Source organism: Trachurus trachurus (assembly GCF_905171665.1).
Source record: "Trachurus trachurus genome assembly, chromosome: 4".
Taxonomy (NCBI): domain Eukaryota; kingdom Metazoa; phylum Chordata; class Actinopteri; order Carangiformes; family Carangidae; genus Trachurus; species Trachurus trachurus.
Genome location: NC_139898.1, coordinates 24,389,285 through 24,509,236, shown reverse-complemented (window position 1 = coordinate 24,509,236; position 119,952 = coordinate 24,389,285). Strand labels below are relative to the sequence as shown.

Here is a 119,952-nt window from a genome sequence, read left to right as displayed (position 1 = left end):
GACACTGGAATTGATGACTGCCATACATGTAGGCTTAGAGAAGCTGATTTATTAAGAACATTTTGGAGTGGTTTCTTTTTTCCAGAGCTGTATGTATAAACTATATAATAAATTAAAAAAACTGATTATGAATCTCTACTTAAAACACATTTCTTGCGTTTAACATTTTCTGATTTGACCTGAGTTCAGGGCTCCATACTGCTCCTAAATGGGGGGATTTTGCCCGTAAAATTTGAGACGGTGCAAGTACATTTTTCATCTACTTGCACATGTGCAATCAGTATTTGCCTTTCTTTTTTTCTTTTATGTAACACCGGTGAAAAATGAAAGCGAGACTCAAAGAATCTGATATCTGTCATTACAGGTGGCAGATCAATGTGTGTGAGTGATGATCATGAATATTTGCTTTGCAAGTTGATTCAGGGTGTGTGCCTAAATTTTCTGCTTGCGCTCCTAAAATCTTAAATTAGGGGCCACTGTGCTCCTAAAAAATGTTAATCTGGAGCCCTGGAGTTGTTTCCCACCGTCAAATACCTGTTTCTTTCTATATAGCCCTGCCAGATGTATTGTCATTTTAATGTTTAATGTTATCCCCTGTGATATTCTTTTCTCTTTTTTAACTGTTATCCTCATTTTCTAGCTCGTTTGATAAGATAAGTGCTCTATAAATAAAGTTTATTATTATTATAAAAAGTATAACTACATTTTCAACCACCAAACGCTTTCAATGATATACACTGAAGTGGATATTCAGCTCATTTAATTATAGGATGTTTAAGACTGTATTTAAACAATGGCTTGGCACTAATATGAATGTTATTGCAGGTTTTGTTTGCTGTAAGCCTTCATTCTACTGTTATCATAACACATCCTGTCCCAAACAGCTCTCAATTGAAGTGATGGATTTCACAGACCACTTTTTCTGCATAAATAAGAAGTCACTGTTCTGTATTTAACAAATAAAGTTGGTTTCTTTCAGAATCTGTGTTTTAGTATGAAATTCCCCCTATGTCTGTTGATATTCTCCTGCATTAGCTGGAATAGGGGAAGAAGGAGGAAATATGAAACAAAAGAAGGAAATGGGATAAATAAGGCAAACAGGATGTACAGTTATATGGGGGAAAAAATTAAGGCAGTTCAGGAATGAAGTGGATCAAACTTGAGCTGAAGTATAATACAGTTCTTGACGAGATGTACATACAGAGTAATGAATAACCAACTCTGCTTTGCAGTGTGACGTCAGAGAGCAGGTCAGCTTTAACAGTGGCGCACTGTGTCAGTGGGATTCAGCTGCGAAGCTCAAGGACATCTCAGCAAAGTGGATGTTTGCTGTGTGAAATCAAAGTCCACATGTTTCTGGGTCTAACTAACCAGGGTCCAGCATTGTTTCTGTGCAGTCTACTCCTCATTCATGTGTGCATCGATTTCTCCGTCTTCATTTGCTGTATTCTCTCCTTTTAATCCACCAGTCTTTCAATTCACACCATCAGTGTGTGCCCCAATTACTGGTTGTCATTTGTCATATTCTCAATGTGTGAGTCATGACAGCATGCTGGGACAAGCAGCACCACTGCATAAGTCGTTTGATGTCCATTAAGAGGGAACATCCGGGCTAAGACCTCTACACAGACAGCATCATAGAGGAGGAGTAGGAACCCATTCACCTGCCCGGCTAAAGAGAGCTTAGTAGCCTACTACCTTAGTACGTCAGTAATTAGATTAGAGGATAAGAATCGCTGCAATACCAATGTGTCATGTGCCTTTCTATCTGCATGGTGGCTGTGTGTGTGTAGTAGTAGTAGTATTTGTCTGCATGTGCTGCCCTTGTACAATGTATTTCACTGATAGCTGCACAAGAGCATTTAGTCACAGCCTTAAAAAGCACGCTGACCATTGTGTGGAAAACCACAGTGATAACAACCAAAGCCAGGGGTCCAGTCAACACAGATTAGGTTTATCAACACAAAGTAATCTCTTCATAACAGTTCCTGTGCTGGCATTAGTACCACAACACAACTGTGCCTCCATCCATGTGCGGGTGACATTCCTGACAAGGTGAAAGAAGTTGCTGCTGGCTCGTGGTCAAGGAAATGGGTGGCTGGTTGCCATGGATGGACACCTGCATTATATTTCACCTCTGTTTTTTTCTTTCTTTCTTTTTTTTTTTGTAGCTGTGCCGATATGTGTGCCAGGACTGTAGAGGAAGCACCTCCATATACACAGCACAGGAAAATAAAGGTCGCTTAGCCATGGATGTTTTTAACCAAACATTTCTAGGTAGATGCAGTGTAGCTAGTATACGTCATCACTGATGAATCTGTTCAACACCATGTGATTGCCGAACACATGCTTGTGTAAAAACCTGGAGGAGGTATGATACTAATAGGTTGAATTCATGTATTTCAGAGTGCAAACCATGAGTCAGCAGCACCATATCTGTTATCTCAAGGATTCTTACTGCTCATTGTAAGTTTTGTGTTTGGGTTGTCTGACCTCAGCGCTCTGCTGCTGACTGCCTGCAGAGGTGAATGAAAATTCCCTGGCAAGAAGTCGGTCCATCTCTGCAGCTCAGTGTCTGCAGCCACAGACATGGTGATTACAGCTGATGGACGGTGGCCAGTCAACCCAGCCTAACTTATCAGTTTCTCAACGAGGTGTTTTTTAGGAACTGGAGCGGGACCAAAAAAGTGGAAAACAAAGCTGAAGAAACATGAAAAATGAAAAACTGCTGACCTAGTCGGAATTTTTTTTTTTTTACTTGATTCAACCGGATAGAGGGTGGACAGATTATCCCTATGATGTATAGTACTTTTATATGAGATATGAATGAAAATGTCTTGTCATGAAAATGTGGACATGTGGTACATCAAAACAAAACCTCAAAACAAAAGGGGGCCGAGCCTTTCGTTCGGTGGCCCCCAGACTCTGGAACGCTCTTCCCCCACACTTAAGAGCCTCTGCGTCGATTGAAGCCTTCAAGGCGCAGTTAAAAACGTACCTGTTTCGACAGGCTTTTGAACTGCATGGCACTTAATTACTGTTGTTGCTTTATTCTTTGCTGCTCTTCATCTATGTATATACTGCATTGTCTTATTATGTTTCATGAAGGACTCTGCTGCTCTTGTTGTGTTGTTTTATTATGTTTTGTGAAGCACTTTGTGACTTTGTGCTGCGAAAAGTGCTATATAAATAAAGAATTATTATTATTATTATTATTATTATTATTACATAGTTTTTAACAACACCACAACTACAAAAATGAATAAATAAGACAACAGGACAAAACTTATAACTTGAAATGCAGCGGCCAAATCAGGAACCTGTTATTGTATCCATAGTGGTATACTATACATATATCATATAAACACTGAACTAGAAAAGCTCAGCTTCCCAAAATCTGGTGTGAGGGTAATTTTGACGTAATTTTGAAAGTTATGTTTGAAATGCTTGAAAAACATAGATGACAGCATCATTTTTACTGCAATTAAACGGGCCTCTTAATATTATGACAAAAAACCATAAGGCATTTGTAAAAATCCTGTCTTGAGAAAATTGAAATTACCATCTGTCCTGAAGGGGATAGATAGATAGATTTGATGCTTCAGTGAGCAAAAGCAAATGAATAAAAACAGAAGCATGCCTGACATCACTGCATGAATACATTTGGATCTTCTGCAACAGTCACATCACGTCTTATGATGGCATTTCATGAATCAGCATAGCTACATCATGTCACACCCTTGACAGTAAAATTGAAAAAAAAAGATATTACACAGTGTGTCGGGTGAACAATATCTTGGCTGATGCATTTTTATCTCTTACGTGTTTTTTATTAAATAGCCCATTGAATCAATGACAAAAGAGAAAAAGAACTGTGTGAGAGTGTTGCCTTCAACTAATGCCAACACAAAGGAGGCAGCTCTCATTTTGCTGAGTCATGTTGTAGACTCTGGCGCCCCCTTCATTCCTTTATTCTACAGAGATTTGTTCAGCGAAGCTGCATAAATGTGTTCTGACAAGGACACTATGAATATTTTAGGTATCTGGGCCCGGCAGTAACACGTGGCTGGACCGCTGTGTCGCTGGAGCTGGAGACAAGCAGGAGGTTTAAAGTCCTAATGTCAAACTATTAGAGTGGCACAGCAGTGTTTAAAGGAAAATAGTCCATGTGTTAATTTAATTTAAATTGAAATATTTTAATACGAGTGAGGGCTTCAGCAGCTATTTACAGATTTTATGTTGTTATCATAAATGTGACACCGTAAAGTTTGTCTATTTTTAGTCTGATCTCATGGTGGAAAGGATTTCAATAGTGACGTCATTCCTCCCTGTCCCTCACTCTGGGGCACTGGAAAAAGAGTAGGCTATAGTAGTGCCACGTGAGTGTGTAGTTACATAGTCCTCTGATAAGGTTCTGATAACTCATGTCAACCTGGTCATGACAGGCCGGCGACTGATGAAACAGAGGCAGTGGGTTTAGGATGAGAGGACAAGCCTCTTTAGTTTTAGTGACATCCAGGCTGTGGCCTACTTTCTGCTGTGTGGGGCCTGAGACATGGCACTACTTATGAGTCAGAGAGGCACTAAACAGAAAATGTTGATTATTTCCCGAGAATCCAGACTGCAATGTTTTATCAACACAGATATGATCTCTCCTCCTGTTTCACATGGTTACACTTAAAGGGGACTGGCACACAATGTAGAAATGAGATGGCTGATTTCTGTGCCTCACGACAGCTCGTTCTGTATTATTGAACATGCAGTACTCTTCTTTACAAGTTGAAGAAATCTGCGACCTTGTCACTTGTTCAAATGATCCACAGACCAATAACTGAAATACAGTTTTTTCTTCCCTGCAGCCAAATGAGGAATGCCACATCAATCTGCCACATTGTCCAAACACAGTTAAGTGAACAGCTCCCTCACAGTCATTACTTCAAAAATGTGCATGCGTACGTGTGACAAACCATGACTTTGACTTGAGGAATGCTTTAATCCCAACCAATCAACTGTGCTTAAATTAATAACTCCATTTTGGCACATTCAGCTAAAATTAAAGTAACACAATGGCATTCATACACTGATTTCATTTTAGCTGCAGTCATAGTGTCTGCTGCTTTTTCAAATATACATGAAGCTAAATGTGCAGGTTAACATAAACATGCTACATGCCATAATCTACAACCTCGTGAAACAGCTGCTGTATAAACAGGTAACAACGTGAGCAATCAAATACAGGTGGATGATAAGTTAAAGCCAACACCCTCTAGTGTAACTGATAATTGTGAATATGCAGACCCACAAAGACTCAAGTGTAGCCTGGTTGTTCCCACAGAACTGTGCCAGGATCTCCTCTGGTTTCCACCGGAGGAAGAGTCACAAGAGAGTCACAAGAGTCCGGCTCTGTGTCCCATGTTTGTATACAAAACCTTTCTCACACTTCAGTGTGGTACGAGGGACTCTCCATTTTCAAGCCCTCCACACTCCTGTTCTCTGTCCTGCACTAGGAAGTGGGTCAGTTGAGACACACAGAAACAAGAGCACAGCACACACACGCACGTACACACACACACGCACATGCACTAGTGCAATTTTGCCAAAATGTGACTTGATTAGTTGCTTGCAGAGCTGCTATCTTGTTGCATTGATCTCCCTGGAGGCCATGCCGACTCCCAGGTAATATACACTAGGTGCTCTGATTAACTTAGAAACAACAACAGAAACAGTCTGTGTGTTTTCATTAAAACCCTCCATCGCCCTCATAACCCTGTTGTTTTTCTCTCCAGTAAGCCAGAACCCACCTGTGTCACTCAGCTCCAGTTTCTAGGGATCGTAACATGAACGTGTTTTCACTGCTGTCCATACATCTGGGTTTTCAAGATGTCAGAATCCAAAGTCTCAAAATTGCACATCATTTGTGCTTTTAGAGCTTAGACATTCACATGTAACTGTGGTATGCATGAACTGAGTTCAGAGGTCAGGCTCCTTGAACCCCGCCATCATGTTTTGCCCTCTGAACTCTGTATTCAAACAGTGATGTAACACTGCAAGTCTTTCCACATCTTGAGTTACCTTCACAAACAGGATGAATGATCTTAAAGCCAATAGGTTAAACACGAACAAGCCATAGGAATAAAGGCTTTTTAACATTTTTTAAATCACTTTTAACTCATATAATTTTCCCATCCAAAGAGCACCAACAATTTCCCAGAAGTCCCAGAAGCGCTCCTTCACAGACATTTTGAATAGTTCGCTCAGTGTTGAACAAATGCATTTAACTTCAGTAAATCTCAGAAATTAAGACCATTGCAATGGAAAATATGATTAAAGGGATAGTTCACCCAAAATTCAAATTTCACTCATTATCTACTCACCCTCATGTCGACTAAGGGCTGGGAGAATTTTCAGAGTCCTCCGTGCCATCTCTGAGTTACAGGGGGGTCCGCGCAGCAGTATTTGTCCATATAATGGTTGTGAATGGTGCTCACTTTTCTTCGTCCAAAAAGACACACCAAAAAACATCCAAATACCTCCATACTGCTCGTCTGTAATGTCCCTCTTGTATTGAAGCCCCGACATGAGAAATTGTTCCGAAAAAATTAAATAAGTCTATATTTTAAGCTTGTTTGTAGCGGAAGCTCCCAGTGTCTCAGTTCACTGCTCTGCCTGTGCACTGACCGGCGGAACAATTTCTCATGTCGCATGTTCACAACCATTATATAGACAAATACTGTTGCGCGGATCCCCCTGTAACTCAGAGAAGGCACAGAGGACTCTGAAAATTCTCCCAGCCCTTAGTCGACATGAGGGTGAGTAGATAATGAGTGAAATTTGAATTTTGGGTGAACTATCCCTTTAAGACACGACTGTACAAAAGAGGATAAACAGAACAAATGGTTTGTTTGTGAAATTTTATCAATTAACAAACCAACAAGCTTTTATCATCTTAATTTTTGTTTCTGAAATTAAGACCATTCCATGACCATGTAATGAACTCAAAACTTAAGGGTGTGACAGGAAATGTGACAAGTATGTGAACAAAAGCAGAAAAGTCACTTTAAGGTCACCTGTTTTACTCATCCCATGAGGGTCAGAGTTCATTTTTGAAATGTCACAGAAGCAATCAACAAACCAAAAAGCCTTCATTCTTGGCATCTCAGAAAAAATGCACAATGCATTTACGTAAAAGCTTGAGAGTGGCCAGTCCGGAAACAGGACAAATACGTGAGCAAATTACTAATAAAAGTCGCTTCTTAAAAGTCATCATAATCTTCATCTCACCTGTTTTTCTCATCCCAGTATGGTGCAGGTTTGTTCTGGAAATGTCAAAGAGTCAGTCAACAACCTTTCAGCATCTGAGGCCGCTATTTAAAAGCAACATAAATCAATATGTGGGTCAATTCAAGAATATCATATCAACAGAAAAAAGAATAGAAAACAGCCTGCTGCTCTGTAGGGTGTGTGCGTGTGCATGTGTGTGTGATTGGATGTGAGGCACGACACTGATTAGTACGACACATGATCACTCACACTGTTCATGCTGATGGCCTCGCATGGCTCCAGTCTAAAAACATGCAAATCTGTAGACTAGCATGTGACAGTGTGTTTGGTCTCAGATAATTCCTATCACTGGCGGCTCCAATCTGTTCCTTTCTGCTTCTCTCTTTCTCATCTCCTCTCTCTCTCTCTCTCTCTCTTTCTGTTTCAGCCTGTGATTCTTCTCCTTTCTGTTCTAGTGAATAAGGTTTGTGCCAGAAGTGTTAAATGCTCATTTCATCTGAGACACATGAATGAATGGCATTGGTCATCCTTTTTTTTTATCCATCTCTCACCAGTATTTTAATCTGATCCGAGCCGTCTCTCTCACTGAGCTCTATTCCTCGCGAGTGTTAACACAGGATTATCTCAGCTGAACTCATAATATCTCAGACACATTACACAGAGCCAGAAGCAAGCATAACTGAATTTCACAAGAAGTAACAAAATAAATAAATGAATTAAAGAAAAAAGAGATATGCATTAGTATCAAAGAAGCCTCGGGTCAATACTGAAGAAGCACATACAAAATATCACCCAAAAGATGATGTTTACAACAAGAAACTGAACTGTGCTTACTATGAGTTATTCATGATAAAATCCACATCACAGGATGGCAACTCTCTGTATTCCCACACGCGCTGCAGAGTCCTCTGGGTGTTATGTTTACTCCAGGACAGGCACTGAGGAGTGAAGAGAGGGCATAAAAAAAAGAAACTAAAGAGACAAACATGCTTGCTCCTCTCTTCTTAAAATGGAAACTACAACTCTAATCCAACCTGAAGCCTCTCATCATCTCTTGATCTTTTGACTCTTGACTCACTTAACCCATTTGTTCACTGTGATATTAGCTTGCTGTGTCACTTTAGTAAAGATAATCCCATTTCTTCTTGTGCTCTTTAATCCTCACTGCAGCTACAAAATCTTCTGTAGTTACTTTTTTTTTTTTTTTTTTTTTAACAACTCTGATGTTTCACTGTGATTATGTTGATTAAAGTTCATGCACCAGCCGGCCAGCTCCCTTTGTTGTTTGACTGCTCTGTGCCTTTCTTAACGAGTCTTTAATATCTCTCAGCGTTCCCCCATGGTGACGGTAGGGTGCTGAGAAAAGCTGCCAGCACTACCTAATTAGTTGTGTACCAGTGGCCAGCTCATCACACTGTACTTTCCATAATGAGCTAGTTAGCAGCATATCCCCTTTGAGGAATAGCACAATGATACACATTAGTATTGTGTGCACTGCTGGCGATGATGATGGCTAGAAAGTTGGATTTGAGGCCGTGCTGAATGAACAGCTTTATCAACACTAATCATCACATTTTAGCATCGTTGGCTCTCTGTGTATCATCAGCACTGTATGAGCTTTTTTATCAGTCTTTATTGAAATGTATTTACCTGCTAAAGATAGTATAAGTACAGCCTTGGCAATAAAACACAGGTGTGTCTACAATGATGATTTGAATAACTACGACAGAGTAAACAGGCAGTAGCAAAAATCTGGATCGCCTCCATGCACGCAGTTAATCATTATTCTTTTTTTTTATTTATTTATTTTTTATTGTGAAGTTGGACAGTACAGTGGACAAAAACAAAATGTGACACAGATAACAAGAACAAATTGTGAAACAGACAACAATATTTGTGTTATTATGTGTGTGTAAGTGTGAGTGTGTGTGTGTGTGTGTGTGTGTGAGTGCGTGTGTGTGCGCACATGTGATATCTATGCAGGTTGATAACAGTAATGATAATAGGCTAATAATAGTAATACTTCAATTAGGTAAAAGAAAAAAAAAAAGATAAATAGTTAATAATAGACATGGGGGGGGGGGGGCAAAAAAAAACAAAAAAAGGAGAAAAGAAAAGAAGAGGAACGTAACAATAGTAATATTAATATCAACAACAATGCTATACTAATGATAATGATGAAGAATAATGACGATCGTTAGTTAATCATTATTCTGTTCACACTCAGTAATTGTTCAAAGGGGATCCACTGTTAAAGTGAGCAGTGTCCCCAGAGTGCCGACAACTGGGGCACAGAGCTGCTGATGTTGCAAAAGGAGCCCCCTCCCCCCTCCCCCCCTCCCCCACTGTGTCTCTGACCTGCTGAGGGGGTTATCACAGAAACAAGTGGACATAAAATGTGACCTAGATAACATCATCGGTAAAACTCCAACAGGTTGAGACATACAAGCACATGGTGCGTTCACACAAACATAATCACACACATTTGCACATACACACACACACACACAGTGGCGACTGGCTATCAGTGACATTTCTTTTAAACGGTTTAACTTTTAACCAGCGTGCTTCCACTTTGACCTCAGTCGCTTTTATCCAGTTAAGTTATATCTGGAGTTACACGGGGACGTCCACCAGCAGTGTCACAGTAGCTGCATGTGGTTCATTATTGATCCCAGAAAGGCAATAGATAGATTGACTTCAATGCACATACATGCATTTGCAAAGAATTACACCGATAAAAGTTCATTTTTAAGTGCTCTTGTATATGAGATTCCTCTGCTGTCTGCATCCATGATCTCAGAAATAATTAAAGGAATCATAATGAACTGAAGCATTATAGATTTTGTGTCTGTTAACAGAGTGAATGATTTGTCACACAGTTCAAATCAAGATAAATGGTTAAAGCCTCAGAACTGAGAGGCAGAATAAGTAGGTCTGCATAATTGCATTAATGTCTTTTCTGGGGCATTTGACCTGGTTTCTACATCCGCTTGTCTCTTTAAGGTGAACTCTGATATGAAAAGGTGCAGGTTGAATTCTGTTTTGTAATGTGGGGCATAGTTCTTATAGCCTACAGTACGTATTGAACTCACTTTGTATTCAAGTATTTCGAACTGAATGCATGAAAAGTTTCACCTTTCCAGTACAAGCTGCCTCTCAGGAGTTTGATGAACTTTTGCAGTAAGTTTCTAATGTACTTCTCTCTTCCTCTCTCTCCACTTCAGGGTCTGTGCTTATGAAAGCAAATTCTGCAGGCAGATGATGCTGAGTTATAGACCAAATGAGCAGTGTTGTTCAAGAGGAGGCCATGACATTTACAGTACAAGCCCCACAGAGCGTGAATTAGTTGTGAAAACAGATTGGAGTACTATTGCATGTTGATGGATATGTGGCTGTCTGGCTATGTCTTTCACTTTGGTATGCATGACAACAAAGCGCACTCAGAGGTCTTTGCAGCTGTATACTGCAACAACTTGCATAGGTACTTCCTGTTTATATCCACAAGCTCACACAAATAGAAACAATTGGCCACACACACACACACACACACACACACACACACACACACACACACACACACACACACACACACACACACACACACACACACACACACACACACACACACACACACACACAGCACATACAGTGTGTTTGCATACAGTTGAAAAATTGTCAATCATCCTCTGTGCTGATGTGTTATTCAAGCAGCTTCTGTTTTTATCATTAGTGTCTGCGATGTGCTTTGTTATGGCACCAACAGGAAATGTCAGCTGGCATATTCCACTGTGGCAGACCATAATATTTACTTTACAAATTGAATCATAACAAATCCGTGGCTGACTCACTCTATCAGGCATGAAAATGCAGAAACAAACAGAGCACAACTAAAGACATAACACTGCATTTAAGAATGGCAATGTGAACAGTAGGGGTTGCATGACTTTAGATTTTTAAAAGTCGACTCTAATGTTATGAAAGTCGAGTCGACGTCGACTAGTCGCTGATGATGTCATTCATATTTTTCCCATCATAAATTACAGGAGGAGGGAAATGCTTTGCAACAATCTGTAGATTATTCACTGACAGACGCTCATGCACAGAAATGAGTCCACAGAACAGCAGCTTTAGCCTATAAACAACAAGCTGTAAATCAGTTTGTTTTTCTGTAACATGCACTCATACAAGTGCAAAAGATAATACTGTAGCTCCTGTCCGTTAAACAATTAGGGAGGAAAACGACACACAGGCCTCGTCACCGTCACAGTCCTGCTCACTCACAGTTTCACTCACATTTTTTTTCTGGTTGGTTGTTGCTGTTGTTGGTTGTCGTTGTGCGCGACGTAAAGCTGTTGATATGAGCGGAGTTTTTTTTTTTTTTTTTAATTGCCGACAGCCCGACACACTGGCCGCGGCAGCGCAGCGCCTCACAAGCGCTTGGCGTCTCACAGGCAGCAGCTTCTCCTGCTCTCTCCGCTCCGGTCAAACATCGACCTGTCTGTAGGCTACAGGTCTGTCTATAGCGCTGTATGTATGGATGTGTGTCTTGTGTGCAGACGCAACTGACAAATATCTAGGCGGACAAGCAAACTTAATCATCATTTATTTTATTTTGAAAATTGACCGGATTCTCTCGCCTTTTCTGTGCCCGACTTCCTGTCTGGTACGCGCTCGTTCTATCCAGCTTGACGGCGCTCGTATTTTTTTCATTCAGCGCACTCAGCTGTTGTTTCAAGCCGCTACTCTTGTAGCCTACTGTTACATAATCAGCGACTAGTCGACGTCAAGCTGAAAACGTCATTGTGGAGCAGTAAAGTCGACTAGTCGATTAGTCGACTAGTCTGTGCAACCCCTAGTGAACAGTGCATCATAAAATGCATGATAACCTTATTAAGTTACATATTTTACATTATGTTTTCATTTTGTCTCTCTTGATTCCTCTCTCCTTCCCAACAAATCAAACTATATATGTCATATATCTTATCTGTTTAATGTATGTCATCTCGTCACGTTATCTTATGTTATGTCCTATTTTGTTATGTCTTGACATGTTATCGCGTTCTTTGTCTTTATCTTGCTTCAGTGTTTACACAAGAGCTGCAACTTCAATGATTTTATTGCTCTGAAGAAGTGTTGGTCTGTCGTCATTGATGAATATTCAAGTTTCCTTCAACATTACAACCAAAGATATACAAATGTTAGAGCATGTGTTTTTTGATTATATGCTTGCGATTATTAAAAAAAAAAAAAAAGTAACAGGTAGTGAGTAATAACTTTAGAGCTGAAAAGAGCAAAGGAGAAGATTGTTGTAAGAGGGACAACAGATGAGACGGTGAGCTGGCAACGTGAGGTGACTCCTAAAATGCTCCGGTAGATGCTTTAATAATGCAGCTGCTTCAGATGGAGTGGTTTCTTTTTAAATATAGTCTTAGTCATATTATGGCTCAATTCCATGAACATCCTGTATTTTCTTCAATGTCACATTCCAGTAGCAAAGAGCAGTGTTGATATTTTGACCATGACTCTGTGTTTTGGCCCAGAAAGAGTTGCTCTCTTTTTGTAGCATCCTCTCTTTGGCCTTCCTCGAGGTCTCATCCTGTTAAACAGATTGATTGGTGAGATCACTGGGGTAGAGAGATTGATGGAGGACATACTGACAGTAATGTACATGTCAGATGAGTAAGTTTACTTAAATTGCCCCTGAGTGACAGATTAATGATAATGATTATGTAAAAAAAACAGTATCGTAGAAGTGATGGATAGTGATGAGACATACACAAAATGTACACATGCGTGATGGATCGATGTTCTGTCTTTACTTTCCAGAGCTTCTTCCTCACGTGGCCTGGAGCACACATACAACATGTGCACTCACTCAGCCAGGTCAGAAATAATAAATCCTGGCCTTCATTGATGACCAAGGTCACAGCAGCTATAGAGCCCATATACTTGCACAGCCTCTCGACCTTGAAGGGAAAGCAGCGCTGTGTGAAGTGTTATTGTTGCAGTGCAGTCTGTCTGTCTGTGTTGTCAAATGCTTTGCTTTAGAGACAACAAAACAACAAATGTCATGTTGCTTCACCAGGAACTGAAGCATCTGTCACACTGACCTGCATACACAGACGTTTAGTTTATGCAGGAAAAAAAAGTACACACACACACACACATACACACTTGCAGAGAGCAGCAGCGGCACCCACTCTGATCTCTGTTTAGGAAAAACCTGCACTGACCTTGTCGATACTCCTCCTGCCATATATAAATCTGCTCGCGAGCCAACATCCCTGCATGTGTTACCATGGTGAGGTATATTAGTAACCTGAAACCTGTACACGTGAGTTTCTGTGGTCGCACTGAGGCAGACACCATTGGAATATCAATTTGTCTTTCAAACATAGGATGATGTTGGAAAAGAAGACACATTGTCTATTTCTGCACCATGATGACGAGTGTTGTGTTTTGTGTTTAGAGTAAGCACGTGTTTTTGAATGGAGTGGTGTCGACCCAGAGCCTGATTGAAAGAGCCTGTTTCTAAACAACATGCGAAATGAGGCATGAAAACTGGATTCGACCAAAGACATCAAACTTATTTTGATTAAAAAAAACGATGACTCATCCCTGTAAATGTGATTCTCATCTCTCATGCGCCGTTTTTCAAGGTTTTTTACAAGGGTCATTGTAAGAAAGATGTTACAAATTCAAATTCACACTGGGTCTATTGTGTTCAAGGATGTCAGTGTGCCAATGTGGCGATGTTCAAAACACCAGGACCATGAAAAATAAAACGACTTCAGCTTTCAGTAACTTAATTACCGATTCTGTGCTTTTTACTGTGACATATCAATTTGTATTTCCTGAGAAAGGCCTGTATAAATATTTTTGTATCCTATGTTGTCATGGCTGCATCATGTTAATATTAAACCGTTTAGGTTCAAAGGCTTTTCTTAAAAGCCCAATACTAGTTTTCTATTAACTGTAAGAATTTTTCTTACACAGTTGACAAAACAGACCAGAGCAACAATCATTAATCTGCACCAGAGTTAATGGTTTTCTCAAGGAAAACCACGAGGAGGTGAGCTAATTTAAGAACATAAATGAAATACCATAAAACACAGTGTCTTTGACATTTTATTTTTGGCCACGCCTACATTGTGTTAAAATCGAACAAAGCTTAGATAAAAAGTTTTACACTAGCAGCAGAGGCTAATATGCTAAGCTACCTATCACCATGTTAAATTGATGATTTGGGGGAAAAACTTAGGCCTACTTGACATTTGACGCACAGTAGTGTGCACCTGCAATTAGGCAGATCTTTATGTCTTCATAAAATTCAAATTGAGTTAAACAAAATTCATTCTTTTTACAGATTTATTGGGAAAGTCGCCGTAGAGACCAAAACCCCATTTTGTACCAGGCTATAATTTTTTCTGCTGTAAATTTGAACGTTTTACTGTAACATGGGAGTCAATGGGGCTGACCCTGAAGCAACTTCAAAGGCTGAACACATGAAGCCGACACGGAAGTAGCTAACAGAAACTGCACTTCTTCAACTGGCCGCTTGAGGCTGGCTCACGTGTCCGTTTGGTTGGCTTTAAACTACTTTCCAATATGGCGAATGCGGTTTGATGGGTTTTACGCGCGCGCAATCTGGCGCATGAGTCTGGCGATATGCGGTGTATCGTTGTCCAGCTACTATTCTGATATAAACCTACACAGACGACGGGTTTGGAAACTAAACTTACATCAAGTGTCAAGTCAATTAAGCGTCTGACGTCATGTAAGTTCGAGACATAATGTTGTCACATAAATATCGCAGCTATGTTCACAAATATCTCAGTAAGCGTCAAACACAGAGAGGGAGCTTCTCTATTTGCTGACCTGCAAAATAAATAAATAAATAACTGTAGCCACAGATATTAAATGCATGAGCCAGAGGCCTTGTGGCTTGTGGCTTTGGTCACCAGCTCTGCTTATCTGTCTGTCATTAGCATTTTCATCATTTGCTAACCAGCTAATTGTTTTTCCAGACTGTTTTCTCTTCCCTTTACGTTATATAGGCTATGTAGCTATAGATCTAGTCTCATCTGACTGACATGACCAGAATAAAAATAATGTATTTTTTTTTCTCTCAAATCATGCAAGAAGCTGTGTGACTCATAATATCTCGTTACTTTCTCTAAGTGGTTTTCATTTGTTTACATTGAACTTTACAGGCCTCCTCTTCCACCAGTGGAGTTTATCCTTCAAGCTTCATCACTGAACACCAGAAGAACACATTATGAGGTATTGTGCATCAGTGACTTTTTTTATGTTCATCACTACATTTTTAGTCTTACATAGGTTAGTGTTTTTGTTTGATTTCCATAAAAATCCTCACAATATTACTGAGGCAACACTACAAAATGTCAGATGTGTCAAATTACTGCAAACTAGTGACACTGATGTAGGAAAACACACTTCCTGACCTTGCTCAACACAAACAAGTCAAAATTAAACTAATTTTAGTGAAAGATTTCATCACTTAATGTCATTAAAAATACTAAAATTACCTAAACACAATCAGGCTTGTAGATGTTTCATGCTGGAGCGTGTTCATTATGTTTCTCTTAAGCTGTAAAACATCAGTTATTTTCAAACATGCAGACTTGGCGTTTTCTATCCATGGTGTTGTGCGATAAAGATCCATGTGTCAGCTTCCTCAAGGCCATGGGAAGTGAGACTTTCTGACGAAACTAGTTCTTTCTGACCGCTGGTTCCTTGTGTGGGGGAGCTGAGTGAATAGCTGCATAGTGTTCATGAGTAATGTAATGTCCCTCAGCACAAACACACAAGTACAGAGAAATACTAGTGAAAGACGTTACTGTTAGAAACGCTTTGGCACAAGGTCACACTGATGTTTTGAGAAACAAGTTGAATGGGAAGATGCAAAGTCTTCTTTCCCATAATAATCTAGTGTATATCAACTTCTTGTTTTGTATCTTGTGTGTGGATTGATGGGTGCTGCTTGGAGGCAGGTGTGTGGGTTTATGTAGAAAAAAGAAGAAGAGGGAAAGACAAAGTGACTGTCAACCAGACTGACAAAGACACACACACTGTATTGCATAATACACTTATTTGTTGCCCATGTCCACCCACCTTCCTCCTCCCTTTTCTCTGAGCTATTACTTAATCTTTAATTGCTCCTCACTCATCATCCTGCTCTGATTTGATTATTTATAGCACACTTTTTCACTTCTGTCATTTTATAGACTGTTCCTCTGTCCCTTCTCTTCTAAAGAAACCCCCCAATTACTCACTCACTCTGCTAAGCTTATAGAAAAAAGAGGAAAGAAAGGAAGAAAGAAGACTCGGAGTAAGGAGAGAGTGCAAAGGAAGGAGGGGTGTAGTAAAGTAAGAAAAAGATCAGACAGTTCATAGTTCTCTTGCGTGCTGCAGACGTATCGACAGATAGACATTAGTCAGTCGATTGGTTCATTAGCAGACTAGTGGAGAGGGGAAGCTGTAATTACCCAGATAGGACGAGTCACATGACTGACCCAAATTCCCCCCACAGAGCCGTAAATGTCACAGTAGTTTGTAACACAGTCCGTGGTGTGGTAGTGCGGTCTACCAGCAGCTTTGCTAATACTCTGTATCAACTCCTGCTGGGGGATTAAACGCTGTGGATTTATGTGTGATTTCTTGGACACATCCACTGTCCTACAAAAATCCAGCGGTTTGCTGAGCATCCTCACTCTGCTGAGCTGTGTTTCCTCTGCAAACCACTGTTGTGTCACTCACCTGTTGATTTTGTGAAACCATATATATCCAGTTTAACCTATTGATTAATATAAACTACGGTAGTTAATCTTATGCAATACACTTTATATTATTTAAAAAATTAGAGGATGGAAATAACCGCAAAGGTGGTTTTGATCTGATACCAAGTAATACAAGGGCCAGATTTCCAAATATAAACACTAGTACTTACTTCCTGTTATTAAATGCATATTGTTGTAGGGAGAATGACAATGAACCATTATTTATCATCAATAAGCCACTATACTATTTTACTTCCCTACTTCTTTCCTTGTGTTGCAGACAGTACAAGGCAGTTTGAAATGGTAAATAACAAATCTTTATTGTGTGAGTTATCTGAGCTATAAGGAGGTGATTGCTACATACATGCGCAAATAAAAGCAGCAGCAGCAGAGAGGCAGTGAGTTTGTGTGTTCGCGGCCACCCAGGCAGGGTCAGCTGCAGTGAACTGGGTCAGACAGGTGCATTTTCAGGTGTTAATGAGCCTTGAGAAGTTACTGCAGGTCGGTCACAAGTCTTGTCCTATCCACAGTCTGCTCTATACGCGCTCGTCTTTACTCTGTGTATTTCCCACAGTGTCACTCTCCAACACGCCCATCCCTTCCACATGTGCACCTACACGTATGCACACCGTTCTCACAGAGTCGGTGTAAAATGAACCTTGAACAGATGCTTAAATATGTGACCGGTAACAAAGTAAAGAGAGGAACAGTACAAAGTTGCAAGAAGCAATGAAAGCAGATAGTGAGGCAGCAGATATTTTATACATTTTATCTATGCACTGCCTGTTCCTCTATGCGTTTTATTGTTATATAATGTTTGTGTTGATTGAATTATGGTTTTATTTGTATACTGTGAAGCACTCTGTGTACTCGTACTACGATGGGTGCTATATAAATAAAGATTTACTTACTTACTTACTTACAGATCTGAATCTGACAGAGGGAGAGAGGCTTCTTCTTTCCTCGTCTGTCTTTAGTGAGCAATGACTGTAGACTGTATCTTTAAATTTTCAGAGGTCTAATGTTTTATGTGCTCGTGTTAAGTCTGCTTTGTTTAGTGCTTTAAGGGTTACACACAGTAGAAGCCATGTACTTTCCCATTTTGACTGAATGAAACTCTCACTTGTTGTTCTCTTTCCTCAGTGTATATATGTCGGGTGTTATCTCCTATCATCCTTCACTCACTAATTTTACATTGATTATAAACCCCAGAAGAAAATAGGCAAGAAACAAGGAAATCTTTTCATCAGTGTTTATGTGTGACTGATTGCCGGCGGAGAGAGGGAGAGAGATGAGACATTGCGAGAACAGAGGAAGGAAGTTGTTTGTGAACACAAATGTTGGTATTTGTGTGGTTATTATGGTCTGTACAGTACAGTGTGTATTTATGAAGGGGAGAGACTATTAGAGAGAGAGAGAGAGCTAAAAAAGAAAGAATGGATAGGAATTACAAAGGGCATGTTGGTGTGCGTGTGCACAACCACCGAGCCTCATTGGCCAGATAAGTTATGTTCACTACAAAAGAGGGACTTTAGTGAGATGAGAGGCAGTAAGTCCAGGGATTAGGTCTGTTGGGCAACAGAGCACCAGGCCCCGGGGCCGGCTTTCTGCTTGGCTTACTAGACGGACGGAGCACATGTGTCATGTGGATCTTGTTTGGGAGACACAGGGGCTGGTGTTTGTGTGCTGCACTGCTGCCTCTCCAGTAAATTTTCCACTTTACTGGTGCAACACAGGCAAAAAAAAAACAGAGAGAGAGAAACTTCTTCATTTGGCTTGTAAACGTGACATCTGCAGAGCGATTGTCTCACCAAATGATGGTCTCGAACAAATGCAAAGCTGCTTACGTACGCGCAGGAGCACGCTCCGCTTTTCTAGCACGTTCTCGTCCTCTTCCCATGCAGAGTTTTTCACAACAATCAAGAGCGAGAGAGACAGAGAGAGAGACAGAGAGAGAGGGCAGGGGCCTGATAGAAGAAGTGCAGGCAGGAGAAAATTGCCGGGGCCTGTCAGTCTGGTTCCTTCCTGGCATTACATAAGCTCTCTTCCTCCTTGTGTACATCTCTAGTTCACAGTGACACAACACTGAATTCATGACACAGACTTGACTTCTAACACAGCATCTTCATGAAAGCTGGGTTTGTACAGCTTTGTTTAGTGCGAGTTCTTTTCATGGCTTTTATTTTGCAACCTCTACATCATGTCATTTTGAGACAAGGCTGCAAAGTCGGATTTTCTACTTTTTTTTAGAACTTCCTGGTGTTTATAGTTGAAACATGAAGTGCCTGTAGCTGGCTGATGTTAGATCTCTGCTCTGTTGCCCTTCCTAGGCTGAAAAAAAATAATGAAATCCTCGGGGAAGGTGAATTGCCCCACTGATCTTTTAGTAAGAGGACGCTCCTTTCCTCTCATTTCTGTGTCTCTATTTTTTGCCACAGGCTGTTTGTCATATGCCTTCCATTTACCTGCTCAAATCTGTGACGCAACACATGATTTGTCAGTCACCGTAGCAATACGCGCCAGCTGTCTGTGTGAAAACTTGCACAGCAGGATTTTCAACATGTTTCATTTTCTCAATGATGCAACGCAGTCGTTGTATATAGAAAACATAAAGAAAAAGGGAAGTCGGGCTGCTGTTGTGACCGTATACTATGTGTTTCTTTACCTTTCCCAAGTCTCCCCACTGACTGTATTGCCTGAAAATAACTGGTAGAGGAGAAAGTTAGTCTTTTCCAGTTTTGGGAAAGTTGGGGCGAGATCCATTGTGCAATGGAAAAGGAAGTTATGCAACTTAATGTCAAGTCCGCTGGATTATTTGAGGTTTTTTTGGTAACTTTATGGAGAAACTGCCTCAGCTGTGTATGCTCCTGCCAAGTAACCAAACCTTTGCCAGAATCTAAAACAACTAAACGGGTTGCCAGAACCAGTCCTGTGACATTTAAGCTTTTTGTATAAAAGGTAAAACGGCACCTGTGCTAACAGCACTCAAAAAAGTTTGACCATTGTCTACTTAAAAAAATTAAGGCAACAAAGTGACAATTAATATAATTGAATAGAATTTAATTACTTCAACTTTGATTAAAAACTATTGATTTAATTAAGTAAATTTAAACAAAACTATTGAATAAATATTTACTAGGTATCTGAAGAAAATTAAGTTAGATTTACCAAATATCTGTGATAAAGTGATTTAGATTTACAAATTAATTAGGTGGAATTGATTTAGATTTACTAAATATGTGGATGATAATGCTTTATATTCACTAATTTTATGTGTGAAATTGAGGCTATCTTTCTAAATATTTGGTTAAGAATGATTTGGATTAAATAAATGAAATAAGTTGTATCAACTTATAATTGGTACCACATGACTTAAAATCTATTTAATGTTATTAATTGTCACTTTGTTGCCATAATTTATTTATGTTAAATCTACTCAATACCATGTCTTCTTGTTGCAAGAATTTACTGAAAGTCAGTTAACAAATTACCATGTAGGAAAACAGCAGGTAAACATTTATTTATGCAGCTTTGTTTACATACACATTTTAACATTTTTCAAAAAGATTTCTTTTTGGTAAAATGCAAAAATACAAAGACATAGAGAGGAAGGCAGTATAGAAAAACAGACATAATGTAGGCTATACAATAAGGATATGTATGCTGACAATCTGTTTATTATGTATTTTGATCAAAGCTAATTCTCAAGTGGTCTCATGTTCACAAGGAAAGATCAGAGAGATCTATAAATGTAAATATAAAGTGCAGAATGACCTTTGACCTCTGCCCATAACTTGTTGCTGTTGCATGCACAGAAGGACTTTTGGGTGTGATTCACGGTAAGTTTTTTTAAACTGCAAAAGCCTTTAAAATGTTTGCTGAAATTATAAAAAAGGCAAATATGTTTTTTAACAATTAAAAGAAATCAAAACATCCCTGTGCTGACTGGCTCAAGTCTGGGATAAAGGTCAGGTACTTTTGCTTGGTTCTTCATTAACTAAAGTGGCACCCAAATCATTATGTCCAAACCAAATTCCTCCATTAAAACATGCAACATCCCATGCAACACAGCAGCAAGTTATGCCAATATTGAGTCCTTAAAATTATAACCCTCCCCTCAAATGACTATGACAAACTAGAACTACAGCACTGAAACTCAGGCAAAGCATTGAAGTAAACCATTTGACAGTGACTTAACAATTACATACAGACCATCCGCAATCTTTGAAACATCAACAACTACATCAGATAAAACAGACGTATATGTATATTTCCAAATTTTCTGGAGCTATGAGGCCTGCAAGCAGAGTGATAAAATATTTCTGGAGAACAACAACCACTTGTGTGTCTGCCTATGTGAAAGTGGACTGTGTTTCTGAAAGGCTTCAGAAGTGTACCTGAGCTCCTTGGGATAGGCAAGATTCACTATGCGTCAAGCCAATGAGCATGGCACAAGCCTTTGGAAAGTTACCCAGAGCTGTCAGGACCTTTGTTCCGATGTCCTCAGGTCTTCTGACAGATTAGTTTGGATGCTGTTGATTTTCATCGCTTGCCACACTGTCTTCATCCTACGTATAATAACAAGAACATTTTGTATTTTAGACTGTACAGCAGAGAGACAGAGACAGACTTCTTTACATATTAAAATGTATTTTCAACTTACATCATACTCTTTAAGGAGCTGAATCCCCAGGGTACAACATCGGACAATAACAATGTCTCTGGTTATGTTGATGGTAGGAGCCTGAAATAACATACACATGTCTGAAATTAAAAAGTTATGCATACAGTCACAGGCTAACATGTCCTCCTGTAGATTTAATATAAATATAAATTAAAAAAACATATGGTCAAAGTTACAATACCTTCAGTAGGATAGTCTGCCACCTCAGTCCCATGGTCCCGCCCTTTGAATGGTGGAGGTTCAGAAGAGAGTATTCATCCAGCTTGGACATGTGATTCTGTGAAACTCATCCTGAATATGAACGACAAATGATGTAGCCTGTAAACCATATTTGATCTTGAAAATACCCAAAAACATGATATATGAGATGACGATAACTTATTTTATATCAAATAGTTGACAAATCACAATTGCAATACATAGCCTACAGTGGTCTTGAATTGCTGATTATGCGTGCATCTAAGAAATGCATAGCTTTAAGTCATTTGGATAAATTGATATTTTAAGCCCAAACTCAGAGGGGGTGATAAATGAAAATAAACTAAACGAGTAATAAAAGTTTAGACTTACTTTTCTATGTACAGTAAGGTCCATAATTATTTGGATGGCAATCATAACATATGTTTTCTGTTCCTCAGGCCCTGGAGGGGGATAAAAAAACAATGCTGCAGTGTTTACATGTGTCGCAGCTACCGATACCCCCCACCCCAGTACAGTACAGTACAACCGTTAGCGTCTTTAGAGGGTAAAAGCGGGGAAGGGGTGAAGCTCCGATTTTGAATCGCGATATTAAACTTAATACAATGCTGTTAAACTTGTTAGATAACTTGCGGTAATGCAAAACAGTGTTCAACTGCTGGAGCAACGTAGTAATAAAGTGTCTTTATTGAAGCTTCTTACCTTGAGCAGATGACAGACAAGACGGTGTTGGCTGTGGCAGACATGTTGGTGTGGTGCCTCAGGCGGAAGTGTAGCTACGGCGATTAACACCAAAGAGTTCCCATTGAGTAGAATTTATTAATTTTTCGACTTTGTTGACTTTACTGATAAAATATAATTAAATCTTACTCAGTGATTTTGAGCTGATATTATTCAAACAAAAATGAGTAAAATGCAATTGATAAATAGTTCATATTTGATTAAATCAACATAATAATATACCAAACTGCACAAAGTCATTTTTTTCATGTATAGGTTACTAGTTTTTATTTTGTAAATATTAATTTAGCCCAGTCACACTTTTTAGAGTGAGATAGAGGAGGGATTGATTTCTGTTTTCAGGAACAATTGGTAGGCCTGTGCCTCGGTGGCTGCGTTTGAACAGTGCCAGTGTCAGTGTATAAATATACTGTTATACAAACACTCCAAGTCTACTCTTGTGATATGATCTTAGCAAATTCCTGTTTAAAACGTTTTATTATGGAAGTAAAATGTCAAAACCAAAACCTGATGGTGTTCTCTTATTGGCTACGATGCTAACAATTAAACTGATTGCTCTTTCTTTTTATTGCCAAAAGGTCAGGAATGTTTATTTGTGGTATTAACTGTAACCGCACCAGCGTCTACTGGACACAAACAGTGTTCACCTCTGTTTGCTCACATCTGATAGTGAATCTCTTGACTTTAGCAGAACTGAATCTGCCGTACATCCTGCTGCAGGGTGTGTGTGTGTCTGTCTAAGTATCTATTTTTGACAGTAGATAAACTTCTCACATACGCTCAGATTACATCTATTGCTCCACCGTATTTCCAAAGAATGCGGATTCACATTATTTCTTAATAATTTCTTAGATCTGTAGGGTGCTTTCAGATGAATCGTTCACATTGATAATCTGCCAGACATGGTGCAAAAAGTAATGACGAACGAGTGTGTAAGAGTGCATTGACAATCCCTTTTATTGTTTTGTTTTGTTTTGTTTTTCCTGTCTGAGCTTGTCAGGAACATGCTGTACCTCGGACTCCTGTTATTTCAGCTTGGGAAAAAAAAGTGATTTATTTATGTTGTGGAACATGTTGTGTAATCATTGCCTGCATGTTAGATTTGCTACGGTGCATTTCAAGGAGCTTCAGCCTCCCTATTTGTTTGCCATGCAAAATTGTCATCAGCTGACACCCACTTCCTACATCATCCCCGTGTGTCTTGGGCAGTGAGGTTTGGGTTCTTATTTGAATGTTTCCATCAGACTTTCCACACATCCTCCAGTAAAGACTTGGTGATAGCTTTGGCGAAAAAAGCTGGATTTCTACTGATGCCAATGTTGTGTATTTTATTGGAGACTATGACAATTATTTTTATGTCCTCTCTTAACCTCTCTATGTCTGTAAGTTTCAAAAACACATCCTATTATCATGCCAGTCAGGATCTTTTCCATTTTCAAGGCCTTGCAGCAGCAGCAGCAGCAGCAGCAGCAGTGGTGTGAGATACAGTAGCAGTGGTGAACTAGCGCCCCCTATTGCTGAAGTATGTTAACTGTTCCTAGTTTACAAAGATGTTGAGCAGGCAATCAAATAGAGTGTGCAGAGCAGTGGTAGCAATGAGTAAACATCCTGCATTCATACCGTCTCACTCTCTACTATAAGTAAAAATGCAAAAGCTTTACCTTAAATATTTAAAGAAGCAAAAGTAAAATGACTCATTATGCAGTAAAATGTCTCCAGTGACAGATGTATTTTTTTTTAGATGTGACATCAGATTGTTATTAATATTAATAAACTGATGCATCAACAGAAATGAACTCAGTTATCTGAAATGTGTCGGGAAGCAGCTTAAATCTTAAAGGAGCATTATCGCAAATACAGCAGTAATAGCATAAAATAAGCTGAAATATGCAAAAGATGGGTCGGGGGGAGCCATAACTAAATTTACAAAAAAAATCGCCAACAGTGTAGTGTCCGTGGGGCAAATGCAGAATTTGTCTAAACGAGGCTGCTCTCTCTCTCTGACAGCTGCCCACTTGTTTATATCTGATAAGCTCCGCCTGGCTCCATCTAGTGGCCGAATTAAGAATTTGGATTTGCGATAATGCTCCTTTAACTATTTTATAGATTGCGTGTATTACTGTATGTATGTTTAAGCGGTTTTGTTTCAAAGTAACCATCGAGTTCAGCAGTCACATAAATGTGGTGGAGTAAAAAGTGCTGCACTTCTCTCTGAAAGCCAAAGTAGAAAGTAAAAAAAAAAAAAAAAAAAAATGAAACACTGAAGATGAAAAAACTGGAAAACTGTGCTAATGTCCTAATACTTGAGTACTTGCTTTACACATTAATCAGGTTCCTGAGGCCTGAGAGGGTTGGGGTTAAACTTTTGAAAACAGTTTTAACTTTGTTGTATATGCAACTTAAATCCCCTGATTAATTGCTCTTTACTTCCATAATTCACTTTATGTTTTTTTTTTTTTTTTTTTTTTTTAAACCCTTTGTTGACATTTTGCTGTCATTGTTGTTGGTGCTTTTTATGAACTATGAAGACTTTTTAAATGAAGGTGTAGATATCTGCTCCTAAACCTCATTAGTGGTCTGCAGACTATTATGTACCCACAATGCACCAGCACCACAGAGCGACACGGGAAGTCCTCGGCAGCCAGCAATGGGCTCTTTGCACAGCTCCACTACTTCCTGAACTTAATGCTGCTCCTTTGTTTCCTGTCTTACATTATTGGACAACCTGATTAATCCAGGTGTGTCTGACCATTGTGACTACTCAGGCACACCTGGATTAATCAGCTTGTCCAATAATGTAAGACAGGAAACAAAGGAGCAGCATTAAGTTCAGGAAGTAGTGGAGCTGTGCAAAGAGCCCATTAGCTCCCTGTGGGTGTCAAACACTCATAAGCAACAGACATAACCTCCATAATGTATTCATTGATTTACCAATATGACATAAGACATGGATACGTCAGTACAATATTGAACTTCATATCCTCACGTTTTCCTACATGTTTTATTTATCTCATATACACTGTTGCCCATAAAGTTGGAATAATTTAGTTTGCAGACACATTCTTCTTTTTATTCCTATTTACACACATCAGTTATCACCTTTAACCAGGTGCAATGATTACACACTGATTGCCAGTTACCCAGGTGAAACCAATCCATGCTTGTGGACAGTAACTATGCCATGATGCATTGATCGGTGTCAGGGGTGGTCATACTCAACGTTAGTGACTGAATGACGTTTGAAAGAGTAATATTGGACATTCTTATGCATGAAATCCCCCGCAAATATGTCAAACTGACCAAAATTGAAAAACTGAAACAAAGGCCTAAATCCTATTGTTCAATACCCCCAATTTTGTTAAATCCTGAATGCAGTGTTTGCAGAGGTTAATTAATTTTCACAGTGGTGTGTTTGGAAGAGATTGGTCAATAAAGTTTTGAGAATATATACATTTTATCTATCAAGAATAAATAACATTGTCACAATCATTTCATGAGAAGAGGTTAAAAAAAAAAAAAAAAAAAAAGAATCCCACTTTATGGGAAACGGTGTATATTATATTACAAAAATATGTTTTTTTTTCTTACATTTATTGTACATATTTAGCTTCTTTTTTTCTCTTTATCTACTTATCATTCGCTGGTCTCTACTGAGGGAGCAACTGTAACTGGAGACCAATAAGCTTTTTTTTTTGGGGGGGGGGGGGGGGGGGTGAAGCGTGAGATCAGACTGCAACCGCTGGGTGGCGCTGCAGAACACAAAACCACTGGAGAGCTGCTTCTTCTGGATGATCCTCATCCTCTTGTACCAGGACTCAACTCTCTGAGACCATTTAAACCCTCATCAGTGTCTGAGCAATTACAGTTCACTATGGTGCATCATTAAATGACCTTGTGATAATGAACATGTGATGGGATGAGATCCCTCATCGCTGCGTTCATACCTGTGGGAGATGCAACAGGTGCGTAACTCAATCACTAATGACTGTAGATAATCTGATCATGGGAAACAGAAGAGCTGCAGATGTTTTTATTTCTTGTAATAACGCCTTTGTTGTGTAACGTGACTGAAGTAAATTTACGCACAGTCGCTCCAAGTGACCCAAAGCATCTCATCCAATCAGAGCCCTGCTATTCTGCATGGGGGTATTTTGCGCCTCGGAGACTTTGTGGCCAGCTGAGAGGTGGTCTTTGTATGACAGAGCTGAGCCTGAGCGAGCTCCGACTCCTGACTCTGCAGATCCAGCACACAGCACAGCAGGCTCTGCTGCAGCGACAGACAGGCACCTCAGAGGCTTCAGCTCGCACTGAGGTGAGAGGCTGCGACTTCTGTGCAACGCAAACTATACCGAAGACACCAAACAGAGGCACACGAAAAGTGCACTAAAAAAAAAAAAAAAAAAGCAACAAAGGATTTCTTTATTGCACTTCTCTGGCTTGGCTTTGCGCCCTTTGTTAAAAGTTTTTCAGTCCATTTTCAAGAGCCTGATGTCTCTGCCGTTAGCTGGAGATTCACCTTGAGGATCCGAGAAGAAAACACCACAGACACAAACTGCGTCTGAGAGGAGTCTTGGGTCTGAAATGGGCTCCAGACTGGTGTGGCTGTCCCTTGCGCTGTCAGTGGCGTTGTCCGCCGGCCAGGACGCAGGGACCGCGGCCACGAAGGAGGACATCCCGGAGGGCGCATCAACCCTGGCGTTCGTCTTTGATGTGACCGGCTCCATGTACGACGACCTGGTCCAGGTCATCGAGGGAGCGTCCAAGATTTTGGAGACATCCCTGAGCAGACCGCAGAGACCCCTGTATAACTTTGCCCTGGTTCCCTTCCATGACCCAGGTAACAAACGCACAGCACACGGTGCCACACGGCGAGTGAAAGTCTCAGTCTGTGCTGGTCACTCTCTTATTGACTTTTCTCTCCTATACGCTCATTTGCTGTGACAATGCGTGCACGTGTTTTTGTGATTATTTGGGGGTTTGCACGTTGCAGTGGAAAAACAAAAGCACACAGAAAAGTGAGAAATGTGATAGTTTGCTCACAATCCGCCCTTTGAGTGCCTAATGTCCCTCACACCTCCAGAGGAGGAACTCGGGGGGATTTCGTCTCAGCGCACAGATGTTCAGCCTGGCGGTCACTATCATTAGCATTCCGCCAGGGTTAGTGTGTGTGGCTTTAGGTTTGCAATGCAGCTTGATGATTATCATCACCCCTGTGCTCTCTCATTCTGGACAACTAATGTCTAGGCAATATACTGTATCATTGGGCTGTGTATAGCTAAAAGTAACCTGGGAGACCGTCTTATAAAAGTAGACCAATCCTCAATAATCATTAATGAAACAAATAATTCACATTATGTAGAAACTGAGTCTTCGTGGGCAGCACTCCAGTAGTCTGTCACAGCTATTCCATTACATTAAATGTTGAATAAGTTATCAGTATTTCTATTTACCATGAGAACCAAAGCTTTACAGAAGTTGACATTTGAATGGCCAGATGTTGTTTAGGGATTTTTTTTTCTTGTTGTTTCTGTAATTACTATTTTCTGAGAGGGAGGGAGTAGAGGTCACTCACCTGCTTACAAAAACACCATCAAAGGCTGCTGTCATGCCATGATGTGGTGGGGAGGTGAGGGGTGAGTTTGTGTACTGATCTGGAGGTGAGAAGTAGAAGGTGCCCACCTGCAAAAATGCTCATTCAACAGCGAGAGCAAGAGGACATGCTGCTGCTGTGTGCTGAGAGAGGGTGTGTGTGTGTGCGCAGCAAAGTGCTCTCCAGAAACACTTCTGTAGATCTTATAAATGTCAACAGAGACAGGTAGTGACAGAAATTAGACACGACCGAGGGAAAAATCTTTTTTTATGATACCACTTATCCCAATCATTTCTGGCCAAAGACTCACAGTTTTATAGGATTTGTGTAATGTCCTGCCAAAATACACTTTTAGAACATTTTACATGGACTGATCCTCTGCATTGCTTCAAGATATGTATGTTTGAAATCTACTCGGCTAAACTCTGCAACCGTAGACACGAACTGATCCAAGAGATCTGAAAAAAGGAGAAAGAGATGAATAAGCAGAGGTGATCTGAGTGGCGAAGAGACAGATTCCTATTCCAGATGTTTGTTCTCCGTTGCTAAAATTTCAGCGCGTTACAAATTCTTATGAGGCACCACTCCTCAATCATCAATTCAATCCAGCATCTCTCTGCCTAGAATAATAATTATGTTAGGAAGAAAGAAAGAAATATTCTCAGTATACACAAATGTAACAAATGATGAATTCATTATTGTGGGGCCTCGGGAGGGAAAGTAAATCTCAGATCATTAGCAGATGATAAAAGAGCTGTGATGCATTGTGCATTGGACGAAGTGATACTGTAGTGGTGAAAGAATACTGTGATTATAACTTGTATTTAACTCCAGAGCTCGGAGTATAACTATCTGATTCCTCCCGTTCCTGTAAACTGAAACTGAAACAGAACCCCAGTGTTGACTTCCCCTTTTTTTTTTTTTTTTTTAACAAACTGCCTGTCTGTCTTCGTGTTTGTCCCCCTGACCGCCAAGTGACGTTCATTTGCTTCTTAAAAAGTTAACGAGGATGTCAGAATGTGTTCTCCGAGCGCCTCGGGGGGATAGAGGAATGATTAGCACAGCACACTTTGCAGACAGGGGGTAGCTGAACATTTCCCCAAATGTTGTTCTGCCCCCTGTCGCTCCCTCTCTCGCTTTTTGTCCCTCTCCAACAACATCCCAAACTCCTTGGAGAGAATCAGTTTTGTTATCATAAGGACTTTAATTTAGGCTTTGTTTCATTCTGACACACAGATCCATTTTTTTTTCTCCCCCCCCCCACTTTCCATCCGACCCAGTACGATAACGCAGTCCCTGTTTGATTTGGCTCCTTTTGAATCAGAGGCCCCGGAGCTTCCCCCCTTATTTACACTGCAATCTGACACAGTAAACACTAGAGTGTGTGTTTGTGTATCTGCGTTTCTGCCGGCCTGTGTTGTGCACATGCCTGTCTGTGTGTGTTGTGTGTGTGTGTGAAGCGAGAGTGTCAGGAGGATGCCTGGATATTGGGGTCAGGCTTGTGTGGGAAGATCAGTCAGGAAGCCCCCCCCCCCACCTTTCCTCCATCCTGCAGGGAGAGAAAGAAAGAAAGAAAGCAAGAGGATACTTCACAAGTCATTTTACTGAGGCACAGGGGTTGTGTACTTAGCACTACGGTCTGAGAACACACCAATGAAACCGCGGAAGGCTTGAATTTCAGCTACCCCGTTGTGTTATCGTTTTATACCCCAGTGACTTTTGAAAATGGCTTTCGCTTCATGAGAGAAATGGCTCCGTGACAGGCAGCGTCCTGGACTGTTTGAGGAACAGCTGTGAACATGAACATCTCCTCCGCTGCAGCGACAGACCAGACGGTGATGAGTAATCTGTCATTAAGGAATCTGCAGTCTTTTTAGGCCGAGGAGGAGCTAGCTGAAGGTGTACTGCAAAACAGGCTCGCTCGGTCTTATATGGAACATTTATTTGAGAGTTTATAGCCAAATAAACTTTATTTCACAACACTGCTGCCATTCCCAAGCCAGGAAATGTGGACTTTTATCCCAGGCCTAATGTCTGAACGTTCAGCTTTCCAATTAACCATGAATGTAGAAGCTCCGCAAAATGCGAACCAAATGCTTTCAGGAGTTGAAGAACTGACATTGAGTTGAATAAGATGCGAGTGCATGCGTGTGAAAATGTGTTTCCACTGTCTGCTTGGCTTCTGCCTTTTCCTTCTTTAAGGCTCTGTCTGCTGACGTCCTTACACACACATGCTCATCCTTGTAAATACTACCTTGCTGTGAGAGGGCGTGTTTGTGTGTGTCTTGTATGTGCTTGTGTGAGTGTTTAATTGGCTGAGGTTGAGATGGGTCAGAGCCCAGTGCTGTGGGTCAGCGGGGGACCTCAAACAACTCGCCGTTCAGTACAGTCAGAGGGCATTGGGGTATAGTGACACTTTTATGTTGTGTTAGCTGTGCGCTTAGTGCGATGCCTTGAAATGGAGCAGTGACTATGAAGTTCACCCTCTGACTCACTGCTTTAATTTGAGAGTGTTTGCATCCACATTAAATATAATCTGTCAAATTTTTCTTTTTAGATGCACCTTGTAATTTTAAGTGACAGAACAAAGGAGACGTGAACATAAACTCAAATAATGTAAACATATATAATCCCCCATATTCAACATAGATTATGTACAGGTTGAATTATGTGCTGTAACATAATTGGGTTATAGCACATAAGGGTAGCATTGGATCATTAGGACTGAGGTCGGGTTACAGACTTGAGAAAACTTTCCCCTCCTTGGTTTTCTTATCTTTATGGAACGATGGAAGATGCGAACTGAATATAATGATATTTGCCTTATTGACTGCCATCGGCCATCGGAAAATACTGATGTGGCTGATGTTTATCTGCTATGTGGCATATCGTGGTGATGACTCGGAGGAGAAGCCTTTTTTTTTCTTATTTGAGGGGACGTGACTCTGCCGAGACGCCAGAGGGCTCGTGCATGTTCAATTTGTTAAAGTTAAGTGAGTGAAAATGTTTGGGTTTTTTTGTGAGTAATGAAGATTTCTTTGTTTCCTTTACACAAAATAGGAATAGACAACAGAGAAAAACAAACAACAAAACACTGGTACCAGCATCGACCAGGCCAAATTGTTATTTTAAACATCTGTATCAGTATTAGCCCAGACTTTTGCAACTGGTACATCCCTAATTTAAACCTGGTCTTCGTTTCCGTAGAGGTGCCTTGGTGAAGGCTGCAACATCTTTTGGTTTGAGTCTGGGTTTCTTTTCCCTTCTCTCTCAAACCTCACTCTCTGTTATCATTTTTTCTCTGCTGTCAAAACCTCTATTTGAAGCATAAAATACCCACAGTACTGATCTACTGAGTCAGAGTGTTGACAACATCCTCCTAACACCTTCTTCTGTATAAAAAAAAAAAGGCACAAGCCGACCTGAGACAGGCTTGTTGAGTAACATCAGCTTGTTCCTTTCAAGAACAGTTCAAGTTTAAGATCTGGACGTTTCAAAATTCACTCCAGTTTCTGACATCTTGGCGTTCTCCTTCTGATTTATTGGTGTCTAGTGGCCTTTTTCCTGACAGTCCTCTTTAGTTAGGAGATGGACTGAGTCCCAGGGTGTGGAGGGTTTGGCGAGATAGCTTCTATCTCTCCAGCGTGATCAAAGACGCTCATCCCACTTTGTTGGTGTTCAGTGTCCTTTTCCTACCATCCCATTTCCCCCTTTGTTTCTGTCTATCTAGAGCAGCAGTTATGTTGTCTGAATTGCCCCGCCCATGTGAGATTACAAGGAGCCTGCGTTTAGCTGGACAGAGTCAATAATGATGCTATTAGGCAGGAATGCCAAAGGAGAGAGGTGGAGGTTGTGGAGAATTAGAGGAAGGGAGCAGAGTGTGGCCGGCTGCATTGTTTGTCTGCGTGTTTCATGTCCTAATAGACCTGCCCTGGAATATTAAAATGGCCTTTAATTTTTAGGGCTGTGCACGCACCTTCTGAACTGCCCCCAGGTGCTCTTAGCACACAGTGCATGTAGCTTTGTGTAATCCGCACTCAGGGGTCGTCCACCTTTCATCTTGCACATCGACATCTTTACAGATTCCAAGGCTAATTATGGATAAAGGATGTTGTTACTGTTTTAAGAAAAGCCACAGGTAGTTAGTTGACCCTCCGCTGCACCGGCTGACATGGATCCATTTGGGAATGAATGAACCATTCAAGAGGCATCAAAGGTTTCTGCTCCTCCTTCCTCTCGGACCATGTTAGGTCCTTTTTTTTCTTCCTAACTCTAAGCTTTGGATTTGTTTTCCAACCTCTGGTGAATTCCGAGCCTTCTCCCGAGGTCCCGAGGGTTCACGTACCCCGGTTGTGACCTTCGGGGCTCTTTGACATGGCTGTCTGGGCTCTCGTTGATACCCTCTCGACCTTTCAGTGGCTGGTGTTTTGTTTGTGTAGCGGCGCGTTGTCCCATCTGAGGATGGAGAAGATCTGAACACGGAACAGAAGTGAAAGATAAGACAAGAAGTCACACTGGGGGCATAAAAGATAAACAAACAAAAGAAATGTAAGATGCAGTTTTTCAGCCGTAAACGTCTGAAGACAGAGGAAGATGATTCATGTTGACATGTTTATTTATCACAGAGGAATCTGACTGCTGTCAATCGGTGTATTTTCTCAGCTTGCATCATGTGTCAAAAATGAATTGTTGCTGCACGCCTGAGATGTGTTTTTCCTGTCCAGGGGCAGACATGTTTACCTGACCTATCCCTAACTCTTACCATGTGTCCACACAGCATAAGCAGCAGCCAGTCACTCCAAGTCCATTTACTTCGGAGAGCTGAGCACCCGAGGCGAGTCAGGTGATTTTGATAACAGCTGCCACTGGCCGCTTTTCTTTTTTTTTTTTTGTTGTTGGTGGGGAGCAGCTCAGCTCTTGAAATGCTGTTCGTGCAGTTTGCTGTGTCCAATTCTGTGTTGTGACTACAGAACCAACACATTCAGAAATAAAATATAAAATTATGAATAACACATTGACCCATTTTTTTTTATGCCTCTCTACAACAAAGGTTTTGGCTCTAAACCGCTCTCTCAAACTCATTGCCCTAGAATCCAAGTGGATGGTTTCCAGCTGCTCACTGCCAGCTATACCAGCTGCAGACATGCCTACACTATGTTGTATGTCAGTATTTGCCAGTCAGCATTTTTTTTTTTTTTTTTAGCTTTATTACTCATAATAATAAGCAGCAACCTCAGCTCTTTTACTGTTGCCCCTTCAACAAGGGCTTTCCTCAAACTAGTGTTTTTATAGTCAATTTGGACTCTACAGATTGATGTCTAGACAGTGTTATTAAGGAAACATTTTTCTGAAGGGATTTTTTTTACACAGATTCATTCAGTCATTGTTTTACATCATACTTTTGGTGTCTGGAGGACTCATTATGAGCGAATTAGATTTATGTCTATAGATGCGGTGCCAAAGTTGAACATTCCCATGGTTTTGGTATGGCATGACCTCATGTTGGCTGTGTTTTCCAAGGTTTTTTATTTTATTTTTTACTTTACTGTGCAAGCCGTTCATTTACACTTTAGTTGAAACACGTGTGTGTTTAGAGTCACATTTCATTGTTTACAGTCACAAGGAAGCATTTACTTGAGTTGGATTATTCTTTTAACACACACGGGGCTGTATGTGCAGGAGAACAGCTGGATAGCATCTATTGTTTGTATCTGTGTGTCCAAAAAAAGTATATTTTCTTTTGCTTGACTTATTGTATTTTCATTATTCAGCTTATTTGTAGTGGATCAAATGATTGTGAAAAATATGAAAGAAGTCACTAATTATCCAATGTTTCTAGTTCCTCTGGGTATTACAGAGCTTTATGGCATCTGTCAACTCTTTCTTTTGGTTTTCTTTCCAGACAGCATGCCGGGATAATCACAATGTACACTATCTTTCTAGCACTACATTATATATAAACAAAGTTAGCAACTAGAAGGTGAACATCTTGAATCAATAAGCCGCTCTCAGCAGGAGGTGGAGACCAAAATAGAGCTAATACATGTATATAAATATGTGATGTAAATGTTATTTGTCCAGAGATATTCTCCTAAATGGGTGTTAATGTTCCATAGTTAGATGTGTAAATAGCGCATTGTTTGCTGACACATTCCCCACAACAACTTTATAAGGTGTTAATATGTCAGTGTTGTGATTATAGCTTGTTATGCTGCCTCCAAGTGGCCAAAAACTGCTGCTTTAATTAAAATCCTTCTACCTGCCGAGCTTTATATTACACACAAGACCTTTCCGAGCAGGACATTGCATTCGTGTAAAATGTTAATGATCTTATCAGTGCAGGACCCCAGGTTCTCATATGTGAGCAAAGGTTTTTTAGTGACGGTATGTACTGTGTGCGCCACAGTGGACAAAGGCTTTATTTGGTGCAGTTGAATAGTTTTAACAGCAGGAATGTTGTTCTGTCAGAAAGATTGATTATTTAACATTGACTGTTCAGCTGGTTGGTGGCGAGCCAAGTCTCCGAGATGCTGTCTGTAAGTGTGCAAGAAACATTGTACCTCTGTGCCATTTGTTGTGCTGTGCTTCTCATTTCTCTCTTTCTTCACAACGCCCACGCCTGTTGTCCCCTCCAAACCCAGAGGAACCCGCTGTGTAGTAGCAGCGCTGAATTATTTCCTGAAAGGCTCGACAACTGGTGACATGTTCCTACGTTTGCACCAGAAGAAAGGCCATAAATATACATAGAAGCGAGGAGTAGAAGTTGACATGCAATAACAAACCTGACATTGCGGCCTTTATGGTTTTTAAATGTGTCTGAACCTGACGAATGTTGAGGGAAACTGAATTACAGGCTGCAAGGCTGAAGGCCAGAGTCCTCAGTGCCCTCTGCTGCTGCCCCTGCCTCTGGGGGGGCAGAGGACACTTGCCTTATGCGTTGGTTGAAGTTGTGTCTCATGAAGACCACTTTAGATTAGTATTACCCACATTTGCAATGACACTCCTTTCTTGTTCCAAAAATCCTTGTACAGACAGTAAATCATTGTCAATATCACACATTTGAGTGTGAAACCAAAGCTTATTTTGAAAAAAAAACGGTCATCGTCAGCTCAAAAGGCTAAAAAAAAACCTTCCTTCCCATATACATACAGTAACTTGAATTTTGATATTTGCAACATACCTGAGGAGATGAGAGCGAGCTGCGAGAGGTCGAAAATCGCCGCCTCAGACATCTGAGCGTGCATTTGTGTGTGGTCGACAGTGCAGATCTGCTGCATCTGAGGTTTCCTCCGGCTGCTTCAACACGCACAATTAGAATTTCCTCAGTAAAACAAAAGAGGCACCAAAGGCTGAACCAAAAAACGCCGCCCAGTCACTTTTGAGCAGTCTGGGATTATTACACCGCCATCAGTCATAAAATGTGTGGTCATGAGCTATGCAGTCTTGTGGTTGTAATATTGAGGTTGTTGTCATTCATTTTTTCAAACCTTATACTTAACTTTTAGCGTAAATTAATATAATCCCTGCAATTAAAAAGGCCACATTTGATTCAAACGTAATTTTTTTTCTAAGAGTGAATCATATGATCAATCCTGTCCAACTCTCAGGGTTTTGGCTTTTATTTCTACAATGGAGACCATATGTAGAAACCTCAATGACAGCAGATTTCTCAGGAGGTTTTGCTGTCTCTGCTGGTCTTTGCTCTTTCAATCAGAGGCATTCAGAGATAAAACACCTGGTGCCTCTCTAAAAGCCTCAGCTTTGTCTTTTTCATCCTCCTCTCCAGTCCTCCACCCTTCACATGTTGTCAAGGTAGTGAAATATGTAGTATTTGTATTACAGGTAAAGAGGGCGTTGCACAGCACAACCTATCTGGGGTCGGGTCAGTTTTGTAAGCAGTTTGGTCATATAAGATGTTGTTGTTGCAGGAGGCGTCACCAGGAGTTACGACCACGATTTGTTCGCTTTGGTGTTTTTTGACCGTTTGCCACCACGGGTGAAGTTGATGAAGAGGTTAAGGAAGCTTGACCCAGAAACCCTGCTATCAATCAGTGTAGAATGAGTGCTGAGCAGAGAAAAGACAAGAAAAGTTCATCATAAAATAGACCAGAAGTCTCCTAAAGTTAATTGACACTGTGTTCATCCTCACTGCGTCTGGGTCAATGAGTTCTCATTTGAAAAAACTGGCATATGGCACCAAAATGCGTCTGCAAAAAAAGTACTGTGTATGATAATCTTAACACAAACCAGATTTTAGCTTCTTGATTCATGATATTTCAGACTTGAATAGGAAGGGAAAAAAAGGAGTCATCATACCTCCACGTGGCACTTGATCTCTCCCAAAGTCCCAAAGTCAGTTTTATCTCTACAAGCCAAAATCAAACACCACCAAAGTCTTTACAAACTGTGCAGCATATGATGCTTTCTACACCCAACAGTCTTATATTAAGTAAGGAAGTACAAGACAAGTATCTCAGCTTAATTAGTTAAAAGTAAAAGTAAAAAAAAAAAAAAACAATTAGAATTGATCAACTTTAGTGTGGCTCCCTTATAGTAAAACATAATATTCAGAGTACCCACACCTTCTTAAAGATCAAATTTAAAGACTTTATCAGGACTTTCCAGGCACAATTCCCTCAAATTCAAGGATCAATTTAAGGACAGCGTATAATATACTTCTTCTTTGCTGCTTGGCAACAGACAGGTATTATCTTTTCTCTCCTAACATGCAGATATAATGTATATCTGATAAAAACCGAGCATCATCATAAAGCCAGTCGACATACTGTGGTTATTCCTCTTAGTAGATGGGAATCTCTTCTCTTATTTTCAGCATTAAGTTATCCTATTACTTTCGCCCTCTTCTTTTGCATTTTCCTCCTGTTTCTCGTATTCAGGACAGGACGTCTAGGCCGTCGCCCAACCACAGAGACAGATTACGTTCAAGTCTCCCTTTTTATGTTTTTCCTGGTGACAACTAGACTAAAGGTTTTGGACGCTCACGTGTGACAGTGTTTATGTGAATCATTAAAGCAGATATCAGTGGAATGTTTTTGTTAATATAAGTCCTAAATAGTCCTATTTTCCGTCAGCAATCACTTACATGAAGTATTTCAGCCTAAACACGAGTCTCTCCGTCACTCTGCTCTGCTGTAACCCGAGGAGAAAATTTTCCTTGTGGGATACAAGTGTTATCCAATGAGGAGAGAGAACGGCATGAAGGGCTGTGTGTGCAGCCAAGGGATGCGCGTGAATGTGGTGACGTAGCACGAGGACCAATTGATGCCTGACAAGGGCGGGGGCTGCTAACTCATGGTGCGTTCAAAGAAACTCGTACTTTGTGTTTTTCCTTCCTGTGAAGTCATACCAGTTCGATCTGGTACGAGTTCACGGGTCGGAAGTTACGAGTGGCCGTTATAGGGAACTTTCACAGACAACAGGATGGTAAAAACACGAGCTACGGGTTACCTGGAACGCTACCAAGTCGTAGTTGTGACTTGAAGCTGTAACTTACGGTTTCAAAAGCCTGCCTTGAACGCAGCATTAGCCGAAACGGCCGTGAAGCTGATATCTGCTTTAAGAATAGACATCTTTGTTGGGTGCACTGCGATCGTTGCTTCTCACCACGCTGTTCTCCTCACCAGATGGAAATGGAGCTTTGTAAAGCATTTGTTTCCAAGTTTAAGTTATCATACAGTTCTGTACTATTTCTGTGGTTCATGTTAGCATGTAGGGATAATATATAGATGGTTTATGTTGACAGATCTCTCCCTAAGTCTTTGGTCGACCACAATGGTTATTGGATATTCTGGGTTGAGTCAAAGCTGTATATGAACATGTCTCAGAGGTTTGCATTGAACATCATTATACACAATGAAATGAGCAGTACATATGTGTTGCTTTTACTGACCAAAAACCATGAACTCATGTGCACAAGTAAATACACAGTTAAACATACATACACACAGGCAGGAGATTTTAATTCGCTGCAAGGTCGCCGTGTTTCTTTGGCTGCAAGAAGAGCCGCAAAACCACACATCCTCATAAATGACATCCATGAATTTACACACACACACACTTACTTAATTAAGACTTCCACTCGGGTTGCATCTTCCTCTGTGTTCTGTCTGCGGCACCAGTTACCAGTCGGATAGATGACTGGTGGCTCAGAGCTGTCGTCTGCCTCTGGAACATGCTCGCCATCAGGCCATTCATCTGGGAGGAATTACACGGCTGCGTGTGGTGTGTGTGCATCAGTTGGGTCCCAGCATGTATGTGTGCGTGTAGGACTCTGTGTGATCATTTGAACTCATGAGTTCAATTAATAGAGATCAGTGGTTTTTGCGGCCCACCGTCCCGAGACACATCCAATTGGATCAAGAGAAGTGAAACAGGAGAGGCAGGGCCTCGGCTCATGGAGGTTAAACTGCCTGGTGGTCTGTCTCTCTTTTCTCAGGTTGTGGTGAGAATTTTCCATCACAACTTCAATTTGTGGTGGTTTTAAAATCAAGCTTGTTGTTAGCTCTGTTGCTGCAGGGTAAACCTAGGTCATTAGATGACAAGGCGAAGTCAGGCGGGGTAAAAGATGCAAGGGGGGAGTGGGGCGAGGAATAACAGCAAGAGAAGAAACATAGAAGGAGACAAACTGTAATAAGAGATGGAAAGAAAAATATATAGAAGAAACCGAGGGGTAAAATAGGGAGACTTCAAAGCAGGAGGAGTCTGGGTTGTACAAAATGCAGATATAAACATGTCACTTCAATCCTTAATTACTGCAAAAGAGTGAGAGATTTGTAAAACAGACATCCACACGAAATATGATCTTCATTATGTTGACAGTTTGCTGACAGTCTTAAAGACAATACCTGACAACAGGTCTTACAGAAAAATGCATGTAACCCAGCCATCCTCTATCCAAATGGCTCCTAAAATGACTTTTCCCTGTGCTGTATTCAAATTTTTGGATGCGTTATTCTACTACTCAGTTTTCATACTGGCTTGAGTCAGAAAAGAATAGTTAAAAGCTCATGAATGCAAAGGAAAAGTAAAAGAGCATGATAAAAAACATGAAAAGCAGTTTTTTAGATAATATGCTGTTTTGAATTTGGGGGGTTCGGTTTGTTAAAGGAGCGTAAATCTGAGTCAGTGCTGGTGTTGAGAGTTTGTTTATTCCACCTCCACAAGGAGCACATGGTAATATCCCTGACACCAGTAATAGATTATTATCCCATCAGAGGCACTAACCGCTTCCTCTCTGCTGCGCTGTCCCATCTGAAACAGGCAACACATATGAACTTGGTAAAAAAAGAAAAGAAAAAAAAGAAGCAGGAATCAATCTCATGAGTGAGTAATTTCCTGTTTGGGGAAATCTTTTAGGATGATTTCACCGCTGGTGTCTGAGCACAAAGGGCCAATTTGAGCTAATTTAATTAGTGGATTCAGATCAAAGGGGAAAGTAAAAAAACACAAAATGAAGGAATGAAACGTTAACAATGAATAATTCAGTCAATAAAGTGTGAATATTAATTTAACACTGCACATTGTTTTCTGTAAAATAACAGTATGTGTGAAGACTATTTAGACTGACAGCTGCTCATATTAAGATCATTACTAATCATTATTAAGATAAGTGTTGTTGACCTTTCACCTGCAGTGTATTTGCTTATGTTTGTGTTTGTGTATGTGTGTGTTACATGTCAAGGGTGTAATTGCACATGCGTTACCTCACGTACTTGTGTGTGTGTGTGTGTGTGTGTGTGTACAGTATGTGTGTGCAGACAAGTTTGCTCCTTTGTACGCGCCACAGCCCCGGACACTCTTCCTCACAGAGCTGCACTAATTGCGCCGTGTGCTGTTTCACATGTGTTTTCTCAGTGGGGCTGATTAAGTGAATTATGCCCCATAGCTGATGGTCGGGATGACAGCCGCTCTCATTCTGGCAGGTTTAAGCCTGAGTCAGCAGAATGACAGAAAAGCAGTGTGTGTGTGTTTATAGCCTCTGTTGCTGTTAAGTGCTGTAACAGCTTCTTGTTGTGTAACCTGTTTTTTTTTTTTTCTTCTTTTCTTTTCTTTTTTTTTGAATGGAGAAAACCACAGAGACTCGTTTACCTGAACATTATTTTAGTAAATAACACATGGTTGTATCATAAAACAGCCCATTAAGGCAGTTTGAATAATAATACTGAACCATCCATCCATCCATCCATGCATTGTCTATACTGCTTATCTGCTGACGGTCAAGGGCGGGCTGCAGCCAATCCCAGGTGACATCACATGACTAAACAAATAACTTTCACATTTGCACCTATATTAGTACTTCAGAATTGCCACATAACCCAGTGTGTATGTCTTTGAACTGAGAGGGAACCCACAACTTGCTAACCTCCACACAGAAAAGCCTCAGGCCACCGGATTTGAACTGTGAGGCCACAGAAATAACCACTTCCCCACCGTGGCGTCGCCCCATGAATAAACCCGTGCCCTGTAAATAAAGGAAAAACACAACACAACGCTTTGTGACTGTGTTGCTACTGTTGATGATGCAGGCGTTCTTCAGGTCACTCCTGGTCTGTATATTCACACAGCGTTTGGTTTCTAGATCTGTTTTTTGTTTTTTTTCCAAACCAAAAAGTAATGGTGAGTCAGGAACATGCCGGTCTTTTTTTCTTTTTTTCTTCAGGAATGAATAAATTAAAAACAGGTTGTGAATGGTAGATGTAACCGCTGCCAGTGCTAACTAGGAGAAATCAAGCACAGAGCACATTAAAGAGCATAACTTTCCCAAACTGTCACACTCTGTCACGGCCATAACTTGTCGGTAATCCAGAGCAGAAGGATGACAATGGCTCTGTCAGTTGTCTGTATGTAGCAGCTTGTGAAACTCTTCTGTATTGCTGCCAGAAACTGAGAATTTATTTGGTTGGAAGACAGTGACGGCTGTGACCTTTCAACATGTTGGCCTTGGAATTCCTCGCTGCTGATGTTGTAAGGAAAGAGAAACTCACTCCACGGTGAATGCATGAGTGACTCCCTGCAAATTACTTAAAGCCCGAATGTCAGTGGAGGTGAAGCCGAGTTTGCCGTTGGACACTTGCCCAGTTTGTTCCATCCCATTAGAATTTCTGCGAGTGTTTAAGCCTGCACGTGATGTGCAGATGCACGCTTTCACAGACGGCATTACAGATGCATGCTGTAAGAATAGCAAGGTGGAGGCTGAAGTCATTTGTTCTCATTGTTTACCACCACCTCCCCCGAGCCCGACCCACTTGGGTCAACAGCTCACACTGCGAACAGATTAAGAAAACAGGATGAGATGAGATGCCAATTTCCTTTTTGACGTGTTTGTTTTGGGCAATTTCTCTCTTTTGTTGTTTCTTTCATCAGACTTTAGAGCATTCCTTCACTCTGACTTCACTCACTTGGCCTTGTTCGTGCCACTTAGGTGTTCCTTGTCATCACCGAGAAGCTATTTCCAATGTGGCAGCCAGAAGAGTGTGTTAAGATTTCCCTTATATAGCTGCTCACATGATGCGGACCAGCCATCCCATGTCCTCACACATGTTTTATTTCAACAATCGAGGAAGGTACATCAGAGGGATATTTTTTACTTCAAGATCGCAGTGTTTTCCAAAATGTGTATTCGTCATTTTTTAAAAATATTTTCTGCTGTTTTGTGCGAGACATCTGCGACTCTCATGACCTTTTTGGAAAGTGCACCTCTGGCACCAACGGAGTAATGGTTTCCCCGTGCTTAACCAGTTTCGATGAGGTGCCAGTGGGCAAGGCACTGTGCCCTCAAAAGCTGACTGCTGTGGTGATACTGATCCAGTCCAGTAGCACACAAGCGCTTCCTCATGTGATAAAGGCATTTGAAAGAAAATAAATAATAAACGGCAGTGATATTGTACCGTAATATGTCAAAGTCGAAGATCGTTACACTAGTAAACTTTGAATAGATTGATTTATTTCGTCTCTTACTGTGTAGAGGTCGCGACTATTAGCTCTGGTTTTCCACGGTGCCGATGCAAAGAGGGTGGCTGCGGTTTAGTGGCGCTGCAGCCAGAATAGTATAAAGAATACTTACAACAGCCATGGGAACTTCTCCCATAAGGAAAGAGATGTCAGCTTTTCCATCTCTGAAAAGTTTGGCTCCAGATCCATGTTCCGTTCAGAGCAGCCAGACACATTTCCATGTTAGTTTTGAAAAGCGTTTCTGATCGCCACAAATGTTCCTACACTCCACCTTGAGGATTTACAAGGATGCCAAAATCTGGGTCATTTGGAAAAAGACTTTTATCCTTTTGTATGTTATTATAGAAGTTGAAAGTGCTCGTGGAGTGCTTTTCAAGTAGAACTGTAAGGTGATGCTGGTTGTGAAGACAAGAGGCGAAATATACTCATGATTCCTCGCTGCACTGGGAGGTAAATTATGTCAAACTCAACAACCTTAAAGGCTTCACTCAACAGAAATTGCACAAGAGTGAAGAACAGAAAGTTCCCCACAATACTTGTGTTTAAGGAGTCTCAACACTCCACTAAACATCTAAATTTCTCATTTGGGTTCTGACCTTTAGACCAAATTTGAAGACTGTTGTAAAACAGTTTAAACTGTATCCTTTTCCAAAAGTCAGGGATCCTTTGTAATTGCCCTCTACTCAACAAGGGAACCCTTGTTTTCCAATCTGCTTGCATGTGCAGAACTGCAGTGTGTGTGTCTGTGTGTGTGTGTGTGCACATGCAAGCCTACGTGTGTGTGCTTTTTGCAGCCCCTCATCAGGCTCATTCCTCAGCACAGCTGCAGTGGCTGAAGTCACACAGTTTGACTCAAGAAGGGGCTTAGCAGCTCATTAACGGACAGAACAAAGTAAGCTGAGAAACAGCAGTGACTACTAGCACTGGCAGAGCTGCAGAGCTCAGGCCGTGTTGTCACTGTGGGGTTGTTGGGGGGGGGGGCTTTGCTTTGCTTTCACTGAAATGACAAGTCTTTGTTCGGTAACCACTGAGGTTTGTCTGCGTATACGACCAGAGCTGAGCCGGTCGGAGGAGTAATGAGTTGATCAGTCGATCGAAGCTCCGTCAATCAGCCACTAAAGTAATCTTACATAAGTGTCAATGTACTTTCAAATGTGAGAATATGATGCTTTTCCTTGTTTCACACATTAATAAACTGAGTATTTAAGTTTTTGACAATATAATGTTTAAAAGTGAATAATTTGCAGATGACTAGATAATAAAGGTAAATGTCAGTTGCAGGTTTATATGAAACTCATATTGCATATAATATCTGTGCATCCTGGAGGAGGGATCCATCCTCTGTTTCTGTCTTTGTCCCATGCAAGGGTTACATTGAGCTTTCTCCCTTTAACCATTGGTCTAAAGATACAGAAGTGATTATGAATATTCCCAACTTGACAAAATGGAGCCAGTTGAAGTCGTCGTGTCATTCTTGATATTTACTGTATATGTTAGTTTCTTCTGTTGGTTTACTGAGATCACAGTTGCACCACAAATGGCAGAGTGAGTAATTCTGGTGGAATGGTAACAACAGTGTCTGTTTCGACCAACCACCGAACGAAGCAGGACTGTTTCTGATTAGAGTCGGGATCAGTCACTCTGTCTCTTAGGAACCAAAATTGATATATATTTATAATCTGTAATTCGGTCACTGCAGTTTCTCTTAAACTTTTGCCTGTTGTCTCTGTCTCACGAGCTTCATCAGTTGAGTTATACTGAATCTTTTCCATGAACTAGACGATAACGGTTTTGATGCATCAGTGACTGAAGTGTTTCCAGAGCTCGGGTTGTTTATCGGTGCAAAAACAGCTTCTGGCGTAAATGATGGTTGAATAGAAGAGAGAAGAAGTACAGACCTTCAAATAATCACCGTCGTCATGTCTCCATTGTCGCTCCTTTTATGTTTTTCCTCCATCACTTGTCTCTCTGTATGTATCTTTCTCACATTTCGTTTTTTATCCTTTCCTTTCTCCGTTAGATAAATATATCCCCTTTCCGGAAATTCTCCTCAGCAGTTCATATTGTGACATTTTAATCTGGACATCCGTAAGCTTTTGCCAAAACTAATATTTGGCTCAACAGAAGAATTTAAGGAAACAAAAAAAAAAAAGAAAAAGGAAAAATGCTTTCAGTTATTCATCAGATGCAGACTTGAGTTGAGCCTGTGGCCAGATTAATCACACAGCATCTTTCTGTCGTTCCTCTGCAGAGATTGGACCCGTAACAATCACAACAGACCCGAAGAAGTTCCAGTATGAGCTGAGGGAGCTGTACGTTCAGGTGGGTTCAGAGATCACATTCATCATCACGCCGAGGAAACGGCAGCTTGAAGCCTGGACGCTGAGGGTCATATGGCCTTGATAAAAGCAGCAGACTATGGTCATGCCAGAAGTCTGGGTAGGAATGTTTGTGAACTGATTAAGACGTTTTATCGGCATGATGAAAGAAAGGAACAATTAGATTTCCCGTTTCATGTTGATTTTCATCCTTTATATTATATCACTGCCATTTAAAGCCTTTCTTCATCTCATGTTTATTTTCCCGCTTGCGCCATTACAAACAAATGTATAAACAAAGACATGCGAGGGCTAGACAGCTCAACAGAGCGCTGCCAAGATCAGATTTTTGTGTAATCACTCAAACAGAGAGAGAGAGAGAGAGAGAGAGAGAAAGCGAGAGAGAGAGAGGCGGCTGTGCGGGAACCTACTTATGAAACACTGGAGTGAAACACAAAAAACTGCAAATCCAGTTCTCTTCAAGTTTAAGGATGACAGAGACACAGAGACAAGTCGCATTCAGAAATCTGTCCTTTGAAGAAAGACTTTGGCAAGTGTGTCTGCATCCTTGGCATGTCCTGCTGTTAATCTGATGTGTCAGTGTGTGTGTGTGTGTGTGTGTGTGTGTGTGTGTGTGTGTGTGTGTTGCGTGAAAGCGATCCAGTTCCCTCTCACTTGCTGCTTTCATTCCTGAGTCTGTTTTTCCTCCCGTCACCTCTTCACCTGTACAACCCCTGAAGAGGTTTTGGCCGGAGCGCCTGGAAAATGCTCTTCAGGATTGACATTTTTCGTGACATTGAATTTTTTTTTTCTGTCATGAATGTGGTTTTGTTTTAGGGAGGAGATGTTAGGCAACACTTCATATTTTTTAAGTCTGAAGAACAAAAGTGCACTGGGAGAAGGGAGTTATCAGTCTGAGTGTTGGGGGCAATAGGTGAACGGGGGAGACAGAGGAGTCCTGTCTCTTCATCTTCCGCCCCCTCCGGTCTAAAATAGTGGGTCACTCCGTTCCAGATGTTACTCTTGGGGGGTTTTGCATCAAAGATGAGCTATTGAACCCCTCAGACAGACAGATGTGTTCCTATTGGGGTGCCATAGCAGACATTTCCTTTTGACCCCACCAGTCAGACAGAGAGAGAAGTAAATGAGAAAGAGAAGGTCCTTTGTTTATTGCCTTTGTCAGTATGATTAGAGCGACGTTGTATTTTCACCCCTTTGTCTATTTTTAAGTTCATCAGATGTCATCAATCCCCTTGAGATCAAGATTTCGGAATTGTTTTCGAGGTAAATTCATGCAAAACCACTGATGCGTGTTCCCATCGGGGGCAGTTTTTCAGAAAGCAGTCTCTGCATTTACCTCAAAAACAACTCTGTCTCGTAACGTTCTGTTATTATCTCATAGCGTTTTGGAGTTGTGGGATTGTGTATTTGATTAGTTTGATGAGGGAAACCAAGAAATCCCATTAGCCTTTGTAGCGTAGCGCTCTGAGCAGCTCGCGGCTCTGCTCCGCCGTTCTAAAAACAACTTGCACCGACAATTAAAGGTAACGAACCTACTGCTATGACTATAGGGATTATGGCAATGGGCCAATTTGCCAAGATGTTGAACTATCCCTTTAAACGCAACTATTAGTAACATGTCAATTGTTTTTTGGATGTATGAAGCGTGTGTGGACATGTGTATTAACACCATTTGCTGATGATACCCTGGTCTTTCTCAGGGTGGGGGCGACTGTCCAGAGATGAGCATTGGAGCCATTAAGATTGCTCTGGAGATTTCCCTGCCCGGCTCGTACATTTACGTCTTCACCGACGCTCGCTCTAAAGATTACAGGCTGACCCATGAAGTCCTGCAGCTCATTCAACAGAAACAGTCACAGGTTTAAAGATTTTTTTAATCTCATTTTAATCATGTTTAATAATAGGATTGAAGATAAAGGGATGACATTTTTATACATGTGTGTGATGCATGTGTGTGTGTGTAGGTGGTGTTTGTGCTGACAGGCGACTGTGATGACAGGAGTCACATCGGCTACAAGGTGTACGAGGAGATCGCCTCCACCAGCTCCGGGCAGGTTTTCCATCTAGACAAGAAGCAGGTCAATGAGGTAAGAGCTCCACTGACTGAACAGAGGTCTCCTGCTTCTCTTCATGTAAGTTTTCTCATTTCAGAGTCAGAAGAAAAACCGGCCTTGTTTCAAAAAACTCACTTTTGGTCACAGCATTCACATCATTTCAACTCAAGGTTGGATTTTCCCTCCAAGCTTTGTAAATTTAATTTAACAGTAGAAGGTTTTACAACCTCTCGTGTCTTTAGCTGTGCCCACGTTCAAGTCTGGACTCCAGATCAAATGTGCAGGAAACATTTAATTGATTGATGCATACCGTCGCTCTTTTTAACCTTTCCAAGAAATGTAAATCAGCAGTCTCGGGCTGGGCGGTGAGTCAAAACTTGAGAGTTTGAACAGTGTTGCTGTTTTATTGCTCTAAGGTAAGATTCTTTGCAAGGGAGGAAAGGAATCTAGATTTCGATCATTTTTTTATGTGAGAATCTTTTGCTGTTTCTCCCTCTTTTTACTAGTTCTGCATTCCTCTGTCTCTGTTGTTCACATATCTCACTGTTTCGCTTTTTCACAGGAAAAATATCTGCAGTTTAATACAAATAAACACTTCTTAAACCTGGCAAGATGGTGGATTAGAAATATTAGTAACTGCTTTTGAGAAACAAAATCTTGGTCTGTTTGCACGACTGATGTTACAGAATAATGTTTAACTCAAAAATGATATATTGGTGTAAGAAAAGAACAGCTGGATAAAAAATTCACCATAAATCAAGAAAAAAACACATTTTTCGTAGCATGTCTGTGCTTTCAAGTCAAATTATTTATTTCTCTCCTTGCGCTCAAATGCACTCAATGACTTTTTGAGATGAATGTACCTGATCGGGTCATAAATGGCCGCTCCTTCTTATATTCTAATGTGGAGAGTGTGTGAGTCTCACACAGTAGCAGTGGGATTCTCCATAGGGACCGGGGGAGGAAACAGGGGGCAGCACACGGGGGGATTGTTAGAAACTTCCTGCACATGTTGAGGGGATGACCTTGGATGCAGCTGAGGGGGTAAATGTGTGCATTGGTGTGTGTGTGTGCGTGTGTGCGCATTATAAATGATGTGTGATTCCTGCATTCTTTACATATCCTGTTCCTGTAGGTCCTTAAATGGGTGGAGGAGGCCGTGCAGTCGTCCAAGGTCCACCTGCTGTCCACCGATCACTTCAGTGCGCTCAGCAACACTTGGCAGATGCCCTTTGACCCCAGCCTGAAGGAAGTCACCGTGGCCCTCAGCGGCCTAGCACCTGTCATTGAGATAAAAAACCCAGAGGGTAGGTGTAGTGTCACACAATTTATCAGCACAACTGTGAATTTGAATCCAGAAATATATCTATTGTTGATAATGTAGGTGTTTAAAAAGGAGAAATTGTTAAATGGGTGGGAAATACAGACGTTTCAATGAATGTCACAAGGATAAATGTGATGAGTATGAAGATTTTTGAAAATGCTCATGTTTTTTTTCACATGGAAAAGGAAAGACCATTGAAAATTGCTGACCAGTTGGATTGTTTTAAGGATAATGGTGCAAGGGATGCTTTCAGTGCAGCTTAAGTGTAAAATCAAGCATTAAAATGAATTGAACACCCAGCGTGAACTCCAGGTTTTGCTGTCGGCCTCATAAACTGTAGAAATTAAGAACCAGAAACCTTTTTCTAGACTGTTTTGAGTTCAGGATGGACTGAACTCGCGTAGGAAGAATACAAGATTTTGAGGAAAAAGATGAAAAAGTTAAGAAATGCTCTGAAGAAACGGTAGACATTTCTTATATGGTACAGAACAGGTAGAGATAAATTGAGTATAGTCACAGTGGTATTTATTTAATTGAACTGGAGCGATTCCAGCCTCATCTGGGGTCCACACATCTAACACATGATTCATACACTTACTATATGTTGGTTAGTCCTCAAACAATATTGTGCATCGCATCCTTATAACTTACACCAGTATCTTATCTGTAACTTGCAGCAATGCATCAACAAGTGCTAATAATGATTTTGCATCAGAGGTACAGCGAAAGGTGAATAAGTGTCTATTTGTTCATGTCTGGCCTCCAGGTAAGATTGTGGGGAAGAGTGACGGCCTGACCGAGCTTCTGCACATTCCCAACTCTGCCAAAGTGGTCAACATCAAGGACCCGCACCCTGGGATGTGGACTATCAAGGTAAACGATTCATACTCTACCTGGAAAATGTGGTGTCTTCTAACAATTCCTAGAACGGAGGTGTCTCAGTGACTTAGTGCAAGTAAGTTCAATAGTACAACCTTGAAAGTAGGCCACAACTCACGCCCCAGGAGGGAGCTGTGTCCCTTTGAATGCAGTAATATATCATCATGTTCAGGTACAGTGATGTGTAATCAATTTAACATGCATGTTGCCTGGTGGAAGCATCCATCTGCAAACAAAAACATTATCAGAGACACATTTGAGACTTGAAACAGTATCAGTAGATGAAGATAACGTATGTTCAAGTTCGCTGTTGTCAACACCAACCTGTTACATTTTTGTTTGGGCGATGGTGCTGCTGCTGCTGCTGCTGTTGTTTTCCCTGTTGTGGAGTTGAAACCGTTGGCACCCTGCTGTCGAGCAGGCCACACATCGGACTGGGCCCACACTGCCAATTCCAGATGTTGGGGGAAACAACAAGCATTTTTACCTGAGTGATTTGTTGAGGAGGCCACCGGTGGCCCCTGTATTCTCTGCAGACCCCGACCGGGATCCTTTCCCTCATCTCTGTACTGTATAGCTGTGTTATGTGTTAGCTCCCAATTGATTTATGAGGAAAGCAGATCGGATGAGAAACTGTGTCATCGCTGCAAATCTTTTTCACAGTTGTGAGAAGATGAGGACATGAGGATGTATGCTGAGTGTTTTTTAACATATATGTTGAATGTAGAGTGAATATTTATCATAAACTCACTTACATGTTACATTTATTTTGTTTTTTGACCGAAAATCAATTGAAATATTTAATCAGAATTAATGAGACATGAGTGTCCATCGTTGGTCCAGATTTTTGTGCCTTGAAGGGATATTTTTGATGTGTTTTATACTTGCCTTATGAACATGTAACCTTATTTTACATTAACCAAAAACAGTGATAAGTATTGTCCAGAAACCCTCAGAGGCCTCACTGCATGTAGCATAAAAAAGATATGCTCAAATAATAACCTGACGGTGCCATCCGGGTGGTATCTGTTAGCAGAGAGGTCGTTTCTGGAAGCTGATTCAAACTATAGGTCAGGTCGAAGGCCAGTGTAACAGAACATGTATTAATCATGCTTCACACAAAAAAAGTGTCATTCAAAGGAATTTGCATTAACGCTTTATTATCGCATTAACTTTGACAGCCCTAATTACTTGTAAATCCATGCCTCTTCTTTTCCTGCCTTTTCATGCCTTTCTAATCCCTTTTCAGGAGGCACTAATGACATTATTTGCCTTTTTGGAGGGAAGTTCATTCCCTGATTGACTGCAACATACAGTATGCAAACTTTTACATGAAGATACCGAGGTCTGAATGAGTTTGTTGATTTCTTATAACGTGGAAACATACTCGACCTGTAACGTGTTTGTTTTTCCGCTGAGGCTGATTTACTGTATCTGATAAAACGCGGCCTCCTCAGCTGTGTCTGTACTTAACCCGCAGGTTAATCTCATGCTGGGCTCCGTCATGTATCACCCACATACGAAGCCTTTTCTCTGTTCACACAGGAAAATAAAAAAACTGGCCCCAAAATACTGCCCTTACTTTTCCATGCACTCGTTCAGTTTGTCATTGATTGTTTGCATCAGATTAAATTGGCTGCGTAGCACCATTTCCTCTATGAAGCACTTTTAAAATTAAACTTTGTTATAAAAAATGCTCCGTGGTGAATAGTTCTGCATCGCTGCGTTTGATTAATTTCTGCTAAAACACCACATCAGCAGGTTTTCTCTGAGCTCTGTGCTTCAGGGTCTCAGCCAATGTGGTGACCTGTTTCACAGAGCTCATAGAAGTGATGAGGGACATTAAACAGACATAAAGAGAGACATTGCATCCTCCTCCTGTCTTATTCCTGTCCTGCGTTTGCCTCCTGCTGTGCTCTCTCCCCTCCCTCAGTCTGTCTTCTTTAATCTCTCTCTGTCACTAACCCTATCTTCTATCCTCATGCATCTTCCTCCCAACACATTTACTCCTCAAATTCTCTCCCTCGGAGAAGCACAGCAGGATTTGCTGTTCTCTTTCTCTCTGGTCCCACTACAGTACGTCTTGTTTTTCCCATTTCTCCATTTGGACGCTGCCGTTTCCACTCTCGGTCCCTCCACCACACTCTCTCTTTCTCTCTCTCTGGCTTTCAGACTAAAAATATCTCCTCTTCATTCGTAGCTGTGTTTCCCAGGACATGCAGAGAAATGTGGATAAATACTTTATGGGGGAGTTTGCTGTTCTGCCATGCTGGTTTTCAGTAACACTAATGGCCCATGACACCCTTGTGTATGACCCAGGCCATAGATTGTGTGTGAAAAGGAATTTAATCCTTTTTAATCTGCCTTTAATTGGATATTGTGGCGGTGGAGAAGGTGGGTTCACTCCACTATCACCCCCTGCTCCTTCACTTTTACCCAGACTTCTTGCTACTTCTTTACACCCTCACTGTGTGCTGCTTCAATGTATGTGTGAATGAACAGAGGTGTCGGTTCCCAACACGCTCATATAGATAGATAGATAGATAGATAGATAGATAGATAGATAGATAGATAGATAGATAGATAGATAGATAGATATACTTTATTGAACCCAAGCTGGGAAATTACAGTGCAGCAGCAGCATTACACAGACACACAGTGACGATAACAACATATAGTATAAGAATATAAAGAATAAGATTATAAAAAACAAACTATACATAATAAAATAACAAAATATAAAGAACAAACTATACATAATAAAATAGCAATAGCAAATCTCGTGATCACGTTTTTACACATTGACACTTTATTACGTTGTTGTGAGGACATTGAGGTACGTTCGAGCCATCCAGGTGAGATATGTTAGCGCTGCGGTGACCTCAGCAATGATGAGCGCATTTGAGCTTCACTCTGAGTTTTATAGCCCATGATGACAGTTTAGGAAGGTTGTAATTTGAAAAGCATGCAATGAGCTCAAAGAGGAAGACCAGCGGGGGTGATCTGGTCCTATTCTTTGTGTGTCTGCTTTTTTTCTGTTTCACTGTTTCCTGAGCTACTCTCTGTCTCTGTCTCTCTCTCTCCCTCTGGCACACACATTTTACTCTCCCTATAAAGTATCATTAAACAGACCACAACCAAATCAATAAATTGTGTAATTTAAATAAGCGTGAGAAGAAGCAGAACAGTATTTTCAAGGGACTAAAGAGCAACATGGATTTTAAGGAGCTTTCTTCTATTAAAAAAAAGACTGAATGCTCTTGAGCCTTCGCCTGCCTCACCTCGACAGTCTTCAACTTTCCCTGGATATCCACAACCTGAATACTAAGCCTGTCTAACCACTCATCGTTTAAACTATTTCATAAATATCTGCATCTCATCTTAGACACAAAAGAGTTTGACTCTACGACCAGGGCGGGTTCGAGTCTGGGTGGGTGTGAAACTGGGAAATGAGTGACTTTAATGACAGGGAGTCTTCTTTCTTTCTTTCTTTTTTTTTTTTTTTGGTAAGAGCTTGACCTTTAAAGGACCTCTCCCCTAATTATGGCCTCATTTACAACTAACGAAAGACCCGGGATCATCCTATGGCAGCCATTAGGGCAGGTTTGATGGCAGCAACATGTATTGTGTTTAATGATGGCAGGCATTAGCATTTAGGGCTGCGGTGGATCCCCTTTGTCCCGGTGTTACCTCATTGTTTAAACAATTTCACGTCTAGCTTAACTATTGTTATCTGTCTGCCCTGGTTGGTAGGTTTTTTTTTCTCCTTGGGGGAAACTGAAGTTTTTGTCCGGTAGAACTCAGTCATGTTAAAATACTGTAAATCCAGCCAATCTCTGTGATTTCATGCAATTGCAAATGATAGTTTATGTTTGCATGCCTCGGTGTGCATTGTGACTCAATGTCTGTGACACCTCCAAAGTGTTTAACCCAAGGTGAGGAGTTTCCACCTCTTGCTAACCTATACTTCACTGCAATTACTCTGTCTCTATTTGTGCAACGCTTCAAAAGAACTCTGCACAACCATGACCGCACGCGCCATTAGCTGCTCTCTGATTATCGCTGTTTGTTTAATTAAAGTATGAATGAATACCAGACTGAGTGGGTCTTCTCTGAGTTGGGGAGGTTTTATAAGCTCAGGTGTAAGATACTAGTTGACAGTCAGAGTTACAAAAAGTGGCTTGTCCATACATGTGGGGATAGTTTGCACACAAAAGGCTGTTACACAACAAACCGAGTGCAGTGTCTGTCATTTAAAGCACTCAGAGCCGCCTCAGATGTTTCAGCTTTGTTCTGACCACTAGAAAACCTACCACCAAGTGTCAAGTCAGGGTTTTTTCATCCCAAAGAATTTGAACCAAATGTTTTAGCATTTGTTATTCAACAACATGAAATAATTTGATTATTTTCCTACTATCGCCTTAGAATATTATGACAAAATCTTATAATGTGTGTTTTTGTGTCACATTTAGAAGACATGCAACCTGAGTCTTGGATATAAATATTGATGAACAGTAAATCTCTCCTTATAATGCAGACCGCCAGTGGAGGAAGACACTCTGTTCGTATCTCAGGTCTCAGCAGCATCGACTTCCGAGCCGGGTTTTCCAGAAAGCCCACCCTGGACTTCAAAAAGACCTCCAGCAGGCCGGTTCAAGGTCAGTGAGGTCAACCTTTCCAAATTGTAAAAAGGAAAAAGACACTGCAGCAGCTGTTGTATGTTTTCCCTCCTCTCACCTGTTGTCTTCACTTCAGGTCCCGCAGCTTTTTAGAGCAGCAGAGAATACAGTATATTGTATTTCATGTCAATTTTCCAGGCATTCCCACTCACATCCTGCTGAACACCACTGGACTCACTCCTCCGGCTCGGGCCGACAGGCTGGAGCTCCTGTCAATCACGGGCGAAGTGATGAAAACGTTACCGATACGTTTCTATCCCGAGCGTCAGCCCTACGGCCTCTGGAACATCACAGAGTTTATTCCGCCCAACGAGGCCTTCTTCCTGCGGGTGACGGGATACGACCGCGATGGTTTCCTCTTCCAAAGAGTCTCCAGCGTCTCTTTCTCCAGTATTATTCCTGGTCAGTGATGCAGGTTTTTACGTATTTAGAAGATGAAGATATAAGAGATTGCTTTATTAAAGTGATTAACTTTGTGTTTTATGTCAATGGTTCTCAAAGTGGGATCTGGGGACCACCAGGGGTCCTTCAGAGGGTTCAAGGGGGTCCCCAACATTTTCTTGAGTTTTTCAACTTTCTTTTTTTTTGAGAAATTTTTTACCACTTTTTGTTGTTGTTATTATTTTTTTTTTTTACTTATTTTTCAAACGTAACCACTTTTTCTAGATTTTTTTTTAAACTTTGATTTATTTTATTTTTAATTTGTAAACCAGTTTCTTCTAGAATTTTTTTTTTATTTAATTTTTTTTTCATCACTTTTTCCTAGAATTTTTTTTTTTTTTTTTACTTTTTTTTCTTTTTTTAAAGAAATCTTACCACTTTTTTCTAAAAAATAATATTTTTTTTTAGAAATGTTTATTCACGCCATTGGCCCTAATTTGAACGTATACATAAATAATATAAAAAAGTAATGTTCTTCCGTCTCAGAACAAATATTTGTGTATTTCTGGAGTTTGCTTCAAAATTTTGTCTAATGGGGGCCCGTGGTCTAATTTGTGTCAATTTAGGGGTCCTTGATGTAAAAAAAGTTTGAGAACCACTGTTTTATGTCATTTAGATGCCCCTAAGGTGCTGATGCCAGCCACAACCCCTGGTTACTACCTCCAGAGAGGGGCAGTTCGGTGCCACGTAGAGAGCCTGATCCCCTTCACTCTGCGCTTCAGCAGGGATGGAAGACGACTCGGGGTGGACCAGCTCTTCAGGTGAGCAGCTGCTAAAAGCCTCAAGTCCCAAAAGTCACATATCATGGTTAAACACATGCTGTAAAGTGCATGTTCCCACCCGTAGCACCTAGAATTTATCAGTATATGCCAATTCCATATGACATATTTTCATCAAAATGTCAATTATGCTACCTGTTTGGAGTCGGGAGAGCAATCCGTTTTTATGACTCTACCTGAACCGTGACATGAGCTACATCTGGTAAAATCCCCAGCCACCTTGTTCTATCAACATGTGACCAATCAGAGCTGTGTGTGTTCAGCAGCTTCCCGGGTTGCCCTGCTGCTGCCTTACCGGATTTTTTTGGAAGATAAATGTGTTCGAGCTGTAAATGAGCTCCGCAGATGCACCATGTTGTCGGACTGGGCCGATGATGAGAGATTCACCCCCTTCTCTCTCAGTCAAGAGACAAGTTTGATGACATTACAGTCGGTCATAACATGCTGAGAAACCATGTCAATTGCCCCCTTCACCAAGAACTAATGGTTTTACATTCCATGCAAGTCTGTTTATAAATTTTAGAGAGATGTTATATCTCTCCAGCAGGCAGAAAGATAAAGATAATGGATCAAAGCCACGGCCTCCTTCCAACTCTATTGGAGTTTCCATCTCGACACTGTGACACTAAATCCCGGCTGGATTTTCACCAGCTCAAGGGATGAGATAGTAGATTATTTGGATTCAACGTTATTCTCAAAACAGTTCAAGATAAAGATATTGATTCTCTTTCTCTAAATCTTTTGTGACTCTTTCGATTGCAGTGACTCTGACAGCGCATTGTGGGAAATAGCCGAGGTCACTATGAAGGACGAGGGCTTCTACGAGTGCATTGCAATCAGCAGCGCTGGGACAGGAAGAGCTCGCACCTTCATGGACGTATCAGGTATGTACTGTAAACCTCCCAAGACTGCTACAGTCAGTTTTAATTTGATTATTTTCACTGCACTAATTCAATTAAAATTACAATAAAGACAGTTTGTTTAAATTAGCTAACAGGAATTTGCAGAATATCAGACGTGACGTACTGAGAGACGATTACAACATGCTGTGCTACATGGACGGCCATGTTGACTTTGCCAGCGGACCGTGAGACTTTAGTTTATGTTAATTAACAGTCCGTGCCGTGCTGCCCTCCATCACTGTTTGTAATGAGCCAGGACTGTTACTGTACTGGAAGTATAATTGGTGTGTGGTGGATCGACTTGCACAGCAGTGAGTGATTTAAAATATCATCGTCTTTAATGTCCTGTATCATGTTTAGAAAATAACACTTAAAGGACACACACATGCATTGAAAGACACAACATAGCTCGAGTGAAATGGTGCTGCAAGATGAGGTTTATGTCATGCTCGCTAGATTCACACACACACACACACACACACACACACACACACACACTGCTTATGGACATAGAATTAGACTCCCAGTCCAAGCCCAGTGTGGCTTTACTGGGTCAAGGTCTCTTGCTGTGGATCCCATGCGGAGAACCTGCATCGTGGCAGAGTTAAAACAACTTTTATGGAAAATTTGACCCCAGTCTAGCAGCACGATGTTGTAACCGGTGCCTCACAGGCAGCGATCATGTCCTGGGATTTATGGTATGGTTTCTGTGCCTGGTTTGTGAAGCAATGAACCGTAGATGTGGTGTAAGACGAGAAAACTTTTAAAGCTGTAAACGAGCTCCGAGCCGCTCACAGAGGAAAAAAAACAGCAGCGGCGTGCTAGTTTAGGTGGGGTATCCTGTCTGTGACTCAGGTGCACAGCGGAGCGTAACCACAAATACTGACTGATCAGCACAATAATAAAAGCGCAACAATTTATGAGCACAAATTCATAATCCTCATAATAAATACTTGAATGATGATTTTGTGATCTTCACGATGTAAAAGATTTAGGCACAGACAAATGGGATTATACGATGATTTATGACTTCTGTCTCACCACTGGGCAAAACAAAAATATAATTTTTCCTTTTCTAAAATCCTCTCTGGTGCATTTATTTTTCAATCAGAGCCCCTTTTCCATTATGAGACACCAGAACTGATGCCACTCGAGTCCAAGTTCAGTCAGTAAAAGTCTCCCTGTCCAAGTGTTGCTTTCCAAAAAACTTCCTGCCTTGTGGAATTCACTGGAGCTCCATCAACATGATGAATGCCAAGCAGAAGGGAAGAAGGAGGAGGAGGAGGAGTGTGGAGAGAAAGAGAGTGGGAGGTAGTTGAAAGACACTTTGTGTAACTGGAGAAAGCCATGGACCTGTGTAGTGTACGAGTAGAACTGTAAAGGTGCAGGAGCGACTGAGTTTATGCAACTGTTACCACTTAGAACGTCTCTAAAATTAGGTGAAATTAATCCTGCTCAGCCACAACTCCAGCCTTTGTTAGAGGGGCCCGCTGTATTCTCTACAAAACGACAGGCGCCCCGAGCTGCACGCAGAAAAACACACACACACACACACACACACACACACACACACACACACACATGCACATAAAACTCATTCATCTGCCAAATTTATGTCATCATAATCCCGAGGAGCTGCGCTGAAATCTCCAGCATCCTCCCCCTATCAGAGCCAAAGCCTCTGCTACCTCTCCCTCATCTTCTCTCTCTCTCTCTCTCTTTACCCTTTTCCCTCCATTCCCCCTTCTCCTCTGCTTAGCTGTAGCTCACCTCTGGAAAAAAGGAATGATTGACGTCACACTGAGGCTTGAGGGATACGTGTGTGACGAGAGAAGAAGTGAAGGAGATGGAGAAAGACAAAGAGAAATTTAAAAAAAAATAGGATCCAACAGTTTTGATAAATGATTATTATCCTAATGAAACACATAGAATACGTTTGTACAAAGTTAAAACAGCAACAGCTCATCTCCTACTTTTTTCTTATAGTCTTCTCATCGTGAGAGGATTTCAGTGTCTCTTGATCGTCACAGTCTAAATTACAAAGTGTCACTGAAGTCGTTTCTCCAGCAGCTGCTGTGCAGCTTAATTCTGCATCTTAAAGGGATAGTTCAACATTTTGGCAAATTGGCCCATTGCCATAATCCCTATAGTCAAAAATGTTGAACTATCCCTTTAAACCTACAACTGGCTTTCCTTCTCTTCAAAGTTGTATTTTCAGTAACTCATCAACAGAGTAGAAAGAATCTACTTTCTGTTTACGTATGTGTATGTCAAATGTCATGTTATAAGTGAGTGAGTGATGCTCCTATTTAGGCTATATCCAAAATGCTGTCAGATGCATTCAACTTCAGAATGAGGCAGAAAAAAGAGGGAAACGTTTTTTTTTTGTGTTTTTTTTATGTATAGAGAAAATGTGTTTTTCAGATCTACTTGCAGATTTATTTGCTCCTCAAATTTACCTTGAAGCCACTTGGAGAGTCACACTGGAAACCATTGGTCTAAATGCTGCACAAACAGAGAGAACATGAATAGACATTAATCTTTGTATTTTTGGTATAAAGGCAGGAAAATTAAGGTTTTAAAAAAACTGTTAAAGACTCACTATAAAGTTGTACAACATTGTGCCTTTCGTGTATAAAATGTTGCGTCTCAGTAACCACTTTGCGCGTATTTTATTTCCTCATCATTTTCTCACGTCCTCATCCTGCAGAGCCGCCTCCGGCCGTCACCGTTGAAGGAAACGTGACCGTCAGCCCCGACGCGCGCGCCGTCCTCACCTGCCACATTGTCAGCACGGTCAACTTCAACCTCACCTGGCTGAGAGGAGGTCACGATGCCCGTCTGGACCCGCGGGTGCAGGTGCTGGCCAACCTCTCCCTGCAGGTCTCCACGGTAACCCCGGACCACGCCGGCTGGTACGAGTGCATCGCTATAAACGAAGGAGGGGTGACGGCGGAGCGAGTCTACCTCACTGTGCAAGGTGAGGAGTGAGCGCTAATGTCTGCATGTTGAGCTTATTTTACCTGAGTGTTAAAGGGATAGTTCACCCAAAATGCCTCATGTCGACTACAGTAAGGGCTGGGAGAAGTTTCAGAGTTACTGTATCTGTGGCTTCTCTGAGTTACAGGGGGTCTCGGCGTAGCAGTGCATGTCCATGTAACGGTTGCAAATGGATACCAACTGTCTTCGTAACAAAAAGACACACCAAAAAACAAAAAATTTAAATAAGTCTATATTTCAAGCTCGTTTTGTAGCAGAAGCTTCTCGAACCTCCTCTTCTCGGTTCGTCAAATTTGGACAAACTGGGAAGAGGAGCTTTGAGAAGCTTCCGCTACAAAACAAGCTTGAAATATAGCATTAGTAGCATAAATAGAGCATTTTGGGGCTTCAATACAAGACGGACATTACATACGAGCAGCATGGAGGTATTTGGATGTTTTTTGGTGTGTCTTTTTGTTACGAAGACAGTTGGTATCCATTTGCAACCGTTATATGGACATGCACGGCTACGCCGAGACCCCCTGTAACTCAGAGAAGCCACGGAGGACTCTGAAACTTCTCCTAGCCCTTAGTTGACATGAGGGTGAGTAGATAATGAGTGAAATTTCAATTTTGGGTGAACTATCCCTTTAGGTTCTGTCACTGATGTATGTGTGCTTGCATATGAGACGTTGCCTTTAGCATGTGTGCCTATTCCTACCCTGTGATTTACACCAGAGGAGCAGGACTCTTGGCAAACGCAACCTCCTCTCCAACTGCGAGATCGTCTCCCAAGTGCCGCCACCCTTCTTCCCTCCCCTGCTCCCTATAATTCACCCTAATGCTTTATGGGATGTGTGAAAATTATTTATGTCCGACTTCTCAGGCAGCACTAAAGTCGGGTTTTCCATCTCCGGACAGCTCTTATAGTCTTGTTCCTCACACTTTGCTGACACCGAATCAGGAACACTTTGTTGTACAGATGGAAGAGAGTATCGCTGACAATCTGGCAACCTCTGCGTAGCATGGGCCCGTGCCTGGCCGGAGAGAGGCGATGTATCACTGCCACTAAAAATCCACCATTAGCAGATGATCTCAGCCTGGACCTGTGGAGGTACAGAGCTGAGAGACGGCAAAGAAAGAAGACAGCCGAAGAAACTGTGTTTTACATAATCCAATCTGTCCAAACGAACATCCTGTATTTACTTTGTTATACAACCACTCAGCCCAGAAGAAGTTAACTCAGAGTCCATATGCTGCTCGCTCCAGCCTGAATTCCTCCTCGTGAGCGTCCTGCCAGGTCTTAAAAAACAAAATATCTTTTAAAATAAAATGAAGGAGAAACACTTTTTTGTTCTTGACCTAAATTTCTCAACATTTCACAGTGATTTCTTTCTTTTTTCTTTTTTTTCTCACCTGGAGCGAACTGTTGCCTCTCTCAGGCGAAACCTCAGTGACACAGACTGAGAAGTTGCAGGTCTAATACCAGTGCTGCAGACAGGTTTGGAGGGGAACTCTGTCATTTGGCTCATCTCACTGAGTGATAAGTTGCACAGTTGACCCTAAAACATTTCCCTAGTTTCAACTGGAAATTTTTTCTCTCTCTCTTTTTTTTGTCTCCCCACCTGTGCGCCTTTTTTCATATCACCCTGTCACAACTTTCTTTCTTGTTCTTTCTTTTAACGTAACACTTTTGTATTAACTTTTCCAGATTTTTTTTTGCCTTTTTTTGCCTAACAGCTGTTAACAAGCCCTGGGGGTTTCATAATTACCCCCTGGTCAGCCCCATCCTAGTCATTAGTTTCACTTTGAAGTGAGTCAGGTCTGCTGACATCTTACAACACGGTGGAGCTGAGTGCATTTCCACACCAAGATGACTAAATTTAAAAACACCTCCTTTTCCTTTCATTCTTTTTTATCACTCACTTTAAATGTCAGTATGTCACAATATTCAGGTGATATGATATGAAATAGATAATAAACCTTATTGATGTCTCACCCCAGCAGCTCAGGAATAATAGTTAAAGCCGTGCAGAAAAGAAAATTGAATTTGAGCCCACTCTGGGTCTTAACATTAGTGAAATAACTCATCTATGAGACAATGTAGGCCAAACTTTGTCCAAAATTCTATTTTTGATTAAATCCGGGATGAAAGTGTGGTTTCTTTTTTCCGCTTTGGATAATGCAGGCGCACGGATTATACGTCAGCCTGCTCACGATTCATCAGCCACTGATATTGGATCCATCATCCATCAATCAAACGTCTGAGACACGCACACCGAGCTCGGTCTCGCCCCAAACATTGAATATCCCGCCGGCTCGATAACGACCAATCAAATTTGTTTTCCTTACTCGGGTAAACTCATGAAAACTTGGCGCGACAAACAGGACAAACGGCCATTTCTGTACACCTTTAACAACAAACAATAATCATCTATTTTTGTCCGTTCATTAGCCTCTTGGTTGGTAAAATAGTAAAAATGGTTTGATTGCAGTGTCAGAGGCAGTGAAGGAAGATGAGTAAGGGAATGAAAGAGGACAGATGGAGCAGGTGATCAGGATGGTGGCTGCTTCCATAGATATTAAGGTCGCTGCTGCTGAGTCAGGGTAGAAAAACGCATCTTTCCTCTCAGGGACCTCCTTTTTCCTGATCTCTGGGGGTCTTTACCCTCCTCAGGGCGCCGTGACCTCGCCAGGGGGAGGAGGCCGGAGAGGTGAGAGCTTGGCTTCACTGTAAAAGAGGGTTAGGGGCCCCGCCGACCCTCTGACGCTCTCACTTTTGACCTCGTCTGTGTTATATGTGCTGCACTGTACAGCCCCGGGGCCTCACCAGGATTAAGATCAATACAGTGGCAGGTTGAGGTATTTCAGTTTGTAATATATCAAAGTACTTTATTGGGAGCATCTGGTAAATGCGCTGTATATCCTTCAGAACGTGGCATCTCTGATGATTGAAGTAGAAACATCAATACAAAACTACACATTCCTTCACACCTAGCGTATCACAGACACTTTCATACAGTCGTTTATCGATGGCATGCGAGGAATGACAAGTTCTCCTTCGCTGTCTTTTGATCATGGTAAAAAAAAAAAATCCCTCTTTGGCATCTTAAACAGACACAACTGAAGAGCCGAGTTGTTTTGTAGGTGTTTGTCTCTCCCAATGAGACGACTAATTCTCACATGGGGTTTTTTTTTTTTCTTCGACGCGCTGGAAAGCTCAGAGACTCTGGAGATGATTTCAGCTGTGGGAATAGGATAGAGACAACACACCCTTGAAGGGATGAGTTACACATCATGAATCAATTGGAAAATCTCCCAAGATTCCACAGCTTCTCAGGGTCTGGATTCAATATTCCTCCCTGTTTTACCAATAAAGAGGAAATGAGGGTGAAATATATGCCGTGAAACATTATTAGTTGTAGTAACAGCCATCACTCTTCCTGCTACAGTGACAATAAAAGTTTATGCTCTGTTATATCTTGTGGCTGAGTTTGAATTCCTTCAGGGTATAGAGTTCCTCACTTCCAAAAACGTCAACATTGCTTTCGGTATATATTTGCCCATACTGACGTACTTGCTTTAAGTGTTTCTGACCGACTTCACAGCTCCAGATTTTACATTTCAACTTTATTAACCAACATTACATTGACTTTTTCAAACAATCACAGGCTGATTGAGTGGATTACGCCTCGAAAAAAAAAAAGATCATTAAGCATCCTCACTCTTTTTTTCATTTTTCCCCTCCAGAGGTGCCCAGGGTTTTAGTGGAGCCTCGTAATCAAACCTTTACGACGGGAGACGAGGTGAGGATCAGGTGCTCAGCCAGCGGTTACCCTCCACCCCGTCTGGTCTGGACCCACAACGACATGTTCATCATGGCGTCCAGCAGGTAAGTGCGTCTCCTCTCGCATGAACAAACAAACAAACAAACAAACAAACTGGTTGTTCATCCTAAAATGCGGATGTGGGAATTGGACAGTATTGTAAGTCTTTACTGCTCTAGAGGAAAAACAACGGTGTAATAAATGTCCTGGAGCTCGTGTTTTATGATTTTACAGTAATAAATCAATATTTTTTAATCCATATCTGTCATTTCTCCAATGTGCTGATGAAATACCGTGAACTGCGGATCTTCCATGTTCAGACACAGGATGACTCCTGACGGCACACTGGTGATAAGAAACATGGAGAGGAAGGACGGAGGAGTGTACGGCTGTTTGGCCAGCAACCAGGCTGGGACAGACACCATGACCTCCACCCTCAGTTACATCGGTGAGTGTGTGGAAAATAGCAACATGGACGGTACACGTGACATCCACGTTAACATACAAGTCACCACATAACCTCTAAAAGTCATGCTTTTCAAGAATTCAGTGCAAAATTAAACTGTCTATCTTATTTTTTAACTTAAAAATCTTTAAAATGTTGCGCATTTCACTGTTTTTAATAATGAATCGTTTTTAAAGTGTAAAAACTTTTAGACACTCTTTTACATTGTATATCTGCATCCTTTCTTATGATTTCATATTTTTATTGCTTTCAGTTGCCCTAGTGGTGCACAAATGGAGCCCCTTCATCTAACCTGGTATTAACTCTTATTATTATTTTTCTCCAACACTTCTCCCTTCAGAGTCTCCTGTGGTGACGGTGGCATTAAGTGAAATCCTTATTGGCATCGGGGAAACCACAGTGATGGCCTGTTCAGCGTCTGGAGTCCCCCAGCCCGAGATCTGGTGGTACAAAGGTAACACCATAGAAGAAGAGGGAGGCGGACGAAGATAAAATTCAATCTGAGACAATGTATTTCAGACAAAAAGGGATAGTTCAACATTTTGGCAAATTGGCCCATTGCCATAATCCCTATAGTCTTAGCAGTAGGTTCGTTACCTTTAATTGTCAGTGCAAGTTATTTTAAGAATGGCGGAGCAGAGCCGTGAGCTGCTCAGAGCTACGCTACGGAGGCTCGTGGGATTTCTTGGTTTCCCTCATCAAACTCATCAAATACACAATCCAACAACTCCAAAACACTCTCGTGGACAAGTTGTGACCTGCACATTCACCACGCTATGAGATAATAACAGAACGTTATGAGACAGAGTTGTTTTCGAGGCAAATGCAGAGACTGCTTGCCAGAAAAAACTGCCCATGACAGGAACGGCATCAGTGGTTTTGCATGAATTAACCTCGAAAACAACTCCGTCTCTTAATGCTCTGTTATTATCTCATAGCGTGGTGAATGTGCAGGTCACAACTTGTCCACCAGAGCGTTTTGGAGTTGTTGGATTGTGTATTTGATGAGTTTGATGAGGGAAACCAAGAAATCCCATGAGCCTCCATAGCATAGCTCTGAGCAGCTCACAGCTCTAAACCACTATCCACTGTTCTAAAAATAGCTTACACCGACAATTAAAGGTAACAAACCTACTGCTATGACTATAGGGATTATGGCAATGGGCCAATTTGCTGAAATGTTGAACTATCCCTTTAACCACACTGCACCATTGTATGTGTATGAATATCTAGATGATGTCCAGCTCCATTCATCATCCCTCTTGGAGGTGGACACACTCGGGGGGACGCTCACCGTCAAGGAGACCCAGAAGGCCGATGCTGGAGATTACAGCTGCGTGGCTGTTAATGCTGCCGGCACGTCGTCAGGAAAGATCTCTCTGGATGTAGGAGGTGAGAGCGGCACCTTGTAAAAAGCACGACTGAGTTATGGCTTGTTCCATGTTGCTTGTTGCAACAGGAGGGGGAACTTACCGCAGTTTCATCCACCACCAGCATCCCAAGACTGGATTTCTTTCTGCTACTATAAATAGGCTTCTTTTCTGTGCAGTAAAAATATAGTTTATGTCACAATGTCACAAAGAATCCAACAAAAAGTCTACGGTTTAAGTGGGATTTCAGCTCTCTCTAGTCTCTAGTAGCTTTTTAAGCAGCTGGGAGGGATTCCCATAGTGAACTCATGCATAGCTGTGAAACCCAGTTCTGGGATCAATGTCTATAACCACAAAAAAAAAAGGAGAATATGGGTGCAATAGAATATTTGTACCATCACACATGCTTTACATCAGAGGGATAAAGGCAAAGAGTGAATCATGAATTAAACACTTTATTTGAAGCCTTTAACTTTAAACCATCAATGAATTGGCTGTTGTGGCTCCGACTAATGTGACATGGCTGTGAGTAATGAAACAAAGGCTGCTTTGGTGCCGCACTACCGTTGCCAGACCGAGGACTGTGCCTGGTTTACATGTAAACAAGGTTGAACATGGGTGTGTCACTAATATCCATGTGTGGTTAACAAACTGTATTTTTGTACGTACACACGATTTATGGATACCTAGAGGTCTATAAATCTGGTGCGAGTACTTTTTTGCATATTTATGCTGCTGTGCAAAACACACCGTTTTATTCTTGAATCGTAGTTCCTTACATCTGGTGCCAGAATCGGTGAAAACCTCCGAGTTGTCCGTGATTGACAGGTTGATTGTCTGTAGAATTCAATGCAGATGGATGGGATGCTCTCTCTAAACTCCTTTACCTTTGCTGTCTTTCACCTCGGATCGCTCCAGCCGCACCCACGTTCATCCAGGACCCGTCAGACGTGGCGGCCGACATCGGCTCCAGCTTGATCCTGCCCTGCAGCGCTCAGGGTTACCCCGAACCACAGGTCACCTGGCGGAGGCAGGACGGACAGCCCGTTCTCAACAGATCCCGCTCACATGGCACTGTTACTCAGAGCAGAGGAGGCCTACACATCACCCGTGAGTTTTTTTGAGTTAGATATGAGGAAAAAATACATCAAACATGTGAACGCACTCTGTTTTACACCTTGATGTCCGTCCGACTGTCAGACTTGTGGGTGGAGGACGAGGCGGTGTACATCTGTGAGGCCAAAAACCACTTTGGCAGGATCGAGGCCCAGGCCAGCATCACCGTCACTGGACTGGGTAAGAGCTCCGGTCGATTAAAACATCTCTTCTCTGATCAAAATTTGTGTCTTTATTCTGAAATTTAAATTTGTAATCTGGGCTCCCAGATATAATTTATTGATCCATCAAGTTTGTAATCATCAAGGCCATTGTTTGGATGCTGTAAATTGAACGAACACATACTGTTAAGTGTAGCTGAACTCTTGTACTTCAAACCCATAAAATACAGGCGCACACTCACACATGGCTGCATTCCTTCTTTCCTTTTGAGTTCGTCTTATCGTTGTCAAAGATCACATTCCACGTCCATGTCCAGTGTATTTTCTAAAACAACATACAGCACCGACAGTCTGAGTCGGAGTCCTTATATCTCTCAGCGTGACTTTGTTCGTATGTGTTCACTGTTACACATTTCATTAGCGCGTCTCAGTGGGTGTGTTCGAACACATGTGCCTTGTTAACCACTGTTTCTGTTTCAATGTTTTCCCTACACTGAGCTCAACTTATATGTGGGCCAAAGGTTAGAAAGTGCCGACCCGCCCAGATGACATATATTACTGCCCCACTGCCCCATTTCCCCGCTGACAGCGGTGTCTCCAAAGACACGCACACACCCCGCTGCAGAGGGACGTGTTCGGTAGTTTGTTTTGGAAGCGGAGACTAGAGCGGGGAAGGTGGTGCAGCAGTGGCATGTTTTTGTAATTGTGTGTGTGGTCACTGAATTGTTCTGGTCGACACCCTGTTGTCTGTGTCCGCCCCCACGCATGACATCACCACGGCCCCGTAAACACAGCCAAAACCAGTACACATTAGTGATACAGTATCACAATGTGTGTGTGTGTGTGTTTATGTAGGTGCTGCTGTGTATGCTCTTGTAACAGCTGTGGAAAAGGTATACTGTATTGTTGATCTGTTTATAGCAACCAAAAACTCCCTGTTACAGTACTCACACTAAGATTTTCACTCAAGATTTTCACATGTGCTTCCTTTTGAATTTAACCAGTGGAAAAGAGCTTTGGAGATAAGCCTGAGATTTTGTCTAAACATGTTCAAGATGATACAAGCACAGTTTTTGTCATATGTCATGTTTCCTGAGTTGAATTTGCATTCATTGGAAGAGTTCCTTTGGTTGCGTGCATTACAGAGCAACTATGCAAGATTTTCACCTTAATGAAACAGCTTCAGAGTAGTTGTGATGGTTAAATGACTTGTTACGGGGAGAATGGAGGCTCTCTGCCTTCCATCTAGCGTCTCTTGGCCAGAGCCAATCTTGCAAGATCGGCGCCTCCAAACCGGTGTCCCAGATCTTGTCTCAGCGACACCACGCAATCTCTTGGTTATGACAGAGAAGGCTACAGATAAATACACATTGTAAAATGTATACTGTATGATATACATTATCCATCAATCCATGGATTGCCTTCTCTCCGGCTTCGTTGAAAACAAATGCACATGGCCGGGAGGAGGGAGGAAGGTTAGCAGAACAGCGGAAAAGCGACCGGACTTGCATAGTTCTCCTTTCAGTCACACAAAGATAAATATAAAAACTCTTACAGCTCTCTGTTTTATATTAATCTTCTATATCATTTTCTAAAACCTTCTGCTATCATCCTTTCAGCACTCTCGCTTTTAAGCTTTCAATAATTGTTTTCATGGCGTCTGCAGTCTTGCCTGTCATTGCGATGAGTCCAGCTGTGCTCAGCGTGATCGAGGACCAGCAGCTGACTCTGCCCTGTGTGTTTCTGGCTGGTAACCCGCTGCCTGAGAGACAGTGGCTGCACAACTACGGCCTGGTGAGGACATCCACAGTTGGTCCTCCTGTACACCTTTTATTTACATAATATGAATGACATAACCACGTTTTAACTCAAACCTATTGAACCAGGTGACATCAGACCAGTACATGACAGTGAGGAGGGACGGCAGTCTGCATATTGAGAGAGTAAAGCTGGATGATGCCGGCGACTACACCTGTTTGGCTGAGAACGTTGTTGGGGCCGCCAACCATACCACCACTGTCAACGTTTATGGTAGGGTGCACAAAGGCGCACAAGCAGACAGAAGCATATGTACCCGACAGATGTGAACCACATTTCTGATGCACATGGTGTAATAAATGGCAATGTTAGTTTGGTATTTCAAAGTTAACAACCAGAGCTAATAAACCATATAATCATAAATTAAACTGTCAACATATAATGCTTGAAAGAAGAACACTTATCCACAATTTGATAGGTGAAATAGCAGCAATTTTACATTAAAACATTAAATCAGTGCAACAAACAAGAGAAGCAGACACTTTTCATGCCATATAAGGAAAAGCACAGGTGTAATTACTAACACTAACGATGGAGCCAGTTGCATCAGGTTCATTGAATCGAACCTAAGCCGTCGTTAACATTATTATTTACACCTGTGTTTTTTCCTACTGTGATAAAATTTGCTCTGAAAAGCGCCCATTGTAAATGTTCCACGAGATATGTAATTCCCCCTCTGGCTTTTCCTCTTCTTTTTTTTTTATTCTCCTACCTCCCCCATTTTTTAAGACCCTCCTTAAATGTCTCCTTTATGATGTAGAAGGCTCTTAACCTCATGAATAGGATTATCTCAGAAGTTGCAGTAAAACCAGGAGCAGCTGAGGGTAATGGCAGAGTTTGGAGCACAGTGAGAGGGAAAAATGTGTTCTCCATTTATGCTAAAGCCAGTCGTTGCCAGAGTCAACCAACTTCAATAGGAAGCGTCCGCAGCATTTACGTAAAAGGCGCTGGTTCTTTCTTTCAGTTTCTGAAATTAGGTCAGCTGTACATGCACTGCACGCTGGGCATTTACACTATGTAGGTCAGTGTATTGTTTGTTCAGTTGGCCATAACCTGAGGAATACTACAGTATATAAAGACAAATAGATGAGCACCATGAAATGAAGGTTTGCATAGTGAACACTGTGTTTAAGTAAAATCACATTTTTCCTTTCCAAGAAGATGCTCCAAGCCTCCGAGGCCTGATCATCTCCAGGATCATAACAAAACAAAACACAAGAAGGATAGAAAGGAGAATGAAATAAGTGAATATCTGCTCTGAATACGCTTTGTTCACTTAGACTTGCTCCAGATGTTTCTGAGACAAAACAGAATAAGTGGTGGTCTATGCACAAATACACAGACCATACGGCACACTAATGGATCTATTAGAATCCAAAATAAGATTAGGTTATAATATACACAACTTAGATGAGAATATGACTCAAATATTAAAAGACCATCAACATTTTACAACAACATATATTAACACTTGGTGAATGCGCTGTGTGAACATACTGGCCTAACTTTACTCTATTGTGTATCTGGTGTTTACAGTGATTCCCACCATTCAGCACGGCCCTCAGGTTTTCAGCACGATCGAGGGAACACCCATCTCTCTGCCCTGCCGTGCCAATGGAGAACCTGCTCCGGAAATCACCTGGGCCAAGGTGTGCGCTGACCTTATATCTGACATGATCTCATGCTCTCCTTCTTTATATGGTGTACTGGCTTCGTACCATTATAGATCTTCAATTTCATTCTTTGCACTCATAATAAAACAAAAAGGGAAATAACAGAAGACGGATGTGAGTGATTCAAGAATAAAAATTTATATTGCATCACATTTTGGCCAAATCTCTCCAGATGAGTCTCCACTTCTTAAGAAATCTCTGTGTGTGGACAAAATAAACAACGTCTTGCCATCCTACAGTACAGTTATAATTTTGAACTGACAACTTACAGTAACACACCAAAGACTCGCACCGCAAACACCCACTCGTGCGCAGACCCACATCTGGAGTCCGAACACTATTACGCACCTCGTTAGGATTGGTAACACTATTTGTAGCCTATTTATGTTGTGCAGCACAGAGCTTCCGTGCTAAAAAACAACAACACAGGGACCTGTTCATCTGGACAGGTCCTTGTGTTGTTGTTTTTTAGCACGCAACAGGAAAATACATGTGTGTCTGTGTGTCTGTGTGACAGGCGTTCATCTGTGCCTCGTGTGCTCCTCCATGAAATCAGCTCTACCTGCAGTGTGCTCAGCTTTTACATGTGCACTTTTGTGTGATGGTGTGCACTTACAGCTGAGTTTGTGTGCGTGTGTGTGTATGTGGGCTGTCCCTCCCTCTTTTCCATCGCTTTGCACTAGCTTCTCTGAGTTGTAAAAGCATTGCTGTTAAAGTGAACAGCGCTACGGGGACGTATGAAACTGGACCCTGCTAAGTTTTGCTCCAGCTGTTAAAATGAGATTACCACTGATTCCTTTTCTGTTCTCTATAACATCGATCGAGTCAAGTTAGTCATGGCAGGTACAGGACGGTCCAGATATGACACATTCCTAATGCATTTACATCACATATGCTTCGGGTTTTGGTTTATTTGATTGCATGACTTGTAACGTTTTATTCACGGCCATTTTTTAACAGCAGGGACGAGAATCAAGTCATAAATGTAAGCAGACTTAGAAGGTCAAACCACTGATCCTTTCGAGTCTTAACTCTCTCTTTGTCACCATGTCAAATGTTAATAAAGCTGACTTAATGAAATAAACTCTGGCCCTTGGCCTCTCCCTGCTGGGATTTGTTTTGTAGGGTGGGGAGCTGCTGTACTTGGGTGGTCCTGCCTTCTCCCTGGACTCTGACGGCAGCCTTCGCATCGCTTCGCCTTCTGGAAATGAGACCGGAGAGTTCATCTGCACGGCTACCAACGCTGCCGGCTACGCCTCCAGGAAGGTCCAGCTCACTGTCTATGGTACGTCTCATCTCCAGGTAAAGCCTGGATCAGAAAAAAAGTTATATGTGGAATTTCATGCCAACAATTTCCTACCAATTTCACTCTGAGACATTATTGCTGTGATCAAGGCGTCTAGCAGCCTCTACCAGCTGGCAAACTACAACACGAATAATGCTGCTGTTGATTTTTGCTAGTAAATGACTTCACGTCACTGAGATAAATGTTTAACAATGTAAAGCAGGATTTCATTTCCTTTATTTAAACCCAATGATTTCAATTTAATTGTCATTTACCATGTTTATGAGCAGACACAGCGTCCCAGTGTCCTCAGTCTTAAAGCCAGACTCATAACTCATAACTAGAAACTGTAGCTGTCTATGTGCTGGCAATAAATGCAAATTTTTCTGTCGTCTATTTATTGATCACTTTTATTAGCGATTAGTTCTGGTTAAATCCCCACTGTACTTTACAGCTTCTCACTCCGTGTTCAGAGGCAGCTGCTCTTGAAATAAATAAATAAATAAAGTGGCTTATTCGTAGATTTGTAGCATCCATCTGTCTTTTGTCATCTCTAACAAATAAATGTACATGGATCACAGGCTTTTAGTAAAAGAACCAGAGCCAGTTACTGGAGGAAATTAGGTCTTCCAATTAAAATGTGCTCCTCTTGAGAAGCAGCAGTAGAGTGCATAAATAATATTTCAAATAGGTTTTCCCTTGTTTGTTTTTTTACCAGTGTTTCTCTACATCTCTGCCTCCACATACCAGCTTATTCCTATGCGTGTCTGACACTGTGCGTGTGTGTTTAGTCCGTCCTAGGTCCAACGTCGGTGGTGCCGCAGCCTCGGCAGAGCCGGTGAGGATGTCAGTGGTTGAAGGTGAGGATGCCATCTTGCCCTGTGAGGTCCACAGTGTCCCGCCTCCCACCATCAGCTGGGCCAAAGAGAGGCAGCTCATCTCCCCTTTCTCTCCCAGGTAAAAACACACATACAACACCACACACACAATTTCTCGGCTGTATAACTAAAGCATAAGCCTTGGCGCAAACACAAACATATACGTTACAAATAAACATTTGACAAAATCGTAGTATCTTGGCAGTGATGATAAAGTGAGAGTTGAATTTGTATCTTTTAAGACACCAAGAGAACCTCTTGATTGCTGTGCTCTGTGCACGTTGACTGTTCGTGACCTCAGGCTATAATTTGTGGGTTTTATGAGATGACGGAGTAATCATACTCTGCCCTGTGATCTGTTGTTCCCTCTACGCTCCTGCCACTGCAGCTGCAATTGCTGTTGATGGTGGATTAGTAAGAATTACAGGAGTATCTGTTTACAGTAATGACTGAATAAGCCATTGTGTGGAAAAAATACAGCATGTGCTTATTTTTCATTTGCATGCTCATGCTATATAACTGTGTGTGTGTGTGTGTTTCTTGCAGACACACTCAGCTTCCCTCGGGCTCTATGAAGATCTTGGAGACCAGAGTCTCAGACAGCGGACTCTATGTGTGTGTCGCCTCCAACATCGCTGGCAACTTCACACAGTTCGTTGAGCTGAGTGTTTTGGGTATGTTCGAGATCCCCAGTGGTAACAAAGAGACAGATTTTTCCTCTAATTTGCATGCAGGAGATGAATTGGTTAATAATAATAAGTAATAAAATATGTCAAAGTTGGTAACCCTTTAATTTACAGGCTGCTAATTATGTAATAATGTCAAGAAATAGCCAATAAATAACAAGTAATTGTGTGATAATGTCTAGAAATAACGGTCAATTTCATAATAATGTAGAGAAATATAGCCAAGAAATCACGATTAATTGCTGTAAGTGATTGCTGTCGGAAGATATAACTATTTAAGACTTATATTAACACAAATATATCACTTACTTCTGCTTTAATTAGCAGCCTGTAAATTAAAGGGTCACCTCAAAGTTAAGTTTTAGTAAAATATTAATAAGCATCAAGGTTGCAAATTGTATCCACCCATTATCTTCCATGTAATTCTATGGCACAGCAGCATTACAGAAGCAGAATGCACCCACTACTCATTCCTGCATTAGCTAAATGAGAAGTGCAGCACAGAAACACTTTCATTCTGGACAACTTAGTTTCTGCAGCCAGAAAAACTAAAACCTGTCCTCTGTCCTGGGCCCTGCAGTGCCCCCCAGTATACAGGCCGGCCCGAGGGTAATAAAGGTGCAGGTGGGCCACCCTGTGGAGCTGCCGTGTGTGGTGAGAGGAGTTCCAGAGCCGACCCTGACCTGGACCAAGGATGGTAAAAGTTACCCGGCGCTGCACGATGGCAGCTTAGCGCTGAGAAATGTGGGACTGCACGACGAAGGAACCTACACCTGCACGGCCACCAACAGCGCAGGAAGAGACGAAGCTCGAGTTCAGCTTCTAGTGCAAGGTTGGTTTCAGTCAGACAAACGGTTTGACGGTTGTGCATGAGTGTTGTACAGTATAGAGATGGCACCAAAGGACAAATATGTACATCCCGGTTTAACTGCAAACAGATGTTTACTTTGACCGTGCGTGCACATGCAAGTACAATTCTTAAGATGCATGCACAGTTGTTTCTGCTGCTCTTTATTGTGTCTTTGTCATATTGACTGTTTGTCCTTTCAGTGCCCCCTGTGGTGGAGGTACTGGAGCCCCCCTTCAACAGTCCCCTGCAGGAGCGAGTTGCAAACCAGCGTATCGCCTTCCCGTGCCCTGCCAAAGGTACAGAAATGTTTCTATCTATTAAATGTGCAGAAGAGGAGGAAAACAATTGATCTTTTCTTTTCTCCTATTTACAATACACTGTTTTCCTCACTGCTGACAGATCGGGTTTCATTTTCTCTTTTTCCCTGCCTTCATCTCTTCTCCAGGCCTTCCCAAGCCAGTGATTCGCTGGTTGCGCAACGGCCAGGAACTGACCGGTAATGAGCCCGGCGTGTCCATCCTGGAGGATGGTACGCTGCTGATTCTGGCCTCCGTGTCGCCGCTGGATAATGGAGAGTACGTCTGTGCTGCCGTCAATGACGCTGGATCAACCGAGAGGAAATATCAGCTCAAAGTCAACGGTGACGACCAGTTCATGGGCTCCATTTTTCCAACGTATCATTTCGTTTTTAATAGAACTTCACATGTAACAATCACATTTTTTTCACGCCCTCCGCAGTGCCACCAGATTTTCGTGACGGCGAAACACCAGGCAACGTGTCGGTGGTCCTGAGCCAGCCAATCAGCTTGGTGTGTGATGTCACAGGAAGTCCAACCCCTGTCATCGCCTGGTACAAAGATGAGACTCCTGTAGGTGATTTTTCTTTTCTTTTTTAACCAATATCTTGTACAGAAATTGTCGATTTTCTTTTCTGCTTTCAGCGTTTATAAAATTGTTACTTCTTCCATAAAAGGTAAACACTAAATACACACATCAAAGACACTGCCAGAGAGAGATTAAGTGACATGCTACCTTATAATTTACATAACCTATACTTAAACTGTGGTCTGCTTGCTACTGGAAGCCATCTCTGTGGATAATAGTCATGAGAAGTTATAATGACCTTTCCTTTCATGTATTAATGAAAGTGCTCATGAGGACTGAATGAGCTCTGATCACAGGGTACACTGTCCAAGAGAGCAGACAGTAAACCACTGTGGATCCCCCATGTGTGTGTGTGTGTGTGCAGTGTGATGACAAAATAATGATGATGAATTGATTTGAGAACAGAGAGAGTTTGCATACACTTTTTAATAACATCCCAGCCACTTTGTTGTCTCTTTGTTCCCTTGGCTGCCCTCTTCATTTTTCCTGCAAAGCACAGATGGGAAAATCAGAGCGCTTTACTTTAATCTGCTAATTACCAGTAATCTAACTCAAGATGCTCTGCTCTCTAAATGTTTTTGGCAAACCTTTCATGTTTTTGACACATTTTACAGACAGTGATTGTTTTGTTTTTTTTGATTGTTGTTTTTTTTATAAATTCAGATCCTTTTATCTTGACGTGTTATAATTTGCTGTCTCTCCGTAACTGAACCGTAACACATGTTGTTGTTTTTGCTTTCGTAAACAGATAGTTGCTAGCAGCAGCAGCAGCGGTGTCCAGATTCTCGATATGGGAAAAACCCTGAGACTAACGAAGGCAGCCACGGCAGATGCAGGAAGCTACAGCTGTAAGGCCATCAATATCGCTGGCAGCACAGAAAAAGACTTCTTCCTGGATGTACTGGGTGAGCAATGGTCAATGTCAAGTCCAAGAATTACAAAGAAAGAGCTCTGTGCAGCCGTCGGGACGCACCAAGACCTTAAATTCATACCACATTAAAACAAAACAGCTTTAAACCCTTTTTACTGTGTGAAAGTGGCCAAATATGAATGACTCTCACTAGGATGTTAAAAAACAAGTGTACAGCTGTAAGAAATACAGTTTATCATGTTCATTTTTATGATGGCCTGTCTAATAAAGACCGATTCACTCCCTTTGTTCCACAGTCCCACCGACCATCGCGGGGTCAGACACTCCTCGAGACGTCTCAGCCGTTCTCAAACAGGAGATCAGCCTTGAGTGCAAAGTGCAAGGAGTGCCCTTTCCCACAATCCAGTGGTACAAGGACAGGAAGTGAGCGCTGTCTTAAACTTGAAAGACGATTAAACGAGATTAAACATCCCTCCTTCTCAACCATCCCTGTTCTCTTCCAACATTCTTACTTCTCCTCCTTCCCAGACTGGTGTTTCTTGGTGATCCCAACCTGGAGGTCACCAACAGAGGTCAGGTCCTGAGGATAAAAAGCGCCCGTCTTGGAGACCAGGCCCGCTACCAGTGTAGTGTCATGAACACGGCTGGAAAACAGTCCAAGGACTTCAACCTCAGTGTCTACGGTGAGTGTATATTTTGGTTATCCATGTATACAAACGCCTGCTCTTTGAACATTCACATAGGAGTTTTGTTTGATGCACCCCCAAGGAAAACAAATAGATTTCCCAACTCCTTTATTCCTTTGGCCATTACACTTTTTTTTCTTTTCTTTTCTTTTTCTTTCTTTTAAGTATATTTTGGGGCTTTTTCGCCTTTAATTGACAGTATAGTTGAGAGAGAGACAGGAAAAGGGAGGCAGAGAGAGGGGGAATGAGCTAAACGACTCCCCAGGTCATTAGACTTTTAAATGCTGGCGATGGCAGTGACTAAACTTAGGCCTGACATTGCAATATTTACTGTTATTTACTCATCTATTTGTGCATCATTGCTTATTTATTCTCCTCATAATCATGTTCCCCTTCTTGGCCCATGCATGGGACCTGTATGCATCCACTGTGTGCACTGTTTGCACTCTTTTTTTCCAAACAGAATTGGCTTTATGCACAGCTCCACTACTTCCTGAATTAAGCCAGCTCTTTTATTTCCTGTCTTACATTATTGGATTATTTATGTATTTATTATATTTTTGTACTTTTATCTTACCTGATCTCAATTTTGCACTGTCCTTGCACTTTCCTCCTTAATTGTATACTTAAAGTAATCTCAACTCAACTGATTAATCCAGGTGTGTCTGACCATTATGACTACTCAGACACACCTGGATTAATCAGTTTGTCCAATAATGTAAGACAGGAAATAAAGGAGCAGCATTAAGTTCAGGAAGTAGTGGAGCTGTGCAAAGAGCCCATTGCCATCTGGGGATAAATAAAGTTGTTTGAAGTTGAAGTTGAAGATAAACTTGTTCCCTAACTAAAATGAAGAAAGTTCACATCATGTTAAGACTTGAATGTTTTTCCGCTGCTGTTCCAGTGCCACCGTCCATCAAAGGAGGGAACCTGACCACAGAGGTCACCGCCCTGCTGGACACCGTGGTCACGTTGGAGTGCGAGGCTCGTGGGGTGCCGCTTCCCACCATCACCTGGTACCGCAACGGCGAGGCCATCCTGTCACATCGACAAGCTCAGTACGTAGAGCGAGGACACTACCTGAAGATCCCTCGTGCGCAGGCGTCGGACGCCGGTCTGTACACCTGCAAGGTGACCAGCGTGGCCGGGAATGCAGAGAAGGCCTACGAGCTGGATGTTTACTGTAAGAACCTGATACCTGCACGCGTTTTCTTTTCCCATCTTCTCTATGTCAGTTTTGAAATAGTAACCAAGTGATTTAGAAAATATTAAGCACATTAATGTCTGAATTTCAAACTGTAGGTGCTGGGGGAACTCTCTGAACCTCTGCTCCTATTGTCTGTGTCTGTAATCCCTCTGAAGTCCATCGTTGAGCTCTGAAGCTTATTGTATTAATCAGAGCTTTAAGGCATTTTGTTTGACTCACAAAGCATAAAGACATTTGTAGCAGTCGAGAATAATTTCAAACAGCTGTGGATATTTGGCAAACAACTTAATAAAAAAATCCTCGTCCTAAAGTCCTTGCTCCATGAAGAGCACAGAAAACGGATACAGATTGGAGGATTTGAAAAATAAAGCAATCTTATATGTTGCTTCCTGATGAAAGCCTTGAGTGTGAGATGCAAATAAGATCTAAGTCGAGCAGAAAAGTCTTCCAAGCTTTGAACTCACTTTTTGTTCTGTCCACTCCCCCCAGTGCCTCCCACCATTGCAGGAGGAGACGACGGGCCGACTGAGAGGAAGGTGACCCTCAGTAAGCCTCTGATCCTGGAGTGCGAGGCCGGGGGACACCCTCCCCCCTCCCTCACGTGGCTCAAGGACGGCGTGCCTGTCCACGATGGCGAAAGTGTCCGTGTGCTCGAGCAGGGGAAGCAGTTAGAAATCCTCTCGGCCACCGTCTCAGATTCGGGGCGTTACGTCTGCGTGGCGACAAGCATCGCCGGGGAGAAGGAGGTCAAATACGACGTCAGAGTTTTAGGTATAGAAACACACACAAAGATGCTTGTGTTACAAATGCACAGATTATGGTTTTATCCTTCATAAAATATAGTGTTTCTACCTGCTTTGTTCTCACCTCACAGTTTCTCTTGCTACATGGTGGCCTTAAGCTCTCGTTGACTCTAACTTAACTTGAAAATGGGAAATGGAAAAGTGGTTTGACCAGTACTTCATCATTTAGTTTAGTTAAATGTTTTGCCAAGTTCAACACATCAGACAGAAAAGACCACATAGAGAGGATTTTTACCTCATGTGGCTGCAAGTGTTTTATAGCTGCTCAGACATTTGTTCAGGAGGATCTAGGTCCAGGTTATGATTTTTTTTTTTAAACCGTAAATCATAAGCTATCCTGAGATGCACTCTGAATGTGGCTCCAAGTGGGATAACTCATGTTAGTGGGAAGTGATCTGTTCTTGTGTATTTCTACCTCTAATTCTTTCATTATGCAGTCTACTGCATGTGAAACAGTGAAACTGAGCAGCTCGTAGTGTCCCGGCTGTTAGTACCATCTCTGCACTTTTAATCTATTTAAGTAGTAACTCAATTATTTACCAACAACCCCCCAGGCAGCCGTGTGTGTGTGTGTGTGTGGAGTCTATTCTTTTTAGCAGCTTGTGACAGCTGAGAAAACACTGCGCCGTTGTCGGCAGGATTCGAACCTGCGCGGGGAGACCCCAATGGATTTCTAGTCCATCGCCTTAACCACTCGGCCACGACAACTCATGTGCAGGCTGAGTGGATGTCGCTGTGCTCTCTCTGCGCTGCTGACGCGGTCGTTATCGACACCATGTGTGCATTCCACATGGGAAACCGACACCTGCCGTTGCAGAGCCGACCGATAGAAACACAAGCACCAGGAGCTGAGCCGCCCAGAGGATTTCATCTTTTCTTTCTTTCTAACATTTTACTCATCTTTTCCCCACAATTTCTTTATTTGAGTTTTAGGCTGAAAAAAGAAATACAAGAAATACAGTCTTTGACATTCCTGCAATATGTCATACAGCATAGGTTAGCTGCCTTATTATGATGAAAACATAGTGTAGCGAGTTGTGTAGTTGATTGTGTGGGAATTTGGGTTTTGTTACGATATTCTTTTTGTGCAGTGATTGATCTCATGCTTTACTGTATTATTTGTTTTTGTCAGACTTTGACTCTGACTGGCCCCCCAGACTTACGATCAAAGCTGTTACAATAGCATAAAACAAAACAATCACATAGAGAACACCGACATACATGCTCCTGTTATTTAAACAGATAATAAACACCAGATAGCAGAGTTTTATTAAGTGACATAATGAAAAATAACAGGTATTTGAGAAAGAAAATAGAAAAGAAAAAAGATATTCTGATACTATTTTTTACATCCAGCAGAAATTTAAAAAAAAAAGAGAAAAGAAAGAAAATCGACCGACATTTTTCAAAGCTGTGATATTGTTTTTCCATTTCACTCTGAGATAGTTTTCCTGTTCTTTTTTTAAAATTATACATGCTTTGATTAGTTGGTTTTCCAGACTCTGATATGTTGAAATACTCTCCTTTAGTTCCTCCTTTCATCGACGGAGCTGACGATGTGACAGACAGCACGGTGATACTCAACAGCCCGCTGGAGCTGGAGTGTGAAGCCACGGGAACACCTGCACCTGTCATCACGTAAGATCTGCTTCGTCTCATGCCTCGCACAAAAACAACCTGAAAACACACATGCAGAGACACACACACGCACACAAAGCCTGCACAGATATTCAGTGTAAAAGCTGTTGTTTTCCAGGTGGTACAAAGATGGGAAACCAGTCAGACAGGGCGAAGGGCTGCGAGTGGCGGCCAGCGGGCGACGGCTGATCGTGTCCCGCGCTCAGGTGTCTGACACCGCTCGGTTTCAGTGTGTGGCCTCTAATGAAGCTGGAGACCACGAGAGGGACTTCAATGTGGTCGTCCAGGGTAAAACATTTAAATTAAAAACATTTTTTTTTGCAAATGTTGAATGTTCTTATTAATAAATCTGATTTATGCTTTAAATGCCACCATAAGGGACACTCGCACTCTGGGTAAATACTACTCTGCCTTTTAGTCATTCCCATCTTCCTTATTAACTTTTGTAAAGTGTTTTTAAGGATTTAATTTTATCCTTTGTGCCTCCCCTAGTTCCCCCGTCCATCCGCACCACTGGGCCGGCTGAACGATCAGTGGTCCTCCACAAGCCCATCACTCTGGAGTGCATCTCCAGCGGCATCCCTCCGCCCAGCATCACTTGGCTTAAAAATGGCCGACCTGTCGACACGACGCAGGAGCACCTCAAGGTCGGCTGTTTGATTGATTTGTTTATTTTGATCATTAGGACATACGACCTGATTATGCACAGCTTCAGGTTAACCAAAGTTAAGTTAAGAGTTTTCAATGCGCCTTGCATTTTGTCAAACATAAACATAATTTTAGTGTTTAAGACTGCTAGTTTTATTTCTAAAGCCTGGAAAAGAAGCCAGGAACATTTGTTTAATTAATTTCTGATGATTTCCCTTGAACCTTGGCATTGTTTTCCTTTTCCTTTTTTCGGATAATGGTTTTGAACCCCTGTTTGTTTTCTTATTTCTTTAATGTGTTGATGATGTGCTCTGGTCCCGGTTTGTTTTCTTGGTGTCATATAAGCCCATGCGGGCTGGGCATACAGAAGTATGCATGACACAATAATAAAAGTCATTCATTCATTCATTCCTTCATAAATGAAATGTATTTTCCAATGTTAATTTCATCTTTTGAGGATAAGAATGCAAAAATATACACATTTTGTTTTATATTTGTAATGGAAGTCAGTAACCATCGACACTTTGAGTTTGATCTATTGATGTTTAGCAGCACATGTGAAAAGTTAAAGTGAAAAATCTCTCCCCGTAATTCACAAACCCACAAACACCGACATATGTATCCATATAGCTTTTATACTGACTGAATTCACGCTTGTATCTCCCACAGCTGGAGTATGCCGGCCGAACGCTGAAGGTCACAGAGGCAAGACTGGAGGATTCTGGGAGATACACCTGCCTGGCCACCAATGCAGCTGGTGAAGCTCAACAGCACATTCGGCTCAGCGTCCATGGTAACGTGAAGATAAACACAGCCCCTCTCCCTGCATGCTTTATTCCCCCGCCTCGCTCATCTCCTGGTTTCTGTCATACATTTTCCTTCTGTCTTTGTTCTGTGTGTGCGAAGGGACTAGGAGGAGACATGAGAACATCATCTAACCAAATTGTTGTCCTTGTGTGTAATACTCTGCGTTGTGTCCCTCAGAGCCTCCCAGCATCCCCTACTCTGGAGAGATCATCAACCAGACCATCCTGTCGGGGTTTCCCACCGAGCTTGAGTGCAAGGCCACCGGCAGCCCATTACCTGGTAAGACAGCTCGCCAACGTCCCCCTATGTCCCGTTGTGTTCGCTTACAGGCCGCAGGGCGTAGTTTCCTCCCTCACCGCTCCGTCAGAATTGGCCCCACTGCTGCTTTCCTTATCTTTAACCATTAACGGAGCAGCGGAAAATTGATCTCAGATGACTCCCCACAGGCGACCTCGCGCTTTGTTCCCACTGCCTTTCTCTCCAGTTGGATGTGCTTCGCAGTGCAACAGTTCGGTGCAGATAAGCGGTCGCATTCCAGTGTAAATGAACTTTACTTGAGTTGTTTCTGCAGTTTTTTTTAGAACAGGTGTTGATTTCCAACTGTCTTCTCCTAGTGCGTGTGAAAAATGTCTCGTCAGAAATCAGTTATAAACTCCCAAGCAAAAACATAGAGGTTTTGTTTGTCTGTCAGATATTTAGCTTTGTCGGTCCTGCATCACTTAACATGACACATAAATAAAAATCTGTGTCTTCATAGCATCACTGTTGCACAACCACAAACAGTCAAACAGTCTGAGCATCAAAACAAAACATTGTGAAGACACTTTCAGTTTGTATGTCCACAAATTTATTTTTGGAGATCTGCTTCAACTTTAAACTCATTTATACCGAGGCTAAAGAAAACATTGTTGCTTCCTATTAAATTGTTGTTGTGTTGTTTCTTCACAGTAACAACTCCCCAACTATTGAACAAGTTATTTGTTTTCCACTCTGATGTATTTGATTTTGATGCATTTGTTTTTTGTTTTGCTTTGAATTACCGCTGTGCTTCAGCTATCACTTGGTACAAAGATGGCCGACCTCTCACAAGCGCAGCTGGGGTGATGATGCTGAAGCGCGGCCAGGTGCTGGAGATTGAGCGAGCTCAGCTGTCTGATGCTGGCATGTACAGATGTGTAGCGGTCAACCTGGCTGGAGTTGCAGAGATATTCCACAGTCTGCAGGTGTACGGTGGGTAACATTTCTGCCATATATTATACTTAAAAAAATTCTTATCTTTATCCAGGAATGCTTCCCTATGATAAGAAAATGACTAAATGGCACACAGTCAAGATACACTTAAGTTATCCACCTTATATCTGAATGAATAATCACAGATTAATGCAATTATTACTCTCTCTCTGGTCTCACAGTGCCTCCGGTCATCTCCAGCCGAGGTGGCACAGTGACAGTGGTGGTGAATGAAGCTGCCAGGCTGGAGTGTGAGGCCACCGGCGTTCCTCTGCCCAGCCTCACGTGGCTCAAAGATGGCAGCCCCGTGGCCAGCGTATCGCATGGCATACAGGTGCCAACAAATTAGCTAAATGAGTGATTTTATGTTGGAATCAAGCTGTACAACACTTTGTGATCCATAATTTTGATGTATTTAACCAACAAAACAAGATTGTGCACTCAAAAGTTGTATCAGATTTTGTTTTTAGGATAAATGTGGGTTCATATCTGCTGAGTCTGGTCTCTGATCTGTTAATGTCTCCCTCTCAGGTGCTGTCTGGTGGCAGAGTGCTGTCTCTGAGCAGTGCACAGGTCAGCGACACAGGCAGATACACGTGTGTCGCCGTCAATGCCGGCGGAGAGCAGAGCAGAGAGTACGACCTTCATGTTTATGGTGAGTGAATCACAGTTCCACAGTGGTGGTTACATAGATGACCTGCACAGCATACATGTACACACAGATACAATCTTTACTAGTTTCTAGTCATTTATGTGTTGGATATATTTGAAAAATCATTTTGAAGTATTATTTGTATATATACATTTTTTAAATTCTTTAAAAACAGTAAAAATGTTTTTATTTTTTGTCTCGTGTTTCGTTAAGTATTAAAAGATGGGCAACAACATGTTCTCAGCAAGTGTTTTGGATCACAGATGTAGCCTTTCATAAGCCAACAATGATGTAACTTTTATCACTGTTATGACCCAGACTTTGAAAAATTTCTGCACTACATTACGGTAATGTCATGCTTTTTTTTATATATTTGAAAGCTTTGAAATGTGATTGAATTTGCATATTGAAATGGTTGTAAATTATCTCAGTTTAAAGGTTCTTGGCAGGAACAGACTCCTCTCCTTAGCACACAATCTTTTCCTTTTAATGTCTTTTCCGTGTTCCACTTCTTGTCTTACCAACTAATATGGCCAACTGTAGTCTGTCTGTCAACAGAGCACCAGATCCAGCACGAAACATTAAAAGAACCGAAAAAATATTTGAAAAGGGCCTTGAGCGAAACATGTGCATGTGCAAGAGGAAGTGTGATCTGACTGAGTTTAGCATTTCAATAAACCTTGTCACTTTCCTGCACAGAGCCGAGCTTGACGGCAGATCGGTTGTTATACAAGTCTAATCAAAGCTAAAGTCACTGAAGTTATAGGAGACAAGTAGTTTACATATAGGAGACTGTAAAGTCTGTGCTGATGTGCGTTTGTCCCTGTGTGTCTGTTTGAACGCAGCGGCACAAAGAACACAAACATCTACATGACATGCATTTCCTCAGAAAGATCAAAAAGCACTTGTCCAGAGAAATAAAGGCAGATTTGTTGGGGTAATTGCTACCATTCTTCGGCAGCTTCCTGTGTCTGGCCAAACACTGAGCAGAGAGGGCCTGTTTCTGTCCGTCCCCGATGACTTGTCCTCTGTCCGTCCAATAACCACAATGCAGAGGAAATTGCCCTGCAGTTATTATCTAGACCAGGCGAGATTCACCAGAAAACGGCGGCAAATGAAATACTGAAATACTGATGAACAGATGGTCGGATGAATTAAATCGCCTTTTGAAGATGTTCTATTTAAAGAGTCCAGACATTGTTGCAGTCAGGATGAAATTCCTGAGCTGTTGCACCAAAGTTGTAACGTAACTTTTTTCCCACAGTTTACTTCTCTGTGGTTCAAAACTGTGTGTTTCAGCCCATAAAAAAAAGTTCAGTGCCAAAAGCGAAACATGTCCACCACTCATCCAGATTGTAGTAAATCTAGTTAATCAGCCTCAGCAACACCCGATGTTGTCTGTGATGATACTAAGTGCAGTCACAGGGGACCAAGAGACATTCTTGCGGGACTTTGTTTGCTCCCGAGTCATTACGCATCTCAGTGCATGTTAGCAATTTCCATACAGATTAGGTTTCATCAACTTCTTGGAAATGTAGCTACCCTGATTGTTAATACCACAAAAAATGTTGAAGTGGTTTAATGCTGCTGTCATTGCCCGACATTGAGTTACTTAAAGAGCACCAGATGCCCAACTTAGTGGAGTCGATGCATCTCAGGAAGCAATTATTCTTTTCAATTATGAGGTAATAAGATGAGTTTACAGCGTTGAAAGTGGCTCATTGGGCCAAGTTTCAAAGTCAATTCGTGCAAAAGAAGAGCAATTGAATAAAGTGAGGAAACACCGTCAGTAGCTCGTCTCTGTGTTTGCCACAGTGCCTCCAAACATAAAGGGCGAGGAAGTGAACGCCACGGTGATGCTCGGCCGTCCGGTGGAGCTGCACTGCCAGAGCGATGCAATCCCACCACCCACCCTGTCCTGGCGCAAAGACGGACGCCCGCTGTTCAGGAAGCCTGGTCTGACTGTATCAGCGGATGGGAGTTTGCTCAAGGTAAAGTTGAAGAGTTAAACTAAATCCTTTTGTGATGTTGCACAACTTTAATTGCTGACTTTCCGCCCAATACTCTCTACTCTACTAAATATTTGATTGTGTCTGTGAATCTGTTCATCAGGTGGACAGTGCCCAGGTGCAGGATTCAGGCAGGTACACCTGTGAAGCCACCAATGTTGCCGGAAAAACAGAGAAGAACTATAACCTCAATGTCTGGGGTGAGTTTATTTCTTTCCTGTCAAATTTGTATTCATGTGCTGTTCTTGTTAATAAAGAGCAACTACCAATTGTACGTTGCCTGGTTATGTTTTGTTCATTTGTCTATGGTGTATGTGTGTGTTGGTGCTTGTCTGGAACAAACTGTGAAAATGAATGAATTTCTCCTTGGGGACAATAAATTATGAATCTGAATTGATTTTAACAAGAGGGAAATATTAATGTGAATTCCTCTGTAAGTGAAGCACTGACTGCTGACAAAGCTGAAACAAGAGACAGTTTTGTTATTGATTGTTTGGTACCATAGTTACATGTGTTTGTACAGTACAAGTCAGAGTAATTACATGACTGGAGTGTGTTTATGTAAAAAAAAAGAAAAAAAAGAAGACGATTGAAATGCTGCTATGTTTAGATGTTTGATGTTTTCTTTCATTTTCACAAAGCAGTGTTTTGCAGTCTACTGTAAGCATCTGCTGTACTTGTTTTAAGCTCAGGTGAAAATTCAACACTGATGTCTGACTGAGATGTGTGCGCCTCCCTTTGGCGTCTCCTCATTATTACAGTCTCTCCCAGCATCCGCGGATCAGAGGAGGCGTCACCTCTGACGGTGATCGAAGGAAGTCTCATCGCTCTGGTCTGTGAGTCCAGCGGCATCCCGCCTCCGAGCCTCACCTGGAGGAAGGATGGTATGTGTGTGTCTGTGGTTGTAAGAACAACACAAAGTGACAATAGGAGCAACAGAAATATGCTGTATGGACATTGTATATGATGCACTGAACACTGTGTGGGTGACATGTTCAAACACTGTACCTAAACCTGGTCACATCTTTCCCGCAGGTTCTGAGCTCAAGTCAGACCAGCGGCTCAGAGTTTTGTCGGGCGGTCGCCAGCTGCAGATCTCCAGTGCTGAGAGGACGGATGCAGCCTCCTACACCTGCACAGCCTCCAGTGCAGCCGGCACCACCTCCAAGGAGTACAGCCTGCAGGTTTATGGTACGTATAGAGCTCCTCATTCATATTAGTGAATGAATGAATGAATGAATGAAGTGTCATGCACCAATTAAGGTGCCCAGCCTATAAGGGCTTACAAGATGCATTTCATATATAGACAACAAACAAAATCATCAGAGTACAGAAAAACAAAAACCACATGGAATCCACATAAACAATTCACGTTTTCTTAGTGTCCAGGTACTTTTTTATAAAAGTAGCTATAGTAAAGACTTCTTTTCTGAAGAACCATTCAAACTTTACCTCATCTTCAGCCCCAAATTAGCATTAGTATTAAAAAAATAGCGCCTGTAAGTAGAAGTACTGTAATAGTAGGCTAGTAGCAGTAATAGTTAATTGCAGTAATTTAAGTGGTTATTTTGCCTACTATTATTAGAAGGAAGCTGAAGACAGTGAAAACTGCAGCCAGAGAAAGCTGGCTGCAGTTTTCATTGAAAACCTGGTTTACTTATTGTCTGGACTGTTTTTCTATAGTTATTTGTAAAACAGAGAATATGATTGTTTTATATGATAATTGGAAAATTACAAATAAAAGTGTTTAAAAAAGAAAAAAAGAAAACCTGGTTTACATAAACAATGCAATGCAAGGGGATGTGTACATTTGCCATAACAATCAAAATAAGCATTGGAAGTGCAAAATGAAACTAAACCACTCACGTACAGTAATGACTGACAGTTTGCATCTGTGTCGCACATAGTTAAAAGTCACCGATATTATGCAGCGCCAGTGACGACATGTCCTTAACGCCTCTCCTCTGTGCTTTGAGTGCATAGCATCTGTCGAGGGAGCATGTGCACCAACTCACCTGCTTTTCTCACTTCAGTCCGCCCTTCCATCAGACTCAGCGAGGGCGACAGCAACGATGTCACCGTGACAAAAGGAGGGGACGTGACCCTACAGTGTGCTGCCGAGGGTGTGCCCCGACCAGCAGTCACGTGGCTGAAAGACGGACGCCCTATCACAGGCCAGCATGGTGCGAAGGTCCAGAACGAAGGACGGCTGTTGCAGATTAAAGACGCCAAGGTGTCAGACACTGGACGCTACACCTGCATCGCTGTTAATGTGGCAGGGCAGGCCGACAGCAAGTACGACATCAGTGTACATGGTATGATTTATTAATTGTTTTCTAAGCTACATTTAGGCTTTAGTGCATTTTAATTGTAGAATTGAAGTCTTACATTTTCATGTTTTCCATTTCCATTATTCCATCTTGTCTTTTTCAGTTCCACCGAGTATAATCGGTCAGGTGCAGGTGCCAGAAAACGTGAGTGTTGTTGTGAAGAACCCAGTAGCTCTGAACTGCGAGGCCTCCGGCATCCCTCTCCCTGCCGTCTCCTGGCTCAAGGACGGTCGACCAATCAAAGCTACCAGCTCGGTGCGCATCCTGTCTGGTGAGTTCCTGGACTTTTTTGAGCTTTCTCTGACATTGTTGAGAAGTTATTCTTTAAAAACCTTTGTTTCCTAAGCCACTATGTAGGAGCACACTTGAGGACTAACCCTAACCCAAAATGTTCCCAGGAGTAACTTGAACTGTTTTGCTCTGAATCGAGGTTTCAAAGGCCAAATAGTTGCAATACATCATCAGTAATAGGATGTAATGGGATCATTGCAACTGGGGCCAAACTCAACAGACAGATCTGTGAAAGAAGACGAACAGGAGCAATTACTCTGAATTGTGTTTTTACACATTTCACAAGACGTATTGGGTGCCTCCAAATGAAACCGTGGCCCCTGAACTTTAACAAACTGTCTAAATTGTTCACAAAGAAAAGACTGTTAGATTATTTTTTTGGCATTTGTACATGGGTTTATGATAATGAATTAATTATCTGCAAATCAAATGTATTCAGTGAGGGCTGACCACATAAGTCTGATTAATGCATGCTGTTTGAGAGATGATAATGTATAATGTATAATGTATGTATATGTGTAGTCACAGGACTAGGTTCATACAGAAGATATAGTCCAGAAGGTAAATACAACGTACTGCAGAATTCACTTCATTTGTTCCTTGTTTGCTCAGGAGATTCTCACGATCCCTGTTTGAAAAACAAAAGCTGTTTCCACTGACACACGTTCAGTTTTAAATCTCACTAAAACGGCTTGTAAATGTTTTAACAGCTGTGAGCCTCAAAGCCCAAATTCTTTCTGTTAATTGATCCCACTTTTCAGAGAGGGCTGAGTTAGTTTCAACAAGCTTTAAAATGTTGTTTACACCTTCTTGGGATGTTTTCCCAGGGATGTGAAAAAAGGACTTTTGAACACATGATTGTAGATAAATGTTTAAAAAACAAAAACACAAAAGAAAACGTATGTTCTTTCTTGTTCGATCTGTAGGAGGACGAAGCCTGCGGCTAATGCACGCTGCAGTAGAGGATGCTGGGAGATACACCTGCATCGTGTCTAACAGTGCCGGAGAGGAAAGGAAGAACTTTGACATCGACGTCCTCGGTAAAGACAATAAATACCTGGTATCCTGGCGACTGTGTGAAAATAAATAGGCAAAAATATTTTAATGGTTCACGTGTTTACATTTAGACATCGGTTTAAATAGATGCGCTGAACATTGACAGAGAGTGAGAACCATTTAATTGATAATTTGTCTAATTCAACAGTCCCACCGAGCATTGTGAACGAGGGAACAGTGGTTGATACAAAGGTGAAGGAGAAACACAACATCACGCTCACCTGTGAGGCATCAGGTAAGTGACTTAATGTACACATTGTATGTATAAATATACTATATAAACTTTGTTCATGAGAAATATCTTGCTCAATTCTTCATGTAAATCTCCCAGGTAATCCTGTACCGGAGATTAAATGGCTGAAGGACGGACAGCCGCTGGTCCCTGACAGACGCCACCAAGTCTTATCTCACGGCCGCTTCCTCCAAATCTCTGGCGCCCAAGTTGCAGACACCGGCAGGTACAGCTGCCTGGCATCGAACACTGCGGGGGATCGCAGCCGGCATTTCAACCTCAACGTCCTGGGTACAGACACAACTCTTTAATCCTTTCACAAACAAAATATAACCAGAACATTTGAAATAGATTAAAGTCACACTCTTCATTCGACTGATTTGTTTTCCTGCTCTTTCCTCGTCAGTTTCTCCCACCATAGCCGGGTCGGGTCCTGATGGCTCTGCAGAGGAGGTGACGGTGACTCTGAGCAGCCCCACCTCTCTGGTGTGTGAAGTCCAGTCCTACCCCCCTGCTCTCATCACCTGGCTCAAAGACGGCACTCCGTTTGAATCCAGCCGCAACGTGCGAGTGCTTCCAGGTTCGAGATCACTGCTTTGTAACGAAAAGAGCCAAAAAAGAAATGAACAGAATTCAACAGAGCTAAATAAATGGATTTCATCCATCGTCTTCCACAGGTGGGCGAACCCTGCAGATCCTTAACGCTAAAGAAGAGGATGCTGGGAGATATACCTGTGTGGCCACTAATGAGGCTGGAGAGTCACTGAAGCACTATGAGGTCAAGGTTTATGGTGAGATGATTTGGTTGTGAATTGTTGTTACTGTTTCCCTGTTTCTCTGAGAAAGTCTGAAATCTAGTTATCCACCTGTTCATATTGTTAAATGTGTTTATAAATCAGCTATAAATACTCAAAAATGAATGCATATAACATACCTATAATCATTTAATACTGTTTTTCACTCCAGTTCCCCCACAGATCAACAAAAATGATATCCCAGGGGAAGGACTGGCCCCTAAAGAGGTCAAGATTAAGGTCAACAGCACGCTGACCCTGGAGTGTGCAGCTGAAGCCTTCCCTACTCCAGCACTGCAGTGGTACAAGGATGGACAGGTAGTCTACTCCCTGTCTCTAATGTTTTGAAATCCATCTGCTAATTAGTTGTTTAAAAAAAATAACGGTAACACTTTACTTGACCCCTATCTCTATAACACATTATAACCATACTTATAATGAGTTATAATGCAGTTATAGCACTGTATAACTATAGTTATAAACACTCATAAATTATCATAATGCTTTATAACAATAATCATAACCAGTGTTGAGACTAACGCCGTTAGAATAAACGCGATTACGTAACGCCGTTACATTCCTCTGTAATTTGTAATCTAATTAATTACTTTATCCAGCGTTACTAACGCCGTTTCCGTTACTAACATGACTTGTGTTGCCGTTACTAAAATCGGGGCCCCAGCGCGATCATGGTAAAAAAAAAAAAAAAGCCTGCAGCCAGCATGAGTTCTAGGCTATTGTTTTTTCTTTTCTTCCTTTCCTCCTCCTCACTTCATAAGCGGGCTGCAGAGTAGAGAGCACACTAGTACAACACGGTTTCGATAAATACCAAGGATAAGACAGGTCATGTTTTGCGGATATGGAACAAGGAAGTAACTGACTTGACGATGTATAGCTGCGTGACATCATTGACGAATCCTTGTAGGAGTTTATTTTACACACAAACCGACGTAGCTTCTGTGCGGCGCACACACACAACTTTCGACCGGTAAAACCAAAGTGATAGACAGAGAAGAAATGGCGAGTACAGAAGAGGAGGATAAAGTGGGAAAGTCAGCGTTTAGCAAGTGGAAATATAAACACTACTTCACCAAATCAAAGATTGAGCACCACTGACTTAGAACCATACTGTATGTGTTTAGAAAACAGTCAGGATTTAGTAGACATTTCTACTGTAGCTACATTTGATATCAGGTCTGAAAGGGATTGTTATGCCAGTCAACTTTCAATAAATATTATGTTGATGAGCAATAAATTGAATTATTGAAGTTCATACCCCACCCCCCCCCCCCCCCCCCCCCCCATGGCAAAGGATATTTGTTTAAGGTTAATTATCTCTCTATGCTGTTCTACTCTATGAAACTGGCGTGTGAAACATGCTTCTAAAAAGCCGAATTCTTTGACATATTACTTTGTTTTAGTAACGCAAAAATTACTTTTCCTAGTAATTAGTTACTTTTATAATAGAGTAATTGAGTTACTAACTCAATTACTTTTTTAAGAAGTAATTTGTAATTGTAATTAGTTACTTTTTCAAAGTAATTTGCCCATCACTGATCATAACACACTATAAAGCATTTTATCATGACTTATAAGGTCAGGTATTATAATAGGTTATAATTGTTAGTAACTCACAGACAATGACCACATCGATAATGCATTATTAATATACTTATCATGTGTTATAATTGGCTTATAAACGTGTATAACTATCATTATAAACACTTGTTAATTATCATAAGGCTTTATAACAATAAGCATAAGACATCATAGAGCGTTTTATAATAGCTTATAAGGTTTTAGTATTATAATAGTTATAATGCTCTATAATGTGCTATGCTTATTGTTATAAAGTCTTATGTGATTCATGAGTGTTTATAATGATAGTTATACAGGGTTATAAGACAATTATAGCACATTATAACTATATTTATGATGCATTATAAATGTAGGCATTGTCAGCCAGTTACTAACAATTATACCGTATTATAATACCTGACCTTATAAGTCATGATAAAATGCTTTATAGTGTGTTATGATTATTGTTATAAAGCATTATGATAATTTGTGTGTTTATAACTATAGTTATACAGTGTTATAACTGCATTATACCTCATTATAAGTATGGTTATAATGTGTTATAGAGATAGGCGTCAAATAAAGTATTACCAAATAACCTTCAAAAGTCACTTGACTCTCTCTGATCTGATCCTTCTGTTCCTGCACAGATCTTGCGAGCAGACGACCACGTGTCCATCACAGCCAACGGTCGTATTGTCCAGATCAAGCATGCCCAGGTGTCCGACACTGGGCGCTACACCTGCGTCGCCACTAATATAGCCGGAGAGGATGAGAAGGACTTTGATGTAAATATACAAGGTGAACTGGGTTGACTGATGCAAATGTGTTAATTGAAAAGTATTTGTGCATTTAAAGGGCTCGAAGAGTATGAAAAAACCTGTGATCTTGTGCTCTCTTACTGAAAATGTAACATACCTGCAGAAATCTCTAGTGCATTTAAAACTTTTTTGTGAATTAATTTCCTTTGAGATGCAGAACAAATAAACTCGATTGTGTTTCCAATCACAGAATGACATAACATTTTTAAAATTGCTGAAAGAGTGGTTTAGATATTTCTCCCCTCTTCTCCTCAGTACCACCGAATTTCAACAGGCCTGGTGGAGTTGGTGATGCAACGTCTCCCCCAGGCTTTGGAGGGGATGTTCGGGATGTGATACTCAACAACCCCATCTCTCTGTACTGCGAGACCAACGCTGTCCCTCCTCCGACACTCACCTGGTACAAAGATGGACAGCTGCTGACCTCCAATGACAAAGTTCTGATCATGCCGGGTGAGACGGACAAAGAAAACAGAAAGAAAGAGACGGAACAAGACAGAAAAAAAGGTGTTTTATGCGTATTCATCTTTTACCATTTTATCCTCAGGCGGGCGAGTGTTGCAGATCCCCAGGGCCCAGGCTGAAGATACAGGCAGATACACATGTGTGGCTGTAAACGAAGCAGGAGAAGACTCCATCCAGTACGACGTTAGAGTGTTATGTGAGTAAAAACACGTCTTGTGGTACAGATATCACTCGATGTGTTTAAAACAGAGCAGCCTGTAATAACTGGGCATTTCTACTCTACGCAACAGTGCCTCCGTCCATACGGGGAACAGACAGCGACTTACCTGATGAGGTCACAGTTCTCATTAACAAAACCACCCACCTGGAGTGTCAGGTGGATGGAAACCCAGCCCCCAAGATCACCTGGTTTAAGGACAACCAGCCAATCAGCTCTGATGGTCCACACAGAATATTGTCCAATGGGAGAACACTTCAGGTAACAATCAGAGTAAATCTTCGGTGAAATTGTGAATTTTCTTGACACTTGATCCAACCTATGTCTTTAATATTCAGTGAACTTTTACATCTAACAGCATAGCAAGGGTGCTGACATGTTGCTTGCCTCATCTCTTACAGCAGGGGTGTCAAAGTCAGTTTATTTCAGGGGCCACATACGGCGCAATTTGATCTCAAGTGGGTCGGACCAGCAAAATAATGGGATAATCACCTATGAATAACGAGAACTCTAAATATTTCCTTTGTTTTAGAGCAAATTAACCCTCCTTTTTTTATTTTTTGTCACTTGAATTTTTATTGACAAATCAACAGAAGTAAATACAAATACAATCAAATATAACAAAAGCTGCCTGGGAATACAACTTATTCTTACTATCTTGTGGAAATAAACCCTCCTTTTACAAAACATGTTATGAGCAACCTAAAATTTCTTGAGTAAAAATACTTGCTATTTCAATAATATTATGCATCTTCTGGCTTTCACACTTGGCAAATACATCCCGGGGCCGGTTTTGGCCCGCGGGCCTTATGTTTGACACCTCTGTCTTACAGGCATATAATGTACAGTAGAGTTGTATTGAGTTTACATCTCCATCTTTCAGGTGTTAACTGCTCAGGTCTCTGACACTGGGCGCTATGTGTGTGTGGCCGACAACGTGGCTGGGAGTGCAGATAAATCGTTTAATCTCAATGTTCATGGTGAGTCCCGTGTTTGTTAAAAAAGACATGAATTAAAAGACGAATGAATTAGTTCTCTCCTGTTGTTGTTTTTCCACTACTACTATGTTTTCTAATGTTTTCCTTTCAGTGCCTCCCACCATTTTCGGCCTGAGCCCTGAGAACGTGACAGTGGTGGTGAACAACTTTGTGTCACTCTCTTGCGAAGCTACTGGTTTCCCCCCTCCCACCTTGAGTTGGCTAAATGATAAAGGCCCCATTCAAGGCAACACAAATGCACTCATCATGCCAGGTATAGCGTGTAACAAAAGGCAACAAGTGGTATTGCAATTGAAAGAATAAACAGGATTTCCTGTACAAACTGACTAGAGCATCTGTGCCCATTCGTTCCCTCAGGTGGTCGCACGCTGCAGATCCTGAAAGCAAAAGTATCCGATGGAGGAAAGTACAGCTGTGTGGCCATGAATCCAGCTGGAGAGGCGTACAAACACATCTACCTCACAGTTTTTGGTCAGTCTACATGTGCACACTGAGCGTCTAACTTTCACCTCTCATTTTACTTCATAAACTGACAGTCAGTGTTTTTCTGTCCCCCCGTTGTTTACCAGTTCCTCCCAGTATCAGGGACAGCAGCGGAGACTCTCCTGTGGTGGTGAACGTGCTTGTCGGTAAATCAGTGACCCTCGAATGCGAGTCCAATGCTGTCCCTCCTCCCACCATCACCTGGTACAAGAACGGGAGGGTGGTGACAGAATCGGCCAACCTGCGCATCCTGGCAGAGGGGCAGATGCTTCAGATCAAAGGCTCGGAGGTGAGATTTGTGTTTTTGTGTGAGATTTTGTGGCTTTTAGTGCAAGAAGAGAAAAGCGGAAGCATTTAGTGAAGATTGATCGGTCAAGGAGAAGAGCGATGAGCAGTAGAAGTCAACACTCTTCTAGCTGTCCATAATTAACCTTATAACTTAGCCCAATTAAAGTTATTCTTCAGGGAGCCACATTTTATCCATACGTGTGTGAATATTATTCAATAACATTAGCTCACATTATTTGTATATCACAATACTTATATCCAACTTAGAGAATATGTGTATAAATCATGAAGCTGGGGGGGTGCTATGGCTACAAGGTGTTTTACAGCTTTTTATAGACTCATCCTGTCTCTGAGAGTCTTATCTCGACCACAGTTGCTATGGTAACTACCATTAGTGATTGGGCAGCTATACACTGTCATCTTTTCTAGAAATAAATAATACTATATTTTTACAGTAAGGGACGTGTGTGTGTGTGTGTGTGACCTGTGGGGAAATATGACCTGATACAGTCTGAAGTACAGTCCTAATGGTTAATCAGGAGGTGAATAAAAGATGGAGAAATCCCTTCAAACAAATTATAGTACATGTGAATTGTTTTTTGTGCATCTGGTTTATGTGTTGTTTCTCTTTTTCAGGTGTCTGACACAGGACAATATGTTTGCAAGGCCACCAATGTTGCTGGCCAGGTGGACAAGAACTTCCACTTGAATATTTATGGTAGCGTCTTTCTAAATATTGGTTTATTCAAAATATCAAAAACTCATAAAAAGGAACAACATTTAACACTTCAAATGTTAAAGAGAAATCTCTCTCTCTCTTCCTCACTCCTCAGTACCTCCCAGTATCGATGGCCCAGCAGAGGAGAGAGTGGTGGAAACCATCAGTAACCCAGTCATCTTTTCCTGTGATGCCACTGGTATCCCGCCGCCCAGCCTCACTTGGTTGAAGAACGGACGACGCATTGGTATGCATTAATGATTTATTATCAGCCTGTGATATAACTAGGTGCAAGTAGCTCAAACATCTGAACTTGATGTGTCTTTAGAGAATTCAGAGTCTCTGGAGATGCACATCTTCTCAGGAGGCAGCAAACTTCAGATCGCACGGTCACAGCTCTCTGACAGCGGCACGTACACGTGCTTGGCCTCCAACGTGGAGGGAAAAGCACGGAAGAGCTACAGCCTCACCATACAAGGTAACTGAATGTGTTCAAGTCTCAACCCACTGTGGAAAAAATGTTCAACTTTTTTGACAAACAATCATGTAATGCCATCTAATTCATATGTAACTTCTGTGTTAAAGCAGATATCAGTGGAATGTTTTTGTTAATATAAGTCCTAAATAGTCCTATTTTCCGTCAGCAATCACTTACATGAAGTATTTCAGCCTAAACACGAGTCTCTCCGTCACTCTGCTCTGCTGTAACCCGAGGAGAAAATTTTCCTTGTGGGATACAAGTGTTATCCAATGAGGAGAGAGAACGGCATGAAGGGCTGTGTGTGCAGCCAAGGGATGCGCGTGAATGTGGTGACGTAGCACGAGGACCAATTGATGCCTGACAAGGGCGGGGGCTGCTAACTCATGGTGCGTTCAAAGAAACTCGTACTTTGTGTTTTTCCTTCCTGTGAAGTCATACCAGTTCGATCTGGTACGAGTTCACGGGTCGGAAGTTACGAGTGGCCGTTATAGGGAACTTTCACAGACAACAGGATGGTAAAAACACGAGCTACGGGTTACCTGGAACGCTACCAAGTCGTAGTTGTGACTTGAAGCTGTAACTTACGGTTTCAAAAGCCTGCCTTGAACGCAGCATTAGCCGAAACGGCCGTGAAGCTGATATCTGCTTTAACTTGCCAGATAATAATTTGCTGCTAACACCGGTGGTTTTCTCTTAGTCCCTCCCAGTATCTCTGGATCAGAGCTGCCCAGTGAGATGGGAGTTCTGCTAAATGAAAGCATCCAGCTGGTTTGTCGAGTCCAGGGAACCCCACCTCCAACCGTCCAGTGGCTGAAGGACGGAGAAGTCATCAAGAATGCAGATAACAAAGGTCTCAGGTACAGTTAAGTCTGCCAAAAAAAAAAGAAAAAAATAATTAAATTGATGTAAAAGTTATGCTATAATAATCATAACAATGATGCTATGTTGCCTTTGTGTTCAGGATCAGTCCAGACGGCAGCTCACTCACCTTGATCAGAGCTCACACCACCGATAGTGGCAAGTACACCTGTGTGGCCAGCAACACTGCAGGAGAGGAGGACAGGATATTCAATCTGAATGTGTATGGTGGGTTTATTCTAATTTACATTAAAGCAACTTGACCAACTTTAAAGTGTAATTCATCTCATTTGTCCGGCACTAATTTTTTTTACTCTCTGTTTGTCCTGTCAGTGCCTCCTGTGATAGACGGCAACACGGAGTCAGCCGAGGAGTTGACCACAGTTCTGGACAGTTCGGTCAACATTGAGTGCGTTGCCACCGGCTCCCCTCCTCCTCAACTCAACTGGCTGAGAAACGGCCTCCCGCTGCCGGTCTCCTCCCACATACGGCTCCTCTCTGCAGGACAGGTGCTCCGGTAGGTCAGTGGACAGGGTGTAACACATGGGGATGCTTTAGGAACCACTTTCTCTTGTTTCCTATACATGGGGGATGATGGTCAGACATTTTAATTTGATGGAAAAAAACAGAAAAAGCACGCACATCCCTAAGTCTAAACGCTGGGTGCACAAGTAAACACAACACAAGTAAATCATAGGAAAAAGGAAAGTCCACACACCACCAACAGCTCCAGAGCAATAATTTTTTATCACCAAACCTTTCGTGTCAGAAACCCTTCCTCAGAATTAAAGACATTTTAATTTGAAATAATTGCAAAAAAACATATGGGTATGACTAAAGATATCGGCCAATCAGAATATCTTCATCTCTTTACTTAAACCTGTTTGTGAGAACCCTCACTAGCATATTTGATGACCAATTTTCTGTCCCTGACCATATTGCATCCATTTTTCCTTCATGACACTTTGCACTGTACAGCATAAGAAAAATTGGGCCTTACCTGGATCATCGTTCACTTCACCTCAGCTACTGCAATGCTTTTTTGACAAATGGTCAAATACATTGTTTATATCTATATGTGCAAATGTAAGATCTATATGGAGTTTGCACCTCTTAGTGAGAGTGAAAAGACATCAGGATGTTCAAATCTTGTACCATTTTTACCTTTTTTTTTCTATCTGCCAGAATTACACGAACCCAGGTGTCTGATGGCGGCACATACACCTGTGTTGCATCAAACAGGGCAGGTGTGGACAACAGACATTACAATCTGCAGGTGTATGGTGAGTAGGAAAATGTTTTTTCTCAAACACTATTGTATCCTGCAATGAATGATAATCAATAATCTTGTCTTACTCTCCTCAGTCCCTCCTGGTCTGGATGGAGCAGGGAGCACAGAGGACGTAACTGTAGTCAGAGGAAATTTGGTGTCTCTGGTGTGTATTGCCGACGGGACGCCGGCCCCCACTGTGTCCTGGATCAAAGAGGCAGTGACCCTAGTCCCTGACTCTCACCTCAGGTTCCTCAACCTGAACACCACTCTACAGATCAGCCAGGCCCAGGTCAACGACACAGGGCGCTACACCTGTGTGGCTAACAACACCGCCGGTCAAGCGAGCCGCCACTTCATCCTGAAAGTGCTGAGTGAGTATAACGAGAAGAAAGTGATGCAGACGTTTTGCAGGTGTCATTTTTTAAGAAACACGGGCCAAGTGCGACAATACCATCTTCTCGTTCAGACCCTCCACACATCAAGGGCTCAGGTGTACCGGAGGAAGTATCGGTGGTGGTCAACAACGTCCTGGAGCTTCACTGTGAGGCCACAGGTATCCCCGCACCCTCTCTGACCTGGCTGAAGGACGGACGCCCTCTCCCGCAGACCGACAGTCTGCGCCTCCTCCGGGGAGGAGAGACGCTCCGTGTGGCTTCAGCACAGGTCCGTGACCAGGAATCATTGAAGTGAAATCCCTCTTCCCATCATCATTTCTCCATAAACCGACGAAAAAAACCTATGATAACTGCAGCTCTTATCCTTTTTTCTTTCACACTTGTTCATAGTTGGAGGACACAGGCAGATACAGCTGCTTAGCCAACAGTCCAGCAGGAGACGATGACAAGGAGTTCCAGGTTCGAGTGCATGGTAGGTAACACAGATTTGTATATACACAGTGTGTTTCTTTATTGTTTTTTACATATATAGAGAGAGAGACATACTCATACATACTACATACATATAGATTCATACTCTACATAGTTGTATTTCCTCTATTATTCTTTATCAAAGAAAAAGAAAAAAATAAGATATTTAATTTTTAGTTCAAATTTGTCCTGGTTATTATATACATGTGCTCACATCTTTATCTGTTTGGTTTTCCCGTCACAGTCCCCCCTAACATTGCTGGGGAGAGTACACCTCAGAATATATCAGTGCTGCAGAACAGACAGGTGACTCTCGAGTGCAAATCTGACGCCGTTCCACCTCCAACTCTGACCTGGTTAAAAAACGGCCAACCGCTGCAGGTAAGAAATATAAAGGACATAAAACACACAACTATCCATAAAATGTGTGTAATATGTATTTCTCCTGAGGTTTATTCACAGATAACTTGTTTTTTTAAATCTCTCTGTAGGCCTCTGCCCGAGTGCGGATTCTGTCTGCTGGCCGCTACTTGCAGATCAACGTGGCTGAGCTCAGCGACAGAGCTCAGTATACCTGTGTGGCCAGTAACATTGCTGGCAAGACCACACGGCAGTTTAACCTGGCTGTCAATGGTACAGTTACAGCTTTTCTATGTATATACTGTACATACTGAATATTTTGAGTTATACCCTTTCTAATGGTAGTACTGAAGAAGAGGATTTGTCTTTTTACAATTCCTTCCTTAAATATTGTGCTGATAACAAATAACAAATGACAAATAAGGCATTATGCAATTGTAAGTAAGTATTCAGTCTACATGTGTTAGTTGTGCATATATTGATTTATTTTTTTGTTTTTTTTTTACTTTGTTACAACATTGTCTGATTATTCTGTTTTATGTTTTGTTGTTTGTTTGTTTTAACTTTTTTCTCACACATGTTTGGTAGTTGTTGTTTTTTATGTTATAAAATCTTCAAAAAATGCAAAAAAAAAAAAAAAAAAAAAAAGGTACAAATAAATGTAATCCATATATCTGTCAACCTGTCAACTGTTCCCTCAGTGGCTCCAACTATCAAGGACGGCCCACAGACGGTGTCAGTCCACATTGACCAGCCGGCAGTGCTCGAGTGTATTGTAAGTGGAGTCCCAGCTCCTCGTGTCACCTGGAGGAAACATGGTGTAATATTGGCAGGAAACAACCCCAGGTAAAGACAAATGCCCCACAGTACTGATGTTATCACCGACTGTATCCTCAAACACTATTACTATCATTATGATACAACTGTTACATTTGTTTGAATGAATGTGTACAGGTACACGTTTGCAGAGGATGGGTCTTTACACATCCACTCTGCTCATGTGACTGACACGGGACGCTACTTGTGCATGGCAACAAACCAGGCCGGGACGCAACGCAAGAGAGTAGATCTGCAGGTTTACGGTGGGTAATAAATAAAACTTCATCTCCATCAACCACAAATACAGGCTCTCAGTAATATTATGATCCCTGCTTCTCTTCTTTCAGTGCCTCCTTCTATTGCCGACGGTCGCACCAATGTAACGGTCACAGTCAACGTTCAGACCACCCTGTCCTGCGACGCCTCCGGCATTCCCAAACCATCTGTCAGCTGGAAGAAAAACGGTCGAGCCATGAATACTGACCAGAACCAGAATATGTACAGGTTGATCCAGGTTTTCTCCCTCTCTGTTTCCTAATTCAAGATCTTAAAAAAAAAACTAATCTCAAGGCTTCACAGAAAGAAACAAATCTCAAAATTTAGAATTCTTTTATGGGTAAACCAAATAAAATGTTCAGTGCAGTAACTCTCAAATGCTGACTTCACCCGTTTTCCATTGTTTCCAGATTACTATCATCAGGCTCCCTGGTGGTTATAGCTCCCACAGTGGAGGACACAGCAGTGTATGAGTGTGTGGTCTCTAATGAGGCAGGGCAAAACTCCAGATCCATCAACCTCACCGTCCACGGTCAGTAACACAGCATTATTTAACAGCTTCAACATTAGAAATGTTTTTTATCTTGCACATTTATTTCCACATCTAAAAAGTGTGTCAATCAATGAGAAAAAAACACATAATTTTAATGCCCTGCTCTCACCACTCTCCTCTCTTCTCCCACACAGTTCCTCCATCAATAGCAGATGAGCCCACTGAGTTAACTGTAACCAGACTCTCCCCGGTGGTCATCGCCTGCACTGCATCTGGTGTCCCTGAGCCCACGATCCACTGGACCAAGGACGGCATGAAGATTCCCAGAGAGGGACAAGGATACAGCATCCTGCCCTCAGGTCAGCATGATGCAGATACTGTACTGTTCAGTGAAGATAATTAAAATGTAGTTGTGGATAAGTTGCCAGTGCAGTTACAATTGTAACTCTGATCTCATTTAAAAGGAGACTAATATTCATGTTTTATAATCAAAATGTTACACAGGCACAAACATTCACAAATGTATGTTTGTATTGGCCTGGCCTGTTTTTTGACACAAAAAAAGACAATATTAGATCCATGTAGAAAACAGTACAGTGTCTTATTGTCCTACGAGTGGGACCTTGGGAAGTAATTATGCTGATGAGGTCTTTGTTATTCTTTCCTCAGGACCGGTGGAAATAACCTCCGCTGAGCTCAGTCATGCTGGACGCTACTCATGCACAGCGAAGAACGCTGCGGGCTCCACCCAACGCCACATACAACTCACAGTGCAGGGTAAGAATAAGTCAGGAAACAGTGCATCAAATTCTGACCTTAATTTATTGATTGTGTTTTTCTTTTGTTTGATGACCACAAGTCTCTACATGGGTATAACATTTAGTGAAATTACTCTTTAAACTTTTTGGCTTATGTTTATTTTATTTTTTTCAGTAGATTGAGATCTGATTGTGTGTATGGCTCCTGAGACTTGGCCAGACACGAAGAGTAAAATAATCACTTACTGTATGTGCTGTGTCTGACAAGGTTCCTGCTTTTGTTCCTAATGGAGCTGTGGTGACAGATGTCCAAAAATCTTGGACAAAATAACCAAAGCTGGAAATTTGCCAGCACCTGACAGAAAAAAGAGTCTGTTAGTTCAGCAAAAGCACCATAATATAACAGTGTGCCTCTAGTCATCATCACTCCAGATCCTCATTATTCTCATGGGGAAAGGACCTCATTATTTGCCTCAATACTGAACATCATTGAGGATTTTCAGCATAATGAGACTAAATAAAGTGTGAAAGCTTTTATTTTATTTTTGATGTATGAATTGTATGCCCCTACTGCTGAATAAAATCTGTTCTCATTTTATGTTCTTTGTATATATATTTCCCATCTGCCTCCTCAGAGCTTCCAGTGATCCAGTCCCACCCACCTGCCTTGGATGTCATCCTCAATAACCCCATCACTCTGCCCTGCAGGGCCACAGGCTCGCCCAGGCCCACCATCACCTGGCAGAAGGAGGGCATCAACATACCCACCACAGGTACAGTAAATCACCGTGTCCGTGTGGGGTGATGATCAAACTCTCAGCAGTGAGTCATAACATTATGCCTTTTGCTTTATGCTAGGTGGAAGTTTCACTGTGCTGCCCAATGGGAGTCTGCAGATCTCCAAGGCTTCGGTTTCAGACTCTGGTACATACATATGTGTGGCTCAAAACCCAGCCGGCACTGCACTGGGGAAGACCAAACTCAAAGTACAAGGTACAAAGGTCACAAGTTTTGCATCAACACTGATTCATCCTCTTGCTAATATTGCCCTGTACTGACTGCATGTGTGATATCTCTGCCTGCGCTGTGTCCTGCAGTGCCTCCTGTGATCAGCTCAGAGACTCAGAAGTACCTGGCACCCGTGGACTCCTCCGTGACGCTGCAGTGCCAGGCCGACGGCTCCCCTCCTCCCTCCGTCTCATGGCATAAAGACGGGCAGCCGCTGAGCGAATCTGTGCGACAGCGGGTTCTCAGTTCAGGCTCCCTGCAGATCGCCTTCATCCAACCCAGTGACACTGGACGATACACATGTACAGCTGCCAACGCAGCGGGAACTGTCAGCCTCGAGATGAGCCTCACTGTACAGAGTAGGTTGTGGTCATTTCACTGTTACAGTATTTGTATATTTCTTATCTTGATTTAAAAACCACAATGAGGATGTTCCTGCTGCTTTACCAATGCCTTTTTTTTCTCCATGTTTTGGTCTCCAGCACTTTCTTGTTTTTTGCCATATTAGAAAAAGAAGAGTTCCCGCACACATGGCCAACTTGCAGAATTTATTATGCAACGTTTCGGTACTAGACCTTTTTCAATCAAATGTTGATTGCTGATGATTTGCTTGAAAAAGGTCTAGTACCGAAACGTTGCATAATAAATTCTGCAAGTTGGCCATGTGTGCGGGAACTCTTCTTTTTCTAATTTGGACTTGATTGTCGCCCTCCGACGCACCTGCCTGAGAAATAGATGTGCGAAGATTTTTGCTTTTTCTGCTTTTTTTGTTTTTTGCCATAAAGTGATCCAGCTAATTTGCCACAATCAGACCAACTGACTCTGAATATAAAATGTAGTAGTGCACAGGGGTCACCAATATTTATATACAGTATATTGTAATATAAGTAGAAATGAAAATTGCACCCCTTACCCTTGCAGTTCCTCCATCCATCCGTGGTGGAGAGCAGGAGGTGGCAGTGGTGGAGAGCAGCCAGGCCCAGCTGGTGTGTGTGGCAGAGGGGGTTCCTCATCCCAGCCTGTCCTGGGAGAAGGATGGTAGTCCTATCAGTGAAAGCACAGGGGAGTACACTATCCTGCCCTCTGGAGAGCTGGTTATAGACATTGTTCAGGTAAGAATTATGTTTAGAAAATAAAAAGCAGCAAGTTATTTATTTGCACTAGCTTTTGGGAATGCTAACAATACATTTTTAACACATACTAAGCCGATATCTTGTGTCTCTACTTGGCACCAGCCTGATGACGCCGGTAGGTACACCTGTGTTGCCACTAATGAGGTGGGGCAGGACAGTCGGACAGTGACCCTGGCTGTTCATACCCACCCTGTCTTCACTGAGCTGCCCACTGATGTGGCTCTCAACAAGGGAGAACGCCTTCTGCTGGCCTGTGGAGTCAGTGGCATCCCACCACCCAGGATCACATGGGCCCTCAACAACAACATCATCCCAGGTGAGGAAACGTCTCCACATATCACACCACAAAATCTTTTTTTTATGTAGCTTTGTGTCATACATAAATAGATAAAATTGACATTTTAACTATGTTTTCTCATAATGTCGTTCTCTGAATGCTGTAGTTCATTATGATCATATGAACGGTCGAAGTGAGCTGGTGATAGAGAGAGTGAGTAAAGAAGACTCTGGCACTTACACCTGTGTGGCAGAAAACAATGTGGGAACCATCAAATCACTGGGCTTTGTGTATGTTAAAGGTAAAAACAACGCAATGTCATGTTATTTCAACTGTTTAGCTCACACGTTAGGTCAAGGCAGATGTGTATGAACCTTTTTTCTGTTCCAGAGCCTCCAATTATTGATGGAGATATTCATGCTAATCGGATCGAACCTCTTGGTGGCAACGCCATCCTGAACTGTGAGGTCCGCGGTGACCCCCTGCCCACCATCCAGTGGAGCAAAAGTGGAATAAACATCCAGATCAGCAACCGAATACGTCAGCTGGACAACGGCTCTCTGGCCATTTATGGCACAGTGGTAGGAAAACATGACGAGAATGAGCCTGTTCATAATACTCTAATATAATCATAATTTTTCCTTTGTTATAACAATGAACTATGTTTATTTTTTATGATTTGTTTACAGAGTGAAGATGCAGGCAACTACATGTGTGTGGCAACAAACGATGCTGGGGTGGTGGAAAGGAGTGTCACTCTTACTTTGCAAAGTAAGTGTCTGTCTTCCTCTGTATCGGTCCTATTTAATATCTGGTTTTTCTACATGAACAGAATGTGAATCTAATCTCATCTGATTTAATGTTGCTATTTAAAAGGACATAGTGTGACATAATCAGGGGATATTTTCTCCAGTTATCTGGCATAATAATTACATGGTAACATGGCACCACCCGTCTTCTTCCAGGTGCACCCACCATCATCGTGGAGCCAGTGGAGACAGTGGTGGACGCTGGCACCACAGTTGTGCTCAACTGCCAGGCAGAGGGCGAGCCCACACCCATGATAGAGTGGTCTCGCCTGGGGCGCCCGCTGCTCGGCATCAGCCGCTTCTCCACCCTGTCCAATGGCACCCTCAGGATCAGCAGCGCCCAGAAGGAGGACACCTCTGAATACGAATGTGTGGCAAGAAACCTCCTTGGATCTGTACTGGTCCGGGTTGCTCTGACTGTACGAGGTGAGCTCTACATTATGCGTCTTTTTGATTGCACCTTATTTTTGAGTCAGTTTCCATTTTGGATGATAACAAGTGTAGTTCAAACCAACTAAGAATTTTTGAGAGTTTGTCGGTTAAAATCTCAGTCAGAGATCTCAAATTTACTCATCTTCTTTATATTTATCTTTTTAATCCTTCAAGGAAAAAAAGCAAAAGGAAATAAATCAAACAGCCCAAATGACCAGATGGAAATTTGTATCTCGTGTTAATGTGTTTTTCAGTACATGGGGGCTACTCAGAGTGGGCAGAGTGGGGTCCTTGCAGTGTGTCCTGCGGTGCTGGGGCACAGAAGAGAGTGAGGCGGTGTAATAATCCACTACCGGCCAATGGAGGACGCCACTGTGCAGGATTGGACACGGAAACGCGCAGTTGTCAGGGAAAACCCTGTCCAGGTGAGGATGATTTTAAGACTGAGAGGTGGAGGACTCATGTCACAGCATGTTCTTCCAGACTGTGAGACGATAGAGAATCTGTAACCTGTGTCCTTCTGCAGTGGATGGTAGTTGGTCGGAGTGGTCTCTGTGGGAGGAGTGTTCTCGTACCTGCGGTCAGGGCAACAGAACCAGGATACGGACCTGCAGTAACCCCGCCGCTCAGCATGGAGGCCGGCCGTGTGAGGGGAAGGCAGTGGAAGTCATCATGTGCAGTGTCAGACCTTGTCCAGGTGAGCAAACAAAATTGTATCCGTTTCAACTCATCTGTTGTATCTTTAAAGACTCACAAAAATGTAAACTACCTGTAATAGATTGCATACCAACCAGAATCAAGCTTTATAAATACAATGCAATAACTAAGCCTCCATATGTATGCTCCTGCAGTGGCAGGTAACTGGGGGTCTTGGCTACCATGGAGCCCATGCAGTGAGACTTGTGGTAAGGGTATGCAGTCCAGAATCAGGCTATGCAACAACCCTCCTCCAGCCTTTGACGGGCCACAGTGCGAGGGCACAGACACCCAAACACAAGTGTGCAAGGAGAGGCCTTGTCCTGGTAAGGATTGTGTTTTATTCTAAAATCACATTGAAGCAGATTTTAGTTCATATGTCTGTTCCTCAGCAGATTTAAGTGTCACCGCTTAAATAACGGTTCAGATATTAAGGTCTAGATGACTGATCCTCTTGTATCTTCTTTTTGTTTGTTCTCCAGTGGATGGGAAGTGGTCATCCTGGGTGAGCTGGGGAGCCTGCAGTGTTTCCTGTGGAGGAGGGACCAGACAGAGGACACGTCTTTGCGCGAACCCTGCCCCTCAGCACGGCGGCAGGCAGTGTGAGGGCAACGACGTGCACATTGACTTCTGTAACAGCGAGCCATGCCCCAGTGAGTCAGCTATTACTTGGCTTTAGATTTTACAAATGCATGACAGGAAAAACATTTTTCTATATCTGTACTATTTGTAAAAAAATGTCCACTTAAATTGATACCTACCTAACATTTGGCTTCTCTCTTTTCCTTTCTGTTCTACTGCCTGTCAGTCAGTGGTAACTGGGGTCCATGGAGCAGCTGGGGCAGCTGTAGCAAGACATGTAACGGGGGTCAGATGAGACGCTACAGGACCTGTGACAACCCCAGACCTGCTAATGGAGGGAGAGCGTGTGCAGGTGCAGATACACAGATACAGAGATGCAGCACAGCAAACTGCCCTGGTGAGTAATCTTGTTTGTAACTGTGATGAAGTCAATGAGGCTCAGGGTGTAGATGCTCGTAGAAATGTTTAAAAAGCTCCTAAAGTGAAACAAGAAATGTCTCTAAGTGCACTCTAAATCAGTAGAACAAACCTGTTTTTGCATTTCATGTTGTATTCCTTAACTGTTTGGGTGAGAAAAATGGCAACAATTCAATTACTGTATTCATGAAAAGCTCAGTAATACAAACTGTGTTCACAATTTAAAGGGATAGTTCAACATTTTTGGCAAATTGGCCCATTGCCATAATCCCTATAGTTTTCGTAGTAGGTTCACCTTTAATTGTCGGTGCAAGCTATTTTTAGAACGGCGGAGCAGAGCCGCAAGCTGCTCAGAGCTACGCTACGGAGGCTAATGGGATTTCTTGGTTTCCCTCATCAAACTCATCAAATACACAATCCAACAACTCCAAAACGCTCTGCTGGACAAGTTGTGACCTGCACATTCACCATGCTATGAAATAATCCCAAATCCCATTAGTCTCCGTAGCGTAGCTCTGAGCAGCTCACGGCTCTGCTCCGCCGTTCTAAAAATAGCTTGCAGCGACAATTAAAGGTAACAAACCCGCTCTTAAAACTATAGGGATTATGGCAACGGGTCAATTTGCCAAAAAGTTAAACTATCCCTTTAATGCACTACTCAATGTGTGGTTAACTAACTTGACATCATTGCAGTTGATGGTAACTGGGGTCCATGGCAGCCGTGGGGGGAGTGCTCTGCTTCCTGTGGAGGTGGAGAAAGAACACGTGTCCGACTCTGTAACAGCCCGTCTTCAAGTAACGGTGGCCGGCCATGCCCAGGAGACTCCTCACAGCTCTCCAGGTGTAACACTCAGGCCTGCCCAGGTAAGATGTCTATTCAAAAAATAATCTAAGTGTGTGTGTGGCTCTGTGCACACTTGACACATATTAATACCATCTCACTTTGTCAGGCGGACCCCAGAAGGCACGAGGCACCATCATAGGCAACATTAATGACATCGAATTTGGCATCGCTGTCCTCAATGGCACCATCACAGACAGCAAGTCTGGTGGCAGAACCATCAAAGCCACTATTTCTAACATACCGAGGGCATTAGGTAAGTTTTCTTGAACAATTTCTGCTTCTACTACTACTACTACTACGTTCTATAAAATCCTTCAATGAGTGAAATGTCCCCTTCTCCTGCCTTTTTATTCAAGGCCCTGCAATGAGGAAGCTCATCTCCATCCTCAATCCTATTTACTGGACCACAGCACAAGAAGTAGGAGAGGCTGTAAATGGCTACACGCTAACAGGAGGGGTCTTCAGGCGAGACACGCAGGTGGAGTTCGCTACAGGTAAAAATTAACAGGCTCATTTCTGTCTATGCTTCCTATATTCAGTGTTGGTCCAGTCTGATGCCTGTTAGTTGCTTAGGAAATTGTGAAGTCTTTTTGTACACTCACTGCCTGATATTTAGCGTTAAGGCTGAAGTATGACGCACACTTTCTGGATGTTAACAGGTGAAATCCTGAGGATGACCCACATTGCCCGAGGCCTGGACTCAGATGGAGCGTTGTTATTGGACATTGTAGTAAATGGACATATTTTACAGTTGCCCTCACATGCTGACATTAGCATCAAGGTACAGAAATAAGCAATATGAGATTAAATTTTTATCTAATTCCAGTATTGAGCCAGTGCTATAATCCAGTACTGTGTCGGTTCATTGCAGGACTACACAGAGGACTACATCCAGACGGGTCCAGGGCAGCTCTACGCTCAGTCAACTCGCATGTTCAGCATCGACAGGCAGAGCGTTCCCTACTCTTGGAACCACACCATCTCCTACGACCCGTCCAAGGGCAAGATGCCCTACCTGGTAGAGATGCTGCAGGCCACAGCCATCAGCTCTCATTACCACCCCCTGGAGGAGGTGTTGGAGTTCAGCATCCAAGCCAGTATCGCCAAGGGTGAGGATACAGTTCTCTGTGGGAATAATATTTCAACTGTGGGTGATAGGGGGATTCAACTGGGCTAAGAAATTACTGTCTGTGATTTTGCTTTTGTTAGTCATACAGTTATTCTGTCTTATTTATCTTTTAAATGTAATTATAATAACATGTTCACTTGATTCCAGGTGACCGCAGTAACCAGTGTCCACAGGGCTTCACTTTGGTGTCTGCTGGGCCCTACTGTGCAGGTAGGGTCTTTTCAAACATACTATGCTGTTCCTATTCAAAATTTATTTATTTTTACTTCTGTTCTGATTATTGCAAAATTGTTTTTTACGTATTATGTGCTGCAGATGAAAATGAGTGTGAAGTTGGGAACCCCTGCTCTCATGCGTGCCACAATGCAATGGGCACCTACTACTGCTCCTGTCCCTGGGGCCTCACCATCTCAGCTGATGGCAGGACCTGTCAGGGTACACAGCAAACACACACACGCACTCAATACTGGACCTGGATCAAATGAAAGGATAATTATAACAGCAATAGGTGGTTGATTGATTGATTAATTAACGTGCCGCTCTCCTCTCTCTCAGACATCGATGAGTGTTCTCTGGGTGGGAACGTGTGCCATGACGGGCAGGACTGTGAGAACACTATTGGTTCTTACAGGTGTGTCATGCGTTGTGGGCGTGGTTTCAGGAGAACAGCCGATGGTCTCAGCTGCACAGGTACATCAACACGCTTTTTTATTAACTAAGCATGTTTTAAAATGTATTTATTCAAGTTTCTTAAAGCTGACTTACAACATGTTCCCTGTTGCTCAGATGTGAACGAGTGCCAGGAGTCCAATCCATGCAATCAACACTGTCTCAACACCATTGGTAGTTATCGCTGTGCCTGCGAGCCAGGATTTCAACTCAGGAACCGACGCTGTATAGGTGGGAATTCCTTACCTGTAATTTTCAACATTAATGTTAAATTTGGGAAAACAAGTGTGCATTGTAACTGAGTGGTCCTTAGATTTTACTCTAAGCTGCAACCTGCCCTCTTCACCGAAAACCTTCTTTCAATAAATTATTTAATAATATTGTTGGATCTTTTGATTATACCTCTTTTATCTCTTTTCACCTCAGATATAAACGAGTGCAGACAGAGGGTTTGTCGTTCAGATCAGCAGTGCAAAAACACACGGGGTGGTTACACCTGTATCGACCTGTGTCCGAATGGTATGACCAAAGGTGCTAACGGGACATGTGTAGGTGAGTGCCCAGTGAGAAAGATTCATCTGATGAACAACTATAAAAGTGTACAAACTGAGAGATGTCAAGATTTTTTAAGCTGAGCTACAGTACTAAAGCTGGATTCATAGTCAAGTTTTGGTCTGTGTTGCAGACATCGATGAGTGCAGAGACGGCACACATCAGTGCAGATACAACCAGATCTGCGAGAATACGAGAGGCAGCTACCACTGCACCTGTCCACGTGGCTACAGATCTCAGGGAGTTGGACGGCCGTGTGTTGGTACGTACATCACCTCATTAGGAACAAAAGTTAAACAGAAGACTAATAAAAAATGATATATAGAGGGATTTTCTAGGATAATTGGCAATGCATATGTCACGCATTTTGAAACATTGCTGCCCTGCACTTTCCATCACCTGTCCTGCTTCTCTTTGTGTGTGGGCGACTCACCCCCGCTGAAAATCTAAAATAACTCTGCTCTCATCTGCAGTGTAGTTCAGGCACTATATCCTGCTGTTTGCTTGCTTACACCTTTAAAATGCTGCTATGGATACGTTTTACTAACCCCTAACATTTAATCCAAATAGCTTTTTTTTTTTTTTTACTGCACAGATCAAATGCATGGTGTTAATGCTGTCCGAAGCTCTAGGTTTATTCTAAGTCTGTCAGAGTAAGAGAAAGGGTGAGAGAGCACTACATGAAGGGAAAATAAATATAAATGGTTCCTCCTTTTACACATTGAACATAAAAAGACCAGCACCATCACCTCACAGTTGTCTGTCACTCTCTTTCCTCTCAGTCTTTTCCCGTTCTGATCGTTCAAACAGTTACATTCATGTTTGAATCTGGCTATTTCCTGGTGTTGCTTTGTATTGGCGTTAATTCCCTGTTACCCCTGTGACATCATTAACCCTTGGACGTTGATGTCTGTCTTTGTCAAACACTGTTTTGAGCAGCTGCTATGAACTGGGTTTTGCACCTGATATCACCAACCAATCTGATATCATGTCTTCAGATAAAATGTGAACTAGATCTGAAGTTATTTTCTCCATACCAGTGCTTTTATTTGATATGAGAGGAAATAATATCCGTCTCTCATTCAAATTAAACAAAAAAGATATAGTCTCAATACATTTCTGTCTTAGAGACATGAAAATGTATTGTTGTGCAGTGGGGTAATTAACATATCCCCTTTCTCCCCCCCCCCCTCATCCTCATCTTTCTCCCCTATTTTCATGGCCTGCACCATCTCATTTGTCCTTTTCATATTCCTTCCTGTGGTTCCTTTTTTCCCCTCTGCATTGTTTTTGTACCTTTTTTTTCCTTCCACCCTTCTTTACTATCTCTCTGCCCCCTTTATCTTTTCCTGGTGCTGGTGTTTCTTTGTGCTGGGGGCAGACATAAATGAGTGCGAGCGGCTTCCTCAGCCCTGTGCCCACCAATGCATCAACACGCCTGGCAGCTTCAAGTGCACCTGCCCGCCGGGGCGCCACCTGCTGGGCGACGGCAAGTCCTGCGCTGGCCTGGAGCGTCTGCCCAGCTATGAAAGTCTCTCATACGGCTACCGCACATCTCAGTCCTCTCCTGAGCGCAACTCCTACCAACAGCTGTACCACAACTTGGCCTCTCAGAGCTACCACTCTTACACGGCCGCCACAAGGGGGCGCTACAGGAGCCGTAGCCGCAGAGAGACTCGCACACGTTCCTCTCAGCGAGGCTTCCTGGCTTGTCAGCAAGGGTTTGAGTCCAGGGGTGGCCGCTGTTTAGGTAACTATGGAGGACAGGCAGGGTTGAGATGAGGGAGAGAGCGACACTGTCTCTTTGTGTCACTGCTGATCGAGGATTGTAACATAATTATGGACTGTGCACTTAAAAAAGTTTTTTAATACATCATTTATGTCTGTTTTTTTGTCTGTATCATTCTGTATGTGTGTGTGCAATACCAACAGACATCAATGAATGTGAGGTGAGAGATGCCTGTCAACATGAGTGTATGAACACACCAGGGAGCCACAGGTGTCTCTGTCCTGCTGGTTACCGGCTCATGGCCAATGGCAAAACCTGTCAAGGTGAGGACCAGCCAGATCTGTCATCATCACCATGACCTGTGCTTATTATCCCACAGCAGTGCTTCTGTAATAAGCTGTTTCGTTGTATCTCCAGATGTGGACGAGTGTCTGGAGCAGAACATCCAATGTGGAGCGAACCGAATGTGCTTCAACATGAGGGGAAGTTACCAGTGTATCGACACGCCCTGTCCATCAAACTACCAGAGGGATCCAGCCACAGGGTAGACCTCCACATAAATAGATTTACCATTTAATTGGAGAATAGAATAGAAGTAGGCTACATCTTCAATTTTGTTTTTTTGTTTTTTTGTAGGTTCTGCCTGAAGAACTGTCCACCAAATGACCTGGAGTGTACACTGAGCCCTTATGCTCTGGAGTACAAGCTGCTGTCTCTTCCCTTTGGCATTGCAGCCAATCAGGACCTCATCAGGCTGGTGGCCTACACACAGGACGGAGTGATGCACCCCAGAACCTCCTTCCTGGTGGTGGACGAGGACATAATGTTACCTTTTGCCCTGCGAGACGAGAACCTGAAGGGCGTGCTCTTCACCACACGTGCGCTACGAGAGCCCCACACGTATCGCATGAAGGTCCGAGCCCTCTCCTACAGCGAAGACGGAGGCATCGAGTACCAGACGACCTTCATCGTCTATATCGCCGTCTCTGCCTACCCCTACTGAGAGCACTTTAAACGATGTAAAGAAGAAGGTGCAGTGACGAAGCTCACCCTCCACATGCAGCACCAATGAGAGAGTGATGGTGCGAGTGAGTGGGTGTGGTTGTGGAAAAGAGGCCACATCAGTAAACAGACTGCAGAAAGACTTATTCTGAGTGTGCGAGCACGGCCAGTGAGTGCATACAGCCCTGAAGACATAAGGAAGTAGAATATAAAACAAGCCACTGGAGGTTAACAGGAGGCTTGGATGAAACTGGCTATTAATTGGCTCTAATCTCGGTAAACCTCACTTCAGTCTGTCAGGACTGTTTGTTTAAATATTTGATATTTTTGTCCCATTCAGAGTTATTTATAAGATCGACTAGATTTTGCTCCTCAAAGCCAAAATGTCCGTGACTGGCTCAGGGAGTAGGTTTCAACCCTGCCAAAGAAATCTTTGCCAGTCTCTTATTTACATCTACCTATTATTAACTTATTGGGAAGTGCTTGAACGTGAAAAATGGCCTGGTTCCGACCCTTGTTTTAGCCCTCGTATAATCAGTCACCAAGTGGAGGTGTGACTGGTCAGACATGGTGCTCAACATGGTGAGAGAGAACTTGACTGTCACATATTCTACATCCTCAGGTAGCGGCCTATCATACTTAAAAGTGCATCAGACAGAAACCCATTACATCGTTAGTGTGGCATAATGTTCCATCCAATAGTTGATACCAAGATGTATTTTATTTTTATGGCTTGTACATATGTTTTTTTCTCATAATTGTTTGCATACTGTACTTATTCTATCCATTTTGTAATAAAAAATTAATAAATGAATATACACTGAAATTAAGGGGGAATGCATGTCTGCAGCACTACAGCATAAAACAGCTCTGATCAATAAGCTCATTTTATCAAAGTGACCTAGTTCTTTTTTTCTCTGATTTTCTTGAGTGAAAAAAAAAAAAAAACTCAATGCAAACAAAGAAATATAACCTGAGCACAGGTGCCATTCACATGTTCAATGAAGGGCATGAGTTCAACAACGATGCCAGCGGGGTTGATATGGATGTGAAATGTTCCAAGAATTATGAAGAGCTGAATTGAAAATTATATTTGACATTTACAGTATCAGAGAAAGAAAATTAGCTTTCACTTAGTGGTTTAGTGTTGATAGCCTATAGACAGACAAGTCTGGGATCCTGGAACTTGCCATGACTTGGTCTTTTTTGGCTTTAAACAGCTTGAAGCAAACAAATCAAACACTGTGGTCTTCTAGCTGCAGATAGATTGTGGCTAAACTGTGGGCTAGTGTCCTTTGTGACAAAACTTTGGGTCTTTTTCTTAACATCAATCTGTGCAACATCACATGGCAAAGAAGTTTCCCTACAGTGAAGATTTACTGCATCCTGCTGCATGCATCATCAGCCTTCCTGGGACATTCAGCCCCATCCAACCGATCTGGAAAACTAACCAAAAAATCAGGAAGTGCATGAATTAAGTTATATTTTATGTGTGCCATGATCAATAGACTGTATATAAAAGTGCCATCATGGGAAATCTCCCAACTTGTTTTTCAATGTAGCATATACTGAGTAGTAGCCTATAAAAAGTCGTGAGACGCAAAATGTGTAGTCTTGTAGTAGCTACTGTTAGGTCTATCTCCTTGCACGTGCAGTCAGTAGTAACCTAGCAACAATTAATCTCAGCACTGGGCTCAGTCGCGCCATTTATTAGCAGAGCAGACACTCACAGTGAGAGAAGATGGACGGACAGACAGACGGTCTTTGCATTTTGGACAGAAAGTCAGATTCCCGTTTCCACCACTGGTAACCTGTTACTAAAGGTATGCTAATATTAGCTAACTGGCTGGTGTTTACCATAGACTGGTGTTTACACTACAATAATTTTGTTAGCAACCCATGCTATCATTGAGCTAGCTTGGCTAACAGTTGGCGGTATGTTTTCTCTTTGTTTGTTTGTTTGCTGTCTCTCCTGTAATTATTGTGACTGTGGTAAAAGTTGTTTCTCATAATGTGTTTATTGTATTTGGCCACTTTCAGACTCCTGACCGACGGATGGTTTGAAGTTAGCACAGTGTTGAAGGAAGACCGGAGGCTGTGTTTCAGTTAGCATTAGTGTTGGTCCCAAAGTGCTGTTGTTGGTATGGAGGTGCAACATTTATTAGTGTCAATGATGATCCGCTGCAGACTCCCCAAGGACGATTTAATGTAAGTACATCACAAAACAATATCAAAATGATGGTGTGATTTAGCTGGGATTATTCTGGGCTATGATCTGGCCACAGTACATTTGGTGCTAAAAGGAAAGTTTTATACCTATTATTAACTGTGCTGCTTTGATACCCTGATGCCCCTGATAAGTGTAGTTGTGTAACAGCCTGTGAAATCTTCAAATCAGGTTTTATAAGCTAAAACTACCTTATTTCTAATTAAATAATTTGCTTCAGCTAACGTTTTATCACAACTAACTTGGTGCAATTGGTCCACCAGTACACATATGTAGGCTATACTGTAGGTGCCCAGCCCACTGCCCATCTGTCTCTGTGCTGTAGTTGTCTAAGATCTGCTCTTTGGTGTAAATGCCTTTTACCCTAATATGAGAATGAATAAGAATGACTTTATTAATCCCCAAAGGCAGGAAGTGAAAAGTCAGTATTGTACTTGTTTGTTTTCCTTCATATTAATGTAAAATTTCATCTAAAACGGTATTTGATCAGTGATAAACACAGGCTGTGACTTGTATAATATTCCCCATATGTATGATAAATCTTAAGCAGTTTTAGGAGTGATAAATACAGGCCCTGACTTGTATTCAACATACTACGTCTGTGCATGCAAAACACCATCAAGCATCACGATAGAGTTATGATCAGCATTCATACCTTTTTATTTATTTATTTTTTGTCAAAAAAACACAAACATAAAAAAGGAATATTTGAGTAAGGCAGTTTGTACATCAGTTTGGTATGTTTCCTCGTCTTCTCGCCCTCGGCTAGGGGAGTATTTCTGACTAGAAAAACATGAAGCAGAAGAAGTTCTCCTTTTTGTTCTCATGTAAAACTAGCCATTACTGCATTAGAAAAGGTATCTAACGTTTGGATGCATCATCACTGATGACAGTATTCAAACGTGACAACCCATGTCTGAATACTGACTGCCGATAACTCGTGATTAAAACACAATGCTGAAGATACTGTTGTGTTTTGTAAAAAAAACAACATCCATTGACAAAATCCATGAGTAACTTTAAGTCAGTGTTTGTCTGATTTACCCTCATCACTTTCGTAGCAAGGCTTGAGGTTGCTTATTTAAAAAAGCTACTTTTTAAAATTGTAACACGCCTTGCTTTTGTGTTTACATGTAATGTTAATTGTTATACAGTAACTCCACAACTTTTTTTTTATTCTTCTCTGATATAAAGGGTAACTAAGTCATCAATTAGTTAAGATACATTACCTCCATAAAAGCAAAATAAATCATTTGGCAACAGACATGATCCACCACATTAGGCAGATAGAACTTTCCAGTTTTCTCCTCCTCTTTACTTATATAAAACGTATGGGCTTTAAAAGTGTATGCGGTCATAACAGTATAACTTTCTACTGCAAGATTATACTGTGTATTGAGGATTTGTTTTAAAAATCCAACAGCATGAATTTCAACAGCTTCAATACAAAAATCACAGATTTTTTTCCCCCAGAAGACACACAAAACATGTACAAAAGACAGGTATGAAATGCTCGATAAAACACTCAAAATCTCAAAAATGGGTTCATGCGAACTCTATATGTATTTTCAGAGACCAAAATATTCATTATATCATCTTATCTCTCCTGTAAAGCAAGCATGCTGATTTTGTTGAATCGCTTAGCAGTGTTTTTCATTTTGATTGAGTAGGGGTTTGGCCTTGATGCCAAAAAACAAAACAAAAAAACATTGCTATAAAACAATAACAAAAAGAGGAAAATGTGTAATCCTAGATTATCTTTTCTGTTAAATACCAAAAATTTAAAAAAAAAACCTAGAAAGCATTCTCAGGATGATGTCATTTCCTGAAAGTATAAACAGTACCAACAGAGCCACACGATGCCCTGAACAGAGAGCAGAGGGTGCGTCAGAAAGTCAGACAAAAACAGGATGTGAGAAGCAGTAAAGTAGGATTAATTAGAGTGGTAGTGGAGATGCATCGTGGGTAATAATCCTTAACTGGGGCAGCAGGCGGCATGGAAAGATGGTTGGATGGAGGAATAGATGACACCAGCTCTACCCCTCACCCCTCCTCCCACTCCCCAGGGGGAGGAATGACGACCCCTGTGAGCAAATCCACCACCCTCCATCTGCGACTGTGCTTTTCAGGAGACTCCCACTGCTAAAGCGTTACAGCGAGACGCAATGAGAGGATTTACTGACAGGGATTCTGGCTTTTATTCCATCAGGAAATCTCTGCTGCAGAGAAAACACAGGAGAACGATGCAAAACCAAAGAAGAGAGAGGTTTCCTGAGTGAAGCAAAGCTGAAACCATCTATGTGTTTGTGTAGAGTCAGTGGAGAATAGATTATCAGAAGTGTTGCCCATGTTTGAGAACATATTTTATAGTTTATATGAGTGTTACTGTTTAAAGCAGTGGTTCTCAACCTTTTTGGCATGTAAACAAAGGAACACCCAATTGTTACATGGGCCTTTCTTTTCTTGTTCTGCCCAGTTTAAAGAAAGAGAACAATTTTCGTTGTTTTATCTGAATTATTTTTAAAGGCCTGCAAGTAAAATGATTCAGTCATTCATAAAAAAGTAAATAACGGAACATATCAGATATAGAAAATGAACAGGATTTTGTGTAGTTTTTTCTCTCTCTATCTTGTTAGTGATGTTGTAACCCCATTAAAGTTACACTGCAACTCTTAGGTTGGGAACCACTGGTGTGAAGAATGAGCACACGTTGTGTAGGAATGACATGGAGAGGGAGGACAAACAAAATCAGGGAAGCAGCACAGACACATGGAGTGAGAAGTTATCTGTAGCACCCTGTGAGGAATATGATTTAGTAGGCTGTAATAATAGGCTAAAACAAGAAAACCTATTTTTACTAACTAAACGTGACCCAGATTTAATGTTTTATAAAGTACAGCCTTGAACACAGCAGGATCACATTGAGTTGAAAATAAGTTTTTTTCTTTTAGCCCCTATGCCATCTGTTAGAGTACATAAACAGTACAGTAAAGTGCTCCTCCCTGTTTCTGTCAGTGATGTGGAGGGAACTGATCCTCTGTTCATCGCTTAAACCGTCTTCCTCGCTGTTAGTACCCTGACGATGCTGCCCACTCCTCCGGCTGCCAGAGCCTGGACACACAGGAAGAAAAATATTATCAGACTATATTTTTAGTACTGTGGCAAATACAAAGATCATTTGGCTTCAAACCTGTTATCACTTTTCCATGATGTGTTTGTTTCTAAAGTTTCTAAGAAGTTTCTTTCCCAAATCAATGCAGTTTTATCTAATTGCCAAAAACCATAAAGGGATGCACGGATACAATGGGAATAATTGCCAATCAAATGTTTAATTACAGGGTTTTGGTGTCAATACTTTTAATTGATCAAGCTGAACATGTTTGCCCCAGGTCTGAAAGTGGTAAAAAAAAAGAAAAATCCCTAAGGTGAATGCATCACAGTTATATAATTTCCTAAACTGTTCAGAATAACAACTTTAGACATTTCTCAACCCTAAAAACAACAATGTAGGCTCCAGAACTGATGTCACAACCTAATGTTACTATATATAAAAACAATCATAGGTTCCACAGAGTGGGGTGTGAATGAAAACATTGCACCGATGTTGAATCATAATAATCAGTCGTATCAAACATTTACCTTTTCATGCCACTGCAGTAGGACTGCGCTGCTGTTTTCTGATGGCCTCTCGAAGCCTTTGTATATGTATTTCATCAGCAGGTCCACGCCATTCTTATCAAGAGACTGCACCCCTTTCTCGATGTCGCTGCTCTTAAAGGCGCTGAGCACTTTCAGCACCAAACCCTCGGCACGTTCCTGGTAGAAAGAGGGAGGACAACTGAAAACCAGAGCTGCTACTGTATAATTACTAGCAAGGTTCAACAGATCTCAGATGTAAATAATAAGTGTAAATAGTGTTAATGACAAATTAGAAATTAGTTGACGATTGATTGATGAATACATCTGAACCCACCTTGACATTCTGGTTCTTTGTGTTGATTGGTGGGTTCTTCAGTACTGCATGTAAAGCCTCCATGAGATTTCCTGTGCAGGGGAGGTTAAGGACACAATGTGGTAAAGCAGGGCAGCCCACCCAAAAAACACAGACTGCAACAAATAGCCCAAGTATGATAAATAACACCCATTGTTAGACAATCACAAAACAGTAACTATTACACACTATTAGATTCTGAGTACAGTTCAGTCAGACATTTCTGCTCGCTGTTCAGAATCCAGGTTAGTCACAATGATGACGTTCTCATAAATACGACCTCTCATGTTCATCCTGGCTGTGAGAAGATACCATCTTGGTGCAGCTACTGTATGGTTTAGCAGGGGCTAATAGGAGTTGAGTTAAATGAGGCACAGTAATGGCCCTTTTCATACAGATTTCTCTCTTTACATTGTTACTGAGCTCCAGTGGAGGGGCTAGTAGAAAATATTGTGAATTCTGTAATAAAAACACTATTAACTGAAGAAGATATCTCAATTTATCTCGCTGAAGCTTATTAGTATTTGTAACTGAGCTTTAAAATGCATATTTGTGTAATACTAAGCCTGCTATTCCAATTACACAAGACTGGAGCCAAAATAAACAGGAACCATCACTACATTGACCAATAACTCCTCGAACACAAGTTGATCTATCTTTCAATCTCTCACAATAAAAAACAAATATTTAATATCTACTGCATCTGAGTACAAGGTAACACTGACAAGCTCTGCGCCACATAGGATTATATACATAGTGTATTTATTATTAAATTCTGCTGCAATGAGGTGGGAGGTTACTATCTTATTCAATGAGGAAGTGCAACACTTTCATACCTTATAAGGCCTATACGACTCAGCTGGCTACTCTGTTTGACAGCCACACATGAACACAACACAAGCCTCTCTCTGGGGTACTTGAACCCAACATGATGCAACTGTGTAAATCTGCAACACTCATCTTTCAGAGACACAATACAACTATAGACCCTGTAGATACCAATGAGGGCTGTATAGCACTTTGCAGTTAAAAATACTGTACATCGACAGCCTGGGGTGCCTTGGAGCAGAAATCCCAGGAATGTGACTGTCAGGCAAGTCTGGACAGTGACTGGCCTAGTTGCAAACAGCCAATTCGCTTTCTTTGCAACTAGGCAAAAGCATATATACAGAAAATCTACACACACATCGTAGCCTTTCAAAACAAACACAGACTGGTAAACCGAGGCTGTTTTTACTGTTGTAGATCATTGTATGTCACCGTGCAGGCTGGTTGACCATGTATTGTAAAGGATATTGTCTGATGAGGGAGTCCACCTCTGCCTCGTCGGGTCCCAGCTGGTTTTCTCCTCCGTCCTCCTCGTCCACGAATTTATTCTCGTCGTACTCGTCCACGTCCACTCGTCTGAAGCGGGCGGACACGGTGTTCTTCGACATGTCGGCGGCGGTTTCGGGGTCTTCTCTCTACCACGAAAAAAAGGGGCCTTTGCTGTTACAGTGATTTCCTTTGATACGGCTGTCACAGCAGAGCAGAGGCAGGCAGCTTCCTGACTTCCTCCCCTTCCCTTCCCTCGGTGTCGTGTGGGTTACCGTGCACCGTGCACACGCTATCGCCGCCCAGTGCCGAGCATTTGGAATTGCAGCTGTTTGCATTGTAACTCCCATTTTTTGCCGCTAGAGGGGAGTCAAACCCAATAAATAAGACTGGCTCAATTTGTTTCATAACTATCTCGAGTCAATTTTACCCATCTAAGAATTTTTATCAAAAAAAAATCTGTGAGAATTTCTATG

The 119,952-nt window shown here is 41.9% G+C and overlaps 2 protein-coding genes across 3 annotated transcripts; one reads left to right on the top strand and one right to left on the bottom strand.

Annotated features, from left to right (window-relative positions):
• Window positions 1-27,288: 27,288 nt before the first annotated feature.
• hmcn1 (hemicentin 1) lies at window positions 27,289-112,665 on the top strand (the record flags this gene model as incomplete). Its single annotated transcript, XM_083970616.1, has 107 exons — window positions 27,289-27,544; window positions 44,520-44,590; window positions 46,308-46,466; window positions 46,572-46,694; window positions 47,797-47,968; window positions 48,752-48,858; window positions 53,402-53,522; window positions 53,682-53,945; window positions 54,601-54,745; window positions 55,526-55,647; window positions 58,376-58,645; window positions 62,395-62,536; window positions 62,792-62,919; window positions 63,278-63,391; window positions 64,171-64,329; window positions 65,226-65,417; window positions 65,508-65,603; window positions 67,251-67,378; window positions 67,471-67,615; window positions 68,939-69,051; window positions 70,201-70,360; window positions 71,152-71,317; window positions 71,785-71,912; window positions 72,505-72,756; window positions 72,975-73,070; window positions 73,220-73,414; window positions 73,513-73,643; window positions 74,408-74,564; window positions 74,827-74,953; window positions 75,059-75,213; window positions 76,121-76,399; window positions 76,913-77,194; window positions 78,756-78,864; window positions 78,983-79,152; window positions 79,357-79,511; window positions 80,182-80,305; window positions 80,497-80,598; window positions 81,373-81,549; window positions 81,732-81,883; window positions 82,081-82,204; window positions 84,017-84,192; window positions 84,314-84,410; window positions 84,972-85,094; window positions 85,246-85,401; window positions 86,244-86,525; window positions 86,644-86,811; window positions 87,758-87,871; window positions 88,036-88,122; window positions 88,219-88,410; window positions 88,526-88,699; window positions 88,797-88,910; window positions 89,086-89,231; window positions 91,142-91,292; window positions 91,568-91,765; window positions 91,860-91,973; window positions 92,068-92,255; window positions 92,878-92,974; window positions 93,084-93,245; window positions 93,350-93,463; window positions 93,562-93,764; window positions 94,400-94,481; window positions 94,597-94,728; window positions 94,810-94,959; window positions 95,660-95,819; window positions 95,924-96,048; window positions 96,154-96,337; window positions 97,006-97,103; window positions 97,186-97,464; window positions 97,560-97,756; window positions 97,879-97,960; window positions 98,204-98,340; window positions 98,451-98,592; window positions 99,021-99,165; window positions 99,274-99,401; window positions 99,486-99,642; window positions 99,825-99,946; window positions 100,102-100,266; window positions 100,577-100,684; window positions 101,301-101,438; window positions 101,524-101,658; window positions 101,763-102,032; window positions 102,595-102,785; window positions 102,909-103,122; window positions 103,250-103,384; window positions 103,474-103,664; window positions 103,773-103,854; window positions 104,049-104,318; window positions 104,579-104,749; window positions 104,851-105,021; window positions 105,176-105,346; window positions 105,503-105,673; window positions 105,829-105,999; window positions 106,713-106,883; window positions 106,970-107,116; window positions 107,220-107,357; window positions 107,523-107,644; window positions 107,735-107,972; window positions 108,140-108,202; window positions 108,308-108,427; window positions 108,548-108,682; window positions 108,779-108,892; window positions 109,088-109,213; window positions 109,347-109,475; window positions 110,595-110,963; window positions 111,146-111,265; window positions 111,360-111,486; window positions 111,579-112,665. 107 exons carry the CDS (start codon window positions 27,289-27,291, stop codon window positions 111,943-111,945), a joined length of 16,884 nt encoding a protein of 5,627 aa, XP_083826742.1. The 3' UTR covers window positions 111,946-112,665.
• A 2,208-nt stretch (window positions 112,666-114,873) lies between these two features.
• arpc5b (actin related protein 2/3 complex, subunit 5B) lies at window positions 114,874-119,714 on the bottom strand. 2 transcript variants are annotated; one of them, XM_083970190.1, is made up of 4 exons: window positions 119,459-119,714; window positions 118,145-118,217; window positions 117,811-117,987; window positions 114,874-117,282 (listed from the first exon to the last, which is right to left on the bottom strand). In XM_083970190.1, the coding sequence occupies exons 1-4, from the start codon at window positions 119,596-119,598 to the stop codon at window positions 117,220-117,222; spliced, it is 453 nt and encodes a 150-aa protein (XP_083826316.1). In that variant the 5' UTR covers window positions 119,599-119,714; the 3' UTR covers window positions 114,874-117,219. The 2 variants fall into 2 exon arrangements, with proteins under 2 accessions (XP_083826316.1, XP_083826315.1); XM_083970189.1 differs by having other exon boundaries at window positions 114,874-116,390.
• Between the last annotated feature and the right edge of the window lie 238 nt (window positions 119,715-119,952).

Bases quoted from the DNA above. Each gene is read 5' to 3' on its own strand.
- arpc5b (XM_083970189.1), bottom strand. From the start codon at position 119,598: ATGTCGAAGAACACCGTGTCCGCCCGCTTCAGACGAGTGGACGTGGAC. The intron at 117,988-118,144 runs GTGGGTTCAGAT...TCTTTCTACCAG, and splicing joins CAAAGAACCAGAATGTCAAG to GAACGTGCCGAGGGTTTGGT. The intron at 116,391-117,810 runs GTAAATGTTTGA...TTTTCTCTGCAG, and splicing joins TACTGCAGTGGCATGAAAAG to CAGAGATTTCCTGATGGAAT.